Below are 126,156 nucleotides of genomic sequence, written 5' to 3'. Positions count from 1 at the left end.
ACTCTTGGTCAACAAAACTTTTCTCACTTTTACGATTTAATCCTTTCTTGAACTAATATGTCATAATATACGACCCAATGTTGACATAACTCCAAAATTTCCCCTTTTTGACGCTTTATTTTCTTATTTTATTATATCAAAGATAATATCTTACTGTAAAGATTTTCGGGGTATTACAGATATTGATAATCATCTTGATAAAGATTCAAATTTAGATGATGATGAATTCGGTTAAGAACCAACAGATGATGATAATGAGCATATATATGTTAAATATTAAAGAGGAATAACCCAATGACATGCACTAGAATAATTAGATAAAATTATGTATGATGTTTATTTTTCTTGTCATTTTTAATAGTAATCATATTATCAACTACCTTTTAGACTAACATAATACATATGATGATTTGATTTTCATTTTGTTACTTGTTTAGAAATTATTTTATCATATTAATAATATTTTTATAGTAATTCATATATTTTTAAAAAATATAAATGATGTAACCATATAATTACAATTTGTATTATCAAACACGACATAGGGAATTATTATGTAATTACACTCTGTCAACCAAACATACCTATGGAAGTACAAATCTTTGTAATTACAAATTGGTATAATTACTACTCTAGTAATTACATTTTTATTAAGTGGTGGGTGGGTTGACTCTAGACTTGTCCATGGGCTAGGCTGTACGGTCGAAAGGTGAGAGAGTTTGAGCAAAAATATAAACTCGAAAAATGGGCTTGGGAAAAAAATAAGATCCATTTAAAAAATGGGATGGGCCTCGGGTAAGGCTTTTTTGGCCCGAGCCAAATTAGCAAAAAGATAATAAAAAAAAACCTGTTTTGTTTTCTGGTTGTTTTGCTACTATTTTCTTATTGTTTTCTCATTGTTTTGCTATTATTTTACTATTATGTTACTATTATTTTGTTGTTATTGCTTGGATATTGTATAACTCTTGTTTTATTATTAATTTTGTTACTATTTTAGAGGCATTTGCTTATTAAGTTACACTCATGTTAGTGTTATTTAAGTATAAATATTTTTTAATTTATTTTCAATTTATTGGGAAATACTTATATTAATATTTTTAGTATTTTTTATGTATTATATAAAAATAATATAAAAAATTAATTTAACCGGGACAGGTCTGGACAAAAACTTAGGCTTATTTTTTAGCTCAAGTTGACTTAAAATTTTAATAAGGCTCAACCCGAATCATGAACTAGTTGACTCGCATGGGATAGATTAATTTCTAATTTCTTGTGAGCGAAATAATTTCCTTTTCTATTGTCTAATTTAATTGAAGTTGATATTAGGCCCGTTCGGGAATGCTTTTGAGGTTGGAAAAACATTTTTTCACCCAAAAATAGTGTCAAACATTGGCTGATAAGGTTGAGAGTGCAGTAAAAAAATGTTTTTTTTTACCTAAATATAAAAATTGAAGTTTAGATGCTTTTGATTTTTTGCCTTTTGAATTGCAAATTATCAAAAATATTTTTATTTGTATTAGTATTTAAAATTTTGGATTAATTTATAGTTTATATGTCATTATATTAAATTATCTAAATATTTTGATGCATCATTATATTAAATCATTTAAATATTTTTATTATTTATATTTAAAATTATAAAATATTTAATGTATAATTAAATTTACAAATAATTTATTAATTAGTAAAAAATATTTTAAAAGTATAATTATATTAAATTATTTAAATATTATCTAAATTGATTTATTTTAATTTCTAATATCATATTTAAAATGGACATTTTAACTTCCCACCTTAATTTTTGACACTAATATTAAATACCTTAAATTAACAAATTACATTTTTTCATAACTCTTTCCCAGAACATTTTTTTTTTCTAAACTGTACTTTTAAAAAGCATTTCACAATCGTAGCAATAATGCCAAATTGGCTGACTACACTTTTTCATAATTCTTTTCTACAACACTTTTTCTAAACTTAACTTTTTAAAAGTACATTTCAACGCAAACAATAATGCTAAATTGGCCAGTAGTGTATGAAGGGTCAATTTTTTTTTTCCTCTCTTTTAATTAAAGATGTGGGAAAGGGAATGTCAAGGTTCCAACCTTTTACTTGTTATCAACCAAAATTTCATTATGATAGAACTTAGTTTTTGAAAATCAGAATTATGATAATAAATTCAATTCACTAATTGTGAAACATTTAGAGCACGTTTGGTTCGCTGTATTGGAATAGAGGCGTAATAGCAAATCAATTGTTTGGTTGAATGTAATGGAATAAAGGCGTAATAGTATTCTTGTGTTTGGTTGAATGGAATAGAGGTGTAATAGCATAATGGAAAAAAACTAAAATGACTAGAATACCCTTAGCATAAATTTGTTTTCGTAAATGATTATTGTTATTGCTATTTAAATTTTAATAAGATTATTAATATCAATAATAAATAATTTAATCATATTTAAACATAATTATTATTAAATATATTATAATTAAAATATATAATTTAATAAAATTCTTAATAATCAATATTCTTATATGAATTTACTCAAATCATAATATATGATACTATAAAATATAATTTAACATAATTATTATTAAATATATTATAATTAAAATATATAATTTAATAAAATTCTTAATAATTAATATTCTTATATGAATTTACTCAAATCATAATATATGATACTATAAAAGATAATTTAACATAATTAATATTAAATATATTTTAATTAAAATATATAATTTAATAAAATTCTTAATAATTAATATTCTTATATGAATTTACTCAAATCATAATATATGAGACTATAAAAGATAATTTAACATAATTATTATTAAATATATTTTAATTAAAATATATGATTTAATAAAATTTTTAATAATTAATATTCTTATATGAATTTACTCAAATCATAATATATGATACTATAAAAGAAAACTGATCACAAGCCATCACATTTACAAGTCTACATATTTGTATCCTCTACCTTAATCTATACTATTTATAAAATGACTAATTGAATTGATATCACAAACTAACTCTATACCAACTCAGTTGGAAAATTATTAAAATGCGTTTACTTTAAAGGATAATTAATATTATTTTAAGAGTATTTTGTTATTTCATACTTTTATATAAAATTTCAAATAAAAATCGCACACACGAGTAAATGAAAATGAAAATCTCTTACCCCCACTTCACCCATAATCATTTGTTGAAATCTAGTTGTAATAATGGCATACAACTTACATCAAGATAAATGAATGATCTATAAAAAAGACAAAAGGCTTTTCTTTTCAAGAACTGTTCCAAGTCTAACAATCAAGGAATGCAAAGAATATTTCCTGGCCTATTTACCGGTTTTCAATTATGTTACATGGACTCCATGATGAACATCCAATACAAGTATAATTAATTTTTTTTTATGCCTTTCTACGAACTTATCATACCATCATGTCAATTCATGTGTCCCACATGAATAATTCATAGAAAACCCGATCCGATCAACATTGTTATTGAGAACCATTTTCATGTGTATCAGATAGCAATAGACGATGAGACAGCTGCAGCAGGCAAGTTCTTGTCCTGAAAACTAATGGTGGAAGTGAGATACTTGTCCTTCGCATTCAAACACAATTTGGCAGTTTCAATCAGTTTCGAGCAGACAGATAATACATGTTCGTTTATCTGCATGAACACGTGAAAGACACATTGAAGGCATGATCATACCCAATGCTACGACTACATTCTGGCCCCCACAGAGAAAAACCATTGCAACTGTTATCGTTCTTTAATATTCTCCAATTAAGTTGTGGACTGAGTTTAAAAGCAGCAGATGGTTGCATTTATCAGCTATTTCCTAATAATGAGTCATATTCTCCTGATAAGTTTGATTGAACCGAACAGATTTATGAATCCTTCCACCACATTATCTCTATTGCTCAAATGGCTAACAAAATTAAATCAAAGAGAAACAAAAAGATAAATGTATACCTTGAGTTCAATAATGTTACTAAGGCCCCCACGACATTCCATAAGAAATGCTAAATGTCGTTCATACTCTACTCCATGGTCTACCTAAACATAGAGCAATAGCTGTCAACAAGTCGCATTGATAGTCAAAAGTAATCACAACCTAGAGGAACATAACAGAGAAAAAATACCATTCGGACAAAACGAGAAATAAACCGTGCTTGCTGTTGGTTATCATCATTTTTCATGTTTACAAGATCAGTATCACTATGTAAAGCCTGTGATATTTCAAAGAGTAACTGTATGGTTGTTGGATCATGTACATAACCATTCCTGCTCAATAACACAAGCATGAGATAAAACTCTAGCTGGATGTGCTTCAAAAACACAAAATACAAATACCCTTCAACAACAAACCAAAGGAAAAGAATGCAGCATAACCTACAAGAAACTTAACAGATATCCCCAATTGTTTATAAAGCATATGAATGCCAGCCTCAGTGACTAGGTTTATAGAATTTTCTGCCACTGCACTGCTTTGAATGTCACATCACAGAAATAATTGTGTTAATACCTACAAAATATTTGGCATGCATTCCGACAGTATAGAAACCTCAACCTGCTCCATGTACATATGACAAAAAATTCTAAAGGATGCATAACCTATACCTGATGCTATCTTTAACACATAATAGAGATATTGTCATAAGAATCTTGAGGTGAATCTTTGGTTTTCACTGAGATATTATGTTACGAGTAAATAGTAGATGAAAACAAGTCCAAGTGTCTCATGCAGCAGTGGCTGGGCAGAGATTATAACAGCATCAAGGCAAGCAAAGTAGCCATGACAACAATAAACAGAACCAAAAAAAAATAAAAACAAAAGGGCAAGGCCTTGGCTGCATGAACTAGGACCATAAGACAAACAAAAATTACCTTGTAGCCATATCAAGTATATGCATATTGACAATGCCCCGAGAGTTCCCATGCATCATATCTAAGATCTGAAGAAAATGATTCTACAAAACAACAAATTGCAGCCACCCACTCATTAGTGATGTGATAACTTAGTTCTGTAATTACACCAAGCTACGCTAGTACACGAAAACATGAAACGACTAAAGTGTTACTAGGTATTCTCAGCACATCTGTAGGGCAATTTCCATGTAAAATGGTAACGAAAAGCTGAAGAAGGAAGAGAGAGAGGAACTAACCAAGATTGAAGAATATTCAATCTAGAAAATAGTTTAGAAAATTACCAAAGAAAACACATGTTCCAAGTCCTTAAAATGAGAAAGAAGCTTCACCAAGATGGATTGCAAATCCATCTTCAGCTAACACTTTATCAGATGCCAACTTTGAGATCCCTTCCAGAATAGTCTTTAGATGGCCATCCTGCATAACCAATGGATTCGGAGGATTGGATCTATTACAGCAAATGAATACCAAAAATGAAACCACTCAAAACAGGGAAAGAAGCACTCTGAGCTAGAACATAAGATACAAGTCAAGTAACAAACCACTTCTATGAATTTTTATTGTGGTTCTGCTAGAACTGAAGATTTCCATCTATCATGAAAAGTGAAATTCGAATATCTGTTTGCCTTTTAATTTTCCTTCCAGAGTCAGAACATTTTTCTGTATGTAATTTGGCAACAGAGAAGTAAAGAAACAAAGATCTGTATTTTCTGAGAATTACAGAATTGAAATTTTAATAACTTGGCAACTTTTTGGCACAAAACTCTTCTAACTTTCTTCATTAATGCAACTAAGAAAGGAGAGTCCCAATAGGGACAAAGCAAAGAGCACCTCCACACTTACCATCTAATTTTGAAGAACAATATCAAGAAAAGAAACAGAGGGAGCAAATCGGCAGAAAAGAAAAGAAAATAAACAGAGGGGGCAAATCGGCAGAAAAGAAAAGAAAATAAACAGAGGGAGCAAATCGGCAGAGGCTAGAAGGAACAGAAGAGAAACAAATGGGAAGCCGATGGGAGGGTAAACTGAAGCGGTGCCTAATCTGGGCAAAAGGGACAGATTACAAATCGGTGGATTTCACCGATTAGATCAGTAATGTATTACAATGGTATTAGTAATACCATGAACCAAACATAGGAATGAGGGGGGATTAGGTAGGGCCACCGATTAGGGGTGTATTGACTATCCAACCAAACATGGTGTTAATTCTTTGAATGGGTCAATAGAATCATTTGATTAGTTCTGCTAATGACTTCAACCAAAGTCCGATTTCTTGGCACAACAATAATTTGTATTCTTAAATGATATCGGTAGAATTTGCAATCATTGTGAAAATTCTATTTTTCCTTACGATTAATATCTTACTCACAAGGAGCAGACACAGAATCTCGTAATTTACAACCAATTCATTCAATATTCCTTTTTTATAGGACAAATTTTCACATTTAAATTATGTGCTAGAGGAACTAATACATCATCCCATTCGTCTAGAAATCTTAGCTCAAGCTCTTCGTTATTGACTAAAAGATACTTCGTCTTTACATCTATTAAGATTCTCTTTACGAGCATTGTAATTTGAAGAGTTTTATTACTCTAAAGAAATCTAATTCAATTTTTAATTCATTACACCGCGAGCTTGGTTATCCGGAAATTTCTTGTTAAAACAAACGTGCATCTAGGGGTGTTAATTCGGTCAAAACTGAATGCTAAAACTGAATTAACCGACCGAATCGATCTAATTCAATTAATCGATTGGTAGTTGAATTTAGTTCGGTTGGAGGTCGGTTAATGCTTTTTTAAAATTTCGGTTATTAGTTAATTCAGTTCGAAATCAGATAATTAACCGAATTAAATAATATATGTAATAGCCTAATTTTGCCCGGGCCCAAATTACAAACAAATAAAAAGTAAATTACAAGCTCAAAATAATGGCCCAAAATATATAACCTAACCCAAAACCCAATAACCCAAGCCCAAACTACTAACCCTAAGCCCGTAACCTAAATTATTTTCAGAAAAAACTAAAAAACCCTAGGCCTTTTCGCCCCGCAGCCGCCTCGTCAGTGAATTCGTCTCCCGAGGTCTAACGCCTCATCTACCTCTTTCACCAAAATGGCAACCCCCGTCGTTGTCGTTAACCGCCACTTGCAAAACAAAAAGAACAAGAAGACAAAAACACAAACACGCAAAGAACAGTAAAAAAACAATAAAAAACAACAGTGTAATGTAGGACATTCGGCTATAAAAGCCATTACCAGAATGTAATTTTTTTACAGAGAGACAATCGAATAGATTCAAAAACTTGAATACAAAAACAGAGAAAGTTACAGTGTTTCTTTAAAAAAAAAAGGTAGTCATTTATTTTGCTTTTTAAAAAAATATATATAATAAAATAAAAAGTTGAGTTTTTTTTTTACCTAATTCTTCGCCTTCCGCCGTCGTGGGTGGGTGAGGAAGGCTTCATCAAAGAGAAGAAAACTGAAAGGTTTTCTCTCCTTTTTTTTTGGAGTTTTGGCAGTTTCGACTCCGAATCAGAGTTCTACGCGAAAAGGGGAGTTAAAGGTGGAGTTTTGGATTTTTTCGGCCACCGGAGGCGGCGGCCGCCATTGCTGATGACGGTGACCGAGGCGGACGTGTGACGGCACCCATGGTCGGAGAAGGGATGATTTCAGAGAAAAAAGAAAGAGGGAAAGCCTTTTTTTTTCTAAGGAGTATAGAAACGATTTAATTTTTTTTTACTTAAATAAGGCACCTAAACAACGTCGTTTTGTCGTGGTCCCAAATGCCCCAGAACGACGCCGTTTTGGGGCTGACCTGCCAACCCGACCCAGCCCTCCTTAGGATCTACGTGTTTTCTAAAAGGGGGTCTAATTGTTGTTTTGGCCCTTCCGCTTTTTTGCTACTTTTCAATTTCGTCCTACTGTTTTTTATTATTATTATTTTCGCCCTTTTATTTTGTTTTTTGTGCAATTTAGTCCCTCGACCACTGTGGACCCATTTAGGGGAAGACATGTGTCCCAAGGCTTGGAATAATTACCCATTTGAACCCTGCTCCTTTTCACGCATCACATTTTAGTCCTTTATTATTTATTTTATCCCGATTTATCCTTTTAATTTCATTTAAGTTACGATTAAGTCATTCATTTATTTTAATTTAGCCTTTTATGAATTGTTCTTTTTATTTATTTATTTACTTATTTATTATTCCTTTACTTTTTTTAATTAGGGTTTTTTTTATATTTCCTTTTTATCGTGCAGTTTTTTTTCTTTATTCTTATTTTTGCCTTTATTATTATTAATATTTCATTATTATCTATTCATTTATTTATTTATTATTCCTTTTTATATTTAAAGTTGGTGTTGTTTATATTTCCTTTTATTGTGAATTTAATTTTTCCTTTTTACCCTTATTACCCTTATTATTATTTTATTATTTATGTTATGATAGTAAGCATAACACACTTATCGCTATTATTGTCATTTTTCATTATCATCATAGTTGTATTATTATTACGCACTTGCATAGTATTTTTATTTTTATTTTATTTTATTGATTTACTCATTTGTTCATTTATTTACTTATTATTTTAATATCATCATTTCATTTTACCCGTTACTATGTTTCTTTTTTGTGCTAACATTTGTGCCGTATCGCGTTAAAACATATTCGTCCATTTTATTACTAGGTCTAGATAAATTAAAAACATATTATTAAAAGGTTGCATTCGTTTTACCACATGAATAGGAAATATTTAAAAAGAAAAGAAAAGAAGAAGCTATGTTCATTATTTTGGAATTAGAAGAGTAGTGTTCCTAACTTATGGAATATGGCTTCTTTCTAAAACCGAGATAGTCGAATATCTATTTTAAAATAAATAAAAAAATGAGATTTAAGTAACGATCAAATGACGTTTATTCTCGTTTTCGAGGATTTAACGCATTGTGTCCTAACTTACGGGACATGATCTTTTCTTCTCGATTAACCTGAAATAAGCTCTTTTCGTGAAAATTAATTTAGTTAAGTAATGTCTTAATACAAAAAGTCTTGTTTTAAACTCTCTTCAAATTTTCAATTCTCGACACTAATACATAAAGTAATCTACTAGGTACCAATTTTGGGCGTCACGAGGATGCTAATCATTCCTCATGCGTAACCGACTCCTGAACCCAATTCCTGGATTTTGTAGATAAAAAAATATCGTTTTAATAAGTCTAACATTTTATTAAAATGAGTTTTGAGGTGATCCAATCACACCTAAGTAAAAAGGATTGGTAGCGACTCCATTTTTGTTTTTTTAAAGAAAAGTCAATCTAAAAAAAGGTTTCGACAATAGATATTATATATAATATATATTTTATATTAGCAATATAATTTTTAAACTATCATTTTTATATTAATCGAAATAGAAAATATATTATTTTTTTTGAACTATTAAAGAAAAAATGAACTTTAGCAATATTTTTTATATGTTTTATACTTATTTTTATTAATTCAGTTAACTAAACGAAATATTTCATTTAGTTAATAAATTTAAAAAATCGATACAATGAAGAATTAAAGATATATACATTTTGAGTATCTCCATCCACTTCAAAATAATTTTAATATCATTTAATAAAATTTCCATTTTTTAGTTAAAATGATGGATTTATTTTGGGGCAATTTACCTAAAAAAGCCGTTTTTTTTCAAAATTTACCAAAATGGGCCGGTTTTTTTATTATTTACCGGAATGGTCCATTTTCCGGGAAATCGCGTCCACGTTAGCGCGATGTCGAGATGCGATGTCAGACATCGCGTCCACGCCGGCAGTCGCTACCGACGTGGACGCGATGTCCCCCGATCGTGAATAGTACCCAACGGTCAAATTTTTGACCGTTGCCCCCCCAACAGTCAAAAATAAAAAACTATAAAACCCCCCACCCCTTTTATTTTTCAGAAACAAATCCTATCTCAATTTCCTTCCAAAATCCTCTTAATTTCCTTCCAAAATTCTCTTAAACTCTCAATTTCCTTTCAAAATCCTCTCAATTTCATTCCAAAAATCTCTCAAATCCATATTAAATTTCAATTTCCCCTCAATTTCATTTTTTAATAATTTCAAATTTTTTTATATTTTTTTAAAATAATTTTAAATTTTTTTTATATTTTCATCAATGGCCGGATCATTGATTCGTCTTGATAGGAATCACATATCGGTATAGCAAATGAAAATGGTAAGTATTAAATTTAAATTTTAAATATTATTTAAGATATTTTTATTTATGTATTTTTAGAAAATTATTAATTTATTATTTGTTATAAAAGTCTGAAGATCGGGTATTGGAATGCACTATCCGGAATATACATGGTCCTCCATCACCGTTAGTAGAGAACTACCTGCGGGAAGCGGGTTTTTGGCACGTGGCGACGGTAGGCCGGGGATGCAAGTTGGAGCCGAAACTGATCAGTGCGTTGATCGAGAGGTGGAGACCCGAGATGCACACATTTCATCTTCCATGTGGTGAGTGCACTATCACTCTAGAAGATGTCCATCTGCAATCGGGATTGCCGGTGGACGGGCACCCAGTCATTGGGTCTGCCCAATCTAGCAATTGGGAGGCGGTGTGTTACGAGCTTTTGGGCGCTGTTCCAGATAAAATGGATGGAGGTAAGATGGAGATGGGCTGGTTACGTGCCACCTTCCCCGATCCGAATGCAAATTCAACCGAAATTGGAAGAATTCGATATGTTCGATCATACATTCTTCAAATCATTGGAGGTTATCTGATGCCCGACACGTCACAGAGCCGTGTACATCTAAGGTAGCTGCTAAAACTCGTTGATTTTAGAGGAGCCGGTGAATTTAGTTGGGGGTCTGCCGTCTTGGCAATATTATATCGGGAGATGTGCGGGGCGACGCGATCGAGGAGAGCAAACATTGGAGGTTGTCTGTCACTACTGCAATCATGGGCAGGGTTTCGCTTTCCATTTCTATGTGCTCGAGTGAACCACCCACATACATTCCTACTCGTAACGAGGTAAATTTTATATTACATTTTGGAATTATTATGTAGATTTTGTAAGAATAAAAGTATGCTAAAAATTTATTTAATTAGGTGGAACCATCCGGCAAGTTATCGTGGATTACCGTCTGAACTTGAAGATATACGGCTTCTATTGGAGCAACGGTCGGAAGCAGAAGTAAGTATTATTGCAAATAGATATTTCCATACATTCGCTAGTGGGACCGGTATATAGTATTTAGTATTTAGTATTTAGTATTATGTATTTAACTGATATTTCTATCATGTTCATGTAGTTTTAATGGACACCATACGAGGATCCGGCAATCTGGGCAGTAATCCCGGAAGAGTTTTTACAAAATCTGAACGCTTGGCACGTGAAAGTGGTGTTGATCAACTATGCAACCGTGGAGCCCCACCAGACAGACAGAGTCTTACGACAGTTTGGATGTAGACAACAGATTCCTGCGGGCCCTGAGGTGTTTGACGATCACCACAAAATTGACCTTCGGCTATTAGGTACGGATTGGCCTAGATACTGGTCAGAGTACACGAAAATGTGGGAAAATCGGCATGAATATCTACCTACTCGGGAAGAAATCATCGTTCCGGAGTTAGCGTGCGTTCCAGAATACATGCCATGGTTTAGGATCCATAGGAAGCCGTATTTACTTACGCCAGAGGAGAGGCAACGGCAATTACGTCTCAGAAGGGGAAGGCGCGGGCCTCTAAATCCAAGAGGAGAAGACTTCGAAGGCAGCCCCTCAACGAGGCCCAGACAGTCACCCGACGCATCATCAGCGGGCATGCAATCACCGGCCCCAACGAGAGCACCGACGCAGTCACCTGACGCAGCAATTCAACCGATGATACCGATGCAATCACCTTTCCCTATGATGCCAGGTTCGTTTCCTAGCCCTTATATGTACCCTAACCCGTACATGTATCATTTTCTGAATCCTATCGCAGGTTGGAGCCAAATGCCCGGATCAGCTCCATTTCCTGTTATGCTGAGCGGACCACCGATAACTAGGGCAGCGGCGCAGGAGAGGTCGCAAGGGGGGCCCGTCGGGGAGCTCTCTTTTTTACCAATCGCCAGCAACGCATGGCTTTCAAACACCGTCCCCGTTCATGATGCAAACACCTCCACATACACTATTATTTGAAGGTGGATCATCGTCCCAAGTTTGACAACCAGACGCCGAACCGGAAGAACAACAATCACCACCGGAGGAAGATCAACCGCCGCCAGAAGCTAGAGGAAGGAGGAATCCAGCGTGAAACCGTCAACCGCCGCCATGTGGAACTGAATCCCCTGGTCATAGACATTGATTACCATATTAAAATTTATTATTTGATGTAATGAAATAGAAGTGTACACGATCTAATACGCATAGAAATTTTCCCGTGTTATTTTGATATTATTTGATATAATAAAATAGAAGTTCTATTTGATGTAATAAAAATCGTAATTAAAAACCCTAACCTTAACCTAATTTAATTAAAAACCCTAACCTTAACCTAATTTAATTAAAAACCCTAACCCTACCCTAATTTAATTAAAACCCTAACCCTACCCTAATTTAATTAAAACCCTAACCTAACCTAATTTAATTAAAACCCTAACCCTACCCTAATTTAATTAAAACCTTAACCCTAACCTAATTTAATTAAAACCCTAACCCTACCTAATTTAATTAAAAACCCTAACCCTAACCTAATTTAATTAAAAACCCTAACCCTAACCTAATTTAATTAAAAACCCTAACCTTAACCTAATTTAATTAAAACCCTAACCTTAACCTAATTTAATTAAAAACCCTAACGCTACCCTAATTTAATTAAAAACCTAACGCTAACCTAATTTAATTAAAACCCTAACATTAACCTAATTTAATTAAAACCCTAACCCTACCCTAATTTAATTAAAAACCCTAACCCTAACCTAATTTAATTAAAAACCCTAACCCTACCCTAATTTAATTAAAACCCTAACCTTAATCTAATTTAATTAAAAACCTAACATTAACCTAATTTAATTAAAAACCATAACCTTAACCTAATTTAATTAAAACCCTAACCCTACCCTAATTTAATTAAAAACCCTAACCCTACCCTAATTTAATTAAAACCCTAACCTTAACCTAATTTAATTAAAACCCTAACCTTAACCTAATTTAATTAAAACCCTAACCCTAACCTAATTTAATTAAAACCCTAACCTTAACCTAATTTAATTAAAACCCTAACCTAATTTATTTAAAAACCATAACATAATTTATTTAAAACCGAAAATAATTTTACCTAATTTGGTAATCTTACTAACCATTAACACAATTTTTGGGCTTAATAATTTTACATAATTTGATAAATTTACTAACCATTAACAAAAGTTATTGGGCTTAATAATTTTACATAGTTTTTACATAATGTTAGATTTGGTAAAATGTTTTGGCTGGTACTAACAATTAAGAAATTAAAGTAATTTGATAATTTTACTAACAATTATCACAATTATCAATTAATAATTGAATAAAAATATAATTTTTTCTACAATTACATTCAACTATTGCGATTAGGGCATGATCGACTTGTATGGCCTGGGTTCCTACACCATCCACACAACTTCTGTTGACTGGTTCGCTCATGGATATCCATATTGTTCCGTATTCTAGTGGAGCAAGGTCGACCTTTCGGCTTGCGACGCAATTCTCTATCCGGTAACAGCTTAAAAGGAGCAAGAGATACGGGCGGCCACTTACGTTCATCTGGAACCGGTGGGAAAACGTGTCTCCATACGTTGTACATGTTCCGTTTCAAGGTTTGTGATGGCACCTGGGACGTATCTCTCTAGCACCTGACACCACTGCCATATTTCATTATATGAGGCGTCCCACCCACTATGCATCTTCTCCAACGCCTTTTGCTTAGCTATCCACGCTTTGCGGTAATTGGGCGTGTACCCCATTTTGCTACGGATATTGGCAATTATCACCGGCACTGAAGTCTTAGGATCTGATTTTATCGTGGGCAGTATCAAGCTAGCCAACATAGCTGAATCCATTTTGGGATGATCTTGTGAAACACCTACAGAGGGAGTACATTAAATAATGCAACATGGCAAAATAAAATTATTATTCAGATACATTCAATACTGTACCTGCAGCACATGTATGTGGACCTTTGTACTTTTTTATCTCCCACAACCCTGTCCTTTTCCTTAACGAGGCGACGATTTTCCATGAACATGTGCCGTCTTGCACCGCACACTTCGCCTCAAACTTATCATATTTTGATTTAACGACGTGGTAATTAACGCCGTTTTTGATGCTATGTTGTTTCAAAGCATCAATAAAACAATCCTTATTGGTAAACTGATTACCAACTTCAAGTTCACCGAAATCTACCCCCAAACTTGTACGACCGCGCAACCGGTGTGGTAGATCTGGAAACTCTAACGCATCATCTGCTGCCAGATCGACATTATGCATGTGGGCTGGAGGTGAGTATGCTCTGAATCGTGGATTTTCTTCATCATCTGAACTCCTTTCACCATCTTCACCTTCTGTTGCAATAGGCTTCGGTTCATAAAATAATCCCACCTCTGCACCATCCGGCTCGGGCTGTAACGACCCAAAATCCGTGGGCACCGAAAAAGTATATTATCGGGCTTCCGTCTTAGTAAACTGAGTCATAAATAATTATTAGAAGTAATTATGAGTTTAGTTGAGTGCTTAATTAGGTGAATTTAGTCTAATTAAGAATAATTAGGAGAAAAGGATCAAATCGAATAAAGAGTGAAAGTCTAATTATAAATTAAAAGAAAGTAAAAAGGGCTAAAGTGGCAATTAAGCCACTTACATGGAAAGAGGCGGCATATATGCGTTAAATTCAAGACTTATTTAAGTTATATATAAATATTATATGTATATAATAATAATAATTATTATTATTTATTTAAATTGCAATTTATATTAATTGTATTATTTTATTATGGAATAAATTAAAATTAAGACAAATGTGTGGTGATAAGATGGTACAAGTGTAATAATGTATAAATATACACTTGTATTATAATTATTAATTACTTAAAATTTAAGTAAAAGATATTAATTAATTAATTAATTATATTATGAGATTTTTATTTGGTAAACAAATTAAATAGTGACAATTGTATGGTGTTGATGGTGTACAAATGTGAATATATGATTGAATATTTAATAGATATTTAGAATAAATATATTATTATAGTATAAAGTAAATAAAATAAAAGGAAATAAAACAAAGCAAAAGAAAAGAAACAGAATAGAAAGAACAAAGAAACAGAGAAAGAGACGAAACAGAGGAGAAACAGGGGAGAAAGAAGAAAAAGAAAGAAAAAGGGAAAATAGGGTTTTTAAAGCTTGGAATTTAACTTGGTAAGTCAATCAAGTCCTTTTCTTTTAATTTAGATGTTTTAGAAGTTAGTTTTGTTGAAAATAAGTTGAGGTTTTGGAAGTTAATAGATTTTTTTTAGTAGGGTTTATGTTGAATAATGATGGAATTGAGGGTTTATTTGATAAAAATTTTGATTGGAATTGAATAAAGGATTGAATTGTAAACTAAACTATAAGTTTTAATTTTAGGGATTAAATTGAAATAAATTCAAAATTATGAAAATATGATAAAAATTAGATAGTTACATATAAGTTTGGCAAGAAATTGAGTAGCAAGAAGGTATGAATTGAGAAAGAAAAATATATAGATTTAGTTAGGATTAAATTGAAATTAAAGTAAAAGTTAGATAAAAATTTCAGCAAGTAAATTGTGTTGTGCTAATGATTATGAAAATTATCTTAATTTCTTTTCGTAGCTAATATCGCACCCGAGGCATCCACGAGGAAAGGAAAAGAAAAAAGTGGACGAGGAATAGACACGGGAATTACGGTTTGTATCACTATAATTCAAACTTTATTATTATTAAGTGTTTAATTTGCTAATTATGTGTGGTAAGTATTTTAAGGTAAATGTTTAATAAATAATAAATTTATAATGTAGTAATGAAATTGAAACTGATACTGAACCGAATTATGGAATACTGGATATTGTTTTGATTACTGAGTGAATTGTGAAAATATCAATATTGTTATGCATAATGCATTGAATTGTGAAATTATCAAGTAAAGAATTACCGTAATATTGTGAAACCGATTGAAATAAGGAATTATAATTGATACTGAATTGAGATGGAAATTTATACTGAAAAGTGAATTAAATACCCTATTAACTAGTCGGGCTAGTCGGATATAGTTGGCATGCCATAGGATATGGAAGTGTACGGAGTATTTGCCGGCTTACTGATCAGGCACTTATGTGCCGACTCATCGTTATCATATCGATTCGGCACTTTGTGTGTCGAATCATTATCGTTATCATTATCGACTCGACACTTTGTGTGTCGAATCTTCGTTATTATATCATTATGTGTTCAAGACTTTGTGTGTTGAATATCGTATCATTATCGATTCTTGATCTTGGTGTGTTTGGTTGGAATCCGTGTATCCGCCGAGGCCGAGTCGAGTTAATAGGGGCAAATGAAATCAATTGACTGATAAAATTAAATTGAGTAACATAGTATATGTGAAGAGTGAAATTTGAAATAAAGAAATAAGAATGATAATTATATATTTAATTAATTGATAATATAAAAAGGTTGAATTGTTTATTAGTAGTGATAATTGAATAAAAAGTATGTATGTGATTTAATGTATTTAATTATAAATTGAATTATAGTGATACCACTGAGTATATGCATACTCAGCGTACGGTTGTTTCCGTGCGCAGGTTGTAGAAGTCAAGTACCGAACCAAAGATCCAAAGCCGGACAGACTTGAAAAACTTTTGGTGATGTATAATTTTCCTTGGTAATGTGGCATGTACATAGGACATGTATAAAGGTTACTATGTTTTTAATATAAATGGTTGAAAATGTTAGTATTATAAGTTTATGAATTATAATGAAAGAAGTTTATCTATATTTATTTAATTTAGTATATTGCTAAATTTAAATTGATATTATGTTGATTAAGTTGATTAGAAAGTATTTGGAATAGAAATTGAGAATGTGAAATGAATTGGTTGAATTGGTTGAATTGGTTGTGATTTGAAAATGAAATGGTTTTAATTGCGGGGTTTTATGTAAAACAAGCGAAATGTCATTAAATTTTTAAAAAAAGAATGAAGTCAATTACTAAAATATTATATGATTTTATGATTTTATCTTAATGTGTTTAATATTTAATTAAGAATTATCGTAAATTACTTGATATGTCCGGTAATGCCTCGTAACTCTATTCCGGCGACGGTTTGGGGTTAGGGGGTGTTACACGGGCTCTCAAGGTGGATCCACATCGGAGTCATCTTCTAACCCACAATCATCTACAGCGTACGACGTCCCCTCACCGGTTGATGTCGTAGGTAGCACGTCATCCCTTCTTCTTGGCATTTGATAACGTCCCCAATTGGATGTAGATTGTCATCCACTAGAACTTGATGCAGTTCCCCAGTACGTATTTCCAGCGTCAAACGTCGAGCCACTGACGTACATGTCCCATCCACTGACAGAGTGCCTTGCGGGGGATGTGCATTCGACACCGCTACCGAACATGGGCTGTTCCGTATTTTGTAACCCGTTAACCGAGTGTCGGCTAGGGGTCGTGTATACATCTCGAACACCGGACGGAAGTACATCAGTTGGCGACGTAAATGTACATATAACTCAATATAAGTTGCTCCGCTAGCAAGATGAGTCTGCAACATTGCCTCCAAGCTACGAGCACCTTTTATGTTGAACGAGTCATATGTCACCGGATCAACACAAGAACAAAATCAATATGTGATTGACAGAACTTTCATTGGCGTCGTTCCGAAGATTTTACGCCTAATTCTTTTACGAAGTTCTATCAAATCTATGTTCTGGTTAAATGACAGTCGCACCGTATTCTCCGACAAAAAAACAACACCATTCTCGGTGTGGCAAACCTCACCATCGTAGTAAATAACAGCACTAATACGTTCACTCATTTTGAAACTCTTACTTTCTTAGCCTCTCTAAAATGTTTCTGCTATGACTTTATGCATTCTAAGAACATTTTCTGCCTAATTTATAGCCTCAGTCCAAACTTGCTACTTTAGCAAAATCGCGTCCACGAGGGCGCGATTTTATACTATTTGCTCAGAAACGTCAAAAAAAATTATTTCTTACATGACCAACTATAGCGAAATCGCGTCCACGAAGGTATGATTTCACAATTTCTTCTCAATTAGCATCCTCGAGGGCGCAATTTTATACTATTTGACCAGAAACGTCAACTCGAAATACTTTATTTTGGGACCCCTAAACCCTAAAAAGCCTGCACCCTAAACCCTAAAAGCTAGAAAAATGGAAACGTGAAATCAACGTCAAAATCACGTCCTCGAGAACGCGCTACGTGGCAGGAGATCGCGTCCACGTCAGCGCGACCTGCTGACGTGGAAGGAAATCGCGTCTTTGAGGGCTCGATTTCCTTCCACGCCGCCAGTCGCGTTGACGTGACGCGATGATCCCGACATCGCACTCGACATCGCTACCGACGTGGATGTGATTTCCCGGAAAATATACCATTTCGATAAATAATAAAAAAAATCGGCCCATTTCGGTAAATTTTGAAAAAAAACGGCTTTTTTAGGTAAAATAGCCTTTATTTTGATATGATATCATTATTTAAAATCCCCAACTAAAAATGTCATAATCCCGCCATTTTATCAACTGTAAAAAGCCATGCCTTTCTCGCTCAAACTCACGCCCAACTTCGTCCCCCACATCCCTGACCCTCATCGTGTAAATTTTCTTTTCTTCGTTTCTTTTATTTTCTTTCCACTATTTTTTGTTCTATTTATTTTATTAGTCTCTAATTATACCAATATAATTTCCATTTTTTTCTCTAGGGTTTCAATCTGATTTCATTTTTAAGCATTTCTGGAATTCGCAATTCCACGAGCCTCGTCTCTCTGAATTCCAAGAAGCTCTCTTGCTCAATCAACGGCGACAACAACATTGTAAGCGCCATTTGGTTATTTATTTATGTTTATTTTTTCATAATTATAATGACCTATTTGTTGAATTGGAAATTTCTTTTACTGCTCGATTTGTTATCTGTTTAAATTTCAAATTTAATTCATGATATTTGGCTTCTGTTAATTTTTTAATTTGTATTCTTTCTATTGCCGGCGGTTACTAGGTTTATGGCCCAACTGATGACGGCAATTATTCAACGAACAATGAGGGTATGGAATTTGTAAATAGACACTTTATAATAAAGGGATTTTTGTTTATTTATATACTTTTGTTTTTTATTTTGTTTAACTTCTTTATTTTTGTTCGATGTGAAGGTTCGACGGCTGGAAAGAGTGAGGCTAGTCAAGGACAATCGTTTTTTTCATCTAAAGAGTATTTACTACGTGCTTTTTATTTAATTATTTATTTGTGTTTGCTCCCATTTATACTAATTTCGATTGACATACAATGTTTATTGCATTTATGTTACCCAAATTATTCCTTTTCCTAAAATTTGGATATGAGCATGAGAACAAGATCCTCTGAATATATGAAAAAAACTTCTAAAAAAAACGATTATTTCTGCATCAAATACATATTGCAACTCACCTTGAGTTCCAGTAACGTAGATTATTATAATCACTAATTTTGAAAGGTCTCCAACTAGTTGATACATGCTTTTGAGCAGCATGTTTTTCCATTCACCCGAAATCTCTGTTGTTGTGATTTGCATAGCCATACTTTGTTGTTCTAGATTTGAGTATATTGATAAAGAATGCCTGTATTAATTTCTTAATTTTGCTTTGGCTGGAGTGCTGTTGTTGTATAGCAGCGAACTGTGCTTTTAAACTATAAATCCTTCTATGCTAGATTTCTATTCATTCTGTATTCTTTTTTCTCTTTCTCTCTTTAAATGATATGTCACTCTAAATGCAATTATTTTTTAACCATATGACACAGATTTACACCAGAAATGATAACCATGCTAAATAACTTATTTTCTCTGGGGAGGAGCTGTTTTAATCTTAACAGCAGCAATAAACAATGCCATGCTTTCACATCTTGACTTCTTTTGTTTTGTGTACTTATGAACCTTATTCTAATAAAATGAAGAGGGTGGGGGATATGTGGGGCTAATTTTTTTGTTGGTTCTTGTTCTTCGGTTCTCAGTGTGCTGAAGAAGTTGAGACAATATGGAATTTCTGGGGTGTTGTCTTATGGACTACTGAATACAGTTTACTACCTCATTACCTTTCTCTTGGTGTGGTAAGTAAACTATTGCTTCATTGTTAGTTCATGATTTCCTTGCTTGATTTCATTTGGCATATATATTGCATTATTATAATATTAGTTTTTAGCATTCATAATTTTGATCACCAGTCAGTTGACATATGTAAAATATTATTTGGATTTGATTTATATCATTCCTTTCCTACTCACTGAGGACACAGTGTCTTAATAATCTAATCTGCCATGTTTGGTTTTGTTGTGAGGCAGACTGATTTCATGTTGCATATACATTTAAAGGAACTATTTAACAAGAGCCACACTAAACCAAAGTTACTTTTTTGTACATCTACATTTTGGCTAAAATGATATTTTAAAAAAGGCATTAATGTCTCTGGTTCCCATTTCCCATACATCATTGTTGTCATTAGTTTTTTTTTTTTTTTTTGAGTAATGATGGAAAAAGTTTCCTGTTTCTTATCTAGTCATCCTGCTTAGGTGCTCTACATGCATTTATTATGTAGTTACGTAACAAGAAGTGGTTTTGCTTCCATTTAAGGTTTTATGTTGCCCCAGTACCTGGTAGAATGGGTTATATGGCAGCTGCTCAGAGGTAATATCTCATCCTTTTCATTGTTTATGAGAATGCAGATGATATGAGCATTCTCCTGCCTTGCAGATTTCTCAAGGTTATGGCCATGGTTTGGGCAGGAAGCCAAGTGACTAAGCTTGTTAGAGCTGGCGGGTGAGTTGATAGAATTTAAATGTCTCTCCTTAAACATTAGTTAGTTCAGAATCTTTGAAAGAATTGATAATTCCTGATTAGTCCTCAATTGCAAGTAATTTGGTTTTAATTAAATCCATTTATTTTATTTGTTCAACTTCTACACTGTTAAGTGCAGGTCTTTTGTGCTCTTATTGCAGCGAATTATATGTCATGTATTTTGGATCAGTTAAAGAAAATTCTAGACCATTGTCTTAACATACACAGAACATAAAAGCACATGGAACTTTTCAAAATATTTTTTCATTTTACATCTTTTTGGTGATGGGGGTGGGGGGAGGGATGAACCTCTCTTATAGAAATGGGTCATTTCTATACACAGTGGTTGGGACATTCTTAGTGCTGTGGATTATATTTTAATAACCTACGATAATCTAGTTTATGCCAAGTTGCGCCTTTGTCATATCTTATGTTAATCAAACTCGAATGTGAGTGTTGAATACGAGTATGTGTCCAACACTAGTATTTCAACTAAAATTAAGAATTGGAGCAACATGGTTGTATCTATTCGATGCTTCTTGTTGAGTGATCATAATTTCATAACGGGTTCGAAAACTGTTCTATCCATCTCTGATAACTGTAAATATGAGATCACTATAGCGGATTTTCATTTAAAATCCTAGATTGCCATCAATCAAATAAATTTATTTCTTTTCTCCAAACTTTTTAAAGTAAATTGTTCTCCATCTAAAACCATTTAATGCTATGTTGGTGCTTTTATTGCAGGGCCCTTGCTCTTGCCCCATTTGTAGACAGAGGATTGTCGTGGTTCACTCTCAAATTTAAGTTTGAATCTCAGGAAAAGGTATCTGACTTTATCTCGTTAGGTTAGCAAGCATATGAATTAATATTTTAAAAAACAGATCAGAGCTCCAACGGTTTGATGTTCTTAAATTGTTTAATGTTTAAATACTTTAAACACTTATTTTGTAAATTAAATTATAAAGTTAGTTATTAATTAACAGAAAAATGAATTTGGCTTAACGTTAGTATCCTTAGTATAAAACTAAGAAATTAAAACCATACGTATCAATTACAAATACTAGGGTTTAAAGTTTAAACCCTATAAGTGTTATCTCCCCTTCACCCATTTGTATTATGTACCAAACAAAATGTAGAAAACTGGTGTTTTACCGGTACTGTATACAGTTTGAGCTGGTTCATCGTTTATCCGGTTTTTATAGCTAGTAGACAGGACTGGCCACTAGTTCCTGATTTTATTCAGTTCAACCAGCTGGCCTGATCCAGTTTTTTATTCCTTGATCTGATTCCATTCAAAATGTCTCCAGGCTGCCATTGTGATTGTAGGATTTTGTTTTGGGCTGGCTTTGACGCTGTTTTTGGTTGTGACAGTGCTTTGGGCATAGGCTATTTTTTTGGTTCTCACCGGTTTTCAATTTTGGGCTGTCTTACATCCTATGAAATTTTTTTAGCTTTATGATTTTGGTTTCATATACTCTTTTATTTCTTTGTAGATTATAGAACGTTCATGTAAAAATAACAGTAGATTGGATGTTTTTAATTTTTATAATATCTATGCTAATATACTTGTTTTAAAATTTTAAGATCAGAAGTTTTAAAATTTTAAGATCGAACTTATAACGTGATTGTTTAAAAATAATTGTTTTAAATTTTAAATTTTGAATTACCCACATTGAATCTTAACAGTATTATTGTCTAAATCAGCTTAAATATTCAAATTTAGGATTTCTGTTGTTTGATAAATTTTTGAAAATATTTTATAAAAATTATTTTAAATGAAACAAACATACATTTAAGAATTTATAGTTTTTTATTGTTTAACTGAATTTATTTTATATCTATTAAATTTATATTTTACATTGTTTTTGCATATATTGCAATGATTTATTTATAAATAAATACATCCAATTAAATATTGAAAACTAGTGTCAAAGAAAAGATTCAAAAAGAAAAATAAATTAAAATAAGAAATTCCTTGACCTAAGAAAGTAAATTACACAAGAATATGTATGTATGGTTTTTGTGGACCTTTCTGCATCAATCGAATTAACCATGTTGGCTGTCGACATAGTTTTGACCTCAACCTTAAACACTAGGCCTGCCATTGTTATGCCAATTGCAACTCCTTGCAAGGACAATCTCCTAGCATCTGTTTTAGTATTACAGAAAGGGTTCAATTTCATTTTAATCAAAATAATCTCAAAGATTGTAGCACTTAATAAAAGTTATGCGGTGGGCACTTGAAACAAACATAAAAATGATCGAAGTCGATGGCAACTCACCATCATTTGCAGTGATGGAAAAGTTTGAATAGAACTGGTAATCATGGTACTACATACTGCAACTTGATCCATACACCTCCCATCCTCTCTTATTTCCAATTATGGTTCTAAATGTCATTAGCTGAATATACAAGCAATTGTTGCAGTCAGTTCTACTTATATCCCTAGTGCACTGAGCCATGCCATACCTCTTCCCAAATTGTCTTGCATCCAACATTGCTGCATGAAACATCGAACTAAATTATAACAAGAATGATAGCAAATCATTCAACTAAAAAAATCATAAAACGGTAAAAAGAATTAAGCAACAGAAATAACAACTTAGGAACAATCGACATCTAACAAAGATATGTTTATCCCATTGTTACAACAAGCGAATTGATAGCACAAGAAGATGTTAAAACTTCGAATCAAGTTTAACCATGAAAGATTAAATTCAACACATCAAACACAGGACAAAGAGAGCTTGTTTCAACTGCCAAAATGATTAGTATATTTGCCTTGAAATACCGGCATAATGTAAAACTACCGTCAATGGATTAATAATGTAAAATGATTAGTATATTTGCCTTGAACTCAAATCATTACTATTTAGAAACATGCACAGACACACATCAATGGATTAATAATGTAAAACTACTAGATAAATTCTACATGCATCAAAACTCCTAGCAGGTTCCTAGAACTCGAATCAAGTAAACACAGATGCGGTAACCAATTTACACACTGATGCTTTGCATGTGCAGCAAAACAAAAATGAATCACCAATGTAAAAGTGATGCTGAAGATAAAGTCAACTAGACACTTGAATGGACAGTAGAAGAATCAAAATTTATGTTTGATAAATCTAATCTAAGAAGTATCCATCTTATATAATAAGGAAATACATCAATCCACATGAATAATAAAGCTTAAAAAATCACACGACTATATTAATATATAATTCTAGGACAAATGATAAGCTTAAAAACTTGGGAAAGCACAAATGAATAAATGAAAACGTCTCTTTTAATGGTCTTATTATATTAAATATATAATTCTAGGACACCCGAGCTTCTTTCATCTATTTTTGAAGGTAGAAGAGATCTTTATTGATCAAAACAGAGGTTCAAATACTACGTAAGCTGCAACAAGAACCATGATACCACTGAACTCAATAATGACACTATTTAGAATAGCCATGTAGCTAACAAGAAAGAACCAGCTCAACAAATCCCAAATGCAAACACACAGGGAGAAGCACGAAAGTTACAACATCCAAAACCATTAATTCCTTTTTCAAACTTAAAATAATAATAATAACAAAACAATGTTTATGTCCAAAATACCTTAAGAGAAGACTAACACAGAGCTGCTTTTGCACTTTCAATAGAGTAATCCTTGCCATTACATTACCTAACTATCACAAGCAGAATTAGCAACAATTAAAATTAAAAACAAACAGAAAAAATCAAATAGAAGCAAGCAAACAAATCATAAAATTCCAAAATGGTTCTCAATTTCTCATTATTTCCCATAGTTAATTGTCTATCCGTCCATTTTGACAATTGAGTTTCGAACTTGAATCGGTTGATTTCACTTGAAGTGGCGAATTGCTGAAGGGAAATAGACGAAGAAGTTGAACAGAAAAAATCACCTAATTGTTGAGAGTTCCATTTCTGAAAAGACTAGAAATGGATAGGGTTTTTTTTTTTCAACGAAAAGACATTTTCCTAAAAACAGGAACAATTTTTCCGTGTTTTGGAGAGCTTTTATAGTCGGAAGAATTCATTTTTCACTGAACAAACATCGCAAAAGGTTGAAAGTATTTTGAGTGAGTGATTGTAACAATGGAGATCATTATTAGAGGGATGCATTTAGTCAATATGTAAGGGTAGATCAAACTCCGTTAACAAATACCGTGTGTCGGTTTCTCCTTGCCTTAAGGAAACGTTGGAGCACTTTCATGCATGTGAAAAATAGTAAAAGCTATGTTTTCTTCCTCTGGTGGTTCAGGCGAGTTGAAACATGACATTCTTCATCTAACGGGGTATAAAGAGGGCGAATTGCCTATTAAGTATTTAGACATTTCTCTTATTTCTAGTAGATAAAAGAAGGAACACTGTTATGAATTGATGGAAAAGATCTTACTTTCTCTCATATGTTGGAAGCTTGCTACTTCTATTGGCGGTGTCGAGAAGTATGCAAGTGTTTTGATGTACTATTTTTATCCTCCCTAAGTCCATAATTAGAGTCATTGATCATAAATATAGAAATTACTTATGGAATGGTAAAGATAAGAGGGGAAAATGTTGTGTTTCTTGAAAAGATGTTTGTGCTGGGGTTTGTTTCTGGTCCTTACTTGGGAGCGGTTTTTCTATATTTATAAGACATGGTTCCCATGTGACATGTTAAGGAGGTAGCTAATTGTCATGCATATAACTTAAGACCACACGTATCTTAGACATGTCTTTCTAACAGGATTTGCACCCAGGTGTCACCATATGTGCTCGTGTATCCCTCACGAGACGTGTTCGCATGTCTTCCTTGTGAGGGACCGATGTAATGCCTTGCAAGGTTGCGAGATGTCGATGTTTCACCTCATAAGGTTGCTGGGTGGAACACCCCGCAACCTTGCAAGGCATTACATCGATCCCTCGCTAGGAAGGCATGTTGGAGACACACGAACACATATGATGACACCTAGGTGCAAATCCTATTAAAAAGACGTGTCTAGGATATATGACACCTAGCTACTTCCTTATCATGTCACATTAAGGAAACATGTCTTATAAATAAGAAAGAACCGCTCCCAAGTAGAGGGGCAGAAACAAACCTCAATAATTTACTTAAGAATGAAGGTGGATTGGGGTAAAATTAAAAACCTAGTAAGCTAGAATAAAGTTACACTACACCAAAACAGGCTTTTAGCGGCACTTTTAGCGGCGTTTGGAGCGAAAACGCTGCTAAAAATCGAGAAATAGCAGCGTTTTAGGAAAAGCGCCGCTAAAGAGTGAGCATTAGCGGCGTTTAAGGAAAAGCGCCGCTAAAGAGTGAGCATTAGCGGCGTTTATAAAAAACGCCGCAAATAATACACCCAGATGGTGCCGTTTTGTGTCCTTTCGGGGGAATTAGTGGCGTTTTTTGTAAAGCGCCGCTAAGGCTAAGACTTTTAGTGGCGTTTTTTGAAAATCGCCGCTAATCTAGGTGTTTTAGCGGCGTTTTTTGTTTATGCGCCGCAAAAATAATTTATCTTAATTGAACTATTATTTATATTGTTTAAATCAAATTAAACATATTTCTAATAGAATATTTAAAATTTTCAATAAAAAATAACATGTATAAATAATTTGAAATAAAACACATGGAAAAATTAAAATAGTATTATTTAAAATAATTTTAAAGTTTGTTGGGTACATTACTTGATTGTTTTTAATTTATATAATAAAAATTTGAAATTATTATCGTAATTAAAAGAGATAGTATTAATTTAAATTTAAAATATTGAATTAAGCGTATCACTATAGTTAATATAGGGTTTTAGGTTTTAGGGGTATATATATATACGATATTATTAATTTAAGATTTTAAGTCGGTTTAGGGGTTACTATTTTAAGGTTATTATTATAATTGATCAGGAGTATATATATATAATATTTGATTTAAGGATATGGTTTAAGGACTGAGATATAATGTTTAGGGGTTAGGGCTGGGGTTAGCACTTAGAGGTTATTAATTAGGAGTTAATTAAGGATTTAGGGTTTAGCTAGGGGTTGGGTTAGGGAACGTAGGGTTTTAGATTAATTAGTATTGCCAAATTATATTTTAAATATGTTCTTATATATATAATTGTAAAAGAGGTAATAATAAATTTGTTTAGGATTTTTCGGTCCGGTATATGATTTGGTTTCGTATATTATTAATTAAAATACAATTTGAATAGTAATGTTCAAATATATAATTCATGAATAACACTTAAATACTTAAATAAATTTGTGAATTTGAATTGAAATCATCCAAAAATATGCATATGCCTGAGTCGGTATCTTTCCTATTTTGATCACTTCAATAAAAAATCCCATATATATATATATATATATATATATATATATATATTTAGTACTCCTTTTGTTTCAAAAAAAATTTAGTACTCCTTATTTGTTTTCATTAATTTATCTATTTGATGAAGATCAATATAATAAATTAGTTAATTAGACAAATTTATTCATTTATCAATAAAATAAAATATTATAAATTTCAAATTTTATACAAAAAATAAATATTATAAAGATAATATTGTTTATTGCTACTTTATACAAAAAGTTTTTAGTATTAATTATTCTTTAATCAATTATAACTATTTTATGATATTTATTAAAGATTTAGGGATTATTTTGGATGGCCGTGCTATTTTAAGGATTAGGGGTACATATTTAGGGTTTGGGATATAAGAGTTAGCTAAGGGTTTAGGGGTTACAAGTTACGATTTGGGGGTTAAAGATTTAGGGTTTAGGGGTTTAGGGGTCGGATAAGGATTTTAGGTTAGTTTAGATTAATTTCTTTAAACAATATTTTAAAAAATCAATCTAAAGTACCAATTGATATATTTAAATATTATTTTAAATAGAATTCATAAATAAGTTAAAAAATATATTGATATATATTATATGGATGGTTATATATTTAGGTATAATTATTTATTTTGGAAATATATATATAGGACCAAATACATAAGAAATGAAGTTAAAAAAAAACAAAAAATTCAAAACGGCGCCGTTTTCGAATGAATAGTTAAACTTTTAGTGGCGTTTTAACTGTTAAATGCCGCAAATATGGGAAAGCAGTCGTGGCGTTTGTACAAGAAACGCCGCAAAAGTGTCTTTAAAATTTGAGTACACGACACCGTCTGTCTACACGATTTTTAACTTATAAAAAGTTTAGAATTATTTACTTGAAACGTCACCATTTGGCTTGTTGTACGTTAAGTATTAGTGGCGTTTTTACAAAAAACGCCACAAAATGTACAATTTGAGAACCAAAAAGCAAATACTGCTTCGCATACAAAGTTTAAATTTTATGGCGTTTTCGCAAAAACGTAGGAAATTTAGGAAGCAATAGCGGCGTTTTTCAGTAAACGCTGCAAAAGGGTATTAAAATAATGTCTAAACGGCGCCGTTTCTGTACATGATTTGTAACTTAGAAAAATTTTATAATTATTTATTCAAAACATCAATTAAGTATTCGTGGCATTTTTACACAAAACGCAACTAATAATACAATTTGAGACTAGCAAAACGGCGCCATTTCTGTTTAAAACTTGAACTTTTAGTGGCGATTTTATATCAAACGTCACAAATGAGTTTTAAAAAAATGGGTAAACGGCGTCGTTTCTGTACAGTATATTTTACTTTGACAAATTTTAGTGGCATTTGTGCTTAAAACGCCAGAAATAATGCAATTCCAGACCACGAAAACGGTGTCGTTTCTGTTCACAGCTGTAATATGTAGTGGCGTTTATAGGAAAACGCCGGAAATGTGGAAGAAGTTGCGGCGTTTGTACCTAAAACACCGCAAAACGGTGTTAATATAATGGCTAAACGACATCGTTTCCGTAACCGATTTTTAACTTATAAAAATCTTAGAATAATATATTTAAAACGTCACCGTTTGGCTTAAAATAGATTAAGTATAAGTGGCAATTTTTGTTAAACGCCACAAAAAATGCAATTTCAGACTAACAGAACGGCGCCGTTTCTGTTAAAAGGTTTAATTTTTTGTGGCGTTTGGTCTATAAACGCCAGAAATTTGGAATAAGTAGTGGCGTTTTTTCAAGAAACGTCGTAAAGGTGTTTAAATATTTTTTCTCAACGATGTCGTTTCCGCAGATGTTCTTTAACTTAGCATTTACACTCGAAAAAGACAGAAAGCAAAAGCCAAGTGCAGAGGCCGATTGGGAAGGGGAAAAAACCTAAGAAAAAATTCTAAGGAAGAAAGGGGAGGAGAAATCAGAAATCATCAAAGAGGAAGCAACGATTGCGTCATTCTTGACAGTAGTTGTAGAATTTCTGGTTAAAAGGTATGCGTTTAATCCTTCTGAAGAACATCGTCTTGATTTAGGGTACTTTTGGGTGCATTGTGTTTTGCGAATTTGGGGTTTAGGAAAAAAATTAGATTTTGGGGTTTGCGGTTTAGGTTAAAACACCATTCTTGTTTGGGAATTTGGGGAACTTGTAAATTATTTATTTAGCAATTTAAATAGAAGGGTTTATTTAGGAAAAAAATGTGTATTTAGGGGTTGCCTGAATACAAATATGGGTCCTCAACACAGCCTGTTGTTTCTCCATTACAGCGATTTTTGGAGAAGCATAAAAGGGTAAGGACAGCCCTTCTGGTTGTGGTAGTATTTGGTGCTTCTATGGTCATAGGGGATGGTGTGGTCACTCTAGCAATTTCAGGTTGATATAATGGGTAACTAAATTTGAATATCTCAAACTCCCGGATTATCATCTTTATGGCTGTGGATTCTAGAGTTTAATCTCGGTTCCTCTTAAACATATGTGGCAACTAGGACAATAAGCAAAACTATTAATCATGACAGTATATATGATTGTGGATGGTGCTGGTGAGCTTGAGAATACATTCCCTTTAATAGCTCTACTAATATTTTGCATATGGACTAGACAAGAGATACCAGTAAATAACTCGTCTGGTCTTACACCTGAAAGACTCAAATTAACACAGATTTAAACCTAAGCTAGCTGGTGAAGGTTAAACAAACCATTTTCCTAAAATTTTCTTGGCTGAGCCATTATTCGGACCATGCAATCATTGTTGCAATAGTGCATAATTATGTTTGATTCGTTTAGTGTGCTTATTTCTCAGCTGGACATAGTTGATCTCCCATGACAGAGTTATGGATACTGATATCAGAAGTTCTTTAATGAACATAGTGGTGTCATCGTAACTTCCACATTACTTTGATAACTTTAAGTGGTTGCATTATTCCTCCTATCTAGATATATTGTTTGTGGTGGATGGTTTGACATGTCTCAGTGCTGATATTTCATTATTCAAATAAGATTTTTAATTTTGGATTTTGTTATATTTAAGCTTTATACTATTTTTTTCCTAGTACTAACTTACTTATGTTTTCCTTTTTATTTTTATTTTTTTGCAGTAGTTTGCTTCGAAGTCCAGGAAATTGAGGTATTTATTCCTATGTTTCCCACCTTGGTTTTCTTAAAAAAACACCTCCAAATGTTTAAATTTTGGATTTTGTTATATTTTATCTATGTACTTTAATTATTATTTTTGAGTTTTAAAAGGGAGTTTTAATTAAGAATTTTTTTTTTAAGTTGTGGGTATCGGTTCTAATTATCATTTTTGATTTATATGTTGCTAGCTCAATTTGCATGTTACTTTGCCAAATTTTTCCATAACTGCAAGGTATAAATTATGATTGTAAATCTTGTACGTATTTTTTACCCAAGCAAAAACAATTACGCAAATTATTAAAATTCTTAAATCACTTTATATATTGGAGTAAGTGAATAAATTATGGGCGAATAGTGGATTCGTTTTAAAGTGAACAAATTATCGATTTTCAATTTTATGCCAATTAATAAATTATCGACGTTAGTTCTCATTTATGCGATTGAATGTTAATGTTTAATAATATATGATTATTCAATAAATTGATCGATTAATTGATTGAATGTCAATGAATTATCAATTTTGTAAGTTAATTTGGTTAAATTTATTACTTAAATACATTACTTACTAAAATACATTACTTGCTAAAATTTGTTTAAATTTATTACTTAAATATGTTACTTAAATACATTACTTACTAAAATTTAAGTATATATTACATTACTTACATAACTTGTTAAAATATATTATAATTTTAAAATAATTATAAATAAGATACATAAAAGTGCTATACTTACATCATACATTATTTACACAACCAAAATTTGAAATTTACAAGAACTTACATAACTTGTTAATATTTATATAAACTTACATAACTATCACATAAACTTACATAATATATAACTTACATGTTACCTTACATAATACATAACTTATATAAAATTTTATATAAACTTACATAATACATTATTTACATATTAACTTACATAAGTTATCTACAAGCTTGTGGTTAAACTTGCATAACTTACATAATAACATAACAACTTACATAATACATAGCATACATAACTTACATAATACAAAACTTACATAACTTAAATATCTTACACAACTTACATAACGTACATAATACATAACTTACATAACTTACATAATACATAATAACTTACAACTTACATAACATATATTACTTTGGTAACTTACTATATATTTCAACTGTTTTATATGTGCTGTTATTTATTGTTGTAATTAGTTATTAAGTTGTCAACTATTTTATGTGTATTGCAGATAAAATGCCTAGAAGAAAAATTCTGAGGGGAAGCATTGTTCAAAATGATCCAAACACGACAGAAACAAATAGTACTGAACAACAGACAGCAATTGGATCTTCGAATGTTCCGATTACAGCTGATGATCCTACAGAAGTTCAAAGTAATTTTACATTTAATTTACATGCGTGTTGACTTATAGTTGATTTTTTTTCAAATTCTTATATTATAATATACCATTTGTAGCTGAAAATGGTGGGACGCGCAGAGGTCGAGGACGTACGCTGCTTAGAGAGTTATACGAGTTAGATCCAGTCGAGCGTGTTAAAGTTGGACGAAACAGTTTTGGTCAGCCTGTTGGATCAGAAGCTCGACTTTTAGCAGGATACATGGGCATTTTAGCACGAAATCCGAATATGTTGCCTATCAACTACGACTCATGGCATCAAATGCCCGATAGCAACAAAAACCAAGCCCTCGATAATATTAAGGTAACAAAATGTTAATGTCATCTGTCATGCTTGGGAAATAGTTTCATTTATATTTACTTTATTAACTTGTGTTTTTTGTTTTTTGTAGACGAGGTTTGCTTTAGAGGTCTCGGATGCTTATGTAAAGAAGGCATTGGGAAAAAGATGGAGAGACAATAAAAGTACTTTGAAGAGAAATTATTATAAGACAAAAACAACCCTCGATGAGAAATTGCAAAATGTCCCGTCGGGTATGTTGAGGTACCAATGGGAAGATGCGGTTAGATTTTGGCATTCGAAGAAAGGCGAGGTATGACGTACTTCCAAACTATTGTAATTATTTTGGTAAATAGTATTTTCTATTTACGTACTAAAAATTTCATAATGTAGGATCGTGAACAAGTTGGAAAAAGTAGCAGTCAGAAACAAAAATTCACCCACACAGTAAGATTAGAAGTTTTGCATGTGTAGGTAGAGGAGGTATTTTAATTTTTAATATTGTCGAATATGTATAACTTTCTATTAAATAATATTTTTACTACTATATTGTAGGAACTGTCGTCCGGTCAAAAAGTTGGACGCCTTCAACTTTTTGAAATTACACATAGGAAGAAAGATAGATCTCCCATGACTCCTGAAGCTGGTGAAATAATGGTACGTTTACTTAATACGATTTGACTTGTTTTAGTTATTTATAGTGTTTATTTTCTAATGGTTTAATTCATTGCTTGTAATGCGACTATTGTTATGTTGCATATGTTTTTTAATATATAATATTGCATTCCTAACTATGTGATTTATTTATTAGGAAAAACTAAAGGATAAAAAGGCGGAGTACGAAGCGATTGCTTCTAGTGATAGTTCTGTTCATCTTGAAGACATTGATAATCGGATTATTATTGAAGTTTTGGGTCTTGAAAGGTATGGTCGGGTTCGATTTCAAGGATCTTTTGTTAGCCCAACCCAATATTTTGGATCCAGCTCCCACCAATACATGGCTTCTGGGAGTCAGGCTCAAGCTGAAGTTCAGAGGTTAAAAGACCAGATGGCTCAGATGCAAACGACCACAGTTGAGGTTCAAAGGAAATATGAAGAACTCCAGCTACAACTTAAAGCAGAGGCGGCAGCGAGAGAAGCAGAGGCTACAGCGAGAGAAGCAGAGCAGACCAAAAAGTACGACGAACTCCAAAGAAGACTTGATTATGATGAAGATGTTTGATCATAACTTCCGCCTTCATAGTGTATGGCATAAATATTTTATCATTTTAACATTTAACATTTTTGCAAAAATAATATGAATTCACTTTTATTTATTGATATTAATATTATTTTATTCGTTTAATTTGAAATATTATATAAATTCTTGCTTTTGGTTTTTTAGACTGATTGCTTTTGATTTGTTGTTACGGGAGGTGAAAAAACAAAAATTTAATAAAAATCCCAAAAATAGTGGCGTTTGTGTATAAAACGCGCTAAAGACCATGTTCTTTAGCGGTAACCGTAAAAAACGCCTCTAAAGACCATGTTCTTTAGCGGCGGTTTGATACAAACGCCACTAAAGACCATGTTCTTTAGCGGCGCTTGGAAAAAAAACGCTGCTAAAGAACATGGTCTTTAGCGGCGTTTTTTTTGTAAACGCTGCAAATGTTTGCGACATTTTCCTTAGCGGCATTTTTTGCGGCGCTTGTGGAAGCGCCGCAAATACCTTTAGTGGCGTTAAAAAGCGCCGCTAAAGACCTGTTTTGGTGTAGTGTTGTGGTATTCTTACTTCTAAGACCTCATTGTGGGTTGTTTAGGTGACTGAAACTAAGGTTTGTAGGCTTAGATTATGGGGTATTTCTAAGCCTGTGGGTAGCAATTGGACTTGGCAAAGCATTCTATAATTAAGAGAAATGTTCATGCCATATATACACTATAATTTGGAGGCTAGGAAGAGTTTCTCATTCTGGTACGATTTGTGGATTAATGGTAAAGCTATAAGTGATTTATTTCCAAACATCAGTATCAAGGATATTAAAGTTAGAAGTGCAGCTTGTGTTAATGAGGCTTGGAGAGAGAGAAGATAGAGGTTGCCTAACCCTTTGAATGATGTCACTTAGGAAGCTTGGAATGAGGTTAAAAAGAACAATGGAGAAACAATTAGAGAGGATGAGATTATTTGGGTTCCTTCTAAGACTGGTAAGTATACTATTATTATTAAGTCTGGTTGGGAAGTCCTATGTAATAAAAGGCAAAATGTGAGTCAATGACACTTTGGAAATGAAAACAAGGCTTAAGAAATGGGGCCTGATGAATGATGAGAAATGTTGAGGTAAACTCCTGTAGGGTTGAAAGCATGTTCCTTTAGGTGCAATATGGGTTGATATACTGCCTAGATGTGGTGTTAATAGAAAGCCTAGTATTTGGAGAAGAGAAGTGAGATGGTTTTCAAAGAAAGCTATTAGAAAAAGCCTAAAGGCTCAGCTGTGTCGAAATGCATTTTTGGCATTAATATACTGTAACTAGCAGGAGCGGAACTTGGTCTTTTATAAAAAACTTGGATAGTAAAAAGGACATAGGAAAAATTCAGGGCTGTATTAGTCTGAATTTGTTGTATAGTTCTAATAGTATTCGTATGCAGTACATAGATAGATGAACATAATTGTATAGGTTATTGGTTGTTCTTTTAACCGTGATACATGGCGTGGTGGTAGTCCACCTCATCTCTTAATAATGTAGTTTGGGGTTTGATCCCCATTTATGAGAATGGAGTACATTTTTATTGAGAATGAAAACTTTATTCTCGATTCTAAGACAATTTTTATGAAAGTCTTTATTTGCTTCTCTTCGATGAAAGTTTTATTTTCCCAGGGTGTATACTAATTTTTGACCTGATTCTTCTTCTGATAATCAATTCAACTTTTGATAAAAAAAATATACTTTGGTTATATTTTATCTCTTCAACAAGTTTAATAATGAGTATAACGGTCTTATTGTTATGATGGAAAGAAGAACTTATTATTAGCTTTTCAAAAATTTCCAAACAACAATATTTCTTATTTTACTATGTTTAACTCTATGTGTTCCTTTATCCATATAGTACATTGAATATACTGAAATGACTGCAGAGAGTTTCATTCTTCGATTAATAATTATCTTCGTAGCTCAAAAGTTTTTTCTTTTAAAACTGTCATTTTATTTTAAAATGTTTTTATGTAAGTTTTTAAAATATTTTTAAAAAGTGACGAGACTCAAGCTTTGAATATTAAAATGTAAGGACAACTCATATTTTAAATAAGTTATGAGTTTAGTATATTGTCAAATCAACATAATAATAATTTGTATACTTCATGTTAAAAGAAGGAAGTACATGTAAAAAACATGCATAGTATCTTGACAAAAATGGGCGTTGAGTTTATTTTTTCTTTCGCCTAACTAATCGCATTTAAAAAAGTGAAAGTTGGTTCACATGATTCTCGACTTTCACTATATTAAAACCCACTCGATCTTTTATTCTCACCCAAAATTATATTAGACTCTTTAACTTTCAAGTTCTCTAACTATTTAACCCTAAAAAAACATTTAATGTTATTTAAATATATTCTAAGGAGAAAATGGTCGATTACATAGCCAATAATGTGTAGTAAACTCTTGAGTTGATTTTTTTTAAAAATTAATTATTATTGAAATATATTTTTAGATTTTCCAAGTTATAATCTTATTTGTTTGTGATTTTTGAGCAACCAATAGAGCAAATTCTCCTATCCTGATAGAATTTAAAGTTCCCAGCTCCTAATGGATGTATCCGGGAACACTTGGAGGATGTAAGCCTTTATGTGGCTTCTAAATGGGAGAAGTTTCATGCCATTCTTGAATTTGTTGCGGCCTTGGTCGAAAGATGAAGACCAAAAACTTTTACCTTCCATTTGCCTTGTATGGAAGCCATCATCACTTTTAAATATGTTGTTTTAATAATTGGTCTTTTGATCAATGCAAAGAATATGATAGGACCTAGTGGTATAAAAAAGAAGACGAGTGCAAGCGGTTGCTAGGATGCCATGTCGTCAAGAGAAATGTCGAAGGAATTAGATGGGTGTCGGTTGAAGTGTATGTAGTTGAAGAAGCTTGTCGAACTCTCCACCTCATACCTCTGTTGAGGAGATGGATCAATACACCAGAGCTTGGATGCTTTGGATGATAGGAGGAATACTTTTCCTAGACAAGTTTGGGAATAAGGTCCATACCATGTTTCTTTGTATAGGGTGCTTACCAGGGTTGCCTGTAAAGCAATCGACCAAGTCAATAGTTGTTGCTTGCTTCAACAAACAGGGACATGGATATGCATGTCGTGGTTAGCATGTAACACCCTAAAGTCGGTATGAAAGTTTGACCGGATCCAGAACATTACGATGGTCACTAGAGCGACCCATTCAATCTATCATTCATTTATTACATATAAAAACATATAAAAACATGAAATTTTAGATGTTCAAATAAAAATAAAATCATTTAACAAAATTTAATCAAATAACCAATGAATTCCAAAATAGAACCAAAGTAACCAAATCGACCAATTAACAGATCCTAAGCACATACCAAAGCTACATTGAGTAATGTCTTTACGAAAGTAAGAATTTGCAGAGACTTTTGGTGATGCTGCTCAATCACAAAATTTTCAATCCAACTTTTACTTGAAAAATTTGGACCATGCGTGTCATCCTTGCGCAAGTGTCATGTTAATCTTTTCGGTCCCAACTAGCGGGATCAGACTTGGAGCCACTGTTCCAATATTTTAGCTTTTCTGCCTTTTCTACCTACCATCCTACCGGATCATTGTACCATGATGTTGAGAGATTGTTTCATGCTTACATCCCTCTATCACCATTTGTGACTCCAATGATGGAAATAACTTTTGACAAATTTGGAGTTTTTATAGCTTTTCAGTCAGTTGTGCTGGACCACACCTTAGCCCTTGCATCCATTGTATCGCTGATAAGGCAAACAATTGAGTAGATGGAGTTCTTCTGACCTGCGTTTGAAACAAACGATGTGTGGGGCAATAATGCACCAAACAAGGGTCCACGGTGATGAAATCTGCCTTGAAATAGGCATCCGTCAGGTTGTAGTACTCATCTGCCACGTTGGCGTCATGTTCTTTTTTTCTTCGTGTAATTTTTGACAAATTGATGGTTAATGATATTTCAATTAATTTTATTTGCATTCATTTATCGACTCTTGAAGTTTTTAAGTTAGGTTGAGGCTATGATATTTGCAAAGTAAATAAAGATGCAATTTAAGCACAAGTATATGTAACAACACAATGTTAAAATCACTACACCAAAACAGGGATTTAGCGGCGCTTTTTTAGGCCTTCAGCGACGCTTTTTAGCGTCGCAAAAACTTTTAGCGGCGCTTTGTCATGCGCCGCAAATAACGCCGCTATTGAACGCGTCGTTAACTTTAGCGGCGTTTATAGAAACAAACGCCGCTAAAGGTCACGGCCTTTAGCGGCGTTTGTGAATTAAGCGCCGCTAAAAGTCAAGCCTTTAGCGGCGTTTGTGGCTTAAGCGCCGCTAAAGGTTATTATCTTTAGCGGCGCTTAAACCTAAAACGCCGCTAAAGAGCTTGACCTTTAGCGGCGCTTTCACTAAAAACGCCGCAAAAAACATTAGCCTATGGCGGCGCTTTATTTACAAAATCCACTAGATACATTGACCTTTAGCGGCACTTTGACCACAAACGCCACTAAAAACTCTGATTTTTTAGCAGCGCTTTCACTACAAACGCCGCAAATACATTAGCCTATAGCGGCGCTTTATTTACAAACGCCACTATATATGTTGACCTTCAGCGGCGCTTTGGGCACAAACGCCGCTAAAAGACCTTGGCTTTTAGCGACGCTTTTCATAAAAACGCCACTAAAAGCATTAACCTTTAGCGGCACTTTTCCCACAAACGCTGCTAAATTGAGCAGCTTTATAAAAGAATATTTTATATATTTTTATACCTCCTGTAACAAAAATCAGAAGAAACTAAAATCTAAACCAACCGAAAGTAATAAATCTATATAACATTTAAAATTAAATGAATAATATATAATAAATTTCAATAAATGGAATAAAATTCATATTATTCTTACAAATATGTTAAAAGGTAAAATGATAATATAAAGTTAAAATGATAAAAAAATTTACGCGATAGTCTAAGACGACGGTGGTTGCGACTGTTGAAACATCTTCATCATATTCAAAGTCGCTTCGGAGTTCATCGTACTTTCTAGTCTGCTCTGCTTCCTCTCTCCGCTTACGCTTTTAGGCATGATCTGGAGTTCATCATACTTCCGTTGAACCTCGACTTCTCTCATTCTTGCCTCCGCTTTAAGTTGTGTAATTTGCTCAACTGTTGTCGCTTGCATCTGAGCCATCTGGTCTCTTAACCTCTGGACTTCAGCTTGAGCCTGTGTGATAGCCCGAAATAGGGCCTAATCGGAATAGTGGTTTCGTAACCACAAATCCGAAGTGAAATAATTTAATTTTATAAATTTTTATTAATTACTGATTGATTGAAATATTGTGTGAAAATATGGATAGAAAATTTTAATGATTTAGTGCCTAATTGAATTTTTAGGACTAAATCGAGAAAATGCAAAGTGTGTCTAATTAGTGATTAAATGACTTAATTGAATTATTGCATGAAATTGGAAGTGTTTATGTGGCAATTAAACCATAAATTAGTGTTATGGACACAAAAGGGTATTTCTAGAAAAATATCTAAGTTATGGGTCAAGGGCATTTTTGTCCAAATTGGGAAAAAGACAAAATAAAGAGAAAATAAGTGTCCATCTTCTTCAAAATCAGAAGCTTGCTGCCGAAAGTTTCATGTTACCATAGCTAAGGTTCTTGATTTTTCTAAGCTCAATTGTAAGTGATTTCTTGCCCGCTTTTTAATTATTTTCGTATTTTTATGCTTATTGATGCTTGAATTTCATGTTTCTACCATTTAATTTAAATGAAATTGAAGTTTAAAATTGACCCATTCATGATATAATTGTAAATTGATTAGTGATGTTAGATAATGAATGTTTGAAGTGTTAATTACAAGTTTTACTAGATGAATTTCAATGAAAATGTTGAAAAGGGCTAAATTGTGAAAGATGGTAAAGTGTGCATAAAGTTGCGATTTTGTGAAATTGAGGGCTGTTATGAGCATGAAATATGATTTAGTGAAGTTTGAAATTTAAGAATTTAGTGAATTTTATTTTTACGAGCTTAGGGACAAAAGTGGAATTTTGAAAAGTTTTGGGAAAAATGTAAATTTGCCAAAATGTTGTGTATGAATTGTATTTGAATGAAATGTTGATAAAATGTATTAAATTGTGTTAATATAGATCAAGAAAGAAGAAATAATGCAAGTGATCGGGAAAAGAGAAAGTTATCGACTAAATTACAAAAATAGTCGTTTTGCATCCGAGGTAAGTTACGTGTAAATAATAGTTATATTTTATAAATTCTGAATTATATTTGATATGTGAATTAATATTGAATGTGGAAGGAAAATTGTTCATGAATTATTCAAGTGTTAAAGTGTTAAAAAATAAAGTGTTAAGTGTAAATTCCCGGTTGAACTTAGGAATAGAAGTGGATACAAGTGACATGTCACTAGAGATCGATGTTACAGATGTTACAATGAGTCCCGGTGCTGGGTGACCTAGCATGTGTTGCGACACTGACGACTTGTGTGAGCGGGCCCGTGGACATTTCAGTGTTATTGATCGCTGGTAGCTTGGCTACGTTTGATGGTAGCTTTGGCTACATAACGATGGTAGCCGGCTACATAACAATGTAGCTTGGCTACATATCGTTGTTGCACTTATGTGCTAAATCTCTACGTATCTGTGTATATTCCGAGTGTTCAACGGGATTAATAATGAATTAAAGTGAATATAAAATGAAGTGTGGATGCAGGTACAATTGAAAGAATGAATATATGTGATAAATGTTAAGTGTGGAAGTGTATATGCGAGTGAATTGGTAAGATTGTGCATGTGTAAGTGATGGAAATTGCTAAGAAATGTTTTGATTAGTTATATGTTAAAAGTGTTAATTATTAAATGAGTAATTATTGTTTACATGTAACTTACTAAGCTATTTATAGCTTACACCTTTCTTTCTTTCATTTGTTTTATAGTGTTTTGAGCTTGTTCGAACTGGGGATCGTCGGAGCTCGTATCACACTATCATAACCATCTCGGTATTATGTGTTTTTCAAAATGTTTAAAACTATGGCATGTATAGAGTCTTGCTCATTTTGGGTGTGTTCTTGTGATATGGCTAAGATTACCTATTTAAATGGTTAGTAAAGATTATGTTTTGGTGTTATGTATGTGTAAATGGTAGCTAATACAAAGAAGCAGTTTTTTTTACAGCAGCAGTGACGTGAATGTGAAAAATCACCATAAATAGTAGAAATGGAATTAGAGAGTGAATTATATATTGAATTAAATCTTATCAAGTCTATTTTTACATGAAAGAAACGGTGTAGGCAAAGGAATTGTATATTTTGAGATATTTGAATTTTAGTGAGACAGGGTTAGAATGGTTTTAAAGTCCCCTGTTCTGAATTTAGAAAATCATTATAAATTTTACAGAGAGAATTATAAGCCATAATTTATATGTATAGAATCCTTAATGAGTCTACTTTCAAAATAAACAAATGGTAACCTTATATGAATTCTGTACAGTGAGATAATTGATTTTTAGTGCCAAGAGGTCAGATCTGTTGAGTTGTGAAACAGGGGATACTTTAAGGAATAAACTGTACTAATTGGCTAAGTCAAAAAATCTTAAAATTTTATGGTAAGAAGGTATATGAGTCTAGTTTTAGGGAAAATTTACGGATTTAAATTTTGAGTTTCGTAACTCGATATATAATTAAATTAGTGACAGTCGCGCAGATGGACAGCTTTGCTATGAACAGTGAATTTAATTTTAAAAGCAAATTTCTATGCTCCGAATTGGTAAGTTAAATTGCATGACATCTCGTACTCGATTCCGGCGACGGTCTCGGGTAAGGGGTGTTACATTTAGTGGTATCAGAGCTACGGTTTAGTCGATTCTCAAACTAACGTAGCGAGTGTAATAGACTATCTATACATGCCATAATTGAATAATGATAGTGTGACGACTCCTGACATCTTAAAATGTTTTTTTTATAGTAATGGATTCTAATCGAGATACAGCTGATGATGCTCAAAGTAATGTGCCTGTTGAAAGTCGATTCGAGACTCGTGGTCAAGGAGATGAGGCTCGAAGCTTTTCTCCGGATGATGAACAATTGGTACATCGAGTTTGTTAGAACTAATCCAAATGCTCAACCTCCTCCGCCCCCTCCTATTCCTCAAGCTGTTCCCATAGCTCCTCAACAAACTGAAGTGTTAAGATTGTCAAAGCCTCCAGTGGACAAAATTCGAAAGTATGGAGCTGAAGAGTTCCGAGCTAATGTGAATGATGATCCTGAAAGAGCCGAGTTTTGGCTTGATAATACTATCAGAGTGTTGGATGGATTATCGTGTACTCCAGAAGAAAGTCTCAAATGTGCTATCTCATTGCTGAGGGATTCGGCTTATAATTGGTGGAAAACTTTAGTGTCAGTGGTGCCTAAAGAGAAAGTTACATGGGATTTCTTTCAAGAAGAATTCTGAAAGAAGTATGTAAGTCAGCGTTTCATTGATCAAAAGAGAAAATAGTTTCTTGAATTGAAACAAGGGCGCATGACGGTAGCCGAATATGAATGAGAATTTGTCAAATTAAGCAAGTATGCCCAAGAGTATGTATCTAATGAAGCTACATTGTGCAAAAGGTTTGAAGATGGATTAAACGAGGATATCCGATTGCTAGTGGGAATTCTTGAAATTAAAGAGTTAGTGGTACTAGTTGAAAGAGCTATCAAGGCTGAAGAATTGAGTAAAGAGAAAAGAAAGGTGGAAAGTGAAGCAAGAGATGCAAGAAAAAGATCAATAGGCAAGTCATTTCAATTTCAAACGAAGAAGTCTAGAGAAATGAATACTCGATCGAATGTTTCTAGTGTGAATTTGCAAAGAGATCGAGGAAGACAATATTCAGGTTCTAAAGCTCAGGCGACTTCTATGGCAAGTGTAGGTAGTGTTAAACCTACTAGACTGGAATGTCAACATTGTGGAAAACGACATTTAGGGGAATGTTATTTAATCAGCCGAGCATGTTTTAAATGTGGATCTCAAGATCATTTTGTGAAAGATTGTCCAGAAAGAGAAGAGATAGAAAAGTTTCAAAATGTGAGATCGAGCAGTGGGACTACTAGAGGAAGACCACCGAGAAATGTAGGGACTGGAACTAGTGGTAAAGGTGTAATAAAAGACACTACCGTAAGGTCTGAAGCGGGAGCTCCAGCAAGAGCTTATGCCATCCGAGCTAGAGAGGAAGCATCTTCCCCCGATGTGATCACTGGTATATTTTCTCTTTACGACACTAATGTTCTTGCATTGATTGATCCTGGTTCTACTCATTCGTATGTATGTATGAATTTAGTGTCTGATAAGAATTTGTGTGTTGAATTGACGGAGTATGTGATTAAAGTGTCAAATCCTTTAGGCAAGCATGTGATAGTTGATAAAATATGCAAAAATTGTCCTTTGATGATACAAGGTCAGTGTTTCCCTGCCAACTTGATGTTGTTGCCATTTGATGAATTTGATAAAATTGCATGACATCTCGTACTCGATTCCGGCGACGGTCTCGGGTAAGGGGTGTTACAGCCTGACTCCCGGAAGGCATGTATTGTTACGAGCTGGATCCAAAATATTGGGTTGGGCTAACAAAAAATCCTTGAAATCGAACCCGACCGTACCTTTCAGGACCCAAAACATCAGTGATAATACGATTATCAATGTCTTCAATATGAACAGAACTATCACTGGAAGCAATCGCTTCGTACTCCGCTTTTTTATCCTTTAGTTTATCCAACAACAATAAATCACATTGTTAGGAACACAATATTTATTAAAAAAACAAATGCAACATAACTTAACAAAATTTGCATTACAAGAAATGAAATAAACCAGTAGAAAATATACACTGTAAAATATTAAAACAAGTCAAATTGTATTAAGCAAACGTACCAGAATTTCTGCAGCTTCAGGAGTCATAGGGTTCCCATCTTTCTTCCTATGTGTAATGTCAAAAAGTTGAAGGCGTCCAACTTTCTGACCGGACGACAGTTCCTATAATACAGTAGTAAAAATATTATTTGATAGAAAGTAATAAAAATCTGACAGAATTACAAAGTTCAAATTACCTCAAAGTGAGCTACACAAGCAAAACTTTTGGACCCAGCTGTGTGAGTGAATTTCTGTTTCTGCCTACTACATTTTCCAACTCGTTCACGATCCTACGTTATGAAATTATTAGTATGTTGATTAATAAATAATATAAACCAAAATCAAGATTGTTTTAGTAACACATACCTCTCCTTTCTTCGAAGTCCAAAATCTAACGACCTATTCCCACTGATACCTCAGCATTCCCGGCGGGACATTTTGTAATCTCTCGTCCAGGGTTGTTTTTGTCTTAAAATAGTCTTTCTTTAATGTGCTCTTATGGTCTCTCCATCTTTTTCCCAATGCCTTTTTTACATAAGCATCGGAGACCTCTAGAGCAAATCTCGCCTACAAAGAACAGAAGCTAAGAAAGTTAATATAATTGAAACTTAAACCCAAGTATTATAAATGACATTAACGTTTTGTTACCTTAACGTTATCAAGAGCTTGGTTCTTGTTACTATCGTGCATTTGTCGCCATGTCTCGAAGTTAATTGGCAACATATTTGCATTCCGTGCTAGAATGCCCAAGTATCCTGCTAAAAGACGAGCTTCTGATCCAACAGGCTGACCAAAGCTATTGCTGCATACTTTGACACGCTCGGCTGGATCTAGCTCGTATAAATCCCTCAGTAGCGTACGCCCTCGAACTCTTCGCGTCCCACCATTTTCAACTGAAAAATTTTATATTGTTATAAGAATTTTAAAAATAAATAAACAAGAAGTCAATAAGCATTTAAATTAAATGTTAAAGTACTTTGAATTTCTGTAGGTTCCTCAGGTGTAATAGAAATATTCGAAGACCCAATAGCAGTCTGTTGATCAGTGCTGTTTGTTTTCGCAGAGTTTGGAGTACCTGGAACCAGGCTTAGCTGTCGCACTTTTCGTCGCCGCATTTTATCTGCAATACAAATGAAATATTTGAAAACTTAGTTGAAATATACAAAAAGATTAATATTTATATTATGATATTACATATAATTAAATAATCGTAAAAGCTTACTACATTATAATTCGTAATTATCTTCATCCGTATCCTGGCGAACCCATTGAAATTGTGTACTAATACTAGGGATGTTTTCGCCTAAGTTTGGTTCTGGAAAGGGCAAAGTTTGTGTTCTGTCGTCAATGCCATCTCTACTTCCACTGCCCATGTCAAACAAGTCTCTAGGGATGTTACGGAGTACAACGTACCAACCCTCATCAGTTGGATCTTTTGGGTAAAAAACTTGTTTGACTTGAGAAGAAAATGCATACGGCTCATCAACCAACTGTTGTCCTGTGTGAATTAATCGAGCGAAGTTCACCATTGTGAAACCAAATTGATCTTGCTTAATTCCACGAGCAGTATTAACATCGGCCCAATCACCTCGAAATAAGACAACTTTCCATTTGCCGTAGTAATCCAACTCAATTAGGTCAGTAAGAAGTCCGAAATATTCCACATTTCCCTCGACCGGATTATTGTCCGTAGCACTAGCATAACTTGTAATTGAGGAATTAACAACTATTCCACAATTTTGCGTTCTCCTCAATCTCTCGCGATATTTTGTATGAAATCTGAATCCGTTGATGAGAAATGCAGTATATCTTTTAACCACCCGATTTGGACCTTGAGAAAGCCATTTAACTTCGTCGGTGACGTTCTTCCCACTCCAAACCTACTGAATGGAAAGTAAACTGAGTTATTAAAAATGTTTTGACCGAACATTATTATTTGTCGATGAAAGCTCCAATTGCATACCGTTTGGCTTAACCATTCATGGAAAGATTCTGTGAACAACTTATTGATATCCCGATGTTGTGTTCTTCGAGAGCGCGAACGAGATCTCAATATTTGTTTGTACTCACTATGTTAGAAATATTTTTGAAATTTATTAGAAGATAAACAATTTTTGATTGATGAATATTTATCAAATTTCTAGAACTTACTTGCGTAAAGGTTCCATTGATTCGTGGTGAAACAGAACATATCGATGTGCTTGTACCCACGATAAATCATCTAATTCTGCAATTTCAACTTTACCGAGTTGTTCTCCAAAACTTTGGAACAAATAAGTATCGGCGAAGTGATGATCCGTGAGTCCAGCATTTCTATTTGGTCTGTTAAACCTTGTTTCAACACCTTCCAAATATCTTGAACAGAAAGTCATACATTCCTCCGCCAAGTAGCCTTCAGCAATCGATCCTTCTGGATAACGCTTGTTGCGGCAGTAAGACTTCAATTTGGAAAGGAACCTAAACACGATATACAACATTATCAAAATATTTCTTTTGAAGGCATATAGGTGAATGAAGGAAAATTTTAATCATTTTATTTAAGACCTTTCTATGGGATACATCCATCGATAGAAAACGGGTCCGCCAAGAATTACTTCATGCGGGAGATGAATTATCAAGTGAACCATAATAGTGAAGAAGGAAGGTGGGAAGATTTTCTCCAAGTTACATAAAGTCAACGCAGCTCGATCTTGTACCTTCTGAAGTTCTTCAACATCCAAAACTTTTCCACAAATGGCTTTAAAAATATTCGATAGTTCAATTATACAAGACGTCACATTCTGCGACATACAACGTCGTAGAGCAACTGGCAGTAAATCTTGCATCAAGATGTGATAGTCATGTGATTTTAGCTAATACAGTCTTCGATCTTTTACACTAACACATTGAGATATATTTGATGCATACGCATCTGAAACCTTTATATCCTTCAACACCATGCAGAACACTTCTTTCTCCGTCTTTAACATTGAAAAAATAGAAGGCGGCAACCGATATTTCCCATTCGGAAGTGAATTGGGATGAAGATCAGGCCGAATGCCGATTTGGACTAAATCAAGTCGACTCTGAATATTGTCTTTTGATTTTCTGTCGACATTTAAAATTGTACTCACAATGTTCTCACAGACATTTTTCTCAATGTGCATAACATCAAGATTGTGTCGTACAATGTGATACTCCCAATAAGGCAACTCAAAAAAAATACTTCTTTTTTTCCACAAGTCCGCCTCATTAGGATCGTCCTCTTCATCTGACTCATCATCAGCTTGATCATTTGATCTTCTATTTCTTTGCGTGTTTGGCGGTTGGTTCGTCTTCCCATAAGTGAAATTCATATGTTCCAACATGAACAAGATTTGAGCCGATTAGTCCGCAAAGGAGCTTCTAAACTCTTGATGCATCAAATACGAACTCAAATCTAAATCTATGATTTTTCGGTAACCACCGGCGATGCCCCATGTAAGAGAACTTCTTCCCATTATACAACCATTGCGAACATGTTTGTGCAGCACAATAAGGACACGCATAACGACCCTTGGTACTCCAACCGGATAAATTGGCATAAGCGGGGAAGTCATTAATGGTCCACATCAAAGCTGCACGTAAATTAAAGTTCTCCTTTCTTAGCACATCGTATGTCTCAACACCGGCCCATAATTGATTTAACTCTTCAATAAGTGGCTGTAATAAATGTCGATATCATTCCCGGACCCTTTCTCTCCAGGGATAATCATAGATAAGATAAGGGAAGATTGTTTCATGCACATCCACGGAGGCAGATTGTAAGCAATAAGCACCACTGGCCAAGTACTGTACGCAGTGCTCATGATCTTGTAAGGATTGAAGCCGTCGGATGCTAGCCCAAGCCTCACATTCCTAGGATCGCTTGCAAAGCTTGGAAATTTATTGTCAAATGATTTCCACGCTAAAGAATCTGCCGGATGTCTTAGTAATCCATCATCGGTTCGTCCATCTTGGTGCCACGTCATTGACTCCGTTGTTTTCGATGACATGAAAAGCCTTTGAAGCCTTGGTATCAACGGAAAATACCGTAAAATCTTGACTGGCTTCTTTCTTGATTGTGCATCATTTTCATCATCGTTCCCATATTCTGTGTTTCTATTTATCCAACGGGATTCGCCGCATACGTGGCAGCACTGTTGGTATTTTCGATCGCCCCAGTACAACATGCAGTCATCCGGGCAACTATGGATTTTGTTGTACCCAAGGCCTAAATCTTTAATCATTTTATTCATATCTTTGCATGATTGAGGGATTTTTGCAAATGGAAACATTTCTGTCAAAAACTCTAACAGCATTGTCAATGAGTTTCCAGTCCACCCTCCCAAACATTTTAAATGAAAAAGACGAACACAGAAGGACATTTTTGAAAATTTCGATCCCTCATACAGTTCTTTGTTCATGTCATTAAGTAGCGCGTAGAAATTCGCCGCTTCTCTATTCGGCTCTTCAGGACGTACAGTTGTTCCCGGTTCGGTAAAAGTATTTCCATGAATATTACAATCATCAGATGGCACAAAGTCGGATGGGATCGACGGCAGATGCTGACTGTTCATATTAAATGCATCCCGCAACATACATTCCATGTCATCCCCTCCAACAGACTGATGGTAAGCAATACCAGGATAAGATACATCCATCGTTGAAGAGGAGGTACTAGCCGGGCATTCTCCATGAAAAAGCCATTTTTTATAACCCCGAACAAACCCATCGACAACTAAATGCTCGTACACAACTTCACGATAATGCCAGTTTGTGTTGACACAGTTGTTACACGGGCAAAGAATCATGTTCTCTTGGCTTGCATGTTCAAATGCAAAATTAAGAAAAGACTGTACTCCATTTCGATAACCGTTGCTTAACCTTGACAATTTCATCCAAGAACGGTCCATTTCTAAATTCTTGAAGTCTGATTTCCACCATAAATTACAACGGTAAGTTGGTCAGTTACAAGTATATATGAGTTATGTAAGTTATGTATTACGTAACCCAAGTATTATGTAAGTTATGTAAGTTATGTAAGTTAAGTATTATATAAGTTATGCAAGTCCGACAAGTTAATGTATAATATAAATTCATTTAGTTATGTGAGTTACGTAAAATATTATGTAACGTATTATGTTATTATGTAAGTTATGTATTATGTAAGTTATGTAAGTTATGTAAATTAAGTATTATATAAGTTATGCAAGTCCGACAAGTTAATGTATAATATTAATTCATTTAGTTACGTGAGTTATGTATAATATTATGTAACTTATTATGTTATTATGTAAGTTATGTATTATGTAAGTTAAGTATTATATAAGTTATGCAAGTCCGACAAGTTAATGTATAATATAAATTGATTTAGTTATGTGAGTTATGCAAGTTGTTATATAAGTTTCTATATAAGTTACGTAACTTATTATGTAATAAGTTATGTATTATGTAAGTTTATATATAAGTTATGTGTATTATGTCATAAGTTATGTATTATGTAAGTTTATATATAAGTTGTTATATAATTTTAATTATCTAACTTATGATATCATTGATATTTAGAAAATTTGAATTGTATATGTAACTTATGATTGATATTTGAATTATGTAACATTTACAATTCTTTCTAAAATTATAAAATTTATTATTGAAAATATAGATGTTAATATTTAGAAAATAACATTTACAATTATTTCTAAAATTATAAAATTTATTATTGAAAATATAGAAAATAACATTTACAATTATTTCTAAAATTATAAAATTTATTATTGAAAATATATATGTTAATATTTAGCAAAATAACATTTACAATTATTTCTAAAATTATAAAATTATTATTGAAAATATAGATGTTAATATTTAGAAAAATAACATGTACAATTAGTTTTAAAATTTCTAGAACTAATTATTAACAATATTTAAATATAGCTTATATAATGTAAATTAATATATGTATAATATTTAAAATATAGTAATACTTATTTAAATTATCAAATTATGTCCCAAATTTATTACGTTTTTCCACGAATGCTTGTGTGATTTTCTAATATAAAAGCATAAAACCCTCGACAATTTAAAGTTGCATGCTTTTCTTTTTATTTCTATAAGTTTACTACCATTTCTTTATTTTATAAGTAATCATTGATTTTCAGAGTGTAATAACAATTGTAAATCATATATATTACTATCAACAACAATAATTCTAATTTAACTTGAGTACCTTTTAATAGTTCGAGACCAATAAGACATTATGTTTCAAAAATATTAACTTGAGTACCTTTTAATATTCATATGTTATAAATCCATTTTAAAAATAACTAGCATTAATTAATAAAATTTGCTTTGGCAAAAAGGAACTATTAGCACATAAACATAGTCCACTTGCTTAAAACCATTTGGGGATTTGCATAATACATGTCAAAACTGCCTACATGCAACGGCTATATCGGTACCTCGAAAAGCAACACGCATAACTGACGCTGATACATTACAACAGAAGAATGAAACATTTACCTTCCACGCCAAAGAATAGACAACTTATGCAGCGAAATAGGCAGCAATCTAGCCCGAAGAAATTGACTTTTCACACCAAAGAATAGCGTTCTCCGTCCAACACAGCAAGCTAAGCACAACAACGCAAACATGAATTATGAACAGTTACACAGTACTGTAAACTACAAACAGGATATAAACAAATAAGATGTTTCTTTAATGTAATGCACTGGATTAAGCATTTCTATATTATTTGACTGCATATGACCAATGATTTTTGTCATCTAACTATATATTCAACTCTGTTTTAGGGAGGGAGAGCTGAAGGAGGACCATAACCAGATTTATTTTTATTTTATTTCATTTAAGCTATATATATATTTTAATTATGCTATATTATTGGTGATCTGAACAAGAAACCAAATTTCCAATAATTTCTGTCATGACTTCACTAAAAACGTCGCTTCTAGGTCTCTCAAGTCAAATTTAACAACAAAGATAAATGATAGGCACTTACATCAATTTCAATTAATTAACTACTCCATACTATACGAATTGTAACTATAATTACAAAATTTCGGAGAAGAATCTATCAAATACAGGGGAGGTTAGGTCATTTGCCATGAGAATTTTAAATCTAAAGTTTCAAACTTATGAACAAAATTAGTACAAACAGTTCATGGCACCAATGGATGAACAAACAAATTTCAAACTTATTAACATATAAAACGCATATAAAACAACTATGCATATAAACGCAGTTCAAGTGAATCCAGTACTACAAGGCTGCAAATTCTGTAATACAACCAGTTTCAAACTTATGAACAAAATTAGTAACAAAATTATGAACAAACAGTATTACAAGCCTGTAAATTCATTTTCTATAATACAACAGGATAGTCAAAATTATGAACAAAATTATGTTTCAAACGTTTTTTTTTTAAATACAAACAGAAAAGAAACTGTCAAATGAACTAAATCATGCAACTGGTATAGATTAAAGTATAAGAACTAATTCCCAATTTTTTACTGCAGGAGAGAAAGAGGAAAACCTTATATTTTGTTGTACCCTAGCGACGGCAGAGGATCAAAGCAAGACAGATGACGATGACGATCGACGATTGACGACTAAGAACAGGAGGGTCGGTGAGCAATGTAGCAGAAATGGTTGAGGGCAGCCTAGCTAGGGTTCTAGAATTGGGGGATTTTTGGGGGAAAATTCGGGGGGAATTTTGGGGATAATTTGGGGGGAATTTCGGCTAAGTGTTGGGATAAAATGATATACCAGAATGAACTATTGCGGCGTTTGTAACATAGCGCCACTAATGTTGTTAATGAAGCAGATAAAACGACACTGTTTTATTAAATCTGTGAAGAAATATTGCGGCGTTTTAAGTATAGCGCCGCTAAATCCTTCATTTAGTGGCGTTTCTACACTTACGCCACCAAAGCCATTCAATTCCAAAACAAAACTACATCGTTTTTTCCGATTAATTAATAACTTTTGCGGCGTTTTTGCTTAAAACGTCGCTAAATCTCACATATTTTATTTATTTATTTATTTATTTATTTATTTGTTTTATCTTTAATTAATTGTATCTTTTAATTACTAAGTATAATTAAAGTTTATCAATTCTTTTGACAATTTCAATATAATAAAAATAAAAATTTATTAATTATTAAAACATTTGTACACTACTAAAAGTTTACTTATATATAACTAATTAAATTATAATATTTTAGAGTAAATGGTTTAAGGTTTAATATATTTAGATAATATTACGTCTTATGCATGTATAAAATTAATTTAACCATTCAATTATACATGCATATATATATATAAAGTTATCTATACACCTATCTCTTAATTAAATAATATAAACTATGCACCCAAATCCGTCGTTCATCCAAGAAGGTGAACTGATTTTGTAGAATCTTGACCAAAAATTGGAGGAAAACAAAACCGCACAGCTGGGCGATAAGACGTAATATTATATACTCATAATTTAAATATATTAAATTAATTTATTGTAATATAAATCACAAACCCCAAACCCCAAACCACCAACCCCAAATCCCAAATCACTAACCCCTAAACCTAGACCCTAACCCTAAACCCCTAAACCTTAATCCTAAACCCTAATCCATACCTGGTACTCCTTAAAAGACCATCCAAAAAAATTATTCCCTAAATCTTTAATAATCATAAAATATATTTAAAATCGACTAAACAATAATTAATATTTAATAATTTTGTATAAAGTACCAATACACAATATTAAACTTTATAAATTTTTTTATATAAAGTTACCAATCATTAATATATTTTTTATTTATAATTAAAATATTCTCTATTTAACTACTTTATTATACTTTAAATTTATCAAATAGATAAATGAAAACACAAAGGACGAACAACGACTATATATATATATATGTATGAGATTTTTTTAATATTGAAGTGATAACAAAAGGAATGATAGCGAGTTAAAATATTTTATATATTTTAATTTGAATGAATTCAATTCAAATTCACAAATCTATTTAAGTTACTAATTATATTGCAACCTTGAATTTAAATTAAATAATATTATATATCCATCGAATTTTTAATCCTAATCAAAACATATCTTTAAAATTGTAACCCATTTTGGATATTCATATCCACAATAACCACAATTTGAATTTAAATTAATAGTTCTATATACATTAAATCATGATATTAATTCAACATGATTATAATTAATTAGATTAAATGTAAAACCCTAAATTACCTAATCTTGATCAATAAGTAATTCACTTTTTAAAATTTATAATCATACTATCTATTTTAGGATCATATAAATTTTTTAATATATTATTATATAAAAATTATCAAGATTAATCATGTACTCAAAAATCTTAAAAATTATTTTAAATAATAATTTAATTTTTTCATGTGATATATTTCAAAATATTTCTATGTGTTATTTTTTCCTGAATATTTTAAATATTTAATTACATTTAAGTTGAATTTTATTTAATTAATATGAATAATATAAGCTAAATAAGGTAAAATGCTTTTTACGGCTTGTAAACAAACGCTAAATAGACTAATTTTAAAACTTACAAATAAACGCATAAAAAACCCAACTTTAGCGGCGCTTTAAAACCAAACGCCGCTAAGTACATTAACATTAGTGGCGATTGACCAAAACACGCCACTATCACCCACCAATCAAATAGCGGCGCTATGATAGAAACGCCGCTAAATACCTTAACATTAGTGGCGATTGACCAGAACACGCCACTATCACCCCCAACCAATAGCGGCGCATACATAAAAAGGCCAGTAAAATTCACAACAGTAGCGGCGCTAGGATAGAAACGCCGCTAAATACCTTAACATTAGTGGCGTTTCACCAAAAACGCCACTATCACCCCCAACCGATAGCGGCGCTAAGAGAAAAACGCTGCTAATACCTTAACACTAGCGGCGATTGACCAAAAACGCCACTAAAATCTCCACCATTAGCAGCGCAAACGTAAAAACGCCGGTAAAGGTAAGAACATTCGCGACGCTACACTAGAAAACGCCGATAAATATCGTAACATTACTGGCGGTTTCTCACAAACGCCACTAAAAGACCCACCATTAGCGGCGTATACCCAAAAACGCCGTCAAAGGTCTCATCATTAGCGGCGATAATATTGAAACGCCACTAAATCCCTTCGAAGACCACAGAAACGACGCCGTACCATTTTTTTTGCGGCGTTTTATGTGAAAACGCCGCTAATGCATTTTTTTTGCGGCGTTCTATTGAAAACGCTGCTAAATATCAGTTTTTACCGGCGCTTCCTCTTAAGCGCCGCTAATTCTCTATTTTTTCCGGCGTTTTTTCAAAAAACGCCACTAAAACTGCCGCTAAAACCCAATTTTGGTGTAGTGAATACAAGGTTTAGAGACGTTAACATGGGATTTACCAAGGACACGATAATATACTTTTGCATACAAGTAACATTGCAATTGCACACGATAATGTTGTCTTTTTGAACAGAAAAGATTGATTGTCGTTGAGCATTTTAATGAAGCCAATTGAAGATGAAAATGGGGAATACATTATGCATAGATTACTTCGATGTGAAACAAGGGACATATTTGCAAAACGGGCGAATATATATTATGCATACCATCCATTTTGCATATGATTTTTCGTGTCGGTAATGAATGAGCCTACGAAGCTCACGAATGAAAGACTAGCAACACTTGATATGGCTTGAAGACAAAGAGATTCTCTTTTCCCTATCCTCTAAATTTGATTTTATGACCAAACAACGAGGTTCTAATTGAAAAGAACACATAAATATTTAGTCAAAATCGATGTTTATATGTACCTTTGAAATGGGACTACAACGAAGGATTGAGTTGGATTTTATTTATAGCCATTAAAATAAAAGAAATTAACAATGGTGATTGATATTCATAAAATCAAATAACTCGACACTAGTAAGTGTCAAGTTTAGAATTTTTTTCCGACAATCAAGTATATCTACTTCAGGACTTTTTTAGGGTTAAAGTTTCCTAAACCTATGTCTTTTCATTCTAAACACTATAACCATGTAGGTTAGAGTTCATAACCTTTTTTCAGAGATAAAATATTCTTGAAATCTTAATGAAGCCAGAAGCCACTTTTATGGGCCAAGTCAACTTCCAGAACTTTTTGCAACCATCATGCCTTCAAACGGTAACAATGAATCGATCAAGTATACTCATGTTTTTACTCTATTGAGCTTTTTACTAACTCAACATCATCAAGGCATTAGTTGATCTATAGAGTATATTGAGGTGAAATGAGTTATAACTTAACTACAGATGGTACGAGGCCGCCTGCTCTTCTCAATATTGTTGCTTAACATGATGGTTTGACATCCTAAAATCTTAATGAAGCCATTAGCCAATAATTAGATATGTAAGATACTATTCACCTTTATTACGATTGCACCTACATTGAGACCAACAACAATTGAGGGACTCTATTTCTTAAAGAAAATCAAAGATAAATGAAGAACAATGAGGAAGAAAGCTGTTGGGGATCGAAATGATTAAAAGATTATTATACTATCATAGCAAAAGAACGAAAAATATAAAAGATGAAGATAAAAATTAAACTTCGAAGACCTAAAAACAAAATTCGTTAAAAATGTTGAGTTATAATATTTAACAAGTGTATTTTGTAAGATTATAAAAAATTATTTATAGATTAATTTTATAATTCTAATAATAAAAATAATTTAATTGTTTGAAACAAATAAATATAGTTTAAGAAATTTAACTCAGCGGAGAAAGAGAGAAACTAGAAAATAGAGATAAAAGTTACATAAAATGTCTTATTTCAATAATTTTAAGTCATTTTAAGAGGAAAAACAATTCTTTCCATTTATGTGTAAAATATTTTAGTGTGACTCATTTTATTTTATAAAATAAAATTTTACATAAATTTAGAATTTTTTAATATAATAATATTTGACTTGTAATATTTTTGGAAATTATTAAAGTATTGAAAATCGTGTTAATTTAATAATATTGAAATTTTTTAAAAATAATATTGAAAATTATCTTATAAATATAATAACTTTAATATTAAAAATCGAATCTTTTATCTCAGTTAAAAGTCTCTTATCTTCTTTAGTATTAACCCATTTGAAGAAAAAAAAAGGAGACAACAGCTATTTTTTTTTCTTTATTCGTGAGTTTTTATCCTACTCGGAATCATCCCCCACCAGGAACACGTAGACTGACTTCAGCTGTTGTCTTTTTTTTTTTCTTTTTAACTTAAAAAAATTATATATATCAGAAGTTCGGAACAGTAGAAATGTGGCTTCTCCAATTATTTTACTAGGGTTTTTATAGAGAAGAAAGGATAACTGGTTTCAATTTTTATTCATTTTCTCTGTTTCTTGCTACTTCGGTTTTCTCGGAAGCATGGGAAGAAACGTCATCTCTGATGAAGAAGGTTAAACCCGCGGAAATCAAACCCCTAACTTCTTTTTCTTTAATTTTCACTATTGAAGTTCTATCTTTTTCTCAAAGATTCTCTGTTTTGATTTTGGGTTCATTCTTGCAGATGAGTTGGAGGTCGACGAGGAAGGAGAGCCGATGGAAGGGGACAATATCAATGACCGCGACCCTGATGACGAGGATGAAGAAGACGGTATTACTTAGTTTTTTTTAGATCTGATTTCTCATTTCAGAGCTTGGGAATAGCTTTCTAAATTCTGGGTTCTGTTTTCTAGTTAACCTTTTTTAAGGGAAATAATGAAAATGAAGAAAATTAGGGCTAAATGGCGTGATGGATATAATATTTTGGGGAGGGGGTGTTAAAGTGTTTTTCTTTTTTTGTTAATTGTTCTTGAATTATTTTTAGTTTTTTATTTATGTTTGGTTTGAACAGAGGATGGGCAGGATGAGTATGAGAATGATGGATTTATAGTTGATGATGTGGAGGATGAAGATGTAGATGAAGATGAAGAGAGGGAAGATAGTGACGAAGAGAGGCGGAAGAAAAAGAAAAAAAGAAAGAAGAAGTTAATATTTTTTCCTCCTATGATAATATGTGATTGCTACACTTGTTCAAAAGAGAACTTTATATGATGTTCCTAGGTCCAACAGGTTAGCTTCGCCAATTTCTGATGTTTTATATCAATGTTTTCAGGGAAGCTGAGGACCTTGATGAAGATGACTATGAGCTTCTACGGGAGAATGATGTTAATGTACCGAAGGTTGTAAGATTTTGTTTCCCTACCTTAATGAAAACATTATGATTGTTAAATTTCTATATCATTTAATCATTTATGTTTCGAAATGGAATATTGTACATCATTTAAGTTCTTTCCATTGTTATTGAAATTTGATCATATTGATTGGTTTTATCCCTGTTGAATTGAAAATTGTTATACAATAAAACATTAAACTGAAGACAACGGTTCAAATTTAACATCTGTTTTCTTGCACAGCTCGATTAACTATTTATTTGGGGTTTTGGTTCGTCTTTTTTTTTTTTAATCCAGGGAAGCAAGAAATTTAAGCGGTTAAAAAAGGCTCGGAGAGATTTTGATGAGGAGCAATTTGGACTTTCTGATGATGAGTTTGATGGAGGCATGAAGGGTAGCGCAACTGCTGAGGAAAAGCTTAAGCGTACTCTATTTGGTGATGATGATGGTTTGTGCATTGAACATACTGTCCATTATCATTATTATTTTTATGCAGTTTTGAAGAACTATCTGGTTGATATATGAATGTTTTAGGACAACCTCTTGAAGATATTGCTGAAGATGAAGAGCCAATAGAAGAGGAAGAGGATGGAGATATGGGTGAAGAAGATGAAATGGCAGACTTTATTGTAGAAGAAGATGAGGAGCATGGAGCTTCTGTTAGGTACAACTTTTGTACAGCATGAATATGGAGTCCTTTATACATTTAACTTTGGACTTTTGGAGTTCTCTTTATTAAGTAACTTGTTTGCAGACGGAAGAAGATGAAGAATAAGAAGTCAAGGCATGCACCGGATGTTTCATCATCTGCTTTAAAGGAAGCTATAGATATCTTTGGTGATGTGGATGAACTCCTGCTGTTACGCAAACAGGGCTTAGATTCTAGTGAGCAGAAAGAAGGGCGACTTGAAGATCAATTTGAACCAACTGTTCTTTCTGAAAAGTACATGACCGAAAAGGATGACCAAATTCGGATGACTGATGTTCCAGAAAGAATGCAGGTTTGTTGATTTGGTTTAAAAAATGTTACAAATATATATATGTTTTCCTTTTGTCTCTCTTAATGCAAGTCTTGATTGGCTTTACTTTTCTGTTTCCAGATCTCAGAGGAAAGCACCGGGACTCCTCCAATAGATGAACTCAGCATAATTGAAGAGAGCACCTGGATATTTAACCAACTTATAAATGGTGCAGTACCATTATTTGGTAAAGAAAGGCAGGATCATTTTATAAACAAGGATGACATTATGAGATTTTTGGATTTAACTCATGTACAGAAGTTAGATGTTAGTACTTCCTGACTTGATTGATAAATGATTTATCTCATGCGCTGGTTTATATTTTCTTAGTATTCTTGCATTCTTTCTTGCTTGCAGATTCCCTTTATTGCGATGTATCGCAAGGAGCAGTGTCTTACTCTGCTTCAAGATCCTGAGCAACATGATGTTGATGATGATCAGGATAAATCTGAAAAAGCACCTACAATGAAGTGGCACAGGGTAACTGGGCTTGTCATGGAACTATGAATTTGTATCTAATCAAGCCATAATTTATGGAAAGGTTTTTTTTTGTGATTAACAGCTACAATGCTTCTATTTAGGTGCTTTGGGCAATTCAGGACCTTGACCGAAAATGGCTGCTTCTTCAAAAGAGAAAGAGTGGTCTTCAGTTGCACTACAATAAGCGGTTTGAAGAAGAATCACGACGCATATATGATGAAACAAGACTTAATTTGAACCAACAGCTTTTTGAATCAATTCTTAAAGATCTCAGGGGCGCAGAGTCAGAAAGGGAAGTTGACGATGTTGATGCCAAGTTTAACTTGCATTTCCCACCTGGGGAGGTTGGTGTTGATGAAGGTCAATATAAGAGGCCCAAGAGGAGATCACAATATAGTATTTGCAATAAGGCTGGCCTGTGGGAGGTTGCCAGCAAGTTTGGATACAGTGCTGAGCAACTTGGAGCACATCTATCTCTGGAAAAGATGGTGAGTATGATTTGTAGTTTCTGTTATATTGTGTTGAGATCTAATGTTCTTGCTTCATTTAATTTTAGGATGATGAGTTGGAAGATGCAAAGGAGACACCAGAGGAGATAGCTTCAAATTTTACATGTGCAATGTTTGAGACTCCACAAGCTGTCCTTAAAGGAGCCAGGCATATGGTATACATTGTTATTCTAAGCAAATACTGTAATATTGTTGATAATAAATCTCATTGTACCATGTGTAGTTATTTATGGTTCTAATTTCCTAGGCTGCGGTTGAGATAAGCTGTGAGCCGTCTGTCAAGAGATGTGTTCGGAATATCTTTATGGATAATGCTGTAGTATCAACCAGCCCTACCCCTGATGGAAAAATAGCAATTGATTCTTTCCATCAGTTTGCTGGTGTGAAATGGTTGCGTGAAAAACCTTTGACCAGATTTGATGATGCACAATGGCTCCTTATCCAGAAGGCTGAAGAGGAGAAGCTTCTTCAAGTAACTATTAAGCTGCCAGAAAAGTTTCTTAATAAGTTGATTAAAGAATGTAATGACCAATATCTTAGTAATGGTGTTAGCAAATCTGCTCAACAATGGAATGAGCAGAGAAAGCTAATACTGCATGATGCTCTTTTTGGTTTTCTTTTACCCTCAATGGAGAAAGAAGCAAGGTCCTTGTTGGCAAGTAGAGCTAAGAACCGGTTACTTTTGGAATATGGCAAGGACTTGTGGAATAAGGTTTCTGTGGGGCCTTATCAAAAGAAAGAAAGTGATGTTAGTTCTGATGAGGAAACTGCACCACGGGTCATGGCCTGCTGTTGGGGCCCTGGGAAGCCTGCAACCACTTTTGTGATGTTGGATTCATCTGGGGAGGTGCTTGATGTGCTTTATACTGCTGCTCTTACATTACGGTCTCAAAATGTACATGATCAGCAACGCAAGAAAAATGATCAGCAACGTGTTTTGAAGTTCATGACCGATCATCAACCACACGTCGTTGTTCTTGGAGCTGTGAATTTGTCTTGTACTCGATTGAAGGATGATATCTATGAGGTAGGCTTATCATTGTTGACATGTTAGGTGTTTTCTCCGTTTGTCTAAAATGATTTGTGTATTTTATCTTTTAGTTTTGTTTTCTTCAGTAAAAGAAACACTTCTTGTTTTCTTAGTATTTTATCTAGGTTATTTGGTTTCTACTACTTGTTAGGTTGCCAATCTTGCTTGAAATGTCTTTTGACTAAATTTCCTAAAGCCTTGAGGAGGCTGATTATCTTTAATCAAGTGCATGAATCATTTCAGAAAATATGATTGTTTTTAACTAAAGATGGTTCTATCATTTTAGAGTATTGAGTGTTTCTTTATATAGTTTCTCCATTTCTTATGCTGCTTATTTGTTTGATTCTTCACCAGATTATTTTTAAGATGGTGGAGGAAAATCCTAGGGATGTTGGGCATGAAATGGATGAGCTGAGCATAGTATATGGGGATGAATCTCTACCCCGTCTCTATGAAAATTCTAGGATTTCAACAGATCAGCTCCCTGGCCAGTCAGGTAAAACGGATTCTCATATTCACAAAATTATACCCATCTTTGTTGAACTGTTATATTACAAAGTTTTTCATCCATCTTTTTCTGTTGATGAAGATGTTCTGTCTTTTATATGAATGATATTAGGCATTGTTAGGCGGGCTGTTGCCCTTGGGCGTTATCTTCAAAATCCATTAGCGATGGTTGCCACATTGTGTGGCCCAGGGAAGGAGATACTCTCTTGGAAGCTTAATCCAATGGAGAACTTCCTCACGGCAGATGAGAAGTATGGCATGATTGAACAGGTTTTGGTTGATGTCACAAATCAGGTGGGCCTTGATGCTAATTTGGCTGCAAGTCATGAATGGTTGTTTGCTCCTTTGCAATTCATTTCTGGTCTTGGACCTAGAAAGGCGGCATCACTGCAGAGATCATTGGTCAGAGTTGGAACAATTTTTACTAGGAAAGACTTTTTGTCAGCCCATGGACTTGATAAGAAGGTGTTTGTTAATGCGGTAGCCTTTCTGCGCGTCAGACGGAGTGGGCTTGCTGCCAACAGCAGCCAGTTCATTGATTTGTTGGATGACACTAGAATACATCCAGAATCTTATCTTGTTGCCCAAGAGTTGGCCAAAGATGTTTATGATGAGGATCTTAAGGGTGACAATGACGATGAGGATGCATTGGAGATGGCAATAGAACATGTTAGGGACCGGCCTGGTTTGTTGAAAAGGCTTCGTCTTGATAACTATCTAAAAAGCAAGGATCGACAAAATAAGAGGGAGACCTTTTATGATATAAGGAGGGAATTAATTCAGGGCTTCCAGGATTGGCGTAAACCGTATAAGGAGCCAAGTCAGGATGAGGAGTTCTTTATGATTTCAGGTGAAACTGAGGATACCCTGGCAGAAGGCCGAATTGTGCAAGCTACAGTTAGAAGAGTGCAAGGCGGAAGAGCTATATGTGCACTTGAATCTGGATTGACTGGGATTATTATGAAAGAAGACTATGCAGATGATTGGAGAGATATAATTGAGTTATCTGATAGGCTGCATGAAGGTGACATCTTGACCTGCAAGATTAAATCAATTCAAAAGAATAGATATCAAGTGTTCCTGGTTTGCAAAGATAGTGAGATGAGAAGCAATCGACACCAGCATGTCCAGAACCTAGATCCTTACTACCATGAGGAGCGAAGCAGCATTCAAAGTGAGCAAGAGAAAGCTCGTAAAGAGAAGGAGCTGGCAAAGAAGCATTTTAAGCCCAGGATGATTGTCCATCCACGCTTCCAAAATATTACTGCTGATGAAGCTGTGGAGGTATGTTACAAGTAATGGAACTTTTTAAGTTAACGTGGAGTCTGTTTGAATTGAATTTATTATATAATGAAAATTAAAAAGCCCAAAGAATATACAAAATTAACAGAACATATCTCAGTTGTGTCAAGGAGTGTGCACATACATTATATTTATGCCATAACGCCAAGCAACAAAAGCTCTCTAAACTCTTTCAGCAAGTCACATTGATTAGGTGTACATGAGGTGTGTTTTGATGCTCGTTTTGTTAGACAATAGGCATAAAAAATCCACGTGATAGAAATTCTTTAGTTTCTTCATTCTTTTTTTACTTTCTTCATTAGTTGTTCCTTTACTCGTAAGAAGGGGCATAGTTTCAAACTCTACTTCTCAATCTGTGTATTCAACAACCGGCATGGAATCACTAGGAGATCGTTCATACTGGCCAACAAAAGAAAAAGGAACTTTGCATGTTTTATAGAAGATCATAATTATATGTTAATCTTATTATGTATATACAGAGACACGTACAAATACATGCAAATATACGTGTTGCACCTTAAGTCGGGCAAGTGCTTTTTTTTTTTTGCCACCTTGTGTCGGGTAATATCTATGGCCTAGCACCTTGAGTTTGCTTTGCACACCCTTGACAGCACTGCTCATCCCTATGACTTAGATCTTCTGATGCTGTTGCACATCAGGCAGTATGCATTTGTTATCCAATCCTGCTTTTGAGTTTTGATTACTTCAGTGCCTGAATCGTTCTAAAAAATTCCACATTTCCTTATGGCTTTTATTATGTTTTCCTTTCATGACAGTATTTATGCGACAAGGAGCCTGGAGAAAGTATAGTCCGTCCCAGTTCTCGTGGACCTTCTTATCTGACTTTAACTCTCAAAGTCTATGATGGGGTTTACGCCCATAAAGAAATAGTTGAAGGTGGTAAAGAGCACAAGGACATCACCAGCCTGCTTCGCATTGGGAAGACATTGAAAATTGGGGAAGACACTTTCGAGGATTTGGATGAGGTAACTCTTTATTTAAAATGCTTGTTTTCCTGAGATTCCCCTTCTTAAAACTTTGAAGGGGTGTGAATTGAGTGGAAATAACCATGGAAATAACCACGAAAGCATGGTGTTGCATGGGAGTTAGGTTGCAGCGGGGAGTTCTCTCCAGTTGTAGAAATGAAGGATGAACTTTCTAATTTGACCATGGGAGCTCAAAAATTGATTGTTGTTTTACTGTTATCATTATACAAGAAATCCGTTTGTCCGTGCTTCAAATATTGTGGTCTTCTATTAGGGAATTCTAAACTTGGAATAAATTATTGTTCTTTCAGAGAAAAAAGTCATGGTTGGCTCCTTGACGAACTGATGTCTTGACTTTTGGCTCTCTTTAACGAGATGTATATCTTTTCTTTTTAGTCAATGTTCTTATTATTTAAAAATGTCTAGCTAATCCTTATTTATTATCTTTAATGATTAGAATACTAAATTAGGAGAGTAAAATCAATATTATTAAAAAAAAAATTTCTTGGATGAAACAGATGCTGCTATCATCTAATGGATGTTACTGTTAATATGTTTTAGAGGCATAGAAATCCATGTAATGGATGTCTGTTGATAAAATTTAAATTGCAGGTAATGGATCGATATGTTGATCCCCTTGTGTCTCATCTGAAGGCAATGCTGAGTTATCGTAAATTCAGGAAGGGAACTAAATCAGAGGTTGATAAGCTTCTAACAATCGAGAGACAAGAGTATCCTATGAGGATTGTCTATTGTTTTGGCATTTCTCATGAACATCCAGGCACTTTCATTCTTACTTATATACGAAGTACGAATCCGCATCATGAGTATGTTGGTTTATATCCCAAGGGATTCAAGTTCAGAAAAAGGATGTTTGAGGATATTGATCGTCTAGTTGCATATTTCCAGAGGCATATCGATGATCCACAGAATGAGTCAGCTCCATCAATAAGATCAGTTGCAGCAATGGTACCAATGCGGAGCCCTGCTGCTGGATCCTCTGCTGGGGCATCTACCGGTAGTGGTTGGGGTGGTCCAACCAATGAAGGCAGTTGGAGAGGCCAATCTTTCGACAGGGGGCAATCTTCCACTCCAGGGTCAAGAACTGGTAAGTATTGAAACATCTAACGTGAAAATTTTGGACACAATACAGTTATATGAACCAAGAAAATGAAGGATCCATTTGTTTTGCATAAATGGAAGATCTTTTCATTAGTTAATTTCGGTGAAGAACTTTTCATTTGTTTATAGTAGTGAATAAAAGTTCATTCTAAATGCTAGTCCTTTTATTGTATGCGTTTTGTACATTCAAGTGTATTTTCGTTTTGGGTTGCTTGTCTCCTTTTTGTCTAACGTTTAGTTGGTTTGTTTGGTATAAGGCCGAAACGATTACAGAAATAGCAGTAGTCGAGATGGGCATCCAAGTGGTGCAGCACGGCCCTATGGTGGACGGGGACGTGGTAGGGGTTCATATAACAGCAGCAGAGGACATAATGAGGGGCAGGATTCATCATACAATGGAACTCCGAAACGGGATTCAGGTAACAAAAGAGGGGAAGATGGTTTGGGTAATTTCCCCGGTGCTAAAGTTCAAAACTCTCCAGGTAGGGAAGCTTTCCCTGGTGGTTGGGGTGGCAGTGCCGGAACCCAAAGTGGCAGTGGCAGTGGTTGGCAATGACAATGGTGATTTGGACTGCTGATTGGTCCCCAAAGGTAGTAATATTATCTACTTGGAGGATAGCTGTAGTGTTAGGTGTAGGGGGTTTAGTTTTAGAATTCACAAATGAAATTATTGCTTTGCCTGCTGACTGAATAATAAACTGAAACATGTAGTTGTAGTTATAGTGTGTTTGTATATGTATAAATTGGATCAAAGAGATACATCTGATACGACCAATGTATCTTTCAGTTTTTTCTTTGGCATGAACATTCATTTTTCTGTATTTTTATCTTGTAACAATAGTTCTCATGTTCTCACGAATGGAAACCTGAAATTTGTCTCTATATCATCTCCCTGACTAGATTATTTGATTGACTATTTCATTTCTCCCATTCTTTTACAAGAAGAGTTTGCCTAGATGGGGATTTTCCACTTGCCTCGAGAGTTTGAACTAGGATTTTCCACTTGCTCTCCTGAGAGTTTGAACTCAAGTGGTTTTATTGCTAGACATTCTTTTACCACAAGCATCTAAAAATTATATAATACAATATCATTATTACTATGTAGCTAATGTCATATGATATATTATTTTCTTATATTATTATGTATTTAATGTGAAAAATTATACAAAATAATATTCTTACTTTATTTTATTATGTAGCTAAAGTAATATAAAATTACATATATAATATATTCAAAAACTTTAATGACAGATATACAAAATTAACCTTTAATTTCTTAAATAATATGAACGAGTTTAAATATCCTTGAATAGTAGCGATGAAAATGACTCAATTCAGACCGAATTTGGAGAAAATCATGGTTACTAGAATTGATGTCAAATTCACCTGCTTTTATTATTTTCTTTTAAGTATTTGCTTTATTTTTTAAAAATAATTATAAACCAAGTAAAAGACAATTTTCAATTCTCTTAGATTCATATTTCCAATCAAATTATTAAAAATATATAAATTACTATAATAATTGAAGTTTATCCCAGCCTAATTCAAGCATGAATACCACTCAAACTGTGAAATTATTTTATGTATTCTTTTCATCATCTATGATTTTGTCCAATCAGAAGAGAACATATCATTTTGATTTGGAAGTTTAGTCCAAATGTACATATGATGTGGAAAAAGGATAATGTATCTTCTTCTAATTAGATGGGACTATGAATGATACGGTGGAAAGGTCTATAAGATAATTTCTTCCTAAAACCACATTTAAATTTTTTTGTGAATTTATATTTTAAGCTATTTGTTGAGTTAGATTATGTTATTACATGTAATTTCATGTCGTATTGTTATTTTTATGTATTATTTTAAAAATCAGTTAATAAATTTAACTACCGATTCTTGTTTGTATCAAGACTAAAATTTTGAAATTGAAAATTATAAAAACTAAAATAATTCTATTAGAGAACATATATTACACATAATACATTACTAATAATAAATTTTAACCAAACAAAATTAATTACTACGGTTTGGATTACGATTGAAATTTCAAATTTCAGTATTAAAATAGCATGTTAAAATTGATAAATTAAAGTGCAGAGTAGAGGGACTAATATCAGAAATTAACCCTTGTAAAAACCCTTGATTTCCATTTGCTGTAAATAGTGAGTGAGCTGAAGCCCTGCGGTAAGTGGGCTGCTTCTTCAGCTGCTTAAACGCTGAACCAATATTCCCAAGGATGGCGAAAATCCTTCTCAGAAATCTGCTTTCACTCAACCAAAAACGCTTCCTTCATTCCCACCCAACCCTTTCTTCTATTTCAAAGCCGCCCTCTTCAAGCTCCGCTCTTCCACTCTCCAAACGCCTCATAATACCCCGTGACGCCGCCCCTGAATCCTTATCCCTCTTCAAAAATTTGGAATCTTACGGATTCAACACTACCCAAATCGCCACATTGGTCGAAAAATGCCCCGAAATCGTGCATTCCAGATTTAACTCAAAGTTTAAGCCCAGGCTCGAGTATCTAATCGAAAAGGGTATTAAAGGTAAGCTTTTGCCTGAATTCATTCTATCGAATCCTTCGATTCTTTCTCGAAGCTTGGGTGCTCAGATTAAGCCAACTTTAGAGTTTTTATCCCAATTTTTGAAAGCTGATGAAATCCCGGTAGCTATTAGACGATCATCTTCATGGTTGTTGACTTTGAATCTGAATTCCATTGTGCGACCAAATGTTGAGTTGATGATTAGTGAAGGAGTTGCTGCTAGTAGAATATCGAGATTGTTAGTATTACAACCTAGGGTCATTTTGCAAAGCCATGCTCGAATGGTTTACGCCATTAAAACCATTAAAGAAATCGGTCTCGAGCCGGCAGAACCTAGGTTTATACATGCTCTTAGGGTTATTTGTTCAGTTAGCAACGCTAATTGGAAGAAAAAAGTTGAAGCATTTATGAGCCTAGGATGGAGTAAAGAGGAAATTTCTATTACTTTAAGGAAAGACCCTCTTTGTTTAGCTTGTTCCGAAAGGAAACTCCGGTTTTTGATGGATTTTTATGTGAATACAATGAAGTTGGATGCGCAAACAATTAAATCGTACCCGAAATTGCTTCTGCATTCGGCTGATAAACGGATTGTCCCCAGGTATAAGGTTTTGAAGGTTTTGGAGTCGATGAAACTTATCAAAGAAGATAAGAAGATTGTTTGGATTATGACATGGTCTGAACATAAATTTTTGGAGCAATATATAACTAAGAACAAGGACAAAATTCCAGGTTTGTTGGATTTGTACCAGCAGGCTAAGAAGAGAAAAACAAGCGGGGACAAGAGTGAAACAATTGATCCCGTATCAGCAAGTTTAACTTTGTAGTTCATAGTTGTCTAGATCTATGTTACTCAGATTCAGGGTGAGTGCCTGCTGCTGATTATGTGTTCTGATATGGGTAAGTTTTTCAATATATTTGTCGGACCTTATTTATATAACCATGTATGTTAAGAAAAGGAAAACCAGCAGGGGGCAAGAATGAGGCAACAAATCCCAAAATCAGCAAGTTCGACTCTAGTTTGTAGTTGCCTAGACATGTGTTACTCATGTCGGATACTGAATACGTGACCGGTATGGTAAAATTTTCGATATATTTGAAGGATGGTACACTAATAACCATGTTCAACCAAACACAAATGCCATACGTGGGTACTTTAGGAACATGAAGTATCCAGGCCACATAGACCTATACACATTCCTGTTTGACCGGTTCTAAAATGTATTCGTGGTATTCACATTTTGATTGCCTAATATCATCTTTGTGGCCATTATATTTTTTGTCTCTTTTGTGGATCGTACTCTTTGTTATATTAGGAACCTTGATTGCCTTAAAAACTCATAATTTTGTCCTGCCATTTCGTGTCTTCTTATCTTGTTCTTGTATTTTTCAATAAGTTATGTTATATTTATATAACTTTTGATTGGTTAGTATTTGTACTGTATAGATTTTACTAATGTTTGTGTATCTGCTGTGTCATGTGGTGTTTTCGTTGTGATTTCTTTTTCGTGCTGCATCATGTTAACCGTGTTCAGCATTGCCTGAATCCTTTTGGGATAATTCATTGTTTCAACATTGTCAAAAGTCCAAAATTCTGATTTGGCCAGTCAAGTATAGTCTAGATGTATTTAGGGATGAGAAAGACAAAACCCGAATCCGGCCCAATTCGTTAAGAGTTGCATTCTTTTTAGAAATTGGGTTTGGAACGGGGCGGGTTGAGTTGGGTGGAATTAAAATATATATATAATCGGGTTGGGCTCGGGTTTGAGGTAAATCCACTCGTCTTACCTTGCAATATTACTAAAATACCCCTGATATATATACATATATTGAGTTTTTTGCTTCAATAAAAAACTATGTAAATAAAAAGATAAATATATTAAGTTTTATAAAAAACTATGTAAATAATATATATATATATATATATATATATATATATTAAGTTTTAAGTCTTAAGCTCAAAAAATTTGATCTTATTTCCTTCAAAATGCAAAATTAAAACAATTAAAAAAATGTGATCTTAATTGTTTCAAAATAAAAATAAAAAATTAAATTAAATTCAAATATGATTGAGGTGGGGTTGAGTTTTCTATTAAATTGTTTTTGGAGAGGGAACCTGACACCTATGGATGTTTGAGTTTAAAGCGCATATCAATGTCTTTAAATTTTTTGCGCGCTTTTGAAATCATGGTAATTATTATGGTATGATTATTGTATTCTGCGCGCTTTTGAAATCATGGTAATTATTATGATATGATTATTGTACTTCGATACTTGTAAGTGTTTTCATGGTGTAATATTTGAAAATTAAATGGAAATAATTTAATTTAATTCTGAAATGATTGTGGATAAAGCTAAACTTTAAACTAGACATCCACAAGTGTTTAAGTTTTGATTAAATATTAATGAAAATATAAATTAAAGTTGACATTCATTGGTGTCGAGTTTCACTTAAAAACTCAAACACAACTTTAATTTTTAAACATATAAATATGCAATCAAACTTGTTAGATTTTGATAGAAAATCAAAACAAATTGTGTTCTATGTTCAATTAGAGGTGTGTTGATCTTAGAAAAGTTTGGCAATTTAGGGTGAGTTAGGATGGGCGGTGCGTTTACCTGCGGTTAGTGTAAAAACAACAGTGGCGGTGAGATTAGATACTGTAGCGACACTGTAGTGTGAGACTAAAAGTAAACTAAACGCACTGCACTGCACCTAATCGCCCATCCAAACCCACCCTTAGTTTATACCATATACCTCCCGTTATCAAATTTTCGAATGGTTGGTACATAAAGTTGAGAATTTGTCATTTTGGCTTGCCCCTATACAAGGCGTTGTACAAGGGATGTAAAGTGGGGAACGAGAAAGTGAATAGTTTCCTTGTGATTTTACAGTTGTGTAGATGATATCAACTTCTGTTCTCTCTTAGGTTTTTTCCAGCTAGAAGGTAAAAGTAGAATCACTACTTCAAAAACCCATTATTTTTATGTGTTTTATTTATACTGATATTTTGTAATTTATTAGGTGATTTAAGCATTTTGATCATACAACACACCAATCGATACAAGGAGTAATTAATAGGGAATCCAATAATTTGGTAAATTGTTTTTATGTGGTGGAGTTTGTTTAGTTTAATTAATATAATATTAAATGGAATTTAAATTTAATATTTTTTTCTTCTATTTCTGTAGTTTTTGTAGATAGCGCACCAAGTGGGAGAGATTGCAACTATATTATATGCTTTTGCTGTGTACACACATCCCTTATATGCTTTTCTTGCTTCGAGTGACATTAGTTGTGTTGGGTATTACAACAGTTTGGGATAGTCCAAGAAATTTTAGCAGATCTAGAGAACATGGATTACTATCATCCTATAAATTTGTATTTGGTTTAGAAGCGCAATTGGACCGTTAAATTTGTACGACACGTGACACATTGGAGTAATCATCTCCAACATAGGCCACAAAGTTCATTGATCGAGAATGACTATTTTGCAGTTTTCGAGATATATATGAAATGGTTTAGGGTCAACAGTAAACCGCACATGTATCCGTTTAGATAAGCTCCATAAATTTGGATCAATCATTCAGTTTTTGAACATCGGAGGAGGAACGTGGAAGCATGCACCCAAAATACCGCTCGAGGTCAAGTTGGAGGGAGGAATCTATAACTGTGTCGTGGCATAAGTGTATTCGTCAACAAAAGTTTTAGGGTTGGGCAAAATGGTCGCGGTTGAGATAGACATCAGACTTGAGGTAAAGGCCGAGGCTGGGGTGTAGGACGAGGCAAAGGCGTTCTTGCTGAAGATGCCCTAGCTATTGTACTTTTCGGTCATGACTTTGCAGATGTAATGGTTGATCCTGGATTTGCCCAGATAACAGAAGAAGATTCGATGCACCAAGCAGATCAGGAATGATATTTTTTTTATTTTGTTGTATTACCCTTTTTTTTCTGACCATTGAATGTATATATGAATTTGGATTAAATAAACATAAAAACCTCCCACAATCCATTTTTATTCATTTCGTTTAGGATTTAGTGTTTCAACCATTTATATGTTAGACAACTAGAAGAAGAAAATTTTGTCAAGTGCAGTAAAAATTGACATAAAATAATATGTCAACCAATGTAATTGGACAATACGTATATGTTTATTCATTCAATGGAAAAATGGCATAAACCATTTACCTAATTCCACAAAAAAAGATTCACCCTGTGATTGATTCAAGTGACTAATATAACTATCTATGTATGGTTCAGACGTTATGCATGTCGCCACAATTACAAGGACTGTAACGTAGGTATGTCGTAAACACTATCCCTTTTTCCTGTGTTTGAAAATCGTTTAGAAGACGTAGCCAAAATTTAAAACCTTTTTTTAAGGCCAATCTTTATCGTGATATTTATAGTAATATATCTGATCAAGTTAAATACTTCTGTTTTTAGGCTCGACGAGAGATTGAAATCACAAATGGCTTTGGAAAGGTACCCAAATTTGTTAATTGATCTAAACTAGAGTTTAATCCATTCCAGCTTTCAGCCAGATGATATTTTCTGTCATTCTCTAACTCAAAAACCCAAACAACGAAAGGTAAGTCAATTTCTTCTATTTGGGGATCCTAGAACCAAAAAATAACTTCTAAATTTGAATTATAATTGCTAGATGAATGCAATTATAATCTCACAAATTCAAAATAAAAACTCAAGAAAAATATAATTTATTAGTATATTGTACGTATATTTCTCGACACATATGATTTATATAGAAAAGTATTTGCAAGAGTTATACTTGTATTTGAAATACATAAAATGAATTATTTTAGAGGAATTCAATTCCAATTAGGACTACCGGTAGCTCCTAGGTATTACCCTATAATTGCAATTATAATATCACAAATTTAGAATAAAACCCCAATAATAATAGAATTTATTTGAGTACTCAAATAAATTTCCACTAATTTTTGATAGAGTGTTCCCTTGGTATGTTATGTGTACATTTTTCAACATATATAGGATTTATTTAGAGGAGTGTTGCACGAGTTATACTTGTATATATTTGTAATACATAAAATATGTGCCTAGACATTCTAACCTTGATGGACTAGTTGAGCCGGTCCATGTTCGGTTTAATTATATGTGCTCACTTCTCTTGAATTAAATAAAAAAAAACCAAGCTTATATAAGTATTCAACTCAACAATAAAATATTCTTCCAAAATTAAATATGTGCTCACGTCTCTTTAATTTCATCAGAAGTATGACGGCTTTACTATATTTAAATCTATGTGTAAATTAATTTAATTGTTTGAAAAAATAATTGTGAACTATTTAATTTAATTCTTATTTTCGACTCAATTATTTAATTTATTTATACAATTAAGTAATAATCCAAAGAAATTAAATTAATACCAAGTAATCTCTTACCTTTTCGAGAAAGTACATTTACTACGAATAACCATTTATGCAATCTATTTCTCATATGTCGTTAAATCAATTAATATAATTTGTTCTTATTATGCAATCCGTTTAGTTATAATGAGCTAGCAAAGGTATTAATCAACATATATAATTATGACTTAAATAATTTGTAATTATGTTTTGACTTTTGTTTATTAATTACAAAATTATTTAGTCGTAGAGTCAATCCACTAAAAGTATCATGATTGATCTCTACACTGTATACCATTCTGAAAGTTATATATATTAAGTTCTAGTCTAATGATCTTATCATATGTGTTACTCTCATAGGATATCCACTATCCCTCTAAGTTAAATTCGTTCACCTAATTCGATCAATTTTATATTACGGTTACCATTATTTCTTTTGCAATGAAAATGATCATTACATATAATATCATTGAGAGAATATCATTTACTCTTTTAAAATTGACTTATTATTCCTCTATTATGAGTAAAATCATGCCATGCACAAGTCATGTTGTCAACATATCAACTTTCAACTCACTATCATGAGAGTACATATTTTTAATATATCAAAGTACATGAGTTACACACATATGACTATTCACTTACTCATGATTTAGGTAATTCACATAATGAATGTCACAAGTGAAAAAAAATCCATAAACGAATCTAGGATAAATTCAACTTAGGTTTTATCTATTGCATTGTTAGTTCAGACAATTACATCTATTTTTCTATTTCTAAGTCAATCCTGCTTTGAAAGTCACAACAAACTTATCTTCTCAATTGGACTTATAGACGATATAATAGTCCCTTAAAGGAATTATTTGCTCAATATGATTCTACGGACTACGGATTAGATTACTTACTATCATAATTTATCTTCTCGCATTATAATTCGTGGACATATGCAATTTGTTATTACTTAAACTTTAGGTAATCAATGAGCTAATATTTACTTATACATTTTGTTTTTCACACAAAAACCTTAAGGACAAACATTTAATTAAATGAAAATGGAGTAATTTTATTTATTCAATTATTTCGAACATTTCAAGTAGTCATGATGAAATCACTGCACTAAGGATAAAATTTCTAATAGGTTGCTTGGTCATATTTGTTGGTCCCATAAGCTAGCCATATGAACCCAGCAAACGCAGTACGAGGAGGTGTATTCTCAATGCCATTTGTTTGTTGAAATAGCCCGATGTGTTGGGATCTAGTGCCCATAGTATAGGTTTTGTTATATATATTTGTAATTCTTAAAATAGGTTGGTTTAACAGAACTTCCACCATTCACATTAATATTGTTTATATTTATTCTCAATGGTTTTTGTAAAGAAAAATGTATAAGTAATATTGACTCACTTATTGCCTAATGTTTAACCAATACTAAGGTGCATTATATGGTTGGATCATAATTCGAGAAAACTTATATTAGTAGGTAATTTAAATGGTCCATAATATGATGAGTCAAAATTGAGAAAATCGGTTCAAGTACTATTATACTGTCTATCAAGTCCAAATGGGGAGGTATATTGTCTTGGGTATTGGAGCGATTGACTCCAAGAAGATAGAGATATAGATGTGATTATTTTGACTGGCAATACATCAAACATGACTCAAGTTGAATTAACGCTAGATCTGTTTGGGCTGTGACCTGCTTGGTTGATTATGATTCTTTCATCCCTATCATTCATTTATGGTATCTTGAAGATTTGTTGGGATTGGATCGAACTTTATTGGCATCCCTAAAACTAAGGATCGAACCAGGTCGATTAATGGGAAGATATCCTTAGCTAATTGGAAGTCTTATCTTTTGTGATTTATGTCATAATTATTTTGCTTATATTAAGAGATATATAATTACTTGTATAGATTGGGTTATGTTAGCAAGTTCATAGTATGAAAACTTGTATAGGTTTCATACATAAGTTGAGAGCACTTATTTTGTTCAAATGAAGAACCTAAATTGAGAGTGTATTATTTTGTAATAATCAACTGTGTTACTTGGTTAACTCTCTTAAGTTTTCAAGGGAAGAACTTAGAAGAGAGATGTTTAGATCTTAGGTACAAAAGTGAGAAGTCAACATTGGCGAATGTTAAAGGTCGGATTCACTTGTTGTACAAGGTACTAAGATAGTGAATATTCTCTCCGAGCAAGACACCGCAAATGTAAGGAAAATCAAACTACGTAAACATCTATTGTGTTATTTATTTTTTTGCACTTTACATTTCTTTTGCTTGAAGTAGTTGGAATAGATTTGGCACTACTTTTGGCATTGCTTAAATTGTTTGTCAAAATATTAATTTGGACCCAACAAAATTTGGTTGAGAAAATACTTTAATTGATTAAAATAAATAAATAAATAAATAAATAATATTTTAAGAATAAAAAAATATTTATTAATGGGTTGGTTAAAAGGCCAAATAATAGAGACACATATTTTTATTAAAATATTATTATTTTTTGTTCCTTTGTTCGAGTAAGACACTTGTTCTTTTTTTCTATAAATAGAGACTACGGGTTAGGTCAAAATATACATTCTTGAGTGCAGTTGCTCTGTCGAAATTTAGTGAAATTTTCATTTAAGCAAATTCTATTTTTCAAGAGATTTTTTTGTCAGGTTTGTAGCCACTAGAGAGAAATTGGTTTTCCATATGGAATACCAATAAGTTTTCATTGTGTTATTGGCTTGCGAATTTTGAGCCCATTTTTTAAGCAAACCAAGGGTTCGAGAATAGAAGAAAAGAGGATATTGGTTGAAAATAGAGAAACAAATAAGATTGTCTACCCCAAAATACATATATTAATTTGATAAATGATTTATTGTTATAAATAACACAAATGCTCAAGTTAAAAAAAATAAGTTTTTGCTGTGCAACAAAATTGATTGTTGGAAAAATTGTAATTTATGGAAACTTTAAGGCATATTCTCAATTGGTAAAGGTGGAGAGTTGAATCATAAAATTATGGTTTCATAATACCTTTACAACGGTATATCATATGCTCAAAATGGTTGAGTGATGAATGAGAAATTGATGTTCAAAGTAAGTTACTTGTGAATATTTGTTGAGGAAAAGAAAAGTTTAGATCCCATATTGGTTAAAGGCCAAGTGTGGAATGCGTGTATATATGAGAACCCACTTAAAAAGTAATTGAATTACTAAGCTTGGAATCTTGTCTCGCACGCAAGGGTGTGGGGTTGGGTGTACTCGCACAACATGGACAATGCGGAATCTCCAAACGGTTGAGTCCAAAATGGTCCTACGGATATTTTAACCCAACACAGAATTTATTTTTTTCTCAACAAATATATACAATATTTGATTTAAAAGGACATATATCCTGATTTTATTTAATTCTAATCAATTTGATTTGATTTTAATCAAATTGATTTAATTTCCCCTTTAATGCAGATTGTCTCCTTATACATGGATGTTTTCAAAATTCTTCCACTTTGCCTATAAAAGGCTAAGACTTCTTCAGAATTTTTTGCTAAATCTCACTCTCTCACACCGAGATTATTTTCTCTCCAAAATTTTTCTCTTTTCCTCTCCATATTTTCCAACGTTTCGGTGTTAGAAAAATGCATCGTTTGTTCGTTGATCACTGCAGATGTGCTACTACTTCGACCATCGTGTTGTTGTATCCTGTGAGACATTCGACCAACATTTCTCCAAGTACCGTAGGAGCGGCCGAATATGTAAAACTTGTTTTTTTCTTTTTGATTTCTGGTTTTTGTTATGTTATTTATTGATTTTTCACATTCGATAATTTAAATATAAATTATTTAATTTAATTTACAAATAAAAATATTTGTTTATTTATATTTATATATTTTTATTCGTTAACAGATTACTATAGTGAAAATTTTCAACAATATGGACAAAAAAAACTTGTGGTTTGTGAATTGTGACGAATTTGATTAAGCTAGTAGGTTTCATGTTTCCCGAAAGTGGGTGATTTCTGTATAGTGCAATAAACCGACGGAAATGGTTTGACTGGGTGGAAAACCATATCCTTTTTCCCACCCCATAGAAATAATGAGTTGATGTTGGTAAAAAGGTAATTTTTCTCACGTGGCTTCATTTCAAAGCAATGAAAACCTTTATTACACCTAAACCCGTAAACCCTAGCATCTAAGAGCTGCATAATGAATGGGCTTATGGGAGATATTTATGGGGCAAAATTTGAAGAAGTCATCTAACAAATCCGACCTCGACACCAATGAGTGTAAATTATATTATTGTAATCAGTTGGTGTCGAGTTCAATACAAATGCTCCTCATGTGATTCAAACATGCTGTTAAGTTTACAAAAGGTCAAATACATTCAATTAATATATTTTGAAATTTAGTATTAATTTTAAATTTAAATGATAGTTTAGAGATGTATGGTGCCATTATACCCATCTATTCTAAATAATATATTTAATTTTATTTGGTAATTTGTGACAAGATAGTTTTACATTACCATATTAAGGACGTAAGTGATTAGGCACACTATACTATGTGATGAGAAAATCATTTTGGGATTTATTTATTGTTTTTAATAAATTCTTTTACAAGAAGAAGGGAAAATGTAATCCGAATTTTGTATTGGTGATTAAGTGTAAACTAAAAATTTGATATTAAGATTAGGGGTGAGCATTCGATCGAATCGAATCGAATCAAAAATTTTCGAATTAATCGAGTTTTCGAATCTTATTTTATCATCCTAACTTTATTAGAAGTTTTATCGAATAGAAATCGAATCGAATCGAATTATTTGTTCGAGTTAAGTTTAAAAATAAAATAAAATTATTGTTGTTTATTTTTATGTAATTTTTCAAAAAATAATTTTCTTTAAAGTTTTTAAACATAATCATACAACAAAAAATTGAAGTAAATAAGTGAATAAATAAAAGTAACACAACATCAACCCAAATAAACAACATGATTCCAAATAAACAACAAAAATAATACAAAAAGATCATAATAAAAAACATAAGTAAAAGTCCAAGTAAATAGCATGAGTCGAAAGAAGGGTGATATCAGTTTGCAAGATACGAATTTGCAGGCTCATGGAAACATATGTGCGTGGGTGAGAGAGAGAGAGACACATAGAGAGAGCTAATGTGCTGCTTTGGGCAACTAAGCAGGATTTTCTGGACAAAGAAGGCTTTACAAACCAGCATGATATTATTGTGTTCCCTATTTTATACATCTTCAGGTACTCGCTCATTGGTGAAGGCAGAGAGTAGAAACTGATGACATCCTGAACTAGACATTTAGGGTAACACATAGGCCATGAATATTAACTTTTAAAATGGTACCAAATCTGTTTTTGTTTACTTTTTCTGCATTTCTTTCTCCTTTTCTTTTCATTTGTTAAGAAGGAAATGAAGAAAAAGAAATTTGAAGCTAAAATATTGCCAAATCTGCAGCAGTGCCACTAAATACATGATGAAACACGGAAAAAGTAAAAACTGAAATTCTGATGCGTTTAGCAAGTTGTAACCTTTGCAACAAACTTCAAGCAGCTAAAGCTGAGTCCATCAAGCAGAAGGAAACTAATCGATGGGTAGGTTGAATATCATTTCCTGCATAATAAGAAAACTGGATTGTTATTTCGCTAGGTTATATAGAATAATTCCTATTGACTTATAAGAGATGAATGTAGTTTTAAGATAAACGTTATCACAGACAGGACATGTGTCACTTCTTTCCATCCATTCAAGAATACATGCAAGGTGAAAATGATGCTCGCATTTTGAGATAATTTTTGGATTTTCTGCATCATACTCTAACAGGAAAGAAGAAAAAACTACTCAATATTAAAATTTTAACTCATAACCAACAAGCTACAGCCTACAAGTGAACACAGTATCAAAAATTTTGACAATCATCATAATATATAAAAGGGCAGATTAGAAAATATGCGCAGAAACATTGACTAATCATTGAGCAGATAATAATATTATTCCTTTATAACTAATCAAAGTTTCAGATTATCAACTTAGCAAACAGGTTAGTAAAGAAGACAACTGTATTGGGTTAAAGTAACTCCAGAAGGATTAAAAAAGTAAGTCATTGAAAAGAAAAGAAAAAACCCACCTTTTTTCGATGGACTTGCTGCATTTCGTTAAAAAAAATGTCAGTGAAATTTTTTTTATACAAAAACATAGCTCTGTTCTTTAAAGAATTAAACCATGAAAATTGAAATTTGAGAAGAAAGAATCCGACTTTTTGCGTTTAGTCAAATTACAAAGACAAAATTTTAAACACACAAAGAACAACAATTTCTGACTTTCTGCTGTTTACCAAGACTGGGATCAACCGATCAAGTGTATAGCAGTATAGGTAATTGGGAGACTCCATTTATTAATGTATGTACGAACAAATAAAAAACAGAAGACAATCAAACCCTAAACCTATTTTGTATGTTTTTGTTTCTAAAGGTACCAGACAAATAAAAGCATCAATTAAAATGAAAGGCATGCTTGTGCAATACAGGTTTTCCAACTTTAGCTTGAGAGTTGAGAGTAGTCTTCTAAACCACAAGCTGACAAGTGCAACTCCAACAAAGAGAGAAGTTTGAATGTTACCTGTACCCAATCAATTGCTTTAGAAAGATTCGCAGAGGCAGAGCTCAAATCAAGGTACTGCAAGGAAGAAAGTCCAGAAACTAAGAAACCCATTGAAGACTTTTCAGACCGTATATAAATACAGTGTAAGGAAAGTAATAAAAGTTAACATACCTCTGATTTTGGAATTGGGTGGAGCCGTCAGCCGTGGAGGACCAGAGGTGGATCGGTGGAGGAGGGTGGACCGGAGGTGAAGATTTTCGAATTGGGAAAAAAAGGGAGGAGGGAGGACACGGGCTTAGTTAGGGATTTTGGAAGTGATTTTGTTTTAACTTTTAATTTTTAAATGTAGTGTTTTTTAAAAATAAAAAATATATGTAGTGTATTTTAAAAATAAAAAATATAGTTTACATTCGAATTATTCGAATTTGAAAATTCAACTCGATTTAATCTCGAAATTCAAAAAAAAATCGAATTGCTTCAATTAACTCTATTCGAATAATTCGAAATTCAAAATTTTTTTCGATTTTTTTGAATCGAATCGAATCGAATTTTGCTCACCCCTAATTAAGACGAGTCTTTTTTCATTATACAAGTGGCTTAATTGATGGTGTAGTTCAGGGTTAGAGCCTGAGACCAAGTGTCAACTAAAATTTCATATCAGCACAAGTCTCTGTTATTACATTAGTGACTTAATTGACAGTATTTTCATTTTAGTGTAGGAACTGAGCGAATAAATAATGGTAACACTGTCTCCTTAGTGTTGCCATGTTGAATACCATCATCATCACCATTTTAATACTCTAACATGGAAACTCTTGCAAGGTTCATAACAGTTTCAATAAATATCCGAGGCAAATGAGATTCGGCCATTTGATCTTTGTTCATCTTTTTCCAAATTGCATCAATCAATCTTCCACTTTATGCATGTGACATTGGATTGATCTCGAAACATCACCTTTTCTTACCTCATATTAGTCCAAAAAATAAAAATAGATTAATTATTTAATAAAAATTTCAAGTTTACAACTATATAGATTATTCTTCATATTAAAGATAAGATTAATTACATCAAATGTCCTCAAACTATAGTTTAGATTCTAAATTAGTTCTTAAACTTCAAATTATTCTTATTGATTCCTTAAAGTATCAATACTGTATAAATTAGGTCATTTTATCTGCCTAACCATTGATCAGCTTGGGTGTTAAATACTAGTTCAAATATGACATGTAACATATTTAAAACATGAGGATCAAATTTGATACGTGTGTACCTACAACATAAACAATGAGTTTATCCTCCTAGTTAGGGATTGGGAGGGGTTACGGGTAGTTCATGTATCAAAAAGAAATAAGAACTTTGAATTTATCAATATGGTTATGTTTGTCATGGACATAAAGTTTCAAATAAATTCAATATCATTATCGTATTGATTGAGAATGTCATCTTTATTAATATATTCAATAGTTGAAAGTTGTTTATGTTAAACCAATTGTTAAACATTTTAATTTATTCAAAACTTGACATGAACGTTTTACATGAATAAAACATTAAATTTAACGGTCGAATTGTTAAAATATTATATGTATAAAAAGTAAGTACTACATAACTATTAATACATATAGTATTACATTATATACTATACTATAATATTATATTATATAACTATTAATAAAACTTTTAATGTATATTATAGTATTAAATTTTTACCTAAATTTAGTTAAATTATTAATTATGCTCATATGTTAACATATAAAATAATTATGAAATGTATATAATTAGTAATTCATAAAATATTATTAAAATTTTAATGTCGAAATAAAATATCATTTTATTACATTAAAATTTGAATTGAATTTTAAGTTTTACAAATTGTATTTAGATATTGGGATTTTTTAGATTTTGATCTTGAAATTTAGGATATAATTAGTTTATTTTGGGATTGGATAATAATTAGCATGTTATTTAGGTTTGAGCTTAGGGTAATATAAATATTTTAGAATATGGATATTAGGGTCATAAATTTTAATAAAAAAGTTATTCAATTGTATAGTAATACAATAAACAATAAAATATATTTTCATCTATTTTTTTTAAATCAGTACTTGTATGCATATCATATAATGATATTAATTATGCTTATAAAATTAGTGTAGATATCATATAATCATAGGTTTTATATATAATAAGCACTTTAATATTTTTATATAAAATATATTTATCAAGATAATCAGTACTATACCGACAAACGCACCATTTTTGTCTTGATACTAATACGTACTGGTATAGATGTGTTTCAATGTACCATTTTAAGTCTATCGAATATTTTACTTTCACATATATGTATATTTATAATCTAATTTCAGTTTCTTCATAAATTATATATAATATATACATACAAATATATCTCAATTATCAAGTTTTAGTTTATTAATAAATTATAGTAATGCAAATATAAGCTTTAAAATCATTAATTAAATTCAATAACTTTAATATATTTAATTTAAATAAAATAAAAATTAGGTTTAAAATATCAAAATTTTGCATGCAGACCAATATGTATCAATACAAACCTATATTGATTGAAACAAATCAAAACACATTGAGACAATCAAAATACACCAAAATCTTGACAGTGACAAAACCTATATATTACTTTGTATCAACTGAAGAACGACTACCTTGATTTCTATTAAATATATACAATATTTTCAAAGCTACAGTATTTGAAGCTTAAAAATTTTAAATTATTTAAATCCATCTAAAAACTCAAAATTATTCAAAATATATTTAAATCCTCGAGTCTTAAAAATGAAGCCTAAAAAACCCAAACCCAAAAACTGAGCCAATGCTAATTTGAACCCGAAAAAAATATAAATCTAAAATAACCCAACCAGAACCTGCCTGATTGCCACCACAACTCTAATTATACCAACATTTCATAACAAATAGAGTGACTAGAAATTGCAATTCAACTAATGAAAATGATTAAAATAACAAAAACAAAAAAGTCACCAAAACAACATCGCATTAAAACTTGTGACTATGACATAACACGCAATTCTCATAGAACACATTTACTAGTGCAAAATCCATCAACTTTCGCTAACACACACCATGTTCATTTAAGTTGTTAGCTCCATTATAGCAGATACAATGTCCCCATCTGCAGCCTTGAGTGCCTTCACAGCCTTTGATCTCGACACTCCTGCTTGTGTCATCACCAACTCAATGTCTTTTGGCTCGACTCCAGTCTCATCCACTTCCTCATCGTCCTGGGCCACAGTCGATGGCTCGGGTTGGGAGATCACATGGCTGAGATCCGGAGCCTTAAACTGCTCAGCAGCTTGAGTCTGCAGTTGTGAGCTCAAGTCCTCAATCTTAGCCTCTCCAAACACTATATATGTATCCGATGCAGGGCTCTTGAAGACATCTGGATTCGAGATGACGAATAAGATCTGAATTCAATGGAAAAATGGGTTATCATGATAAGCAATAGTGCACAAGGACAGGAGGGTATCGAGTGGTTAACAATACGAAAAGGGGACTCACATTCTTGCTCTTCTTGATCGTGACCCGGCTAACACCCGGAATCGGTTTCATCCCAAGCTTCAACATCGCTTTACGACTCTTCTTTTCACTTCTGCTTTGCTTTGACCTACCAGTTCCATCTACGTCATGAAGGCCTAAGACAGAACACACAATGTAAAAGATGAACATCTTAACAGAAAAAAACCAAGAGAAATTCCCAACCGTCATTCAATGACAATCCTTATCATTCCCTGAATGTGGAATTCTAAACGCAGGATCCAGAGGGCTTGATTCGTATTAATTTGGTAAAAGGTACACATATTTTAGCTCGATATAAATCTCAATAACAGCTTAAAACACTTAGCAGAATAGTAAAACTTGCAAAACATAGAATACATTAAGAACATAAAACAGTGAGTTAATAAATGAATCCAACTTCATTTTCTTAATACCCATTTAAAGCCCTGTAAATATATGTCCAACAATCAGATGCATGCCATATCCAAAACTTAAATCCAAGTCTTAACATAGGATAAATATGAGATGGTATTTAAATCCACCAAAACCCCTAGACATGCAGGTTTCCCAATTTTGATTCATAGCAGTGGCACTAATATCAATAAACTAGATCAAAATCGAATCAATCCAAGTAAAAGATCATATAGAACTTGATGCCTTGATCTGAAGGTCGGGCATGGTTCAAGATTCAGTTAACTTAAAATTAAATACTCAAACCTATATTACTTGAGATCTTTTTCTTTTCTTTTTCTTTTTAAGTATCCGTATCTGGTACATGGATATAGCAATATCAATTTCAAGGACCTCCAAATACAGAGACAAACTTAAAAGAATCTAACCATGCCCAGAGACAGAACAACAACACAAAAGATGAATCTCTTAACAGAAAGAGTCCCAACCCTCCCGAATATGAAACTCTAAACACAAGTGATATGAAGAATACCATATTTTAGCAAGATATAAATCTCCACTATCACTTAAAACATCTTGAAGAATGGTACAGAGAGAAACGAAACTTGCAATGCATAGAATACATTAACATAAAATATTGAGTTCATAGATGAATCCAACACGCATGTTGGACACATATCCGAGTTGAATAAAAATATGAAGATAAACCCCTCTAAAAACCCTCTAAATATATGAAAAAAGAATACCATGTCATACATATACTGTATCCAACATCTACACTCCAGTTCATGTAACATAGTACGAAAATGAATAGGCATCTAAATCCATCAAGAACCCTAGACTTGAAAGTTCCCGGGTTTTGATTCATAGCAGTAGCACCGATATCAATAACAAAGCTTAAAAAAGAGTCCAAACAAGATCAAAATCGATCGGATTCAAGACAAAAACACTAGAAGCTTGATTCGAAGCTCAGGCATAATTCAAGATTCAGGAAACATATATAATTAACCAAAAACGATAGCACTACTGAAATCAATTCGACCCTAAATCTAAAATATTAACAAATGAATATGAAATTAAATGAAAACGAATATTTACCTTCGGCATCATCTTCATCCTTGTCATCGTCATCATCGTCGTCGTCATCGTTGTCGTCGTCATCTTCAACTACAGGTTGTTCGGGTTGCTCAGACTGTGAATCGAAAATAATAAAAATAAATAAATAATAATCAGTAAAAAGAAAATAAAATTTATTTTGGGAAAATGAAAAGGGGAAAGAAATTACATGGATTTTCTGTTGATCGAGATGAGCGGCGAGGATCTCTTCGACCTCTTTGTCTGTTTGAGCAGTCATTTTTTTAGTTGAGAGAAATAAGCTGAAGCCAAAACGATAACCAAAAAAAAAAAAAAAGGAAATATAAACAGCCAAGAAAAACCCTAAAAGCCCCCGGAAGCTATACGAGACCTCATAAATAAGCAGAACAAATGTTCCCTTAAAGGATAAAATATGCCATTAGTCCTTATACTTTTACAAATTTTAAGATTAAATCTCTCTATTTAAAAACTTAAAAATTAAGTCCTCTGGCTTTTTTTTTTAATATTTAAAAAGCTTAGTCTTGTCATTAAAAATTAAATATTTTTTGTCAAAATTTGTCAACTTAGAATTTCGATTAGAATGTCCTCATATAAAGTGACACATGGTTGACGGAAAATAAACATGATAAAGTGATAAATTTTAATGGAAATGACCACCAACGATAATGATTAGATTAGACTTTTAAATTACAGATATATAAATGATTGAATTTTAAAATTTTAAAGTATAAAGACTAAATCTAAAATTATATATCACTAAGAACAACACCTCTTCTAAATTACAACTTTGTCACTTCAATTAGAAAACATTACAACTTTCATTCCCATTAAAAATAATTAAAATATGATATAATATGCGTAAGACAAAAATATATGAATGTGATATATATGATGGGTGTCGAAACCGTCTTTTGAAAACAAAAAATTTTAGTTGTCGACTTTTTAAAAATAAAACTGGAGTCACCACCGATCCTTTATTAGGGTGTGACCGGCCCACCTCAAAAATCATTTTGGTCTGCGAATTTTGAAAACAGGTTCGGGAGTCAGTTACGCACGAGGAAGGGTTAGCACCCTCGTAACGCCCAAAAATCGGTACCAAATTGACTATTTAATGTCTTTGTGTCGAAAGTTAAAAAGATTTTAAAATAAGCTTGAATGGTGAAATTGGCAAAAGGATAATCAATTGTTCAAGTCATGTAAAGAAATCGAGTCCCAATACGTTAGGGTACAATTCCTCATAATCCCCAAACTTGAATATCACTTTTATTTTATACGAAAATCTTCATTTCGAGAAAGTAACATGCCACACCCAATACGTTAGGGCACAACAAGTTAAGTTCTCAAAAATGATTTTTATGCATTTTGAATAAAAATATTCTTAGTCATTTAGGATTGACAAAGAAAATCAGAACCCAATACGTTAAGGCTCAATTCCCCTCAAAAATCCCAAACTTCCAAAAATGCTTTCATTCAAAGACCTTTAAATAAAAAAATAACTTTGATGAATGGTTAAAACCAAAATATATTTCCAGAAGGGTATGTTAAAGTTGATGTATAATATGAAGCAAAAACTTTAATTTAGAACGATATGAATACATGTTTACAAAATATATATGAGTACAATATACAAGTATGTTCGAAAATATGTATGAGCATGCATTTAACACGTAAATACAAGTGTACATATAACAAGGAAAGTAAAGAAGTATATACAACAAGCTTACAATAATTTCTAAGAATATGCATGCAAAACATATGCATGTATACGTGAAAATTGTGAAGATAAAAAACAAAATATGCATATGCATTATAAAATATAAGTGTATACACATATATACATATATTTATTTATAAAACTATGAAAACAAAATATTTATGAAATATGAGCGTATAAGGATTAAAATATGTATGTATGCATATATATATATATATGAATGTAAAATTATGAGAATAAAATAAAATATAAAATGTGCGGACGTGTTTATGTTTAAAAAAATGTATAAATACGTATATATAAAATATAAGGTATATAAAAATATAAGGGATAAAAAGATAAAATAAAGGAAATAAAATGTATGTAAAACGTACAAAACCATATGCATGCATTTTAAAGCTTAAGAATATATATGCTAGTAATGAAAATATGAAAAGAAGATAATAAAAGTTATGCGTTTGTAAAAAACACTTTATGAAGAATAATATATAAAAATGCGTATGTACATATTTACAAACGTAAAAATATTTGAAACTAAAAATATAAAAGTATATATATATATAGAAGTTGAAAAATATATATATATAAGCACATGTATAAAATATATAGGTAGACGTGTAATGTGAAACATGCATATATATATATATATATTATATAAAAAACAATATGTGAATACTATATAAAAGAAATGCATATATATATTATATAAGAAAAATGCATGTGAATGAACATAGAGATAATGATAGTAATAATGATAATATATAAAAAAAATAGTTCAAATAGAAAAAGTGGATTAAATTGAGCAAAAGACAAAAAAATCGGGGACAAATTCGAAATAAATAAAAGGACCCAATTGAATGCCCAGGAAACAATGGAGGACCAAAAGGGGAATTAATCCCTCCCCCTACATGCTGCGCAGCACTGGATTAAATCGTCACGCGGGTAAAATATTTGGGCCAAATTTTAAAGAGGAAAAAGAACTTAATTAAAACGCGTCACAAAAGGGGGAGGGCTAACTGCACAATTTCCCCATTTAGGTGGAGATGCGCAGACCCCCCCCAAAGCTAAACGGCGCCGTTTCTTGTTTTCTTTAGGTTTTAACAAAAAAAATCAGAAGTTAACTTTGTTTCCCCCTTCAGCAAAGGAAACAGTTTCCTTAGGGTTTCTTCAACCCCCAATTACCGCCGCTCAGCCCTATGCCAGAGCCCCGATCACGATGAAGCTGGCAACAACTGGGTGGTTTCGGCAGAAACAAAAGGTGAGTCTCCTCTTCTTCCCCTTTTATTATTTTAAGCAAATAAAAAAAGAAAAAGAAAATAAAACAAAAGCAAAAAAAAAAGAAGAGTAAAAGATCACCTTTACATTAAAAAAATTGTGTTTTTTCTCTCTATTTTCGTCTTTCTTTCCACCGAAAATCCCCCCTTTTTACATTGAAAATCCCTTCGGTTTTATAGCCGAATCTTAGAGAAATAACGATAAAAATAAAAAATAAAAATCAAATAAAATCCCTTGATTCTCTCATTTTTTATTGTTATCTGTTATTACTGCGTTGCATGCCCTTTTTTCGCAGGTTCGGTGGCCGTTGAGTGCGCGCGACGCGAGCGGAGTGACAAGCGCGACGTGCGGGATGTGCGGCGCCTGCGGGGGGGTGGTGTGGCGCTGGGGCTAAAGCTGCGGCACGAGTCTGCTGTAACGCCTAGGGTTTCTGCTAACCTTCTGGTGTTTTGGGCTAGCAGGCTTGGTTTTGGGTTAATCAATTGGGTTTTAGGTTTGTAAATGGGTAATTGGGTCAGGTTAATTTTGGGCCTTAATGTTTTACGGGCCCGGGCAGAGAAATTGGTATTACAATGGGTATATTAAAATGTATATAATCCTAATCTAATAGACAAGTGCTGCATGTAAAGAAAAGAGAATAAAAATTTGAAGACTAATTATTATGCAATTAATTTTTTTCATTGGAAATTGAGGGTTATTTTAATGTTTGGAAGGTTAATAAATCTAAAAGATTGAATCAATTTCGAAGAAACTATCTGATTTTAGGTTTTGAAAACTTTTGAATGATTTAAGTTTTTGAGAAGAAGAAGGAGACGGTGGGTGTTCTCCTGTAGGAGACTAATTTCTAAAATTGGGCATTTTTCCCTTTCGGTCACTTCTATTTCTTCCCCTTTTACAATTAAGTTCTAAATTAATTAAAATCCATTTTTTTTCAAATTAAACCTAAAAATTGAATTTTGTTTTAAGCTAGATAATAAAATAAAAACTTGATTAAGAAACTCACATATTTTAATTACTCACTTACGACCCTATTTTATGATATCAAACTTAATCCATTGATTTTGTGACCCGATTCTATTAACCTAAAACTACTAGGCCGGATTTTGTGATGTGACAAAATGCCTTAAAGAAAAACCTTTCTCTGATATTATTCTCCACGAAATGACCTTTTTCCCAAGTAAACCAAGGCCCTTCATATCCCACATCATCCAACTGGCAATCACTCAGTCTATTTTGAAAAACCTCCATACGTCCTTCCTCTCTTAGCAATTCCCCCACTTTTTGAATGAGTAAAGAATCTGATTAAAATCCCCACAACTAATGCAAACTTTGATCCTGTCCCAACATTTTTAGTAGTTCCCAAGACTCCGGTCTGAGTCTAGAGTCAGGATGTCCATAGAATCCTATCATCCTCCCCTCCTCCCAATCAATCTTTACGTCATATGGTTCATCAAGAAACTTCTTAAATTGACTGAAATTTCTGACTGCCAACTCAAACTAAGTCCTCCCTTAGTACCCTCTTCCAAAACATCGATACCACTAGAAAAACCCCACCGCCTCTGTGCTTTCTTCATTCTATTTGCATAGGGTGGGTTTGGATGGGCGATTGGGTGCGGTGCGGTACGTTTAGCTTACTTTTTCTCTCACGCTATAGTATCCCTATAGTATCTAATCTCACCGCCACCACTGTTTTTACACTAACCGCAGGTAAACGCACCGCCCATCCAAACTCACCCTTAGTCTCCATAAAGAAGACAATTTGGGGATGATAAAGTTTTAGCATTTGCTGAACCCTCCTTTTAGCTTGCGAAATACCTCAATCTGGAAACATTCCAACACATTAGTTTCATTGCTGCTAGACAGTTTGCCCACTATCGACCGTTGATAATTCTTCTTGATAAACCTGTATCTGCTTATCAGTAACTCCCAAAGAATCCGTTAACACAGAAACACTAACCGTAGGTGAGTTTTTTCTTTGCCTTTTTTCACCATTCAGCCTCTTGATAGGATTTTCCTCTAAATCTTCCTCCATTGTGTCTTGACCCCACCCATTAGAGAAGCCCTCCCTTTTTACAACTTCATTCATTAGATATCCTTCGAGGTTTATCCTTAAAACTCGATTGATTTTTTGCCTAAGATCTGGCATCGGAACTCCCCATCCTTGAATCTTGATACATGTCTTGCAAACTCCCCATTCAGGTCCTGAAGCCACACACTCTTTTCAACATATTCTCTTCTTATCGGTGTTTTAATTGTCATATCCCATCCCAAATCCGACTCTGAAAATCTCTATGCAATCGTGCCGGACAAAAACTATCCCCATGCCCGAGGCAACTACATAAGAAACAAAATAGAGTATGCTTTTCCTGCTAAAATTTCACATAAAAGCAGTTCTAAAGCGAAATATGAATTTTCTTCCTGCGCTTCAGAGGAACTCGCACGTCCAATCTAACCTTGATGCCCAAATACTGTTTGAAGCCCTTACTAATCTACTTCGTGTCATATTTTTCAAAGCTACCAATAAAATTCCCCAACTGCTTCGCAACATTTTCAGAAAAATATCCCGACGACAAATCATGTATTTGAACCCAAAAAAAGGAATAAATTAGAGAAACCTGCATTGGATCTTCATTTTCTACTAACCGGTGGACCACCAACAGATGTTTATTAAACATCCAGGGCGCTCCTTTAATCACTCTTTCAAAATCCAGCCGATGGGAGAATTTGAACAGAAAACGTTTCTCTCCTAGGTCTAAGATCTGAATCCCAGCCAGTGGGTGCCAAAGATTAGCTAACGTATTACGCATAGCCAAAAAGTGTACTACACTCGCCGTAAGAAAACAACCTACTAACCAGAGATCGAACATCTGCATTAAAAGATAAAATTAATCATGGGGAATCCTTTTGCACTAAAAGATTGCTAGGAATGTTCCCAGTCCAAGATGAATAAGATAGCTGTTTTAGCTGTTTTAGTACTACATCGTGTATTTACTCCTCCTCAACTGTTTTAGCATGAATAGCTATCTTATTCATCTTGGACTGTGAACATTCCTAGCAATCTTTTAGTGCAAATAAAATTCTAATGCATCTCACAAAAGGATTCCCCATGATTAATTTTATCATTTTATTATATGATAATAGCCAGTTGCAGATACCATAGTTCTATTAATTATCAGTTTAAAGTGCACTTATAGATTATGATGTAATGGAAAAAGACTAGTTGCTAGTTTATTAACTTCAATGTTCTCAAGTGGATTTACTGATACAAGTGCTGTGAATTCAAAAATTATGCGGATGGATTTATATTAGTCTTAAATATTAGCTGCTTTTCCTCTAAAATGTAATGAAAAATCGCCAAGTAAGCATAATAAAAGCATTAAAAGCATCATGTTCCTTGTTGAAATTGGCCAACCATGCTGCTGTTTGAAGTGCATGCAGCTTAATGACATGCTGCAGCACGTATACTTGCTGTAACAGCAAGGTTTTCTCTTTAGTTTCTTTGTTAAGCTACTTAGTTGAAAATGAACTAAGTTGGTATTGTTTTGATGTTTTTAGGTGCTGATTGACATAATCAGCTTGTGTGCAAGTTAAGTTTTACTTGTTTCAAAGTAAAACTAGTGGTAGTAGGTAGTATTTGGTGATGTATTTGACTATATATATATGTTGTTTTTCTAGTTGAATGAATGAGCTGAATGAGCTATCAGCCATAAGCTCCCTTGCTGCACGTTTGTGAGCAAGTAAAAATTTTCTTGCACCTTGCTTCATGTTCTGTTCTCTTATTTTGCTGCTGCCATTGTTCCAACATTCCTTGATTTTTTTAGTAGATAAAGCTTTTTCCTAAATGCTCTGTACTGCCAGGCACGTGAAAAGTTCGTGTCTTTGAAGAAGAACACACCGGGAGATGTTGTTGCTGTGCTAAAAGAGGTATGCTCTTCCTTAATTATTGACTTCCCACATGTTTGTTACAGGTCAGTCATACAAAAATACCAGCTGATCGATCATCTCTTTAAGATGAAAGTGACTCTTCATAACGGAGTCTTTAGATAGGATGTAATTATTGTACTTGTTTTAAAGAAGGGTGAGAGATGATATTCGTATAGTATCCTCTTTGTCTTTCACTAGTTCTCTCACTTTTCTGTCATTTTGAACCTGGTCCATTATTTGGTAAATGTTTAACTGTTTCCGTACCATCAGAAAGAAAGAGAACACATGTTTCTCTTGATCATTGAACTATAGATCTGATATCACATTAGCTTGTAATAATTGTACTTCTTTTGTATTTGAACTATATATCCTGATGTTATGCCTTTTTCTTGAAAACTTATGTGCTTGATTCGTTCTCTTTGCTCACCTTAATATGAAAAAATATGTTTCTAGTTACCTGGATGGAATGTTTACACAATCTGGTCTTTTCTGCTTAGGTATCTATTCTGTTGTCTCCAGTATCTGATAGCTTATTCAGATCTGCATTGATAAAATTTTAAATACCTCCGAGTCCACTAGGTGAAATCTTGAATATTAGGTGCAAATATTAGATGTTTTAGGTGCAAATCTTGAGCATTCTTTCCAAGATCCCGTAAGTAACTAGAGAATTCAAAATCTGCTTTTGAAAGAACCCGCTTCAATTTAGTATGTTCACTTCGGCTGTGAAACTCCCTGCTTATTTATGTTCAATTCTCGTTATATTTCATGCACGATTTCGTGACTTTTCTTTTTGGTTTAAGGAAAACAGGTAAATTCTCTAATGAATATTGAAGCAAAAAAGAAGTACGAGTTTCTAGAATCTATAAGTGCAATTATGGTATCTGCTGGTGCAAATAAAATTATGGTATCTGCAATATTGATCCAATGGAAATTGCTGGTGCTGGAGCATAGTGTTAGATTATGATGTAGTTATTGTCTCAGCTCAGTTTCACTAGAAATTAGGTGTAAATTTGGGCTTGGATCAATCGATGGGCAGCTTTAGCATGTTAGTTTCACTTCTGTAAGATCTAGTGACAAATATATCATGTATGATTTGCCTATTATGACATCGTATATATGGTATTACTGAGTGAATCATGCTTCATGTAAACCTCTCATAGAGTTTCCTTTCTTATGCTTCATGTGCTGCCAAATGTATGAGTGCCTGGATAGTTTTACAAAACATTTTATAATGCCTGAAATTGTAATACTGGACTTGTGCATCACAATTAACAACAGATCTTCAGCTTCATGTTTTTTCAATTTTACCTTATTTTTTTCAATTGTAATACTGGACTTGCGCATCACAATCCATGGAACTTTTCTATTCTGCAGATAGAGCCAATCCCAAGTGAAAATCTGCCTCCTGGTTTTGATCCTGTTGAAGGTTGCAAGCTTATCAGAAAGGAAAATGTATTATTTTCAAGATTTTCCCTCTTTTTTTTTTACTTTATGAAGCTGTGAGTGTGCACTACAATTTTAAAGCACAAGTTTGAATGAATTCCTTCTATTTTGCTTGTTTGTATTCATGTTACTTTGGTTTTGCTGGAATTCTTTGTTGTGAATGTAAGGGATATAATAAGATGTTTGATACCTCTGTTATAAGCATTAGCTTAGACGATAGAGTGATAGATGTTGCTCCCTTGAGGAGTTATATCGACCATGATGAGTATTTAAGGGATCATGGGCTCAATTATGATACTTCATCATTTAGCTTAAGTTTCGGTGTCTATGAGAACTATATGTTCTGTTTTTTTGTGGTTTACTCCATAGTAATGTTTTTATAGTTATATTTTGCAAGTGGTGATGTAAGAAGTTGATTTTTATTGGTATTTTGAAAAATTTGAATTTGGGATCGAATTTCTTAAGTTGAGGTAGTTCGAAAATTATATTCGAGCAATTACAAGACTTGTTAAACAACTTGATTAAAATTGTAAGGTGATTAACATTGAAGGAATTAATTAGAAATATTTTATTAAAAATAAAACTAATTAAATGTGTATATTCATATACAAGTATTAATTAAAAATATTATTTTAATAATATACAATATATATCGACTTTTGAACCATTATAAATTAAACCCATTCCAATCATAAGTAAATAATATAAAATAAAAATTGGATCATTAGACATAATCAAGTAAACAACTTAATTAAAAAATAATTATTCAATATATTACAGCATGTTTGGTGTGTTACGGGCTTATTACATTAGGTGTGTATTACTAAAATTAGCCGATTTCTATTCGCTTCCAAAAGCAGCGTTTAGCTATTACTTCTCTGTTCTGATTTTCTTTTTCAATTTTTGGCCTCAGCTTCATCTTCTGCTTCTGTAACTTTGTTTCCAACCATCTCACGTTTCCCTTTTTTTCCATTGATTGCAGAGGAGACCTAGATATTTAAAGGTAATTTTTATTTTTTCCTCCTCCTTCTTCCGTTCTTCATCTTCTTCTCCTTCTTCATCCAGGTAACTTTCCTCCTTCTACTTCTTCCGTTCTTCACCTTTTATTTCCAATTTTCCTTAGCTTTGTCCGTCGCATATCTTCTCTTCTGAGGGCTGCTGTTTTGTTTCGCTCAAACCTATGGCTGCTTTCACCTCTTTCTCTCTTTTTCGGTACTCTTTTATCTGTTTATATTTTGTTAATGTTAATGACAGATTGATAAAGTATTGATTCTGGGTATTTGATTTGGACAGTAATTATGCAACGACTGGAAAGATTGTTGCAATTGTGAGAGCCTCACCACGACTCTCTTATTCTCTCACCTCCATCAATTTTCTAACACCAAATCACTTCTTTTCTTTTTATTTGGTTGGGAAGTTCTCTTATTTCGGCATTCAATTGATGATTACTATTATTCTTTTCGTTGTCAGTTGGCTGATCAATGAAATGGGGGTAGAAAGAAGGTTTAATTGGGTTCTATTCGTGGTTTTTTTAGTAGTCTAGCCAGCCAGAGAAGTGAAGAAGAGCTAGAAAAATTTCAGATGTTGAATTTTATTGGCCTTTCTTGATACCTTCGAATCACTCTTTGTAGATATCTATGTCGTGCTAGTCCTACACATGATGAAGAGGCTGCGAAAAAGGCAGCTGCAATCAATTCTGATAGTGGAGCTCCAACCATGTATGTATCATCCTTAACACCCTACTTTGAATTCACATTCCAGTTCTAGCCTGGAATTTGTTATGTATTATGTTGTTGGACCTATATCCGTTTGGGATTTCATCTCCCTCTTAATACGAGTTTAGGGGAAAAAATCATAACTTTGGGAATAACTTGAGTTTTAAGCAAGCTATTTGTAATTTTGTATTGCTAAAATTTAGACAGAATTGGTTCTGCTGACAACTTCTCTATGAGATATTGAAGAACGGGGTCACATTGATTTTGTTATTTATCATTGTACTGGTTATTGATTCTTTTTTCCCTTCCCATCCAAATTTGACAAGATCATAGCTAAGGAAATTCCTTCAACCATCGTGTATGAAGATGATAAAGTCTTAGCATTCAAAGACATCAGTCCGCAGGCTCCTGTTCATGTTTTGGTGATTCCAAAGTTTAGGGATGGGTTGACACAGCTTGGGAAGGTGTGTTCTAGGCCTGTTATCTATCTAATTTGTTTTATTTCTGTTGTATAACTTGGCTGGACTGAATGTGAATTTTGCTGTACCTTCGCAATCATATATACAAAAAAAAGTTCACCTTTTTTTGCTTTTCTGCATTTTAACCACGTGTAAATGATTAGGATGAACTTAGAGAAGAACTATCTGCGTACCTGATCCATAAACCTTGATTCGGTTTTTCTTGAAGCAGTTTCTCTAGATGGAATCCTGACCTAGTTTAAATTTCTAGATACAATTTGTCAGGTTGAACAAAGGCATGGAGAGGTACTGGGTCAACTTCTTTTATTAGATGCGCCATTATTGAAATTATCATATCCATCATCCTAGGCTTCGTCCCAACCAGCCCAACCATCATTGCTATGAGAAGTAGTCACCCCTGTAGTACCTTCCTTCCTATTGACAAAACTTCTCTGCATGTATTATTCTGATGTTTTCATGGTTTATAAAATGTTTTCACGGTTTCTGAACTTATAAATACAAGTTAAGATGCATGTATCTGGTTTCATTTTAAATACCTTCTTTGGGTATTAGTTGCATCTTGTGGTGAATGAATTATGTTATTAACAGATCCCATTTACTGTAGTAAGTTCTGAGCAGGGAGAAACATGAGTGCCCTCTTTTAGAATGGCTTGCAATTTGCAAGTGATCAATAGCTGCTATAAACAATTTTGGCATAAACTAAGGACTAAATAGTTGTAGGTGGGGATAAAATAAATAAATTCTACAAAACAAAAACGTTTTTAATTTGATGACTCCATTTGTGCAGTAAGGGAGAAAGAGATTGGACAAGAAGAATTGGCAATGATCGTCATTTAATCTGCATAGAGGATCCTTCTGTGGTATCTCATGACCTTGGTCGAGTGGTGGACAAGTTCAGCATTAAAGTTCTAAGAGAAGAGTTTGAACGAGCGGCTGATGTAATGCAGTATGATCCAAATCCTTAGATAACACTCTTTGAACCTTACGTCCCTGGGTAACAAAACCTTGTCCAAGTGTGTTAGAAAATCAATGGTTAAAATTATTTGGTTGGTTTTTGTAGTCGATGTGCTTTGCGTCCCCCATAATCTTCAATTTTGACCTTTTGAGTTCGCATCCATTTTAAAGAAGTTTAAGCTTATTATATGTAATCAAGAAAAGAAATTTCCAAACATTTTATGGGTGAGTGTTAAACAAGTTGTAATTAATTGATTGATAGTGTATACAAATTCATGTATGATCCAAACATATTTATATCAAATGAATATATATATATTGATGTATTTTATGGCTAAACAAAATTAGTCCCTTGATTAGTCAAACAATTAATTCGCTTTCAGTATCCTGTATCTCCAAATAACGTGGGGAATTATATATTTTATTAAATTATATTTAATAATAATTATTTTAAATTATATTTTATAGTATTATATATTATGATTTTAGTAAATTCATATAAGAATATTTAATATTAAGAATTTTATTAAATTATATTTAATAATAATTATTTTAAAATATTATTAAATTAATTATTATTTATATTAATAATCTTATTAAAATTTAATAACAATAACAATAAATCATCTACCTAAAAAAATTCTGCTAAGGGTATTCTAGTCATTTTAGTTTTTTTCCTTATGCTATTACAACATCATTCCATTCAACCAAATACAAAAATACTATTACGCTTCTATTTCATTTCATTCAACCAAACAAAAGGATTACCTATTACGCCTGTATTCCATTACGCCTCTATTTCATTACACCTCTATTCCATTACAGCGAACCAAACGTGCCAGAATTATTAATTAATAATTAATAATTAATTAATAATTAATACGATTAGTTGTTACTAACATTTTGTTAGTAAAATTATTAATTGTTAATTGTATTAATTGTTAGTAAAATTATCAAATTATATCAAATTATTAATTGTTAATCGTATTAATTGTTGTAACAAAATCTAACATTTTGTAACTTAAAACTTAAAAATAAAACTAAAACTAGTATATTTTAAAAATAAAAAATATATATTTAATATATTTTCTGGCCGGGCTATATAGGAGTTTTAAGCAATGCTCGTCATCCCAATTGTGAAGCACTTCCTACAAAAACACACAAACAAATTAAAATAGATACAATCGTAAAGTTTTGAATCCATCTAACTCCTATATAACCATGCATATCTACCTTCATCATTATGGTATCTGCTTTGGGAACAGTTGAGAACATATCTCCTCCTACATGCTCAATGCCTGCATGATATCAAAGATCAACTTACGAGCCTACTTAATTGCCAGACAATTGTTGTAATTATACTTATTTAGAGGCTAGTCGGTAGGATTCTGATTTACTGTATCCGATATGGGCCAATGCCCTAATGTATTTCTGAGACTGTATCCGAACGGGCTAAGGCCCAAACTGATTCTGTGATGGGCACAGGCCCCAAATTGTATCTAACTAAATTATGTTGATTAACTGTATGCATGTTTTCTGTGGGGATTATACACTGAGTTTGCAAAAACTCACCCTTTCTATATTTAATCTATACAGGTAATCCCCAGACTTGACGGGTCGGTGCAATGGAGGACTCGACGGTGGCCACATGTAAATTTCAGACTATTTTCCATTAATGCCTAGAATTTATTACTTATTTGGGGTTTTTGATGTATCTTCTGGACTATAGACTGGTTGGCTTTCAATTTGGGACTTTATACTATTTTTTTATGGATTTTTTTTTTAAACTGCAACTTCACAAAACACAATTTTTTCTAAAAACTAAGGTTTTTCGTAAATAGAAACGATTTATCCTAAATTAATTGCTTACAAAAGTTTCCACTAAGAGACAAGTTTTAAAACAAATCAACTAGTTTTTTTTGAATTAAATAAAAGTTAACTTACTGTAACAGTTTTTTAAACTCAACAATCTTGTCTTCAAATCCCTTTCCATGTGACATCGCCAAATTCGACCATAATGTCTAGGCTGGGTTTGGGGTGTTACATTTTCTTTAACCTTCAGGCCATTTTGTTACTTCAAACTTTCTAGGTGTTTTTGTGTTCTTCCTACAATTGTTCTTCAAATTACTCAAGTGTCCCATCTCTCTCTCTCTCTCTCTCTCTCTCTCTCACGTCCCTACTCGTTCCTCATCCTTGCTTTTATCTTTCAAGGTTAAGGTATTTAGGGTAAGATTTCACCTTTTTGTGTACATTTTCATTTTCTATTTTGCATTTCTCTGCCAATTATGGTTGGAAATAACTATAGTGACCCGATTTCCAATGGTGTTGAAAACGATGGTTTTGAAACCCCATTCTCTGATGGTTAAGTCTATAACTATTATTTATTAATATATCCGAGTTGATTATAATGTTTTATTAAAATTTGATCTAGTGAGTTTTGCTAATTGAACAGTTAGTTAAAGTCAAGTGGTTTGACCTTAAAGTTAAGTGGTTTTGGAAAATGAGGTATTGAGCCTTCGTTCTGTAAATTGAGTCCATAAATATTATTATTAAATATATAAAAAGTTTTTTTATAGGTAATTTGAAATTTGATCCAGAAATTTTACTGTTTGGATAGTTAATTAAGGAAAAATGACGAAAATCGCAAAAATTGTAAAAGTTAATCACTATGATTTTTATTAGCTAAAATGGCTTAATTAAAAAAATTTCAAGGGTCTAAGGGATAATTAGACCACTTTATTAAGATAATGGACGGTTAGTGCCTTGTTTTAAAGTTTTTATGTGTTAAAATATTATTAATATAATTATTATTATGTGTTAAAATAAATAATAAAACAAACATATTAGTGGGAAGAAAAAGAGAAATTCAATTCATTTTCTCTTCACCTTCTTCCCATGGTCATAGCTTAAAGAAAGAAATAGGAGTTGGGTTTTCAAGCTTTAACCCTTTGATTGGTAAGTCGATTTTAGTCTATTTTTTTGTAATTTTTATGTTTTTTATATCGTTGTAGTTTAATCTAGCTAACCTGTGGGTTGATTTTTAAAACTTTTAGAGATTTGAGACGTTTCCATTGTTGAATGTTAAAGCTTTTGGTGTTAAAATGGTTGCATGGCGAGCTTAGATGTAAAATAAGACTGATTTTTAAAGTAAAAAAAGATTAATTTTGTGTATAGGGCCTAAAATGAAAATATTTTGAAATTAGTAAGAAATTTCTATAATTATTGAATTTAGAGGGCTATTCAGGGATGGAATTGAAATCTGATTGTAAAACAAAGATTGAATTTGAAAGATATAGTTATTTCGGTTTTAGGGACTAAATTGAATAAAATACAAAACTTTAGGAGAATCTGAAAATAAAATTGAATTAATATATGATTATAATAAGCTATTTTAAGATGTTTGAATTGATAAATTGAAATAAATTGTTATATAGATCGAGATTTGAGCTACTCGAAAGATAATCACGAAAAGTCAAAATTGATGATTAATCCCTAAAGCTTCAATTTGTTTGTTGATCCAATTAGGTAAGTTCATTTGGGACTTACTTTATTAATTGAAAATATATTTTTGTTATATTTTTTGTTTTGTAGTCGAATTGTTATTAAATATTGTTTTGACATCAAAAGGGTTAAATTAAAAAATATGAAGTATCTATATGTAAATTAGATATTGAACAGGTGGCAATAGATTAATGGTATGAAATAAATACTATGGAATTGAATGGAAATTAATGAAATGTTTATTTCAGCAATGAAGGACTAAACTATTTAGAATGGGAAAATAGTGTACTTTGATGCAAGTAAGGAAAAGACAAAATTATCGACAAATAGTTGGAGATTACAGTTTGTATTTTATAATCTGAACTACTTTGTAAATTGCTGCATATTGACTTGTTTGTATATGGTAAGAACATAAGGTGAAACACTTTGTGACAATGAGATGTTTTGGGAGTGATTTTAATCGATTGATGCTCATGAGGACTAGATTGAATAATGTGAAAATTGTGTATAGTTATAAAAGTATAAAATTGAATATATAAATATTGAGATGATTGATGCTACCATGTGTTTTGATAAATGAAATCATGATAAAATTGATATGAATTGAGATGTGGTGATTGATATTGAGATGGCAAATGGATGTTTAATGGAAGAAAATGTGAAATAAAATTACTATTTGCGAAATGAATTGAACAATGATAAACATGCTCAATGAATACATGAAATTGGAGATTGAGATGCCAAATTATATCTGAAGTGGTTTGTTATGTATTATATAGTAAGATATGTTAAAGAACAAATAATATGTATATTGATATAGATGACACGATAATTGCATTTCATTATTCATTTTAACTTATGCATTTAAAATGATTCATATTATATTTCAATTATTGGATTATAGAAGTACCACCGAGTTATACTCGATTATGCGATTTTGTTTTCAGATCTTGTGAGACTAGGTACTTTTGATTCAATCGTCAACTTCAGCATCCAGCGACAATCTTGCACTCAAGAATGGTGATAGTTTACTTTTAGGTCATGGCATGTACCTAAGGAGTCTTTGGTTAAACATTGCTTAACTCTGATCTTATTTGCATTTTGAGAACTTATATATATGTTTGTATATATAATTGATGGCAATGTTGTCTGGTTGATTTGTTTGGTGTTTGGATTTTATATTGATAAGGTAATATGTTTGAGATAAGTTAGTAAAAGAATTATATGTGATTAGTAGGTTAAATGGTTTTGGTATGGTTTTGTGCTTGTTTATATGCTTGATATTGAATCATGGTTCTAAGGTACTTGAAATGGTAAAAAGATGTATGTTATGCTACTTGTTTTGAGGTGCCTTGAAAGACATATTGGACTGGTTAGAATATGAATCTTTGTTTGAGTTTGAATTATCGGATTGAGGTGTCAAATGTGGCATATTGGTTAAGCACTTAGGTGGTGATATAAATGATGTTATTGTCATGAAATTGATGTCTTTGAATTGGTTGAAGTATGGTATAAACGGTTGCTTGTGACATAAGTGAATTTGGATTGTTAAGCTTGTGAAAAATAGAATAACGATAATGGCAACGAAGGAAAAATAAAGAACACACAGATTTTTACGTGGAAACCCTTTCGGGAAAAACCCATGGGCAGAGGATAAGATAATTCACTATGTCAAAATCGAATAATTACAAAAGGAGTAGACTACATCTATTTATAGGTTTGTAAAATCATATCCTAATCAAAGTCAAATAGAAGTAATGTAGTAAGGTTAAAACACATTATTCTAATCAACATCAAACAGAGGAAGTAGACTTCTATTCGGCCCTCGGCCTACGCCCTCGTAAATCCCCCTATTTTGCCATATGTATTTTATTTTATCATGAATTTGGGTCACATCTCGAACAAAGCTTGCATTGAAATGTATTTCCAAGTACACATAGCCTAACACACGACAATGTGTCATACACGGGTATATAGCACAATCATGTGATCTGTAAAATTTTAGGTGATTTTTGTGCACATGATCACAGTCTGTTGCATGGCTCGGTGACATGGCCATGTGACATATTTTTTAATATTTGCACTTTTGACCCACACGGCCTTGATTAGTGTACATGGCTATTCACACGGTCATGTAACCCATTCCACACAGCCACAATCTCTTCACACAGTCAGGGGCCACGGGCGTGTGACCCCTGTTTGTAAAATTTTCCTATCTTTCTATTTTTGTTTCAATTTAATCATTGATTAATATCAGGTTGGTTTTAATCTTTCGTAAGTTCGATATAAACCCGAAACAAATGAATTGTGTGTCGTATATGATTATATATGAATAAATTGATATGGAGTTGATATTTGGACTATGAAATGTAATCAAATATTCTGTATTTACATGTAGCACCTTATAACTCGGGTTTAGTAATCGGACCAAGTATGGAGTGTTACAACAACCATAGAAAGGAGGTTGAATCTTCTATAGAAATAGAGATGAAACAGATGGGGCCTCCCAAGAAACAAAGAGAACAGATTATTTGTAGCACTTTTGAGTGCGCCACCCAAGAAAAGGAGGCTAGACAATTACTACATTTTTGTGGACTACTACAAAAGCTTTAAGGTATGTCCACGGGGCCCTATCCCCTTAGTGGGATTTATAGACCTAAGTATGGCGAGGAAAGCATAGGTTTTACCCATTAAATTCCAAACCTAATAACAATAATAATATTGTACTAATTAAATTCATCATTTATAGAATTCCATGACAAGAACCACATTGAAAACAAGGCACTTGAGTTGAAAGCTTGAAAACCCAAAGATCCATGGCCATGGACTTTAACTGCTTTTCAGTCCTTTGCTTTCCACCAAATTGCGTAGCCATATAGAGATCCAATTGAGAAATAAACTTGGTTGCATTACTTGCCTCTGCTTCCTCAACCATAATGAAACTTATTACTATCACTTTCCTTTCTCTTCTAATGCTTCAGAGCAGCTTTTTAGGAGTTTTAAGCAATGCTCATCATCCCAATTGTGAAGAACTTCCTACAAAAGCACAAACAAATTAAAATAGATACAATCGTAAAGTTTTGAATCCATCTAACTCCTATATAACCATGCATATCTACCTTCATCATTATGGTATCTGCTTTGGGAACAGTTGAGAACATATCTCCTCCTACATGCTCAATGCCTGCATGATATCAAAGACCAACTTACGAGCCAACTTAAATCAACTCACATGAGTTTAAAGTAGGGTTATATAATTACCAGGGAAAGATGGGGCTTGTTGTACAACATGAGGCAAGTCATAGTTAATGCCTTTAATGGAAGGATATTTGGAGATGATGATGTTGAGAGTAACCCCCGTATCCGCCCCCAACGTCTACCAAAGTGGTAATACCTTGGAATCCATGGTATTTCTCGAGTATTTTCTTCACTATTATCTTCGAAAGATTTGTCATTGCGGTGTTAAATTTTTCTTTTAAAAAACTCATGGCAAAATACCTTATGAAATAACAAAATTTCTTAGCAAAATGGTAAGATATTTTATTATAATAAAATTTTATTTAGTAAAGATAATAACAAAATACCTTACAAAAAAAATATCTTTTAGAACAAAACCTAATGTATTTTGTTATAATCAATTTTTTTTTTATAAAATAACAAAACTTCTTAGAATCTTATACCCAAATTTTGTTTAGTAAAGATAAAAGATAAAATACATTACAAAAATAAAAAATTTCTTAGAACAAAGCGTAAGATATTTTCTTAAAACCAAATTTCATACAAAATAATAAAGTTTCTTAGGATTAGTGTAACAAAATTTTAGAACCAAATTTTGTTTTGTAAAACCAATACAAAAATACCTTACGAATTAACAAAATTTCTTAGATGAAAGCGTAAGAATATGTTATAATCAAATTTATTTTGTAAAACCAATAACATAATACTTTATAAATTAACAAAATTTCTTAGAAAAAGAAGTAAGATATTTTATAATTGTTGACACATTTGAAGCCCATGTTCATTCTATGGTTGTTTCAGTGGTTGAAATAGTGACTACAACTCCAAGCGTTGTTTCATTGTCATACTTACCTATTTGAAGAGTTAGCAAATTTTAAAACAAAAGCATTGGGCTATTTACTTTGAAGATATTTGGACGAGGAAAGCCCAAAACAAGAAGATAAATTGAGTTGAAATTGCAGACTTGAAGATTGGTTTCTTGCATATTAAGATTGGTTACTTACGAAACAAGTAATGTCACTTTCTATAGTTGAAGACTTTGATTTGCACCAAGATTCTCATGGAAGTGTTATCTTATGCTGACTTTTAATGTAACCTTGAGAAACCAATCATTTCACTCCCAAATGCTCTCCTCAGTATCAAAACATGAATTTAAAGGATTAGGAGCATAAAATTTACTATTTACATCGAATAATCACTCAAAAATGCATTAAGAACGGGATTAAAACATATTACTTTTAGCACTTATCAGAAGGAAACATATGCCATTAGACAATATAACAATGCATACTATATATCCTCGGGGATAAAAACCATTTTTCTGGTTTGGTAGAGAACACACCAATTTTTTGTGGTACAAAATTAATTTAAGGCTCCAAAGTAGCTCATATATTGTTACCTTATGGTCAATGTGGAAATGAAATATGTTAATATTTCATAATACAAAATTAATTTAAGACTCCTTTATGAAATAACTTTTAGATATCTTTTTAGTTTGCCGTTTATGAAATATTTAATATGCATCTAGTGCTTGTTGTTACAAATTTTATATGAGCCACTAAATAATGAATATTTATATTAAAATCCTTAAATGATTTAAAATCCTAGGAGCATATAGAAATTCACTGAAATTGCTCAATACATTTGTATAAATATTTATTAATTTAATTTGAACACATGTGTTATTGTAGAAGGGTCATGATCAAAGTTTGTTATGATTATTATTGGAACTCCTGTAGAGATTAAAATATATTTCCCAAAAATTCTTTCTCACTAATGACTTTCAAAAGAATGGTGATATAAACATTTATCAAACTCGTTCAAATAATCATTTGAAAAGCTAGTATTCACGATTGAAATATGTAAAGTATAAGATAACATGTGATATGCCCTGAGGGGGAGTAAATACACGATGTAGTACATGTGATGTGCCCTGAGGAGGAGTAAATACACGATGTAGTACTATTTTTCCTTCAATCAAAATTTTGTCCCATTGGATTTTTCTAGTAAGGTTTTAAATGAGGTAGCATTTAAGGTGTATTATATATATGTGCACTATTTTTCCTTCACTAAGAATTTTTTTCCCACAGTTTTTTTTATTATTTTTATCTTAGTAAGGCTTTAATGAGGCAAATTTTTTATCGGTGGACATCTAATGGGCAGTGTTATGAATATTTTATTATTATAAAGTGGATGTCTATTAAAATAAGAAATTTGATATGCTTTAGAACTCTAATGTCAATTAGTAGAATTTTATTTCATTCATACTTCTTATGTCTATAAATAGAATTTTTTAGAAGCCAATGAAATAATTACTTTTCTTTTGTTCTCTTGGTTCTCTTGTTCTTTACTCTCTTTATTCTTTATTTTATAACAGTTTTCACTATTTTCAATTCAATTTTAAAGTGATTTTATAACATATTTTTAACTTATTTTACCTTATAATAATAAATGAAACTATCACAACATAGAAATTCGTCAAATCAATGCAAATAAAAAAAAACTATATTAGCAAGTGTTGGGCGTAATAGTAACACACATTACACTCTTAAGGAGAGAACACAAGATCAAACTTGGAGATGATTTTGTTGAGAAGGCAGCCACAAACCTTGAAAAAATTCATCTTTATAGATCATAAAACAAACATAAAAAATATATTACATAAAAAACTCTTAAAAGTAGAGCTGTCCATGGGCCAAGCCCAACCAAAAATTTAGGCCTATCTGCTAGGCTCGGGCCTGACCCGCCCTTATTAATTTTTAAAAAAATATATAATACATAAAAAATATTAAAAATATTAAAATAAATATTTTTTCAACAAATTGAAAATAAATTTAAAATTATATATATACTTACATAACACTAAGATAGGTACAACTTAACAAGCAAATGCCTCTAAAATAGTAACATTAAAACAATAGTTATACAATATCCAAACAATAACAACAAAATAATAGCAATATAATAGTGAAATGGTAGCAAAACAGTGAAAAAAATAACAATAAAACAGTAAAAAAAGCAAGAAAATAGTAAAAAAAAGAGTAGTTTTTTTTTTTTGCATATTCATGTCGGGCCGTGCTCGGGCCAAAAAAGCCTTACCTGGGGTATGACCCATTTTCTAAACGGGTCTTATTTTTTTGCTCAAACCTATTTTTCAGACCTATATTTTTATCCAAACTCTCTCACTTTTCGAACGGACTGTTAGCACAACCTATGTACAGTTGTACTTAACAGCTACACTTACACCGTAAGGAGTGGTTATAATAGCATGATGAGAAAGAGACATGGCATAAGTAGTTATTTAATTAAAATGATAATGACCCGTCATCGATAACTCCGTTCATAACATTATAAAAAGAAACCATAATTACTTATTTAATTAATCTAAACACACACATCAGATCACCATGGAAATCAATCCAATTCCAAACCTAAACCATAATAATAATAATAATTCATCATTTATAGAATTCCATGACAGCAATCGCATCGAAAGCAAGGCACTTAAGTTGAAAGCTTGAAAACCCAGCATTCATGGCCATAGACTCGAACTGTTTTGCAGTCCTTTGTTTTGCACCAAATAGCGTACCCATATAAAGATCCAATTGACAAACAAGCTTAGCACCATTGCTTGCCTCTGCTTCCTCAACCATCATATGACTTATTACTATCACTTTCCCTTTCTCTTCTAATGCTTCGTAGCAGTTTTTTAGGAGCTTTAAGCAATGCTCATCATCCCAATTGTGAAGCACTTCCTACAAAAACACACATACAAATTAAAATTGATACAATCGTAAAGTTTTGAATCCATCTAACTCCTATATAACCATGCATATCTACCTTCATCATTATGGTATCTGCTTTGGGAACAGTTGAGAACATATCTCCTCCTACATGCTCAATGCCTGCATGATATCAAAGATCAACTTACGAGCCTACTTAATTGCCAGACAATTGTTGTAATTATACTTATTTAGAGTTTAAAGTTGGGTTATATAATTACCTGGGAAAGATGAGGCTTGCTGTACAACATGAGGCAAGTCATAATTAATGCCTTTAATGGTAGGATATTTGGAGATGATGATGTTGAGGGTAACCCCATATCCACCGCCAACATCTACCAAAGTGGCAATACCTTGGAATCCATGGTATTTCTCAAGTATTTTCTTCACTGATATCTTCGAAAGATTTATCATTGCGGTGTCAAAACTCTTATCATATTCTGGGTTTAAGCTCTTAAATTGATAAAAGGGCATGCCATGCACTTTCTCAAACAGATTGCCACCTTCAAGGACAAGATCTTTCAAGCGTGACCTATATAAATCATATCTATTAAACACAGTTTGATGAAATAGTTATGACAAAAGAAAAAGTAAAATCAGATTAGACAATAACTCAACGTACCAGACATCAACCTGGATCTTTTTCATAGAAAATGCATCCAATGCCAAAGTTCCCCTATTTTCGTCATTAACAAAAATTTTACCGGCCAAAGTAAGCTCATAGAGTCTTTCACCATCTTCTCCATAACTGGCGCCGGTGACTAAATTATAGCAGGCAAGGAGCTTAAGCATGCGATCGAGAAGGGAAGCGGCGTCGGGATTCTTCGTGCCAATCTCAGAAGCGATGTGGTTGGAAGAAAGCTTGGCATGGGGACCTGCTTTCGCTAATATATCGAAAACACCGAGTTGGATTGCGGCATCCAAAACGTAAGGAAATATACCGCTGCATCGTAAATACATAGCATAGCCGAATGCCTCTTCTTCTTCGGACATGGCGAACGACGAACTCAACGGATTCACGAGTGAACTCATTTTTTTCCTTACTTTTCTCTTTAATTTACCTTCTGGGAAAATGTTTAATCTATAAACTATATATAGAAGTAAAGGGTATGTGATTTCACTCCTCAAATTTGTAATATGTATAAAAAAAAGTAAAGGATATATTTTGAGTTAATAAAAAATATATTTTTTAAACTTGATCACTTATAACTATTAAAAAATTCCCATTTACTGACAGGGACATAAAGTGACGGGCAAATCCGTCAGTAAAAGAGGTTATACAGACAACAATTATTAACCGTCAGAATAGAGTCAAATATATTAACACCTATCCTAAATCCGTCTGTAAAAAGTCTAATGTATATACTTCATTCGTCGAGAACTCCCTTATGTTTTTTTCAGTTTTTTCTTAGTTCCCATCCAAACCCTAATCAATCATCACCTTCTTAGTTTGTCCGTTGAAGTCATCTCTCATGAAGAATTCTTTGGTACCCATGGATCCAGTGGTTGTCTCCTAACAAGGTAAATTTTCTGTTTTTCAGTTTTATTTTATAAAAGAGCATTCTTCCCTTGGTGGTTGAGTGAACTAAATCAAAGCGATGTCTTCCAATTAATGCACTCTTGTTTGGTTTGGCGATCAAAGGAGATTTTAAAGGAGCTGTACGAGAAGTCAAGGAAGAAACTGGGGTAAGAATTTTTCGCTTGATAAACATAGCCTTTTGGTTATTATTTTGAATTCAAAGTGTTTGGAGTCTAATTAGGCTAATTGGAAATAATAATCTGCTAAAATAATAAACTTTTAAAATTGTTTCTCCTTATAAGTACATTACAACCACTTCCTCCTCAACCTCTGCATGATCATTTTGCAAGTTGTCATTCTAATGTCATGCTTGGCTTCTCTTTAGGTGGAAAAGACAACATTGTGAAACTTTGGGATGCTAAGACAGGAGAGAGCTTTGCTCGTTGTGAGTAAATATCTTGGTGAAACTCATAGAAATGCTAACCATTTTAATTATTTTGAGAAGTAATGCAAGTCTTTTGCTGTCATGACCATAAAAATACAGTACTTTGTGTCAGTTGGAACCAGAATGGGAATTGGGTGTTGGCAGCTGCCAAGGATCAAACCATTAAGGTCACTATCCGTTTTCTCCCTGCATTATTTACTTGATGGGAGTATGTATATATATATATATATATATATGGATTATTAAGTTGGTGTGTGACAATGCTCATTACCAGAGGCATTCAAACGTTTGAAACATTCGGTCTATAGACCTTGATGGGGTTAAACTCTAAGTTATAATTAATCATTAAGGCTGATAATACTATAAATGGAACAAGACTTTTTACCAAAGAAAATTTATTATTTTATTGCATATTAATTTTTTTCATATTAAAATTCTTTTTATGATGTTCATCAATGAACATGCTCATCTGTTTTAATATATATAATACATATGTGCAAGGTTCATTACGCCCTTCCATATCCAAAGCTAATTTATTTCTCTTTTATTTCAAATATTAGTTTTATATTTATTGTTGTTCTTTGGAAGACTAATGTAACAAAAGAGTCTTGAACTTTATCACTTTTTTACTTTAGCCCTTATACATTTATTTGGGTACTATAAAGCATAGAGTCTTGCTTAGAAAAAGTGAGAAAGTTAAGTGGTTCATTTAATTCACCTCAATTCCATGTAAGGTTTGTGTTTCATTTAATTTCTTCTCTCTTTCCTTTTTTAATTTCTTTTTTCTGTGAATTACTTTTTGGATATTGTAGTTTTTTTTTTTGGTGAAAAAGAAATTACGACTCAAATATCAAATATTAAAAAAAACTCAACACATAATCCTTGTCAACCAACTGCAAACCCGGTTCCCTGTCCCGCCTAAGAACAACTGGCTTTTAAGCTTTCATATTGATTGCTTTATTATTGACAAATTTTTATTTTTCTTTGTTAAGATGAACTCAACCTTTATGTCTTTTTAAAATTTTGTCTTTTTTTTAACAATCTCGTTATAAGCATGAGTCTTTTATTGAAATAAAGTGGCCTTTTATTTACTGTATATTTACTTTTCTATTTCCATTTATATATAGTATTATCGGTCAAAACAAAAACAAATAAGCACTGATCATCATATCTGGCTCTTTTTGAAATAATGTCTAGAACTACCCATAGCCCCTCCCCAACTCATAAATAGGAGGATAATGCACTTTAGTGTACTCGAACCCATGTCCTCCTGCATTGGCAACAATGCCCATGCCAATCGAACTAAGACTCAATCAGTAAAACCTTGCCTATTTTCTTCCCCTTTTATTGAGAAATTTCTATTTTAGCATAGCATTTGTTGTTTAGAGGCTATTTGTCTTAGTAAAATGATGTATAATCTGAATTTCAAACATGACTTTTTTTTAATCATGGGGTTTAATTTCTTGACATGATGCAGGTTCTTGACAAATTATTTATTTTCTAAAGGGAGCTCTGTGTAGTCATTCAGATTTCTATCTCTTTCTGAATATTAGTTTACTAGTTTAACAAATGTTATTTGTTCATTGACATATTTGGTTGATCAATGCTTTAAATTTTGTGGATATATATATAATTTGTCTTTTCATGTTAGCTCTGTGCTTTGCTTGAATTCTTCAACGACCGAGTATAATAGTTATAATGGATAGCTTTGTTTAGAAATTTGATACCTTTTAGTATTTTTCAATTATATTTGTAATTACAATTTGTACTTACGTAAACTATTGGGAGAGGTTGTATATTTTTGGACTTTTAGTGACAGGTAATAGCCTCATACTGACAGCAGATTATAAAAATATAAAAACTCTAAATAGAATTTGTTGACAGAATGACCGTCGCAAAATCATATAGTAATATGACGGTAATAAAATCGTCAATAAAATGTATTATTTATAAATGGCGAAATTGAAATAGCTGGCAGTATCTTTATTGATGGACAGGCTGTCAATATAGCTAGGAGGTGTATATTGACGGAAAATGTAACGTCGCTAAATGTTTATAGCAGCGGCTTATATTCCGTCGGGTATTTATTTTGACCATCGGTATAGATACTTTAGGTATATATTGGATGTGCATATAGTGACCGATTTTTGGCTGCTGGTAAATGAAACTTTTTTTTGTAGTGAACTAGTTGGTATTTAAATTTTTTTTAACTTATTGATACGGAATCCATTATTATTTTATAATATGATGATGTGATATTGATAGTTAAAAAGAATAATGCTACACAACAAGTGGCAAGTAAAATACAAATGAATTATTTATTTAATGCACATATAAAAAAAGAAAAAAGGAAAAAGGAAAAGAGATCCACATAAAAATGGAGCAAAGTTGACATTGGATGTGAAAGAAACTCTTTTTGAAGATAAAAAGATTAGGGCACTTCTAAAATAACATTATTTCTATTTTGGTCACTCTAATTGTCATTAGATAGATTGATTAAAATGGTCATTCAGCCATTAAAATCTTAACGGGTTGTTGATTGGACATGCAAAAAAAGGAAAATTTATTTTTTAGTCCCTTTAAAAATTAAAAAATTTTAATTAACACCATTATTATACTCATAAAGTTTTAATTTTTTATGCTTAGGAAAAGAAAAAGACAACAAATTTTCGTAGCTCCGCCCTCTATGATGTCTCCACCGTCTCCACTCCGTCATCTTTTATTCGAACAAGAAAATTTTATCATGATTTTTACCCTCAGAAACGTCGTCACTGATTTAGTTCCTTCATCTTCCTCCACTGTTAATGACATCATTGAAAATAATATATTTATTTTGGTATAGTTTTTCTTCTTTTGGTAATACAACCTTAATTAATTGATGTAAAGTTTTTATGGTACAAAACTAATTAAAATTCACAAAACATATTTCAAATAAATAATATTATATATTCTGAGAAATAAATTATATTAGTATCATCTTAAAAAGTATAATTTTTAGGCACTAATAAAATAATGCTATGTCATTAAATTTTAAAGATAGCAAAGTATTATTATACACCCATCTATATTTAATATCTTCTCCAACTTAATTGAACCTTAATTAAATTACTTAACATAATTAATTTTTAAATTATAAACAAACATCTTTTATTCTTTTACAAAATTTAATCATCTTGTTTATTTTTCTCATAAGTTAATTTTTTTTTTATTTTTGTGCAACCAAATTTAAAAAAAGAGAGTAGTTTTTGTGCAATTTTTTTCATGTCATTGACAATCTCAAATCTTGTGGTTCAAGGTTTGGGTTCATGATTTAAGATTCAGGGTTCGAGTTTGGGTTTGGGTTTGGATTTTTGGTTCGGGGGTTTAAGATTGAAGTTTAGGGTTCAAGGTTATGGGTTTGAGGTTCAAGGTTCGGGTTCAAGGGTTAAGGGTTTGGGGTTTGGGGTTTGGGGTTTGGGGTTACATGTTACGAGTTTAGGATTCAGGGTTGGTTCATGGTTCAAGGGTATGGGGTTATGTGTTCGGGTTGAGGGTTTAAGATTCTAGGTTTTGGGTTAAGGGTTCAGTATTTGGGATTTGGGGTTTAGGGTAAAAAATTTACCAGAATTATGTGTCAATAAAATAGAAAAAATTGTTTAAATGTTATTAAATAATTGGAAAGGGACCATGAATAATGTGATGGGAATAGTCCATAAAATAATTTCGCTATGAATGAGTATAATATAATTTCATATCTTTAAAATTTAATGATGTGACAAAATTTTATTGGTACCTAAAAACTTTAATTTTTAAGATATATACATTATCTCTAAACAATAAATCAATCTAATAAAAATTATGTCAAATCAAACCTTTCGCATTAATTCAAATATACGTGCTATTAAGTTAGAACACCCAAGTAGAACATTTTATCAAAATTTTGGTTTCTAAATAAAATATAATCATCCAAAATTTGAATAAATTACTAATTTGTTTGAATGTACCTTTGATAATTAAATATGTTATGAACATTTACCGTATTGTGTTACAGAATTAAATTGATTAGGTATTTCAAACTTAATTTAACCATTTATCACGAAAAAGGAAGAGATTTATAAATATAGAGATTAGATCTTGAGGAGTAATAAAATCATTAGGTGGATCTTGAACGTTAAAGAAAAATAGAGAGTTAGGTTCAATTTTAGGTGGTGGTGGAGAAGTAGAATCATCACTAGCTATTTAGTACGGAGGAGAAAATTGTGTTAAAAGGCGGGTAATAACCAACTCGAAGGCTGACACTGTCACGTCGCGGGAAAAATAAAAGATAAAAAGCAAATGACTTGGAGAAGAAAAAAATAAATAAAAGGAGAACCTAAGCTCTTGATACCATGACAATAATAGGGTAATCCCTTTCAATCTTATTCCCAGACTTCAAGAGAATACATAACATTTATACCGCAGTAGTCATGTAGGAATAAGAAAAATATTTAATATATTCTTAAATATATGCCTAAATATACAAATAAATATAATATATATTAACAATTTTATCACAATCATTTGTGTGTGGAAACCACGTATTTAGAACATAAATTTGTGTTTAGAAATAATATACAATATTATGGTAAAGTTTGGTTGTAATGGTAAAGTTGAGGTTTTATTGTTTCTAGATGGCATGGGTCAAATCTCAATATTTGTAATTTTTATTGGTTTTATTTAACAAAAATAAGCTCGTTATAATATAACCTATTTGAAATGTGTACGGTTATTTTCGTAATTTTTTCAATTGAATTAGTGGTACTTGACTCATTACATCAAACTCAATCAAGGCTTTAATAATGGTAGAGACAAGAAAAAGACAAAAATATCATCGTAATAGTATAACTTAATTAAAATGTATAAGGTTATTTTGATAGTTTCCTCAACCGAGCTGGTGTCACTTGATTCATGACACTAAATTCAGTCAAGGCTTTAATAATAGTAGAGATACACACACAAAGTGGGTGAAATATTTTTTTTGTAATAAATTTGAACTATACAAAAATAACAAAATAAATCTTCGGTTGAAGTGGTAAAGATTTTATAAATGTTGGTATTATGGGTTAAAATCGTAATATTTGCAACTTTATTATTGTTTCTTAAAAAATAAGGAAAAGAAAAAATCTCATAATAAAATAACTTATTTAAATTATATAAATTTTTTAATAATATTACTAACCAATTTATATGAAATTAATTCATGATACCTATTCAATTATATGCTTAAATAATAATATAGGTAGAAATGATTATCTTGTTGTGAACAACATTAACACCAAACAAAGTACAATTGACACAAATATATGTTAAATAAAAAACCCTTATATATTTCATAAAAAAACCTTTATATTAAATAATGGAAAATAGTAATAAAAAAACAAAGTGGACATATGAACTTTTTGGCAAAAACTTCTCTAGTACTGTCAATTTTGAAATTAAGTAAATTAGTCCATTTCAAAAAATTTGGAGCAATACTCTATCAATTTTGAAAGTGAGCAATTAAAACAATTAATCATGATGTTAATGTCTTTCGTCAATTGTGCATAAGTTTGATAGGTATAATAACAAATTTAGCATTTGATGTTTACATATTTTGTTAATTTTGTCTTGATTCTAAAAGTTCATCAAAATTAACTGTGAAAAATAGAATGTCAGTAATGACAATGTATCGCAAAGAAAAGAGAAAGAAAAATAAAGAACACACAAATTTTACGTGGAAACCCTTTCGGGAAAAAAACCATGGGTAGAGGAGAAGATAGTTCACTATGTCGAATTCGAATGATTACAAGAGGAGTAGACTATGTCTATTTATAGGCTTGTAAAATCATATTCTAATAAAAGGAGTGTAGTAAGATTGAAACACCTTATTCTAATCATATCAAATAGATGGAGTTTAATAAGGTTTAAAAAACATTATTCTAAAATAAAATAAAAGAAGTGTAATTCTATATGGGTTTTACTTTTATTTTATGTAATTCTATATGGGTTTTACTTTTATTTTATTTTACCATTGTATTTTATTTTAATAAGGATTCAGGTTAGTCAATTTAACAATCTCCACCTTGACACGAATTCTCAATGAACAAGTTCTTCATTGATAAAACTCTCAACGAACAAGTTCTCCACGTCTTCCATAAAACACCTTAAGGGTTTAACTTCAACAATGAACACCAACCAAGTCTAAGCAATGCTCAAACTTCGTTATGGGAAGTGACTTAGTCATCATATCTGTAGGATTTTCATGAGTATCTAATTTTACTCACAACAATATCAGCACGAGCAATAATATCACGAACAAAATGATACCGAACATTAATGTGCTTAGTTCTCTCATGAAACATTTGATCTTTTGTAAGGAAAATGGAACTTTGACTATCACAACATACTGTACCATTTTGAAGGTCTTCATTGAGTTCGCTAAAAAGTCCCTTCAACCAAATGGATTTTTTACAAGCCTCAGTAATCACCATGTACTCAGCTTCAGTGGTAGACAAAGCGACTATAGTTTGTAAAGTGGTTTTCCAACTGATTGCACAACCTCTGATTGTAAAGACATAACCTGTGAGAGATCTTCTTCTATCAAGGTCTTCAGCAAAATCAACATCAACATTCCCAATAAGCAAACATCAGTAGTACCTCGTAAGTATCTTAAAATCCACTGAACTACTTTCCAATGTTCTTTACCGGGATTCACCATGTATCTGCTAACTGCACTGACTGCATATGATAAATCTGGACATGAACAAACCATAGCATACATGAGAGATCCCACTACACTAGAATATGGAACATGTTACATGTACTCAATCTCATCATTTGATTGTGAAGATAAAGCTGATGAAAGTCTGAAATGGGCTACTAAAGGAGTACTAATAGGTTTAGCACTCTATATATTGAACCTGCAAAGAACTTTCTCAATCTACCCCTTCTGACTTAGGTACACTTTACTTGCTTTTCTATTCTGAGAATCTTCATACCAAGTATCTTCTTTGCTGGTCCCAAATATTTCATCTTAAATTCTTCACTTAGTTGGGCTTTGACCTTTCTTATCTCTCATTTATCTTTCGCTGCTATCAACATGTCATCAACATAAAGGAGTAGATAGACAAAAGAACCATCACTTTTTTTCTTAAAGTAAACACAACTATCAAAGCTACTTCTTTTGAAATCATGAGAAGTCATAAAGGAATCAAACCTCTTGTACCACTGTCTTGGTGATTGTTTCAAACCGTAAAGGGACTTTTTCAGCAAGCAAACATAGTCTTCTTTTTTTAGACTGTAAAACCCTCTGGTTGTTGCATGTAAATATCCTCTTGAAGTTTTTCATGAAAAAATGCAGTTTTATATCTAACTACTCAAGCTTCAAATCATGCATGACCACAATACAAAGCAAAGCTTGAATCGAACTATGCTTCACAACTAGGGAGAACACATCTGTGAAGTCCCTTTACAGCAAGCCTTACTTTATATCTGGGTTCTTCAACTCCTAGAGTCCCTTCTTTCTTTTTAAATACCCATTTACAATGAAAAATATTTTTTCATTTAGGAAGTTTCACAAGATCCCATATTTTGCTTTTGTGGAGTGATTCCATCTCCTATTGTATAGCAAACATCCATTTTTTTTAGTCTTTACAGCTAACCGCCTCAGAGTAATTAGATGGCTCTTGGTTTCCATCTATATCTTCAACCACATTTAAAGTATAAGCAACTAGATTAGCCTCAACATATTTCTTTGGAGGTTTAATCTCTCTTCTAGTTTTGTTTTTAGCGGTAGAGAATTGTGGTGAATAAGCAACTCTATTCTAAATTTTTGTACCGACTTAAGGAGTCGACTCTGTTGTAGATTTTGGATTAATCTAATGCTCCACCTGCTTTTGATTTTCTTTATTGGAAGAGTCTTTAAGAGATAAGTTAGGTAGCATAACAGTTTCATCAAAAACAACATCTCTACTAATCACAACTTTTCTATTTTCAAGACATCATAACTTATACCCTTTTACACTAGTTGTATAACTAAGAAAAACACATTTAATGGATCTCGGCTCCAATTTTCTATTATCACCATTAGCATACGCAGGACACCCAAAGATCTTTAAATTAGAATAATCAGCAGGATTACCAGACCATACCTCTTGTGGAGTCTTTTTCTCAATGGCAATGGATGAAGATCGATTGACAAAAAAACATGTAGTAGAGTTTGCTTCAGCCCAAAACGACTTCGGTAAGTTAGCATTTGACAACATACATTGAACTTTCTCCATGATCATTTTGTTCATTCATTCTGCAATGCCGTTTTGTTGTGGAGTATGACGAAATGTCAAGTGTCTCACGATCCCTTCTAACTTACATAGTTCATTAAACTCATCAGAACAGAACTCTAAGCCATTATCTGTACGAAGGTGTTTTATTTGTTTTCCCGTCTATTTTTCAATCATAGTTTTCCTAGACTTAAATGCAAAAAACACATCGCTTTTCTGCTTCAAGAAAAATGCCTAAACTTTTCTGGAAAATTCATCAATAAGTGTTAGCATATAATTAGATCCACCTCCCGAAGGCACTTTGGATAGCCCCCACAAAACAGAATGAAAATACTCCAATGTTCCCTTCATTTTATGGATTCCTTTGGTTAATCAAACTCTCCTTTGCTTCCCAAAAATGTAGTGCTCACAAAACTTTAGTTCGCAAATTCCTTACCCATCAAGAAGTCATCTTTTACCCAATTCCGTCATGCTATTCTCACTTATATGCCCTAGGCACATATGCCAAAGTCTAGTAATATCATCATCTGACAAGGAAGAGGAAACGATAGCTACATCACCAATAACAGTAGAACCCTGCAAAACATATAACTTGGCAGTCTTTTTCTGCCCTTTCATCACAACGAGGGAACCTTTGGAAATTTTCAAAACCCCACTTTCAGCTATGTATTTGTACCATTTTGAATCAAAAGTACTCAATGAAATTAAAATTCTCTTCAATTCTGGAACATGTCGCATGCCACTAAATGTTCTGACAACTCCATCAAACATCTTAACTTTAATCATTCTAACACCTATGATTTTACACGAAGCATTATTTCTTATCAACACAATACATTCAGACATTGTTTTGTAAGTTGTAAACCAATCCCGATTGGGACTCATGTGGAAGGTGTAACACCCCTAACCCATATCCATCGCCGGACTAGGGTCATGAGGTATTACCAAACTCAAATATAGATACGAACATTTATGCAAGTCATATTCATATATATATAAAGCATATAGCTAATTAAAGGTTAATCATACATTAATTCATATTACTAATACAGATCAATACCTCAGAAAATTTACTTGAATCCATACCATGAAAATAATCACATTTTCAATTAACTAGACATGTCTCAAATCTATTCAATATATACACATGCTTTACAAAACATATTAATCGAATCATATGCACAACAAAATCTCAATAGTATTCAAAGTATTTAACATAATTTAAACACTTTAGTTCATGGTTCCATACAGGCTTATACACGACTTAAGGTCGAAAAGCAATTGCGGAATTAACCACTCTATAATATGATCAAGCATATTTCATAAAAAAATAAATTTTTATTTCTCATTTAACCGCAACTATATGAACCATCCAAACAAAATTTGTGTACACTTAATGCCATTTATTCATTCCTCAAATCGGATAATTATTACCATGAGTCGACTATACCTAATTCATGCACAATTAGACTAACTAATATTAGCCAACAATCCATACATTAGCAACCATGACATATAAGCATATATACATAGTTTCAAGTTACCTATCTATAACCGAATTTGCAAGTACATCAAATTATATCACAAAAATGTACCTATTTTCTCACTACCATTTTGTGCGCATATGACCATGACAACTTGAACCATATTATACACTTATAACATCTAATTTATACCTAATTCACATGCTTAAGATACATACACAAAACCAAACCCATACCACATATTCGGTCATCACATCCAACCTCCAAAATAATTCATGCCATTTTTATCTTGAATTGCACCTAAAATTCAATCATTCAAGTATATATTATAAGCATACTTAACCATTACATATCCAAATCAAACCTCCCTTTTGTCATTTAAATCCAAAATAAAACAATCAACCAAACCGTTATAGATCATGTCCATTTCTTACAATTAGCAATCGAATTTTTGCATAATTAAAATTCATCTAATACATATCTATCATTACTTCAATGTTAAGCTAAGTTATACAACTATCCACCATTAAAAATTGTTCCATATCTCATACTTTCAAATTAGATTCAAATTCTAACCATATATACACAAACTTTAACATTATATTCAAGCTATATAACTAAATACCTCACATATATATACCACGGAATATACTTTCCTATTAAATTGTTATCATAACCGAATACACATAAGTATTAAAATCAAGATTAAGCCATTTTTGCATGGCTAAATATAGACGCACTTCATGACTACACAAAACAAATGCTAGCCTATACATGCCATATGTTCAAAATTTCGAGCTTTCAAAATACCGAGATAGAGTTCGATAGTGTGACGGATTTCTTTGACGATCCCCGAGCTCGTAACTAGCTTCTAGAATCTATAAAACAATGAATGAACAGACAAACAATAAGCTTAAATAGCTTAGTAAGTTGTAAGCACATAGTTATCAAAGAACACATATAAATTATACAAGTAGGCTGAATTCTACTAATCTTGTACACATGCATATATACTCATATTTATATGATTAATTCATTTTTTATGTTATATACTCATATTTATATGATTAATTCATCTTTTCATGTTATACATAATACTTACCTTTAATTTCAATTTCGTATAACTCAAACATACCTCAATTGCTTAATTCAAACCCACATTCGGTTTTGCCATATAATTTCCCGTTATACCATTCGAATTCAAAGAAAAGATACTCGAACGGCTCAAAAAGCTCGTACAATGCCAATGTCCCAGATGTGGTCTTACATGTAATCAAATAACGATGCCACTATCCCAGACAGGGTCTTACACGTAATTATATACGACGCCAATGTCCCAGACATGATCTTACACGTAAATCTCAAATCAATGCCAACGTCCCAGACATAGTCTTACACAATATCACATTTCAGCAGTCCTGTGGTTCGTAAGTCTTTCGGATGTCGTAAATCAATCAAATTAAACTCGTAATTAATCATCTTATGTTAAATACAATTCGACATTATAGTATACATATTGTAACACTCATAACCCGTATCCGTTACCGAAATAAGGTTACAAGGCATTACCATATAAAACACGGCTCGAAATAGTCATATTACACATGCTTTAAAATCCCACCATTCGAAACATATATACTTCTTACTCCTATAATTCAAAAATCAAATTATAAGATGACTCATCACATTACAAATTCCATGCGCATACATTAAGACATCCAAGCATTTTTTTTTTTACTTCTTAAGCTAAATATCAAACATATTAATTCATACTTCTATTCATGTGCATAAAACCAAACAATCTATATCGCTCGGCTTATTGTCCATTAGAAAATGCAGCATAATCAATTTCATCAAATAGTCAAGTTTAGCATATAAACATCTTAGCCACAAATGCATTTAACCTTATCAAATAAGCACATTTGTTTTTTTTAATTCGAACATTAAAACCATTAATCCTTTACATACCGAATTATCAAATAACTTATCAAAGACATATATGCATTTGTTTACATTTCATCAACTAAATATATATAATAATATATCAATTTCCATTTTCAATCCATTTCACCAATGTACTCATGCCATTACAAATTTACTCAAATTAACCATTTCAATTTACTAGATATTCATAGCATAACATAGTCCACACATAATGAATACAACCAAATTCAAAATTTTCATATAACTAAGTACTTAACTACATGATTTGATCACTAATGTCGAATCACAAACTAGATTATGACCATCACCTATATTTACATCACATAAATATAAATAACCATTATTTCATCTTAAATATATATATATATATATATCGTATTTTACCTATTTAATCAAGTCAAATCTCAATACCATTCCATCACACAAATTAGACCATAATTCATACTTACAAATTAAGCTAATACATGATGAAAATCACTATCATTAGCATCATTAACAAACCACAACCATAACACATCCCTCATCCATATCAAGCTTACCAAAATAAAATAATTATAAACCATATATATATATATCATTACGTCTTACCAAATTCATATACCAAGCATACCACATGCCTTTACTATGACCAAAATTACTTAAACCTTGGATCATTAGCATTAGATCAAGCAATTTTTGCATGGCTGAATATATATACAACAACTAAATTAAAACTAGCCTATACATGCCACATAACCAAAAAATCAAAGTTATAATTTACCGAAGCGATAACCGGATAGTGTGATGACGACTCCAACGACTTCCAACCCGAGCAAGTATTTGGAGCTCTAAAAATATAGGAAAAACACACAGAGTAAGCTATGACAGCTTAGTAAGTCATGAGCAATTAAATAACTTAACAACATTTAATTAGTTACAACAAAATCAAATAATGTTTTCAATATTCATATCCATTTCCATAATCGAAAAATACATTTATCAAACACATTCTATAAATCAAATCCATATTTAATCGAATACACATAAGTTTAACATTTGGCGAATATATATATATAATGTCATTCACATGTGCGTTCTCATTTTTAACCTCATTATTACATATCAATTTTGACCGAATATAAACTACATTATCAACTCATTTTAACCAAATTAAATTATACTAGCATAATCACATTTAACCTCAAGCTTAACGTTTCATATAAAACATGTGTTTTCTTAAGTAAATCTTATCTTAACCGAATGTATATATATATATATATATATTCAAAGTGTCATTCAATTCAAAGACATAACATCATTATATATCCGAATATATATTTACACACATATACATATAATTTTGAATCAAAATATAACATCATATGCATATACAAAACACATGGCCGAATATGCTTAACCAATGTACATATGTTCACATTAGTAACTTATATAATTTGTATCACAAACCAACTGGCCAACTTACCTTATTTTTAAATAGGTAGTCAAATAACTCATACTTGATCGTTCTAGCTCGTTTTACACCTTCGATCACAACTTATCATTGCCCGTTGAACCATTCGAAATTTAATAGGATACTCGGATAATCACATATATCGAACAATGCCAACGTCCCAGACGTGGTCTTACATGCCATCTCATATCGATGCCACTGTCCCGGACAGGGTCTTACACGAATCAAATACGATGCCAATGTCCTAGACATGGTCTTACACGTAATCACATATATCGATGCCATCGTCCCAGACGTGGTCCTACACGAGAACACATATCGAAAATCCTATGTCATGACATATGTATCCTAGCTATTCCTAAGGTTCGTTCGGGGCTTTCGGATGTCGTAACTCAGTCGAAACGAATTCATAAACATAGCTTCCAAGCTTATTTTCATTTGGTTAACACATGTATAATTTCACATATTTCATTTCAGCATATAAAATTCATATTTAATTAAAATAAACAATATATATTTGCTTATAGACTTACCTCGGATATCGACGGTATATAGAATGACTATTCAACTACTATTTTTTTCCCCGATCCAAGTCTGATTTCTTTTGTTCTTGATCTATACAATTTCAAATTAAGCTCATTTAAACACAATTTCATTCAATTTAATCCAAAACACATAAATGATCAAATTACTATTTTACCCCTGACATTTTATACTTTTTACAATTTAGTCCAATTTGCATAAAACACAAAACATACAAAATTTACACATACCAAGCTTTGGCATATATTCATTATGCCCATACAAGCCCACAAAATTCATTTATTTCACATTTTAGTCCCTCAATTTATTATTTTTGTAATTTAGCCCTAATTACTCAAATTCATCAAAATTTCCAATACAAAACATACTAACCCAAAACATATCTTCAATAATTCATCATCAAACATCACAAAACACAATTATTCATCAATGGCATAACTCAAAATATTCATCAAAATCAGAAATTGAAGCATGGGTCAGGTAGTATTCGAAGCAACGATCTCAAAAACGTAAAAATTATCAAAAACAGAAACAAAACTAACCTCGAATTAGCTTCAACAATGGCCGAATGTATGAACCTCTTCTTATTATTTTTTTCTTAGTATTTTCGGCTAGTTAATGGACAAAAATGAATGACCACTTTCATTTTATTATATTATAACATATAATATATTAAATCATTTACTTAATTAACCTTTAATAATAAATATAAAACCTTTATATAAATAAGTCAAAACCGTCCACTAACTTAAATTATGGCCAATTTTCAACTTAAAACACTCCATGTTAAAAAGACAAATGCAATTCGGCCCTTGCACATTAAACCACCAAATTTTCATTTTACGCGATTAAGCCCTTTTATTAAATCGAACATCTAAATGATAAAATTTTTTAATGAAATTTTAGCACATACTAATTCACACATTATAAACACCAAAAATAATTTTAAAATATTATTTTTATTTTTCTTGACTCAGATTCATGGTCCCAAAACCATCGTTCCGATTAGGATCAAAATCGGGCTGTTACACATATATACATTTCAATTCTACTATGTATAAAATAAATACATTAAATTTAACATCAATTATTTACTTACAAACTTACCTCAGACGAAGACAAACGAATGGAATCGACTATTCGACCACTTTCGACTTCTCCCGTTCTAATTTCGTTTTCTTTTGTTCTTGATCTAGATAAATTCAACTTTAGCTATTTAATAACACATTTCATTCAATTTAAACCACAAACACAAAATTTGGGCAATTTGCACTTTAGCCCCTAAAATTCACATTTTTCACAATTTAGTACCTATTTCATAAAATCACAAAATACACAAAATTCATCAAAACCATGCCTTAGCCGAATCTTCCTAGGGCCCCTAGTAGCCCATTTATTTCACATTTAAGCCCTTAAATTTTCTAATTTCACAAATAAATCCCTAATTTGTATTTTTATCAAAAATCACTTAATTAAACATGATAATCAAACATCAAAGATTTATTTTTCATCATAAAACAACAAAAATCACAAGATATCATCAATTGAAAATCTCAAATTCATCATCAATACCAAAAATTAAAGCATGGGCTAGCTAAAACACGAAGCAACGATTTTAAAAACGTAAAAATTATCAAAAATCGATCAACTAACATACCTTAATCAAAGATAGCAATGGCCAAACCCTAGCTTACTTATTTTATTTATTTTTCTTTCAAGTTTCGGCAATAAGGATGAATGAATCATCCATTAACATGTTTTATTTTATTTTATTACATATTACTTTACTTTTTACTATTTTAACCTTAAGTATTTAATTATAAACTTTATAATGGTTGTCCAAATTTGTCCATGCATAATTCTAATGGCTAAATATCAACATAAAGACCCCACATTATAAAATCCATAGCAAAATAGCAGTTTAACAATTAGCTAGCCACTTTTGCATTTTACGCGATTAAGTCCTTTTATAAAATCGAGCACACAAATGATAAAATTTTCACACGAAATTTTCACACATATAAATTAACATGCTATAGACACCAAAAATAATATTAAAATATTTTTCTAACTTGAATTTGTGATCCTAAAACCACTATCCGACTAGGGTTTAAACTGGACTGTTACAGAAGGTGCAGCCCAAATCAAAGATCCACTCCTTACTCACTTTAGAATTGTTGACTGAAGCGACTAGAACTTCACCATCGCTGTAGTCTTCTACAACATCAGCTTCACCGAAATTTTCTGGTTGTTTTCACTTTTGATCTTGTTCTGTAGCTTATAGCACTCGGATTTAATGATTCATTTCTTCTTGTAAAAGTTACAAGTTTTACCTCTGTTTGAAGACTTCGATCTACCTTTAGATTTACCGCAAGGATTTCGTTCCACGATTATCATCAGCATTCTGATCTTGTCTCCTACGAATAATTAGGCCCTTTCCCTAAGAGTCGGGTTTAACCACAAGATGTTTCATCTTATCATACGCGGTCAAAGAATCATAAACTTTATCAACTGTGAGAGACTCGCAACTATATAAAACTGTGTCTTTAAAGTTTGAATAAGACAGAGGCAACGAACAAAGTAAAATCAACCCTAGATCTTCCTTATCATACTGAACCTTCATAGTCTACAAGTTTGAGAGAATTTCTTTAAACATTGTTAAGTGTTCGTGCACAGACGCACCTTCCTCTAAACGATAAGCATAAAGACGCTGCTTCATATGCAGCTTGTTGGTTAAAGTTTTCGACATACATATTTGTTCCAGCCTCTTCCATAATGTAACAGTGGTCTTCTCTTTCATCACATCTTGTAAAATTTTGTTAGACAAATGAAGATATAATTGTGTTAATGCCTTTTGATCTTTAAGCCTCTTCTCTTCCTCCATCAATGTTGAAGGCGTCTTATCTATCCCTAGCAGAGCATCCTCTAAGTCCATATGCGCAAGAACTGCCTGCATCTTTATCAACGCGAATCTGGTGCTAAGATCCAACAGCGAAATTTTACACTTCAAAGATGCAATTACCATAATTGAGATGAAAAACCTGGAAGCTCTAATACCAATTTGTGAAAAACAGAACGTTGATAATGACAATGTATCGCAAAGAAAAGAGAAAGAAAAGTAAAGAACACACAGATTTTACGTAGAAACCCTTTTAGGAAAAAACCACGGGCAGAGGAGAAGATAATTCAGTATGTCGAATTCAAATGATTACAAGAGAAGTAGACTATGTCTATTTATAGGCTTGTAAAACCATATTCTAATAAGAGTGTAGTAGGATTGAAACACCCTATTCTAATCAATATCAAATAGATGGAGTTTAATAAGGTTTAAAAAACCTTATACTAAAATATAATAAAAGAAGTGTAGTTCTATATGGATTTTACTTTTATTTTATTTTACCACTGTATTTTATTTTAATAAGGATTCGGGTCACTCAATTCTAACATTAGGCTTAACATTTACACATTTACAAAAATATTGCAGGCTAAATTTGTTAAGTCATGACCAAATTGATAGAATGTGTAAACAATGGCAGCTAAATTTGTTATTATACCAGTCAAATTTATGTAAATTTGACAAAAAATATTAACGTTATGATTAAATGTCCTTAGTTTCTCACTTTCGAAATTAATAGGGATTAAATTGCACTAATATTTTTAAAAGAGACTAATTTGAGATTTAGGCTTCCTTTTAATGCCATAGCTTTAGGTAGTGGCAGAACAAGCTAAAGAAGGGGGGCTTTGTCAAAGCTGACCTAAAAAAATTGATTATTTATAAAAATGATCAAAGTGTAAAGTTTTGTATGAAAATAACTTGTTTGTTTAGAATATATGTTGGTGTCGGCCATCTCACCGCTGGCACCACCTTGCATCATCCCGTGATGATTTTTCGATGATTGCCTGGTCTATAAAAAATGATTTTTTGTGTCGGCACTGTGTTCGCCGACACCAATATGTATTTATTTTCAAATACACTTTAAAAATACTAGTATTTCAGGATTTTAAATAAAAAAGAAAAAAATTAATATTTTAATAGGTGTTGGCATTCACAATGCCGGCACTGTGTTCGTCGGCACCAATATGTATTTTTTTTAAATACACTTTAAAAATACTAGTATTCTATGATTTTAAATAAAAAAGAAAAAAATAATATTTTAATAGTTGCCGGCATTCACAATGCCAACACTAGTTCAAACTTAAAAAAATTTGATTTTTTGCTTGTTTTGGTTTAGGCATTCACGTTGCTGGCACCGATTCGAATTTTAAAAAATATATATGATTTTTTTTATTTCCTAGTGTTGGCGTTCACATTGCCGGCACCGGTGTGGTTTTTGAAAAAAAAAATCCGGCATGCTCTAGTTGTCGGGACCAATAACCGTTTCTTAAAAAAGCCAAAAACACTTTATCATTGACAGAAGACTACAGTGTTGCCACTAACCGCACCTCCTCCACCGTCAATGTCTTCTTCCTCTGCTTGTTGCTACCACCACACAATGCTTTCCGCAGCCTACTTCTTGATCTTGAAGCGACTGACATCGACTTATTCAAAAACAATATTAAATATTAATAATTTTAATTATGTATTATATATACACATTTTCAATTAATATCTTTAATAGTCATTTTTCATTATTATCTTGTCACAATTACTATATTTAAATTTAAATACAAATTTCACCATTAATTTTAAACTCATCGTTATAATATCCAACCTCAATAATTAATATCATCCCATCAATATCTCTTGTTCACCATATTCATTGGTAGATACCACCAACCGCTGGTCATCCCTCACCCACTAAAAATCATTATGATCCTGTCCCTGCACCTTTTCTCCTTCTGTTGAAGATGGCCGGTATGGCTTGTATCAATGGCTAGATTTAGATAGGTTTGGGGATCTGTATTTAATGGATCTGTAAATTTTCAAACCAGAATCATGAACAGTAAATGAAAATTGTGCCAATATTTTTCGAAAAAAAAAGAACACAGCATAAAAATTATTGAAACAACAAAATAGATGGGATGAATTAAGCATAGGGTTACCTGAGGTGGAAAAATTTTAAAAATAGACTTAATTAGAATTTTTTATTAAAATATAAAAGTATAAATAAAACAAAAGACAGACAGAATTCATCTCAAAATTGTATCTATAATTAAATTAAAATTTATATATTTAATATGTATTTACATAAAAAAGTTATTAAATATAAACAGAAGGTAGAAATAAAAAATAACAAAATATAATTATCATTAATATTAATTTTTTTTAAACTTACATTCAATCAAGCCTTAACTTAAAGACAAGGTTAAAGGATTGAGAATTTTAAAATCCTAAGTTAGGGTTTCACTCTATAGAAATCATATTTGGGTTCTCAACTCATATTTGTTATGGTT

At 32.3% G+C, this 126,156-nt stretch overlaps 7 protein-coding genes, 3 long non-coding RNA genes, 1 other non-coding gene and 1 pseudogene across 23 annotated transcripts; 6 read left to right on the top strand and 6 right to left on the bottom strand.

Moving 5' to 3' along the window:
- Positions 1–3,174: 3,174 nt before the first annotated feature.
- On the bottom strand, positions 3,175–6,094 carry LOC105778188 (hypothetical protein). 7 transcript variants are annotated; one of them, XM_052621829.1, is made up of 6 exons: positions 5,795–6,092; positions 5,233–5,368; positions 4,910–4,992; positions 4,165–4,306; positions 3,995–4,078; positions 3,175–3,860 (listed from the first exon to the last, which is right to left on the bottom strand). In XM_052621829.1, the coding sequence occupies exons 2-6, from the start codon at positions 5,299–5,301 to the stop codon at positions 3,792–3,794; spliced, it is 447 nt and encodes a 148-aa protein (XP_052477789.1). In that variant the 5' UTR covers positions 5,302–5,368; positions 5,795–6,092; the 3' UTR covers positions 3,175–3,791. The 7 variants fall into 7 exon arrangements, with proteins under 7 accessions (XP_052477789.1, XP_052477791.1, XP_052477788.1 ...); XM_052621831.1 differs by having other exon boundaries at positions 3,175–3,881; positions 5,795–6,090; XM_052621828.1 differs by having other exon boundaries at positions 3,197–3,593; positions 5,795–6,094.
- A 12,609-nt stretch (positions 6,095–18,703) lies between these two features.
- LOC105778436 (hypothetical protein) lies at positions 18,704–22,599 on the top strand. Its single transcript, XM_012602151.2, has 9 exons — positions 18,704–18,813; positions 18,921–19,031; positions 19,214–19,259; positions 19,365–19,422; positions 20,200–20,295; positions 20,816–20,869; positions 20,936–21,001; positions 21,767–21,845; positions 22,330–22,599. The coding sequence occupies exons 1-9, from the start codon at positions 18,754–18,756 to the stop codon at positions 22,405–22,407; spliced, it is 648 nt and encodes a 215-aa protein (XP_012457605.1). The 5' UTR covers positions 18,704–18,753; the 3' UTR covers positions 22,408–22,599.
- Positions 22,600–42,961: 20,362 nt separating this feature from the next.
- On the bottom strand, positions 42,962–44,560 carry LOC128034096 (uncharacterized). Its single transcript, XM_052622833.1, has 6 exons — positions 44,266–44,560; positions 43,938–44,182; positions 43,705–43,856; positions 43,487–43,579; positions 43,313–43,412; positions 42,962–43,154 (listed from the first exon to the last, which is right to left on the bottom strand). The coding sequence occupies exons 1-4, from the start codon at positions 44,402–44,404 to the stop codon at positions 43,498–43,500; spliced, it is 618 nt and encodes a 205-aa protein (XP_052478793.1). The 5' UTR covers positions 44,405–44,560; the 3' UTR covers positions 42,962–43,154; positions 43,313–43,412; positions 43,487–43,497.
- Positions 44,561–55,614: 11,054 nt separating this feature from the next.
- Positions 55,615–64,374, top strand: LOC105776488 (transcription elongation factor SPT6 homolog). The gene is made up of 17 exons (XM_012599158.2): positions 55,615–55,780; positions 55,892–55,978; positions 56,219–56,351; positions 56,480–56,546; positions 56,835–56,985; positions 57,072–57,201; positions 57,292–57,538; positions 57,638–57,823; positions 57,914–58,036; positions 58,138–58,524; positions 58,593–58,700; positions 58,793–59,572; positions 59,930–60,071; positions 60,195–61,366; positions 62,161–62,370; positions 62,983–63,478; positions 63,750–64,374. The coding sequence occupies exons 1-17, from the start codon at positions 55,750–55,752 to the stop codon at positions 64,046–64,048; spliced, it is 4,749 nt and encodes a 1,582-aa protein (XP_012454612.1). The 5' UTR covers positions 55,615–55,749; the 3' UTR covers positions 64,049–64,374.
- Positions 64,375–65,614: 1,240 nt separating this feature from the next.
- LOC105777665 (hypothetical protein) lies at positions 65,615–67,386 on the top strand. Its single transcript, XM_012601031.2, has one exon. It carries the CDS (start codon positions 65,729–65,731, stop codon positions 66,854–66,856), a length of 1,128 nt encoding a protein of 375 aa, XP_012456485.1. The 5' UTR covers positions 65,615–65,728; the 3' UTR covers positions 66,857–67,386.
- Positions 67,387–68,065: 679 nt separating this feature from the next.
- On the top strand, positions 68,066–69,580 carry LOC128034144 (uncharacterized). The gene is made up of 2 exons (XR_008190252.1): positions 68,066–69,127; positions 69,222–69,580. It is a non-coding gene; the product is annotated as an uncharacterized LOC128034144 (long non-coding RNA).
- Positions 69,581–76,382: 6,802 nt separating this feature from the next.
- On the bottom strand, positions 76,383–78,363 carry LOC105777666 (uncharacterized). The gene is made up of 3 exons (XR_001128368.2): positions 78,196–78,363; positions 78,043–78,099; positions 76,383–77,037 (listed from the first exon to the last, which is right to left on the bottom strand). It is a non-coding gene; the product is annotated as an uncharacterized LOC105777666 (long non-coding RNA).
- A 2,533-nt stretch (positions 78,364–80,896) lies between these two features.
- Positions 80,897–83,437, bottom strand: LOC105777409 (nascent polypeptide-associated complex subunit alpha-like protein 1). The gene is made up of 4 exons (XM_012600667.2): positions 83,268–83,437; positions 83,081–83,174; positions 81,575–81,708; positions 80,897–81,480 (listed from the first exon to the last, which is right to left on the bottom strand). The coding sequence occupies exons 1-4, from the start codon at positions 83,334–83,336 to the stop codon at positions 81,148–81,150; spliced, it is 630 nt and encodes a 209-aa protein (XP_012456121.1). The 5' UTR covers positions 83,337–83,437; the 3' UTR covers positions 80,897–81,147.
- A 2,436-nt stretch (positions 83,438–85,873) lies between these two features.
- On the top strand, positions 85,874–86,733 carry LOC105777412 (uncharacterized). The gene is made up of 2 exons (XR_001128276.2): positions 85,874–86,049; positions 86,362–86,733. It is a non-coding gene; the product is annotated as an uncharacterized LOC105777412 (long non-coding RNA).
- A 3,011-nt stretch (positions 86,734–89,744) lies between these two features.
- LOC105777411 (uncharacterized) lies at positions 89,745–94,907 on the top strand. Of its 7 annotated transcripts, none has more exons than XR_008190194.1 (6): positions 89,745–89,990; positions 91,365–91,442; positions 92,416–92,436; positions 92,557–93,151; positions 93,475–93,612; positions 94,415–94,907. It is a non-coding gene; the product is annotated as an uncharacterized LOC105777411 (transcript). The 7 variants fall into 7 exon arrangements; XR_008190193.1 differs by having other exon boundaries at positions 89,780–89,803; positions 89,925–89,990; positions 92,416–93,151; XR_008190190.1 differs by having other exon boundaries at positions 92,416–93,151.
- Positions 94,908–101,034: 6,127 nt separating this feature from the next.
- LOC105778085 (caffeic acid 3-O-methyltransferase-like) lies at positions 101,035–101,537 on the bottom strand (annotated as a pseudogene).
- A 3,067-nt stretch (positions 101,538–104,604) lies between these two features.
- Positions 104,605–106,189, bottom strand: LOC105778084 (caffeic acid 3-O-methyltransferase). Its single transcript, XM_012601675.2, has 4 exons — positions 105,724–106,189; positions 105,323–105,633; positions 105,160–105,224; positions 104,605–105,074 (listed from the first exon to the last, which is right to left on the bottom strand). Exons 1-4 carry the CDS (start codon positions 106,131–106,133, stop codon positions 104,778–104,780), a joined length of 1,083 nt encoding a protein of 360 aa, XP_012457129.1. The 5' UTR covers positions 106,134–106,189; the 3' UTR covers positions 104,605–104,777.
- Positions 106,190–126,156: the final 19,967 nt, after the last annotated feature.

This window comes from Gossypium raimondii, chromosome 10 (genome assembly GCF_025698545.1).
Source record: "Gossypium raimondii isolate GPD5lz chromosome 10, ASM2569854v1, whole genome shotgun sequence".
NCBI classification, from domain to species: Eukaryota; Viridiplantae; Streptophyta; class Magnoliopsida; order Malvales; family Malvaceae; genus Gossypium; species Gossypium raimondii.
Note: the sequence above shows the minus strand (reverse complement) of the source record. Positions and strands in the feature narration are given on the sequence as shown.

Excerpts from the sequence above, each read along its gene's own strand:
- LOC105778436 (XM_012602151.2), top strand. The coding sequence starts at position 18,754 with ATGCCTTTCTCGCTCAAACTCACGCCCAACTTCGTCCCCCACATCCCT. Across the intron at positions 19,032-19,213 it reads TCAACGGCGACAACAACATT|GTTTATGGCCCAACTGATGA; the intron begins GTAAGCGCCATT and ends GGCGGTTACTAG. Across the intron at positions 19,260-19,364 it reads TTATTCAACGAACAATGAGG|GTTCGACGGCTGGAAAGAGT; the intron begins GTATGGAATTTG and ends TTCGATGTGAAG.
- LOC105776488 (XM_012599158.2), top strand. The coding sequence starts at position 55,750 with ATGGGAAGAAACGTCATCTCTGATGAAGAAG. Across the intron at positions 57,539-57,637 it reads ATGTTCCAGAAAGAATGCAG|ATCTCAGAGGAAAGCACCGG; the intron begins GTTTGTTGATTT and ends TTCTGTTTCCAG. Across the intron at positions 60,072-60,194 it reads TCAGCTCCCTGGCCAGTCAG|GCATTGTTAGGCGGGCTGTT; the intron begins GTAAAACGGATT and ends GAATGATATTAG.
- LOC105778084 (XM_012601675.2), bottom strand. The coding sequence starts at position 106,133 with ATGAGTTCACTCGTGAATCCGTTGAGTTCGTCGTTCGCCATGTCCGAA. Across the intron at positions 105,634-105,723 it reads AAGATCCAGGTTGATGTCTG|GTCACGCTTGAAAGATCTTG; the intron begins GTACGTTGAGTT and ends TGATTTATATAG. Across the intron at positions 105,075-105,159 it reads CAGATACCATAATGATGAAG|GAAGTGCTTCACAATTGGGA; the intron begins GTAGATATGCAT and ends GTGTTTTTGTAG.
- LOC105777665 (XM_012601031.2), top strand. The coding sequence starts at position 65,729 with ATGGCGAAAATCCTTCTCAGAAATCTGCTTTCACTCAACCAAAAACGC.
- LOC105778188 (XM_012601835.2), bottom strand. The coding sequence starts at position 5,301 with ATGGATTTGCAATCCATCTTGGTGAAGCTTCTTTCTCATTTTAAGGAC. Across the intron at positions 4,079-4,164 it reads TTTCTCGTTTTGTCCGAATG|GTAGACCATGGAGTAGAGTA; the intron begins GTATTTTTTCTC and ends CTCTATGTTTAG. Across the intron at positions 3,689-3,994 it reads GTAACATTATTGAACTCAAG|ATAAACGAACATGTATTATC; the intron begins GTATACATTTAT and ends GTGTTCATGCAG.
- LOC105777409 (XM_012600667.2), bottom strand. The coding sequence starts at position 83,336 with ATGACTGCTCAAACAGACAAAGAGGTCGAAGAGATCCTCGCCGCTCAT. Across the intron at positions 83,175-83,267 it reads TCGATCAACAGAAAATCCAT|TCTGAGCAACCCGAACAACC; the intron begins GTAATTTCTTTC and ends TTCGATTCACAG. Across the intron at positions 81,709-83,080 it reads GGATGAAGATGATGCCGAAG|GCCTTCATGACGTAGATGGA; the intron begins GTAAATATTCGT and ends GTTCTGTCTTAG.
- LOC128034096 (XM_052622833.1), bottom strand. The coding sequence starts at position 44,404 with ATGCGGCGACGAAAAGTGCGACAGCTAAGCCTGGTTCCAGGTACTCCA. Across the intron at positions 43,857-43,937 it reads AAGCTCTTGATAACGTTAAG|GCGAGATTTGCTCTAGAGGT; the intron begins GTAACAAAACGT and ends TGTTCTTTGTAG. Across the intron at positions 43,580-43,704 it reads GTCCCGCCGGGAATGCTGAG|GATCGTGAACGAGTTGGAAA; the intron begins GTATCAGTGGGA and ends TTCATAACGTAG.